The sequence below is a fragment of the Hemicordylus capensis genome, chromosome 7, assembly GCF_027244095.1.
Source record: "Hemicordylus capensis ecotype Gifberg chromosome 7, rHemCap1.1.pri, whole genome shotgun sequence".
Lineage (NCBI taxonomy): Eukaryota > Metazoa > Chordata > Lepidosauria > Squamata > Cordylidae > Hemicordylus > Hemicordylus capensis.
In genome coordinates, this window is record NC_069663.1 from 19,866,343 (window position 1) to 20,008,953 (window position 142,611).

General features: G+C 48.8%; 4 protein-coding genes across 4 annotated transcripts; 1 reads left to right on the top strand and 3 right to left on the bottom strand.

Annotated features, from left to right (window-relative positions):
- Window positions 1-2,258: 2,258 nt before the first annotated feature.
- Window positions 2,259-30,393, bottom strand: LOC128332824 (FXYD domain-containing ion transport regulator 5-like). The gene is made up of 11 exons (XM_053267584.1): window positions 30,381-30,393; window positions 16,171-16,241; window positions 15,191-15,238; window positions 11,270-11,327; window positions 8,609-8,680; window positions 7,164-7,241; window positions 5,655-5,747; window positions 5,060-5,092; window positions 4,243-4,317; window positions 2,958-3,006; window positions 2,259-2,735 (listed from the first exon to the last, which is right to left on the bottom strand). Exons 1-11 carry the CDS (start codon window positions 30,391-30,393, stop codon window positions 2,711-2,713), a joined length of 615 nt encoding a protein of 204 aa, XP_053123559.1. The 3' UTR covers window positions 2,259-2,710.
- A 3,641-nt stretch (window positions 30,394-34,034) lies between these two features.
- LOC128332825 (uncharacterized) lies at window positions 34,035-92,557 on the bottom strand. Its single transcript, XM_053267585.1, has 12 exons — window positions 92,549-92,557; window positions 91,543-91,688; window positions 77,320-77,384; window positions 73,413-73,451; window positions 70,836-70,872; window positions 69,244-69,293; window positions 51,880-52,200; window positions 37,595-37,627; window positions 37,330-37,404; window positions 36,062-36,095; window positions 35,889-35,923; window positions 34,035-34,835 (listed from the first exon to the last, which is right to left on the bottom strand). The coding sequence occupies exons 1-12, from the start codon at window positions 92,555-92,557 to the stop codon at window positions 34,816-34,818; spliced, it is 864 nt and encodes a 287-aa protein (XP_053123560.1). The 3' UTR covers window positions 34,035-34,815.
- An 11,646-nt stretch (window positions 92,558-104,203) lies between these two features.
- On the top strand, window positions 104,204-120,404 carry LOC128332448 (leucine-rich glioma-inactivated protein 1-like). Its single transcript, XM_053266731.1, has 9 exons — window positions 104,204-104,408; window positions 105,506-105,577; window positions 107,098-107,169; window positions 109,526-109,597; window positions 110,156-110,227; window positions 111,892-112,061; window positions 112,635-112,799; window positions 114,398-114,903; window positions 117,134-120,404. The coding sequence occupies exons 1-9, from the start codon at window positions 104,206-104,208 to the stop codon at window positions 117,437-117,439; spliced, it is 1,638 nt and encodes a 545-aa protein (XP_053122706.1). The 5' UTR covers window positions 104,204-104,205; the 3' UTR covers window positions 117,440-120,404.
- Window positions 120,405-122,243: 1,839 nt separating this feature from the next.
- On the bottom strand, window positions 122,244-133,121 carry LOC128332453 (FXYD domain-containing ion transport regulator 3-like). Its single transcript, XM_053266742.1, has 8 exons — window positions 132,945-133,121; window positions 131,624-131,683; window positions 128,792-128,833; window positions 126,816-126,839; window positions 125,301-125,375; window positions 124,451-124,487; window positions 124,241-124,281; window positions 122,244-122,441 (listed from the first exon to the last, which is right to left on the bottom strand). Exons 1-8 carry the CDS (start codon window positions 133,060-133,062, stop codon window positions 122,425-122,427), a joined length of 414 nt encoding a protein of 137 aa, XP_053122717.1. The 5' UTR covers window positions 133,063-133,121; the 3' UTR covers window positions 122,244-122,424.
- Window positions 133,122-142,611: the final 9,490 nt, after the last annotated feature.

Sequence of the window (142,611 nt, forward strand, 5' to 3'; positions counted from 1 at the left end):
GGGGGATTTGAAACTGGCAGCCTCTTGCTTGCTAATCATGTCATTTCCCTGGGAGGAAGTGGAAACAAAACGCAAGGGAGAAGCAAGCCAAATGAAGGCTCCTTATAAAGAATGGGAGAAAGTAAGGAGGGCTCCAAAATCCTTTTTGTAGAATGAAAGGAGCCAGTATTTAACTTTTAATTTTTTCCCCTTACATTCTTCTTTTTTCTATTTAAGCAACCCAACAACCTCTGTCCTTCTATGGAGCCTTGCTAACTGAGCAAAGAGGCGCCTTTCAAAGTTTCTTCCACTGAGCAGAGGGCTGGATTAGAAGAGAGGTGTCCATTGGACACTTTCCAATGTCCAAGACCCTGTCCAACTGTGGCCCACCAGCTGTTTTGGCCTACAACTCCCATCATCCCCAGTCACAGTGGCCAGAAGCCAGGGATGCTGGGAGTTGTAGGTCAAGAAGAGCCGGAGGGCTGCAGTCCGGTATCCCTAGATTAGAAGACCTCTAAGGTCCCTACCAACTTTAACATTCCAGTCCAGTCCCCTGGTAAAAGAGCCAAGAGGCACCTTTTTAAAGTGGCAGTTCTCTTTATTGAATGGGAGCCTTAAATGGCGCAGCGGGGAAATGACTTGAGTAGCAAGTCAGAGGTTGCTGGTTCGAATCCCCACTGGTATGGGAAACACCTATATCAATCGTCTCATATTGCTTGGGAGATGGCATGGCAGTGATAAACCTCTCCTGTATTCTACCAAAGACAACCACAGGGCTCTGTGGTCACAGCATCCCTCTAGTGGCTGTTGCTGGTGTTTACCTTATTTTTATTTTTTTTAAATTGTGAGCCCTTTGGGGACAAGGGACCATCTTATTTATCTATTCTTTATTTTTCTTTATGTCAAGAAATGTTTTTTTGAAAGACTTATTTTTGAAAGATTTTTATTTTATTTTTGAAAGAAAGTTTATTTTATTTTTGAAAGACTTATTTTTGAAAGATATTTTTTTTTATTTTTGAAAGAAAGTGGTTTATGTGGCAGAGAAAGTGGTTTATGTGGCAGAGAATTGGACGAGTTGATTATCATGGGTTGCATTGTGCTGTGTTTCGGAGAGCAGTGAAATCTGTAGCTGGTCAATTTCACCTCCATTGCAAAATCCCCCAAGTGAGCCTGTCCACTTACAGGTAGGAGTTCCCGCACATGGAGCCCATGCAATCAGATTGGGTCCAGTCTAGTCAGGCCTTTGCTGCTGTGGAGGCTTCTGACAGGGAGAGTGGGTTGGTAGCCAGAAATTCCCACTTGGATGGGGTGAGTGGAGAAGGTCTAAAGGGCCATTGATTTAGGCCCATCATTTTTAATCTACTCAACTGCTCAGTCAAAACTCAGTAAAATGTATATATATATGGCTCCGCTCTGCTTCGAACTGTATGCCCCGTACCAAGGGAGGAGAGCTGGTCTTGTGGTAGCAAGCATGAATTGTCCCCTTTGCTAAGCAGAGTCTGCCCTGGTTTGCATTTGAATAGGAGACTACATGTGAGCACTGATATTCCCCTTAGGGCAGGCCTGCCCAACTTTGGCCTCCCCAGCTGTTTTTGGACTACAACTCCCATAATCCCCCGCCACATTGGCCAATAGCCAGTAATTATAGGAGTTGTAGACCAACATCTACAGGAGGGCCAAAGCCCTGCCTGAGGGGATGGGGCCACTCTGGGAAGAGCAGAAGGTTCCAAGTTCCCTCCCTAGCATCTCCAGATAGGGCTGAGAGAGAATAAGCTCCAAATCAAACACCTGTTGGAGTATAGGGTTGCCATCTTCTGGCTTTCCAAATGCGGGTGTCTAATTTGCATATTATGTAAATAGGCTTGAAAATAATTTTGAAGCAGAAGAGTGACTGCACGTTTTGCTCCAGAACTCCACTTCTACAAGGGCTAGAACTTAGCTTTTTAAGAAAAGAAAAGAGAAGAAAGAAAGCTGAAATCTGGGCAAATCTGGGTGACTTAAGCAATCTGGGTGAGATGCTTATAAATCGAGGGGGCATGACAACTCTAGTTGGAGAAAGATCACTAGTGTAACTTGAGGCCTCCATGAGCCATGATTTTGTGTTCAGTGCTCAGGTATAAATGAAGGGAGTTGTAACCTGTAATCTGACTCAGCACTGTATATTTTCCTGACTGAGTTCATGCTCCCCGTGGCAACACCTCTGGCATCATAACTTTTCTCAAAACTCTGCCGAATGCATGAGGCCAATGAAAGCACAGAATCGAGTGAAATCAGGCCACTTAGAAAAAACAGAGCACGCCCCAGCATTTATTGTGGGTACAGAATTACAGACCTTCTTGGCACAGGATTTGCTCACAAGGGTTTGTCTTGGCCTGGAGTGACCGCCTCGCCCATCATCATAAGCCAACTCAAGTCTCCCCTGGCCTCAGGATGTGCAGTGGGAGCAACTCACTCAGCAATGCCCAAGTTCTGCAGAGGGAGTCATTTAATGTAGTGGGGGGGGGGGGATACAAGACAGGAGCAGAGCATGAAGAATGGAGAGATGTTGTGAGTGCAGGTACGGGACAAGCCTGGCAATCAGGCAGGGACTGGATGGTTTGGGGAACTGAGTGGTCACTTCTCTGTTTGCAACGAATAGTAAAGTGTGCCAGATCCAGCTTGATGCAACTGTTGCCTTCCAGAGGAACAGCGTCCCTGCCCATGCTTCCCAACAGAAAGAGCTGAAGTAGCTTCAGGCTTGAGTCACATCATAGTTCCTGCAAAATAAGTGAAGAGGGGCTTAGATGTGTGTGTGTGTGTGTATACATACATACATAAACATACATACGACACACACACATATATACATATACATACTCTCACACACAAACACACTGCTTTTCTCGCTAACAATTCAAAGTGGCTGATGGGACAGTTCCTGTACCCAATGCTGTGCACACCCCTAGAGGATATGCATGTAAATAAATATGTGCTCTCACCTTGCTCGTTTCTTCCCTCGGCATCGTGGCAAATGCCTGTGTTTACCACCTGGAGAGAAAACGAGAGAATAGACCGAGATTGTCATCCTTTCTTCTAGATCCCGGGCTTGAATGGAAGGGATCTGGGCTGCAGGCCAATGCCTAGCCATCTGGGGCCCAGTTCTCCACCCAAAGATGGACGTGAGATCTAGCAGACCTCATGGACTATTCGATCCTCCACCCTTTGTGCTTGTAAAGAATCCCATGCTGCAATCTGATCCTAACAATCCTGCAATTATAATGGACTAGTGATTTTGCTTTCCCCAGGTGCTTTATTTTGGTTTTTTTAAGGGTGGGGGAATCTCTTTCTGTCAGATCATAAGTCCTCATGTAGGTTTCTGTTCAGTCATACAGATCCCTCTCCTCGTGGACATTATGAGGAAAATGATTGAAAATGGGCTGTATCCCCAATTTTTGGACTATGTAAAATCAGTTGCCAGATCCTTTTTCAAAGAAGTTGAAACCTCCTCCCGAGGAGAAGTGTAGTAAAACATCTGAATCCTGTCTGTACCACATTTTCTCTGCCTAGATTATCTGACAGATGAATAAAATTTGAGTAATAAGAAGCTATTTATATTACAATTTGGCTAATGTCCGGGGCACGTATGAGAAATGCTTCTCTTTCTGATATTGCTTTCCCAGGGATGGTTAGAACTGGTATTGGACCTTCTGTGGGCAGATTCACACAATAATCACAGGAATCGTGGTTGAATGCTGGTTAACCACATTGCCATAATCACGTGAACCCATGCCACACTTGCAATCTCGATTCCCATCCCAGGGTGAAAAACAGCCCTAGGACTGTAAGCAGACATGACGAGCCTCTTCTTAGGATTAGTGAGAAGGGCCAGGTGACTGTTTGCGGGGGAAGGTGAGTCAAACTTAGCTTCCCTGCAGACGATCGACTGAGCGATGCTGGGTGCACTCCCCATGAGCCCCAACAATTCCCCGCATGACAAGGCAGTGGGGAGGGTCGGGGGCCAGGATGTGTCGTCCCGGCTCCCTGGAACTACCAGGATGCACCACGTGAGTGCACGGTACATTCTGGGGACCCCCCTGCCCTCCCCGGGCTCCCCACAGAGTCTGCCACATGAGCAAAAAAAAAAATGTTTTGGGCCTGTGAGCATGATGTGAATACTCAGGTTTTGCTCTACTGCTCTTTTCCCACCACCGTTAACCAGAACCAGATCTCAACATCTTGAGTACCAAACCGGCTGCATTCATGCCCGTCATTGTCCACACTTACAAGTGAGAATGAGAATGCCAAGAATGAAGAGGATGGCAGCAGCTATCAGACCCCATTTGCGCAGGGAGTAATAATCTGCAGTGGGAAGAGAAAAATAGGTATTTAGTACATGCATCAAAAGGCACACTGGGATGAGAATACCAGTGGATAAGCAGTGTCTGCAGCTAGGGACAGGCTTTAGAAGAGTCAAAAGAGGTTTGAAAAAAGCACTGCTTTTTATGATGCATACGGATTGATTTTTCCGTACTATCTCCTCTGGTCAAATAGGTTCTGCAGGTTTTCAAAAAACCTGCAGAACCTATTTGACCTATTTCAAAAAACCTGCAGAACCTATTTGACCTATTTCAAAAAAACCTGCAGAACCTATTTGACTGGGGCCCAGCAAAAGTGGGATGAATAGTACATAGGAAGCTTCATTATACCAAGTCAGACCATTGGTTCAGCTAGCTCAGTATTGTCTGCACGGACTGGCAGCAGCTCTCCAAGGATTCAGGCAATAGTCTTTCCCAGCCTCACCTGGAGACGCCCAGGATTGAACCTGGGACCTTTTGCATACAAAGCCGATGCTCTTCCACTGAATCCTTCCCCAGCAGTTTAGGTACATAGAAGCTACCTTCCACTGAGTCAGACTGTTGGTCCATTTCGCTCAGTACTGTCTGTGCTAACTGGCAGCTTCTTTTTCAAGATTTCAGGCAGTAATCATTCTCAGCCCCACCTAGAAATGCCCAGGATAAAACATGGGACATTCTGCAGGCACCACTTTCAGCTCTCTGGCAAAAACAACAACACTACTCTCTCTTGCCAGCCAGGGACTCACCGTAATGGAAAATCTCCACATCTGCCGCATTAGCTGCAAAGAGAGAAAGAACATTAGACATTTGAAACTACTCACGCCTTGCTCTCTAGGCAGCATCAGGTCTGACCCTCCTGTTCCAGAGCTGGGTGGGGGAATCAAGGATACTTCCTAACACTGCCTGTTTAATTGTCTTCTTACGTGTGGGTAACATCCAAATACAAACAGCATGTATTTAAACATATGCCCTGCTCTACCCCATTGCTTGGTGAGCTTTACTTTCCCACCTCCTCTTCTTAGGATACAGTGAGGCTATTTACATGAGCGTGCAAACCCAGGCTAAGGGAGCCCAGCCCGGTTTTGCACGCTGATGTGAACCACCAGGATCGGGCCCGATCCCGGCAGCTAAATGGCGGCAACCCCGCCAAAGAAGCCTCCCCCTAAAATGAGGTTAAGGGAGCGAGCATCCTGTCCTGTCCCTGGACCACTGCCAGCTGTCCACTCCTGGGTCAAAGCACACTTCCATGGGACACAGCAGCCCTTGGGCCTGTCCAGTCTGTCCCTCTCCTCACCGATGGGTGGCCCCAATCCCAGGACTTGGATTATTATGCTGCCTCACCTGTAACACGAGTAGCCCCCGTGATGCCAACACGGGGCTTTTTAGTTTTCACTTCAACTGCTGGTGTCACTCCAGCTACTGATGTCACTTCTACTGCAAAGTCAAAGAAAGCATATGAAATCATAGTTTTTTATATATACACAAAGGCTGTGAAGAAACACCATTATATCATCATCATCATCATCATCATCATCATCATCATCATCATCATCCTGCTTTTTGACCCAAAAGAAGACAAAGCAGTTTTCATTGCCTCTGCTATGGAAACTGCTTTGACAATGTTTTGTTGCTGAAAAGCAGTGGTTTTCCTGTTCTAAAAGGACTCACAGTCTACACACACACACACACCTCACACACGTTACCCGTAACAGCCACTGGAGAGATTCTCTGCTGGGCTGAACAGGGACAGCTGCCCTCCCTCGACAAAGGAACAGAGGAAGCTCCCTTATACGGAGTCAGACCATTTTGTTTGGGACCACAGAGGAGCTGGGTTAAATTCCCAACCCCACAAGCCTTGGCCCTGATCAATGGGGCCCCCGATCTGGCTATTTACTGAGCCTCTTCTCACGAGCAGCAAGAAGTGCTCACGGGTGGGTTCAACATACCATCTCTGCAGATGATCGTCTTCTCTTTCCCTGGGCGGGAAGATCGTCCACCCAGAACAGCAACGGTTGCTCCCAGCGGCTTTGAGGGTACCCCCGGAAGCGCCAGTATGCCCTGCGAGAGCACGCAGGGCATACTGGGGAGACCCCCGGAGCCGGGAGGTGGCTTTTTGCCTCCCCTCCAGGGGTCTACTCGTGAGTAACCGCAGCACGCAGTGGCTACTCACGATCTTTAAAACCAGGTTTGCGGAGCACACGCTCCACAAACCTGGTTTTAGGGTAGGGGTAGTTAGGCAGGTTAACCACCTAGGAACCACCAAGCTTGCAGCCGAGCCTGGTGGTTCACACGATGGGGCGAAATCGGGCTAGCCTCCGCTAGCCCAATGGCTAGCCCAATTTCGCCCCATTGTGTGAATAGCTTCCTGGTCTGGAGAGAGGAGAGCTGGTCTTGTGGTAGCAAGCATAACTTGTCCTCTTAGCTAAGCAGGGTCTGCCCTGGTTGCATATGAATGGGAGACTTGATGTGTGAGCACCGGAAGACATTCCCCTGAGGGGATGGAGCCGCTCTGGGAAGAGCAGAAGGTTCTAAGTTTCCTCCCTGGCAGCATCTCCAAGATGGGGCTGAGGGAGATTCCTGCCTGCAACCTCAGAAGCCACTGCCAGTCTGTGAAGACAATACTTATCTACATAGACCAATGGTCTGACTCAGTATATGGCAGCTTCCTATGTTACTATGTCACTTGATCTTTATTCGGTCATCCTGCATATAAATTTCCACAGTATTCCCCAGAATTTAAAATTCCACAGAATTTAAAATTCCACAGAATTTAAAATTCCACAGTATTCCACAGAATCCACAGAAATTCCACAGAATTTTTAAAACCCAAGGAAGTTCTCTGTCACGTGCCTTCTGTTGATACTTCCTCTTCTTGTGGGAAGTTACTAGTGAGCGCCAATGTGGTAGTCTCATCCTTTGGCTTCTCTGCTGTACAAGACCAGGAGAAAAAGAAGAAGGGTTGAAGCAGAGTGATCCAAGAACCCTCCTCATGCCTCCCCCCAGAGAAGAATATACCACTCTTCCTTAGGTTCTGAGAAGGAGGATATAGAGTTCCAGTAGACATGTAGTTTTCCTATACTTTTTATTTTTAATTTTTGCAGAAATGTACAAAAGGGGGGAAAATACAAAAATGACACATAAAACTCAGTTTAGGGACAAATGATACGCATATGGATACATTTTACTTATTTTATTTATTTATCTTCTCCATATATAGATATGGATATTTATCTTATGGTTGTTTTGATTTGTTTTCTATGTTTTAAGTGTTGGGTTTACAATTAAAACCCAACAATTGTAAACCCAACAATAAAAACCTTAAAACATAGGGAAAAATTAAAAGAACCATCAATAACACTTTTAACCCTTGTAAATTAAAAGCCTGATAAAATAGGTGCATTTTCTCTATTTATAACACTTCAGGATCATTAATTAGTTTATTTAGAAGTTTTGTAAATACAATGCTGAAATAAACATTGTTTTCAACCTTTCAGGTGTTGTGGATGCAGAGTTGTTTTTGTTTTGCATTTTGTTTTGCATCAATAGAATTTAAAGCAGGCATGGGCATAAGGTCCACTGGACAAGGGGGAACAAATGTCTCCTGGCCCGGAGGGTCAGGGGGCTCACAAGGCTTGGGGTTTCCCCGCGGCCGCCTCCCTTTGATCGCCAGGCAATAGTGCCCTGCAGCTAGGGCTCACACGCTCTCTCCAAGCATGGTGGGAAGAGAAGACGCTTGCTGGGGCTGGGCTTGCTTTCTCCTCCCTCCCCCCGCACTTCCTCCTCCCAGGCAGCGGACCGTCCCTCGCCGCCCTCGACTCTCCTGGCTGCCACAGCTATGCTGCCCGGCCCCAATCCGCTGCCGCCACCCTCGGTGAGTGAAAAATAGTTTTGGAAGATGGTAAAGTATTGCAGAGACATGGCAAGGGTGCTTAACCCTTTCTCCACACACGGTTTTTCCGTTCCAAACCAGGGGCGGCCTTTTCATGAGGCCAGGTGAGGCGGTCTTCTCAGGCAGCAGATTATCGGAGAGCCAATAGGATGACTGGATGCCTGCCACCACCACCACCATTTGAGCAGCTCTTTGGGACCAATCTGACCCTTGAAGACTTCTGCTGCCCAACCAGTGGAGACAACAATGACATCTGGGGAGGAGCATATGGATACTAGCTGCAAAACCAAGACATGAATCTCTCTGCTAGCATGCAAATGCAAGCCCCCATTGAGAAGGATCAGGCAGGGATCACCAGTCAATCAACTGCACTGACCAGCAATCCTTAGATTGCAATAAAACTCACCGGTTGTTGAGAGAAACGGTTCCTTTGTGTAATCCACCTGCTCTCCAACAATCGAAGCTGGGCTTCCTGAAACTGGAGCAAGAATTCATTACCCTAAAATCGCTCCTGCATAAGACTGGCCAAGTATTTCTTTCTTACATTTGTATCCTGCCCTTCTTCCAAAGAGCTTAAGGAAACTGGTTTTCCCTCTGCCCATTTTGCACTCCCCACAACCCAGCGAGGTAGGTCAGGCTGAAAAAGCATGCGTGGCCCAAGGTCATCCAGGGAAAATCATGGCTGAGAGGGCATTTGAATCTGGGCCTCTCTTCTCTCAATCAACCCTCTATCTATTGCACCACAGTGTCATGTATGATAGGGCTTTCTCCTATAGAAATGAAGGGTTTTCCATGGATTCTTAAGGGAGAAAGTGGAGAGGCTGCAATCAGGAAGCCTGTGGTGGTGGGGCCAAAATTCAATCCCCTTCCTTGAGGCTGGGGCCATCTGGCTTGGGTGTGGCTGCCACATTTTATACCCATGCCAGCAATGTCATCACTGGAAGCCCTTCGCTCGGTGGCATAGAGAAATTGGCAGCAGTGTTCCCTGTAACAGGGATTCCCAGATGTTAATGACTACAACTCCCAGAATCCCCAGCCAAAGGCCACTGCAGCTGGAGATGCTGGGAGTTGTAGTAAGCAACATCTCGAAATCTCTGTTACAGGGAATTTTCCTGTAACAGTGGCCCATGGTTGGCAGTGACCCGTGTCCAAGTTTTGTGGCAGGCTGCCACTGCTTCTGCCACTGCCCCATCTGCTACTGCAGCCCCTCCCAACTGCAGCCACACACCCCTGCTCATCTGTTGCTGGCCTCCACAGCCCCAGAAACCATCACAGCCACCATACGAACACGGCAAATATTTATATACCGCTTTGCAACCCAAGTTCCCAAAGCGGTTTACACAGATATCAATCAATCAATCAATCAAATGGCTCTCTGACCCCAAAGGGCTCACAATCTTGAATAGAAACATAAGAGAGACACCAGCCACAGCCACTGGAGGGATGCTTTGCAGAGCCGGATTAACCTAACAGCAAAAGTAGCATTTGCTATGGGCCCTGCATTTATAGGGCCCTGCACTAAATGTTTGCAAGCTTTTCTTCTATTCCTATAACCTCCTCTCGTGTCTGGAGATCTCTCCTCCTCTCTGCTTCTGCAATCCACCCTAGGTGGGAAAAGAGCTGCTCGAGGTCTTAGTGCTCACCAGTCACCCAGCCCTCGCAGCTTCACTCATTCCTTTTGAAGGGAATGTTCGCTTTTCTGCACAGGCAGTGCTCCAAATGGTGAAAAGCCGGGGCTTGCAGCAGCCCAAATGAAAGAGCCTGTCCATTGGCTCTTGGAAATTTCTTGTCACACTCACTTTAGGGCCCTTTTATAACATATGCTACAGGCCCCACACTAGCTTAATCCGGCCCTGATGCTTTTCCGGGGACAGACAGGGCCAGTTGCTCTCCTCCTGCTCAATAAAGACAATCGCCACTTTAAAAAGGTGCCTCTTTGCTCTGTTTGCAGAGGACCATAGCCGGCAAAAGGAAGTAAGCTGGCCATAATGATGTCATTGTCTGCTGCCTGCATTGGGCGGTGATGTCATTATACTGCGCCGCAGACAGCTTCCTTTCTTTTGCCAGCCATGATAGCTGTGATGGTTAGTGGAGCTGTGGAGGTCAATGGCAGTTGAGAGGGAGGGAGAGAGTCCGCAGCAGAGACAGCAAAGGGCTGGTGGTGGCTCCCCACCAGAGGCTCCCAAACAAAAGAACACCCTGGCTTTCTATGCACGTGCACAGAAAGCACCATCGGGAAAGGACTGCAACCTGGAACGTTGCAATTGGACACAAAGGAGTGGGAAGAATTACTGCAAAAAAGTGGGAAGATCTGCTTAGATGTGACTGTCCAAGAATGACCCTGACGAGCAGCGTTCCCTGTAAGAGGGAATCCCCAATGTTGTTGACTACAGCTCCCAGAATCCCTAGTTGCAATGGGCTTTAGCCGAGGATCCTGGGAGCTGTAGTCAAGAACATCTGGGATTGTCTGTCAGAGGCGACACTGCTGGCGAGCAGTTCTTGCAGTAGTTCACTGACATTCCCGCAAAAAAACCCCAACACTTTTGTCTGAACATACCCAAGTCTATCTCCAAAAGATAATCTTCGCACCAGTCGAGTACCAATGCTCAAGGCCACTAAAGTGACCAGCCAGAGCTCTGAAACAACGGATGGCCACATTATGTGCTTTGGGGGTTTCGATTAAAATTTAGAAGCACCGCTCAGGGCCAGATAAAATTGTTTCCAGGACCAGATCTCACCTGTGATGAAGCGGAGGTTACTCTAACTTTCCTGGGATCTACCCTCAATGGAGAGATTGCTCTGATCCCAATCTAGGAGCACACTGCTCCTTCAAGGTAGGCTGCCATCCGTCACACCACCCATGGACAATTTGCCGTGAGGAGGCAAGCTGCATGAGGTGCTTGCTGAACAATAACTCCGAGTGATTCATACACATCCAGTAGGAAGTCAGTGAAAAACGGAGACTCAGGAGAACACGGCTGAATGGACCACTCTTGGCTACTATTGCCAGAGAGATGAGAATTGGCAAAGGAACCTGAGACCATATCATGAAGAGGCAGCATCTTACCTTGTGCATCCACAGAGGTGGAAAGGCCCACAAGGGCAAGCAGCAGAAAGGCAAGGAGCTGGAACAAAACAAAAAATAGATTCCAGTATCATGACTCAGGGTCAGACGGGGTCCCATAATTCCATCATGCATTGCAGGCCAACACAGGATGATGTTTGCAGCCGTAAGTGAGGTGCAGATCCGCCCCTCATCAAAATCACTGAGTGGGTTCACACAACCACCTGTAGGTACATACCAAGTAGCTACAAGAGGAACCAAAGATTACGGAGAACACATACTCCCATCAGACATCTGAACCACTGTTCCTTCTAAGCCCTTAACAGTTTGGGCCCGGGATACCCGAGGGACCGCCTGCTCCCAAGAGCTGCTGCCTGCTTGACGAGGTCATCTGAGGGGGCTCTGCTCCAGGTGCCGACAATGAGGGAGGCTCGGTTTTCATGCACGCGGGACAGGGCCTTCTCTGTTGCTGCCCCCAGACTCTGGAATGCTCTCCCGGTGGCTATTCCCTCCTTGGTCTCCATCACAGCTTTTAGAAAGAGTGTAAAATCTTGGCTTTTTGCCCAGGCTTTTATATGATTGTCTCTACTGCTGCTCTTTGTACTCTATATTGCTTTTATGCTTGTGTTTTACATTTTTAATCAGATTTGTTTTGTATTTTTAGCTTCATATTTTAATGGTGTCTTTTTTACAATCTTGTTTTTAAATTTTGCTGTAAACTGCCTTGGGATTGTTTTAACGAAAGGTGGTATGTAAACTTAACAATCAAGCAATCAATCAGGCATGCACATGTGCGTGCGCCCACAAGTTTTTAGATGTCTGCTCAGTTCATTTTAGATCCTGCTCAGGTTGAATCAGGAAGGCTCCATTCTGAAGGCAGGTGCACACACAGTGCCTCGATACTGCCGTCCAGAAGAAAACTCATTCCGCACAGAGACGAAAAAAAAATAGAGGGACCACTGGTCTGAACCCGCCCAAGCCCCGTTTCTCATGTCAGCTACCCACTTCTGCCTTAGTTTCTACTAACTTAACGCCAGCTTCTGTCATCAGGATTTGAAGTCAGCTTGACAACGTTGATAAGAATGAAGGCAGAAGTGGGTAACTGGCATCACGAACAGGACTTGGGCAAGTTCAGACATCTTGCCCAATGAAGGCACACGCTCCCCACAGTTTCTAGTGCCTCTCACCCCTACCCAGTAAGTACTTACAGGCAGTTGTGTGAGCCTGCCCACTAAGCTCTGATGACACCTAACAGACCACACTCATGTGTGAAAAATGCATGTTTGTTTTTATAGTTATTGCATTTATAGTTAACGTTGCTGGGTATGCCCTGATTTTACAGGAGCACAGGAAATGTGCAGAAAATAGTAGAAAGTACACGTCAGTTCCCCAAGAATCTCAGAAGGGGTTTCTTGTTATATATATTTATATAGCAGGGGTGTGTGTGTGTGTGTGTGTGTGTGTGTGTGTGTGTGTGTGTGTGTGTTTTAGAGCAGGTTTCTAGCTCTTATGAGAGCAAAGGTGTCTTTATTAGTATGTAGGCAATATATTCTGAAATCTCAGAAGCTAGAGAGAAGCCTAAATAAAATTTTAAGTAATCGGGGAGGAGGAGACATACATGTTCTTGATTCTCATCATGCATTGCCAAAAAAATTATGTGAATGGAAAAGAAGTGTACATTGGAGATCTGAAACTGGAATTTCAAAATAAATGAGGATCTGAAACTAGAATACAATATCAGACCCGAGTTTATTTTGCAACTCTGGCTAGAATAAGCCAGGATCACCCAGTTCAGACATAACTTGTTCTAAACAAGTAAAATCCATTCAATCCTTGCATGTGAAGGGATGTGCATACACCCAAGACTAGGAGATGTTGAGTGAAGCCAGGATTTAATCCTTGCTCTACAGTAATGGATAATTAAAACAATTATGCATAATTAAAATTATGCATTATTATGCATAATTTATTCATTTTATTTATTATTAAAACTTTTATACCGCCCTTCCAAAAGGCTCAACATATTTTCTCTGTATAAAGACAAATTATAGATTACAACGCAAAAGATTATCATATTTATATAATGGAATAATTTTATATTTATACTACAAATTATACAGGATGCAGTTGTCTGCTGAAACTCAGTAAATGTGTCCATTTACTGTGTCTTCTCTGGGTCTAATGTCATTTAAGTTTCACTTTTTCCACTATTTGCCATAGCTTCATTAATCAACCACAAAACAAAAAAACATTAATCAACCACAAAACAAAAAAACAAAAAAACATTTGGCTGCCACATTGCCCCTTGCAGTGCAGAGCAAATCAATCATCAATGCCATATTGTGTGTTTCAATAATTTTCCTCTTTCGATCTCCTAGTAAAACATTTCCAGGACTTAAGGGAAATTGTTTTCTTGTAACATCATACATTGGTATTAATTTTAATCTCAAAAATTATTCAATAAATCAATATAATCCAATGTAAGCATTTCCCCCACTTATATACAAATAAATATTTAACTTGTTGAAAAAATATTTTTTCAGCTAGTTAAATTTTTCTGCAACACACAAGGAATTTCTGCTGCAAGGCTACCCCTTCATCTTTCTGAGAATAACTGAAACAATTAAAGAAATAAAGTACACAAACAGACACACACACACCCTACCCAACATATTGTCCATCCTTGCTTGAGATGACCATCAAGCCTAACGAGCATTTCCGATTCTAAAGCTCTGCTGTGATCTCAGGCTTTCTATAAATCCAGTATTTTCAGAGTTCGAAAAAGACTGGTGTTTCCCCCCCAAGCCCTTCTACGACTCCAACAGTCAACTGACTGTTTCGGCTCGTGGAACTCGAAAGGATGTGGAAGTCATGATGCGGCCATCTGAGAAGGCAGCTCTGAGCTGTCAGCCTGCCAAGGTCCTAGAAAGGAGTGATCAAAACCCAACGGGGCCTCTCGCTTTATCCACATTGCCTGGTTTTTCTAAGCCTCTCCTCCTGGATTCTTTCCAAACCACAAATGTCCCAACATCATCGAAATTAACGATCCGCTTCCAAATTTTCACTTTGGAATGGAGAAACCCAATACTTTTCCTTTCCTCCTTTTTTCTCTCCCACAGTCACAGTCACATACACACACACAGACACACACACACACACACACTCCAAAAGTTACTTGACTGCTAATCCTGGAAACTCTGCTTTAAGAATCAAAGCATTTTTGGTGACCACGATGCCGTACATCTAGAGTTGCCATGCCCCCTGGAATTCCGGGTTTCACCCGGATTTTAAGCATCTCACCCAGATTGCTTCCCCCACCCAGATTCACTAGGATTTTGACTTTCTTTTTAAAAAACAAAAACAAAACTAAGCTCTAGCCCTTCTAGAAGTGGAGTGATGGAGCAAAACGTGCTGTCACTATTCTGCTCAAAAATGATTTTCAAGCCAATTTACATAATATGCAAATTCGGCACCCGGATTTGGAGAGCCAGAATATGGCAACCCTATAGAGTACGTCCCTACTCAGAGGTGCTCCTCAATGCACAATCCTCAATTCATATAAGGAAAGATTCCAAGGACCAAACAAAGACAGACTGAAATAACCCATCTGGTGATACCTGAGCAGGGTTGCACACATATCCGCTGGTCCCCCGGCTTCTGGCCTGCATCCCAGCCCTTTCCCTTCATGTGGGGCTCTTCTCCCTCCATCCCACTCTCATTTTGGACACCTGGCTTTCATTTCCCTTGAGCCAAGGGGGTCTGACTTCCTGCCGCCCAACCCAAAGGGTTAATCCCCAACAGGACGTTTTCCCGTTTGACAGACTGTTCCAGAGACAGGAAACAGAGAGGCTACGTAATTATTCTTCGAAAGCAGTCTAGGGTGGTCTGTGCTGGAGAAAGAAAGCAGGGGGGGTCACTACTCACCTTCATGGCGGGCACTTCACAGCACCAGGACGACAGCGCGCTGGGCAACTGCAAAGAAACGAAAAGGCCCCACATCAGTCATTTCCTCCTGTTGCCACTTCCTGGCATTTGGGAGCGGGTGTGACTCACAGGGCACGTGTTCTGCATTTCCCCGTGTGGTTCTCTCTCTCTAGAGAGAGAGTCCGTCTGCATGCGTGTGGTTCAGAGTGTGTCATCCATGTGTATGTGGAAGTACCAGACATCTATGTGAAAGATGACGCAGCGCCAAAGCCAGAGCACTTAACATGAGAGAAACCAGAGCCATTTCTGCTCTGCATAGCTAGGCCACGGATGCTGAGTGTTACGTTAGTTCGGGGAAAGATGTGGACTTTTAGAAGGGCCCAAAGAACTACTGGAGCTTTGAAGGCCTGGGTTTGAGGGTGGAAAAAATTGTTTTTCCCTTTACCCCTGGGAAAAAAACTGGGTTTTTCCGGAGGTGGGAGGGGGGGACAGTCCCCACCCACCCCACCCCCGGTTTTCTCCAGGCCTTCACTTCTCTAGTTACCTTCAGGGCCAAAGTTTGAAAAAGCAAATTAGGAAGCTGCCATATACTGAGTCAGACCCTTGGTCCAACTAGCTTAGGATTGTCTACACAGACTGGCAGTGGCATCTCCAAGGTTTGGAGGCAGGAATCTCTCTCAGCCCTATCCTGGTGATGCTGCCAGGGAGGGAACTTGGAACCTAGATGCTCATCCCACAGCAGCTCCATCCCCTGAGGGGAATATCTTACAGTGCTCACACATCAAGTCTCCCATTCATATGCAACCAGGGCAGACCCTGCTTAGCTAAGGGGACAAGATATACTTGCTACCACAAGACCAGCTCTTCTCCATAAATTGGGGGTGCCAACATGGTTAGATTAGTGATCTTCACTATTTTTCAAGCGGGACCCACTTTGGCAACAAAGCTTCAGTGCGAGAACCCTTTCCCACCGTGCTGACCTCCATGCAGTACAGGTGGACCTTGTTATCCGCAGGGGTTCCATTCCCGCCAATTTCCGTTGATAACAAAACTGTGGATAATGAGGCATTGAGTCAATGACAATTGAGAGATTAGGTTCCTGCAGGGCAAGAAAATGCCTTCAAGGAGGCTAAAAACAGTGGAAATAAGAGCAATAAAGTGCCGTGCCATGCTCTACAGGTTTCCAGCTGTCCTGTAATGCTCTCCCAAACCCCCAATTTCAGGTATTTTCCATGAAAAAATGTGGTTAATTCCCCCCTCCCCAAGAAAGAGACACAAAATGGGTCCTTAAAGCAAAATGGTGCTTTTAGGTATCCACCTAAGCAATGTGGATACAGATTTTAACCCTTGGTTTAAGTGCATATACCAAGGTTGGGTGATGGGGCCGCAGATAATAAGGTCCACCTGTACTGCGCTTTTCTTAGTGCTGGGAGGGCCCTTTAAGAGAGACGGAGCCCTCTCTTAAGAGATCTAGGAGCAAAGCGCTGGGAAGGGCTACATTTCTGAACACTCTGTGCATGCCTTCTCTCACGGGGTGCAGGAGCTGAAGAAGGCTCCATTGCCCTTAAATGTACCGCACTGCACGGTGAGAGTGGTTGGCTCCTTAAATGGACAGCATTGCACGGAGAGAGGTTGCCTCCACTTATGTGCCCAGGGCACTTTGCAGACTATTCAGGCTGACGCTCCACACAGGCCCAATAAGCAATTAGTCAGGGAGCTGCTGCACTTAGGGTTGATGGGGACCGCCCCCAGCCCCCAGGCCTTACAATCCAGAACGTTGGATTTGATGGTATGAAGCCAGCAAGGCCGCCACCCTGTTTCCTCACATTGTGGTTTTCAAGAGAGGTCCTGATGGAAAAACACATCAGACATGGCGTCTGAATGACCGCTGAAATGTGGTCGCAGCATAGGGAAGAGAATGAGGTCATTCACACCATCAAAAACTGTCTTCTGCCCAGGTTTGGGAGCTGCGTGTGCTCCTAATTTTTGGTTGTGTGGAAGCAAGGGAGGAAGAGAAGCTAGGTAGAAGTGATGGAAGTGATTCTCATGATCGTGTGAGGAAGCTACCCTCTTTTGCGGGGAGGAAGCCCGAAAGATCAGAAAACCCGGGTTAGCGGAGCACTCGCTCCGCTAACCTGGGCTAAGGGGGCGGGGGCTACTTTGGCAGGCTAGCCGCCAGAGAACCACCAGGCTCACCCGCGAGCCCGCTGGTTCTCATGATGGGGAAAAACCGGGCTGGGCTTCTTTAGCCCAGTTTCCCTCCATCATGAGAATAGCCTCAATTTGGGGCCTTCTCTATAGTTGAGCTTTGGAACGTTCTCCCTGCTGGACTCAGAGGCTTAACAACTCCGCTTGTTGTGGGGAAGGCCTTGAAAATTTACCAGTTTAACCAGGCCTTTAGTTGAGGTTTTAATTTGTTTTAAATGTTCTGTTGATTGTTTCTGTTATAAACCATCCTGAGAGTCTACAATTCGACAATATAAAAATGTAACAAAGTAACCAACCAACAAACAAAACAAACCACCTTTTGGTCTACCACAGAAACTGGTCCTGTGGTTTATTATTACTACTAAAGCAGTGGTTTACTACTATTACTATTACTATTAACATAAATATTTATATACCAATTATCAACAAAAGTTCTCAAAAAGAGATAAATAAGATAGTTCCCTGTCCCCAAATGACCTCCCCAGAGAAACCTGGTATCTTTCTAGGACCAGCCAAGACCCTTTCATTTCCCCCAAACTCTTTAAGGTCTGCTGAATGGTTTTAAGAATGCCTTTGCCTACACTTCCTTTTCAAATGATCTTTGCCTTGTTTTACTGTTGCTTTTTAGAGCATTTTCTTATTTTAAGCTGTAAGCTGGCCCGGCAACATCTGTATCGAAGGGCACTATGTACATTCTTAACACACACAAATAACGTGTGATCTTGCGTAGGAGCTGCCTTTGTGCATGTGGACAGAAGTGCACCTAGGTAGATTTGGAGCGTGGACCAAAAGGATTTTGGACACACACACCCCAGTATTTTTAACACAATTGGGGGGGGCGGCAGGGTGTGTGGATGCCCTAGGAAGTCTTGCTTGCTCCTTTACTCACATGTGTGCTCACCCTGCAGGGCCCCTGATTTCCTCTTTGGGCTTCTCTCCCAAGGAAGCAACTCGTTTCTGCTAAAGAATGGAACTTGCTGCAAGCCACACAAAACCCCAGTTATGACTGAGCAGAGAAGGGGCTGGAAAGGGATAAGGGCAGGCTTAGCATTTTCTCTGCGACAGCAGCCCTGTTTAGACGTTATGCTGTGTCTGTGTACAGATGCCTGTATACATGTACATGTTTTTGTGTGAATCCGGATCGGCCCATCTACTAGGCTGAAACCTTGCCCTGGTGCCAAACGGGGAGGGGCGTGGCCTGGGTGATGGGTGCCACAGTGTCTGCCCGCAAGATGCGTGACAAGGATCGCCCCCATCGCCACAGCCAGCCAGTGACTGTGGGGAGGGGTGTGGCAGGGGCGGAGCCACCATTGGGCAAACGGGTTCAAAGAACCTGGGCCGCCACCAATCAGGGGCTGCGAGCGTGGCCCCAGACACGCCCCCCACATCTGATGTCAGACGCGGGGGCATGGCTAGCTGGGCCCCTGAGCCTTATGTCAGATGCAGGGGCGGGGCCAGGGGGCCAGCTCTCCCTCGCCCCCCTGGCCTTCCTTTTTGTAAAAATCGCCTGGTCCAGGCTTCTTTGGCCTTTTCTGGGCCTATTCCACGGTGCTGCAGCCATTTTGGAGGCCACCACACCTGCACCTGTGGCCATGCAGGGCCCCACCGTGTGGGCACAGCGGCCTCCAAGATATAAGTTTTTTTTTAAAGGGGAGAAATGTTTTTAAAAGGCATGGTGAACCCCCAAACTGGGGAGGGGCGTGTTTGGTCCGGGGTCAAGCCAAACTGGGGTGGTTCAGCTCGACCCCGAACCTTTTAAATGAACTGGCTCGATATCAAACCGGTTCAGATTCGAACCTGTTTGCACACCCCTAGCTTCCAGACAACTGAAAACTGGAAGTGAATAGAGCTAGAGGCTGACATTCTGTGCTTGGGCAATGAACAAAATTGTATGGTAGTGCAAGCTGTGTGCACCATTGCACTAAATCACAGGGATCTGGGGTGGGGGGATGATGCCCTTGGGCAAAAGTGCCCTACAAAACAGATGAGGTGTGCTACAAGTTGTGCACCTTGTTGCACAAGTGCAAACGTGTTTACACTAGTGCCGCATTAGTTTGGAATGCAAACTCCAGTCTTCGAACAAGTAGCTCGTGCAACAGGCTTAGCACTAGTGCGAAGCCTTTACACAAGTGAGTGTTGGGATGTCAGCCAGAGAGTTTAGACAGAAGAGTTACTGCGAAGATCTAGGAACAGCTGGGGGATAAAAGATGTTCCCTTTCAGGGCAGCCTCAGCCTCTAATATGGACAGTGGAAAGATTTCCTAGCAAGGAGATGAGGGATCTTCCAGGGGTGTAGTGATGGGGGAGGCGGAGAGAAATAGGAGCAGTGCCCCCTCCAAAAAAGACAATTCTGCAGATTGTGTCTTTTCTGTGGCTGTCCTGGAGCTCTCAAATACGTTTCCTGCTAAAATAAGAGCATCTCCTTCTCTGCTTGCTTTTAGGAAGAACTTCAAAACGTACCTGTTTCCCCAGGCTTTTAGCTGAAATGTAAATTTTAAGATGTTTTTACTTACTGTGACTGCTTTTATCTGTTTTATGACTTTTTAACTGTTTTATATTGTTTTTATATTGTGTTTTACCTTGTACATTGCCTGGAGATTTCTATATTCGGAGGTATAGAAACACAATAAATAAATATGTTTTTGTTTTGTTTTTTTGGTGACCAGAAAACCAACCTATCCCCAGCCCTCCTGCCTTGCCAATAATTGTCTCTGGTCCCCCAATGAGAAATGTCTCCATGCATCCCTGGGCTCTTGCTTACAATCTGTATTGATGGTGCTGAAACTGGGAATGTCTTGGTGAGGTGTATGGCTCTGGCTGGCTCCTAATGATCATATGGATAGCAATCGGAGCTCCAACCTCCGCTCCCAGCCCCCATTGCACTTCTCTGACTCAGAATGCAAAAAGAGAATTTCTGGCACGTGCAAGTCTGCTTTCAGACACCAGATTCCCAACGGCAGCTGTTCTGTAGGCAGTGATGTACCCACATGTTTCCCATAGTGGAGCAAACACCAGCTGCAGAGAGGGCAATTTAGAGGGGGGGGAGTGGGGGGGTGGTAATTTGCCCATCCTAGCCTTTTTTTAAATGAGCCTCCACATAACCACTGGGGATGGGAATATAGCTCAGTGACAGAGCATTTGCTTGGCATGCAGCAAGTTGCAGGTTCAGACCCTGGCAGCATCTCCAAGTAGGGCTGTGGAACACTCCTGCCTGAAATCCTGGAGAGCTGCTGCCAGCCAGTGTAGGAAATGCTGAGCTAGATGGATCAGTGGCCCGACTCAGTAGAAAGCAGTTTCTATATACCGAAACCACTGTGGAAGGATTTGAATGGAAGAGCATCTGCTTTGCATACAGAAGGTCCCAGATTCAAAACCTGGCAGGTTCTCCAGGCGCTTTCCCCAGGCTTTACTGCAGGTATACTGCAAATTTGAAGTTGTCCCCAAAAACCAGTGCAAAAGGTGGATTTTTTAAACCCTGGATATAAATCGGGCTACACTCTAAAGTGCAATGAAAAACCCAAATTGTGTGTGAAGTGCTCCCCAATAGCTCACAGGGACTTGAGGGGTAAATTTAGCCAATATGTGAATACACATCTCCATTCTGGAGGAGGGGCAAACTAAAAGCCAGGGACGAAAAACTTCCAGGCAGGGCTGGGGAATACTCCTGCCTGAAACACTGAAGAGCTGCCAGTCAGTGTTGAGAATGCTGAGTTAGATGGACCAATGCTCGGCCTGAGTATGAGGCAACACCCTTGTTGTATGTTCCTATGGGGTAGTAGGGTGGATAAAAGTACATCACCTCTTTTGAATGGAACAGATGCTGGAGGTTCTTTCTTTCTTTCTCGACAGCTGCTGTACCCTGCAGACAGCTCACTCCGCCACCAATGTGACCTTGCAGGCCTGGGTCAGTGATCTAATGTCTTCTGGGTCACACCAGAATGGCAATCATTCCTTGCCTTGACGGCCAAGTGCTGTTAATTGAGCCACAAATTCAACACTCCTGCCTGAAATCCTGGGAGCTTTAATTCCCACACAGGCCTTCCAGTTCTCAGAGTATCCGAAGAGGAAAGCCACTTCAATCCCAGCGTTAGGGAAGCAGCCTTTCTCCTTTCTGCTGCAGGTTTTCTCTGGTGTAGATTCACACACAGCTCGCTCCTGTGTTTTCCTTGTGGCCAATGGCTTCCTAGAAGAGGTGGAATGCCTCGCCTCCCTTTCCCTCAAGGCTTTAGTAATTAAAGCACCCTTTGTGATCTGACTCTGTTGAAGTCCATACGCACACACTTCTGCTCAATTGGTTTGTGGATCAGACTGCCTGTTAGCCATCAGCCTTGGCTTTCTATCCCTCCCGACCCCCCACAACCCCAACACACACATACACACAGAAGTCCCGGCAGCATCACCTCTGCATTTGCAGCCCCATCCCAGCTTGGATGGCATGCAAGGAAATGCTCCTTTTCTGCAAAAGATTGCAAATCCTCCTCCCAGATCTCCCCCTCCCCTCCAAAAACTTTCAAAGAGCAAAAAGCCTGAAAACTAGGTTTAACTCTTTGCTTCAGCAGGGTCGAAGGCAAGGCCCCTCAGCAGCTTTGGTTTTGCATTCCATGAGAGTGACATGCTCTTATCATGTAAATGTAAAGTAATGTCAGCGCTTTGCATCAGACTTTCCAGGAAACTTTGCTAAAAACCAGCATTTTTAAAACTCAGAAATAAACCGGGGTGAGCTAAAATCCAGGAGGCTTTACACACAGGTCTTCTGCCCTGAATCTCCTTCAGAAGAGAGTGTGTGCGTTCACACACCAGCCAAACTTACCCCAAAGTCCCTTCGTGATTCTTGGACCCATTCCACACACAAATCAGGCTTTGTCTTGTGAATTCTAGCTTATCTCGAGGTATTTCCGGGTTTTTAAAATGCTGGTTTTAAGCTACTTTTTCTGAAAACGCCAGAGCAAACAGGGAGAAGCACTGAAGTAGAATCATTAGCAAGATAAGAGGGATGCTCTCTTTAGAAATGCAGATATTGCTCTTTAGTAATCTCCCCTGCCCCCGCATTGGCTAGAAGGAAAACACCGACCCATGCCATGTGAACCTGTTTCCAAACAAAACCCGAGAGCCGAGGGGAGGGGCTGCTTCCCTCAATGCCGCGAGTGTAGTTCGAAGTGGCTTCGCTCAACATTTACCCCGAAGCCTGAAGCTACGTGCAAATAACTCCCTGCAGGAAAAGCCTGATTTGTGTGGAGGGTGCTTCCAAAGACATCAGTGAGAATCCAGCTATAGTGAGAACACACAGCCTGCCTCCTGGAGGAGATTCGGGGTAAAGCCCCTGTGTGGGAAAGCTCCTGAAAATGCCAAGCAGTCGGAAATGCAGAGCTACGTGGATCAATGGCCCGATTCAGTAGACGGCAGCTAGTAAGGCTCTACACACGGTCAGTGTGCAGAGCCGAAAGGGGTTCTGTGGCTGTGGCTGACACACCATCGCTGAAATGAAGTTAACACAGAGCGCCTGCTCTGTGAACCTCACTTAAGGGGGAGGGTATTTGGGCGGGCTTGCTGCCGTGGGTGTGTGAGCCCGGTGGTTGTCACGAGCGAGCAAAACCGGGCGGGGCTCCCTTAGCCTGGTTCTGCTCACTCGTGAGAATCGCCTCTCTCTCTGGACCTAAACCACCGGGGAAGGACTCGAACGGGAGAACATCTGCTTTGTATGCAGAAGGCCCCAGAGTCAATCCTTAGCCTCTCTTGGCAGGGCTGGGGAATCTTCCTGCCTGAAACCCTGAACTGCCTATGCACCTGGTGCTCCGTTCTCTTGCGTGCAAGCATGTATCATGGAAATCTCAAATTGCCGCAGAATACAGGAAGTATCTAGTACTCCAAAAGGTAAAGTGTGCTGTCGACCCGTGGCGCCCACAGAGCCCTGTGCTTGTCTTGGGTAGAAGACAAGAGGGGTTGCCCTTTGCCATCTCCTGCGCAGGATGAGATGATGCCTTTCAGCATCTTCCTATATCACTGCTGCCCGATATGGGTGTTTCTCATTGTCTGGGAAACATACCAGTGGGGCTTCGAACCGGCAACCTCTGGCTTACTCGTCAAGTCGTTTCCCCGCTGTGCCATTAGGTGGCTGCTGTCTAGTACTCTAGTCTCTTCTTGTTCTAATTCTGCAACAGCCACTTGCTAATCTAAGACTTGCTAATCTACGACTCTGCAGCCCAGCAAAAAGAAAGGAGGGGTCGTCACGGGATGGTTTTCAAAACAAGAGTGTTGTGTTGGTTGCCAAGTATTTAGCCCCCACCCCGCCCAGAATTTGATTATATTCTAATGATCAAATGTGGGGAGGGGAGTACAGGAAGAGAAACAATTACAGACCCAGCTCATGAGAAGTAATTGCTGGACTCTGTTCCAGGGGCCGGCAGCCCGTCAGAAGCAGCGTGCCAAGTCTTCATTTATTCACTCTAATGTAAGGTTTCGCGTGCCCATAATACATTTGAACATGCAGGAAGCCTCTCTCTGGGTAAATAAAGAAAGGGTTGTTGCATGCAAAGGAAGCATTGCTTTAAAAAAAATACTTCATCCGCTGAATTTAAAAGAAATTGAAAACGCAGGTCTTACCAGAGCTGTCAATTGGCCTTCAGGCTGCTGTCCCCGGGGTTGGGGATAGGTGGGGCCCGGGGCCAACCAGAGTGTGCAAGGAGCCCCCAAGATAGTCCTGGGCTCCACACGGCTGCATCAGTAGCACTGCTGCCTCCAGCTGCCACCGCCTTTTCCCACGTAGCTGCCCAGTTGTGGGGAGTGCCCACTTCCGAGGCCCATGCGCACCAGGCCAGAGGCGTTCCCACTTCAGAGGCCCAGGAGCACAAGGGGTGGGTGCAGAAGCTGCTGAAGCAGTCATTGGTGGGGAGGGGGAGAGGAGGAGGAAGGAAGGATCCAGTTTCTTTGCTGCTACCTTCTATGCCACGGCTCTTCCTTTTCCACTACACCCTTCACCTCTGCCACTGATGTGCAGATATATATATATATATATATGAGAATACACCAAATATTTATATACCACTTTTCAACAAGAGTTCCCAAAGCGGCTTACAAAGATATGAATACATAAACTGTTTCCCTGTCCCCAAAGGACTCACAATCTAAAAAGAATATGAGACCAGATCTCTTCCTTTTCTCTTTCTTTCCTTCCTTCCAACCTGCAGCCTAGATAGCTAGATAGACCAGTGGTCTGACTCAGTATATGGCAGCTTCCTACGTTCCTCTGTTGTTTTCCAGAGACAGAGAAGAGGAGGCAGGCTGCAAAGGCACTTGCTCTGCAGTGAATTGGAAGTTTGTAGTGGGCCTTGCTAGGGCCCTGGCTGGCTTCTTACCAGGGCCTGTCAGTGTTCCCTCTAACAGGGCTTCCCAGATGCTGTTGACTACAACTCCCAGAATCCCCAGCTGCAATGGCTTTTGCTTGGGGATTCTGGGAGTTCTAGTCAACAACATCTGGAAGTCCCTGTTAGAGGGAACACTGGTGCCAGTGCCAGTGCCCTGATGCTGCCCTTGTTTCCTGGGATGGCATCAGAGCCATATGGGGGGGAGCACGGTCACGGGCACTGTGGCTAATAGCCTTGCGGGTGAGGAAGCCATGTTGAATCTCATCTGACTTTCAGGTGTGGCTCTCTTCTTTTTCCTCCCCTTTTCAGATCGCCGTGATTTATCAGAACACCACTGGGCCAGCCCCTGCTCTTCCCCCATCTCCTCCCGGGGAGGACAAGGCGCCATGAGCTGTGGTGCCCTCTTTCTCCACCCACCCTGGCGACTCTCCTTTTCTGTCCTTTCAGTCAGAGGGAACTCGGGACCACTCTCGTGTTCATGGCCATTTTCAAAGGGCTGAAGCAGACACCGTCGCTCTAGGTTTGTCACAGTTGTGCCTCAGGTTTCTAGAAGTTTGGCTCTGATTTTAGAAACACACACGCAGGGGCGTAGCTAGAGGAGAGGGGGCCCGTGTTCTTCCCTCTCTCTGTCGGCCCCCCAGAGTATGGGAGATAATGAAGAAAATAGGGAGGGATGGAGCTGGCGGGCCCTCAGGAGCTGGGGGCCCGTGTTCTTTGAACCCTTTCGCTCAGTTATAGCTACTCCCCTGCACACATGCACTTTCAAATGCCGCCACTCACCCGGAAATAGTTTGGCTCTGTCTTTTCTCACTTGGTAGGCAGCGACACACTTTGCAGCAGGCCTCCGGCTCCCGCAACCAGCCACCCTCCTGGCAGCACACACGAGCCCGACTTGAGAGGGCCTTTTTGGTGGTGGCTCCCCATTTCCGCCTGCCTTCATCACTTTACTCTTTTAGATGTCCGGTGAAGACCTTTGTGTTTGCTCAGGCTTTTAAAATTGCGATCTGATTTACAATCTAGCATAGTGGTTAGTGTGTTGGACTAGGACCGGGAAGACCCCAGTTCGAATCCCCATTCAACCATGAAACTCACTGGGTGATTCTGGGCCAATCATGTATCTCTCAGCCTAACCTGCTTCATGGGGTTATTGTGAGGATAAACATAACCATGTACACCACTCTGAGCTCCTCGGAGGAAAAGCGGGATAGAAAGGTAATAAATAAATAAATTAAAATGTCTTTTTAAGTTGTTTTGTATTGTATTTTGTATCCCCCCCTCTTTTTTGGGTGGTGGTGGTGTCTATTATGATGTGTTGCGTGTTTTTATCTCATGTTTTAATGTTGTGTTGTAAGCTGCCCAGAGAACAATTTGTTATGGGGCAGCTAACAAAGCCTGTTGTTGTTGTTTTTATTATTTCTTGTTGACACAGTCAGACAGGTGTTATTGACTGGTTTGTTTTATCCAGACATCGAGTCCTTCCCAAGGACCTGGGATGATGATGATGATGATGATGATGATGATGATTAGTCCAGGCACGTAGCTGGGGGGGAGTGGGCTCATGTTTGCCCCTCTCCCTGGCCACTTGCACACGTCAGCCATGCCCCCTGTATGTGACATCACATGCAGGGGGTGTAGCCAACACCCAGAAGACTTCACGGGGCCCTCTGGAGCTCATTTCTTAGCCAGCTTTGTTACTAGCTGAGTGTTTTCTTTGTTCTCCCCCTCAGGGGATGGGATGGGGATCACTCCTAAGGATCTCTCCTTAGGACATGGTGCTACTCTGGGAAGAGCACCTGCCTGCTTGCATGAAGAAGGTTCTGAGTTCCCTCCCTGGCAGCATCTCCAAGACAGGGCTGAGAGAGACTCCTGCCTGCAACCTTGGAGAAACTGCTGCCAATCTGGGTAGACAGTGCTGAGCTAGATGAATCAAGGGTCTGACTCAGTAGAAGGCAGCTCCCAATTCTAAAACAGGTGACAGTGGGGGGGGGGAAACATCCAGCTTCCAATGAAGCCAGCTGGGAATGAATCCAGAGGGTAAGGGTGAGGGGGTGCGCTAGGTGGCTCCCAGGAGCTGGGTGGCTTGTGTTCTTTGAACCCGTCCGCCCAATTATAGCTCCACTCCTCCCATTTGCCACTATCGAGCATGTCATACGAATCCACCAGTCTCAGCCTGTTCTGCCTCACTTGTGTGTGAATTTGGCATCTATCACTAAGATTTGAAGCGAAGGACAGATATCTGGTTCTGTAGCACAAGTAGGGTAGAATGGGCTGAGGTTGGTGGGTTCATACAACACACCCAATCCTGGCATATCAGAACTGACACCAGAATTGTGCTCGCTCCTGGGCTGGCAGCTACTCATGCATACTGGATGTCCAGCGTGACATGCAAGGCTTCCCAGCTTTCCACCCAGGGGGATAAAATGGCCAATGAACAGGCGTCGAACCCTTTTCATACATTCAAGGTCAAATGGAGAAATGAAGATGGAACTGTGCACAGTTCCCTTTAATAAGGGAATCAAATCCCTTGCTAACTGGGCAAAGAAGCACCTTTTACCGTGGTGATTCTCTTTATTTAGCAGGGGGAGAGGAACTGGCCCTATACACCCCATCACAGTACCTCCAGTGACTGTTGCTGGGGTCTATCTTGTGTTTCTTTTTAGGATGTGAGCCCTTTGGGGACAGGGAGCCATCTTATTTTTTTATTATTTCTCTGTGTAAACCACCCTGAGCCATTTTTGGAAGGGCGGTATAGAAATCAAATTAATAATAATGATGATGATGATGATGCATTAAAACACCTGGGCAATTCCCATTTTTGTAGCTGTTTTTGATACTCTTTCCTGCCTTCACCTTCATGCATCGCTTCTGAACTTCTGAAAGCAAGTGTCTGGCTGTGCCATGATCAGAGGGATCCCTGCACACCCAGCCCCCCAGGTGGGGAATGGAGCAGATCATCCAGAGCAGGGATTCTCAGTGTTGGGCCCCCAGATGTTCTTGGACTTCAGCTCCCATAATCCCCAGCCCCAATGGCCTTTGGCTGGGGATTATGGGAGTTAAAGTCCAATAACATAACACCCAACGTTGAGAATCCCTGATCCAGAGGAACAAACAGATTGAGAGACATCTTCAACATTGGATGAGACCTCCTGAGACCCTCCCAGTAATGATGGAGCTCTCCCCCACCCCTTGTCCCCAGGATCGCCAAAGCAAAAGCCTGCAAAACTTGGCAAGGCCTATTTAAACACCAGAGCTGCTTATGGAAAGATTGGGGCTGAGCCGCCCTGCCTTGACAGCAAGCTATACAACCCCAGCAGGCTGCTGAGAGATGCTGCTGGAGCAACGTTCCCCTGTTGCGGTATGTGGTTTGTCCAGTTTCTGGTTAGCTCTGTCCATGGTCCTAACCTGCTACTCTGGGAACTGTCCGGGGTCTGAAGCATGGCATTGAAGCTTCACAAGAGTTGGTCTTGTGGTAGCGAGCATATATTTATTCATTCATTCATTCATTCATTCATTTAGAGATTTAATATACTGCCCAATCCACAGACTCAGGGCGGTGTACAAACAAGAACAGCATCTGAGATTTTTAAAAAATGAAAAAATAATGGCAGGAATGATCTTTTTAAAAAAATTAATAGAAAACACACACACACACACATAATTATAATTATAATTATATTATGTAAAATATAATATAAATATAATTTATATTTATATAAAAATATAAAATTAATATATATTTTTTCTTTTTCTATATTCTGTACTCTGTATTCTGAGTACAGAATATAGAAAAAGGGGGAAAAGCAAATATAGTAGATAACATCTCATATATTGTTTTATACATCAAACCGGAAAACAACACTCAATCATACCAACGTCTCCTCCTAACCACCCGTATTCTAATTAAAGCTTTCATCCACCAATCCCAAATGTTCAAATAGAACATCCAACTAAATACCTAGATATCAAAATTAAGCAGTATCCAAATTAAAGCAAATTTGCTCAAGAGTTCATTAGCAAGGAAAATCCAAATCTCAGATGAGGTATCCGACCCTGTGACTAATTGTAAAGCGTTCTCAAATAAAGCTAAATGTAACTTCTGATTTTTTAAAATATATATATATGTTAATCCTAGCCATTGAAGCATATTCCCAAAGTCTAAGATACCACTCCTCTAACGTCTGCACGCTTGCATGCAGAAGGTTCCAGGTTCCCTCCCTGGTGGCATCTCCCAGATAGTGCTGAGAGAGAGACTCCTGCCTGCATCCTTGGAGAAGCTGCTGCCAGTCTGTGAAGACAATACTGAGCCAGATGGACCAATGGTCTGACTCAATATAAGGTAGCTTCCTGTGCTCCTAAGCATCCCTGCTCTTTGCCTGTGAGGAATGGTGCAGCCTGAAGCCAGGATAAGCTACTAGCTGGGCACAAAATACTGAACAAAGTGGACCTTGATTCAGCAATTTAATTCTTAACAAATGGAATCCATTACAACAAAAGTCGGTGTCAGCTCGAAAAAGGATTAGACCAATTCATCAAGGACTGGCCTGCTAATGGCTACTAACCATGTAGTTGACTCTGTGTTTGAAGGCAGTATACTTCTGACTACCAAATACACAGGAAGCTGCCTTCTACTGAGTCAGACCCTTGGTCCATCTAGCTCAGAATTGTCTACACAGACTGGCAGCAGCTTCTCCAAGGTTGCAGGCAGGAGTTTTTTCTTAGCCCTGTCTTGGAGATGCCAAGGAGGGAATTCTTTCTTCCTTCCTTCCTTCCTTTCTTGCATGCAGATGCTCTTCCCAGAGCGGCCCCCTCCCATAAGGGGAGTATCTTACAGCGCTCACACATAGCAAAGCTCTTCTCACGATTCGTGAGAAGAGCTTTTTCCGGGTCTGTGGGAAGAGTGGGCTTAGCCCCCTCTCCCCACAGACGAGCTGCCGCACGTAGCTGGGTGGCCGGATCGACTGCCCACATGGCTGCCGGCTCCGTCACGGAGCAGGTGGGGGCTGTGGTGATTGGGGGGGGCGCGACCCCTGGAAGTTCCAGGATGCTCCACATGAGTGTGAGGGGAGAGACCCCTGCTTGCAGCCTCCCGGTTGGGGGTCTCCTCGTGTGTCGCCGTGTGCAAAAAAAGCAAAAAAATGAGGTTCATGGTGCCACAGAAGAGGTAGCGTGCATTTAATCACATCCTGTTCTAAAGTTTTGAACAGAAGGTTGAATTTTATATTTGTTTTGCCCTCTAGTGGCCAAAAGGCAGTATTCCTTTTCCCCCCTTTTTCTTTTTAAAGCAGGGTCGACTTTCATACTGTATTTATGGACTACTTAAGATTGGGACCCTTCTTGTTCTTTGTTATCCTTCCTGTCTTTCTTCCCGCCTCGGCAGTGTTTAAATGATACTCTCACTGTTAATTTTTTCTCGATTTTTATGAACTGCCGTGTTCTAATATTTTCGGAGCAAGGATTGGGGAAATTAGGGAGAAGCAATCTGTGAGAAGCCTGCTGTGATTTTCTGCTTTCTTAACACCTTGCAAGGAAGCAAAAGCCCATGTATTGCTGTTCCTCCCACCTCCCTCATCCACTCCACTCTCTCTCACCTTCAGACTCCTTGGGAACTGCTGACCCACCTACCCCTCTTCGCCATGCTGCCTGAGAACTTTCTCTTTGGCATATTATGTGTCTGTTTTGCCCGTTCTTGCAAAGAAGCCAGCCGGCTGCTGCTGCTTTGGTTTGTACTGCCTGAAATAAATATCGCATCGAGCTTAACCAAAGCTCTCTTGCTGCCTTAAAGGACTCTGCCCAATCTTTCTTGCCACCTCTCTGTCCTGGAATTCCTTTCTGCCCCCTCCGGCAATTCTTTGGGAGGGGTGGTGGTTAAAAGAGGGCAAAAGGTCTTGGCACGACTAGGGACCTCTGGAACCTCCCCAACACCCACTCAGGTTTCACTAGTCACTGGCATAGCTACATCAACACAGTGGACTCCCAGTGTGAGTATCTTTGCAGTCTCAATCAGCTGTGACTCGATCATCACCCCTCCCCCCACAAATACATCTCTTGATTTTTCTTAAGAGCAAGCAAGTTATCATGCACTCAATCCGAACTGGCTTCGTGACATAATTGAAGCCAGGCAAAGCTAATTCGGAGGGAGGGCAAATTTGCTTGCCTTCAGTGAAGTCACTACATAGCCAGTTCTGATGGCTATGGGATGACTCCCTTGTTCAAAGGATTAACAGCCCTGTGTGGATGATGGGAGTTGTAGCCCCCCAAACAACTGGAGGGGTGATATTGTGCAGCCCTGGCCTGGAGCTTGATGTTGTTGGTTAAGGTCTTCATGGCAGCACACTCCAATTCTCATTTGCCATTTTTGAATGTACAGGTGAATCCCGGTGTCTGCAGGGGTTCCATTCTTTGCTACAACTGCGATGTAACGAGGTGTTGGGTCCTACCGGCCTCGGAAGGAAGGAGCAGTGGGTAGTGTTTCTACAGCTGGGGCCTATTACCTTCATCGGCCCTTTTAAGAAGGCCTATTACCTTCATCGGCCCTATTACCTTCATCTGCCCCTGGCCTCTCTACAAATCCCAGGTTCTTGCCAGTTTGACCCCTCATTGGGAGAGGAGAGCTGGTCTTGTGGTAGCAAACATGCTAAGTAGGGTCTGCCCTGGTTGCATATGAATGGGAGACTTGATGTGTGAGCACTGTAAGATATTCCCCTCAGGGGATGGAGCCACTCTGGGAAGAGCAGAAGGTTCCCAGTTCCCTCCCTGGAAGCATCTCCAAGATAGGGCACAGAGAGATTCCTGCCTGCAACCTTGGAGAAGCCGCTGCCAGTCTGTGAAGACAATACTGAGCTAGATAGACCACTGGTCTGACTCAGTATATGGCAGCTTCCTATGTTCCTATCAGATACTGTTGCCTCATCACAGGCCAGTGGTTCTTTAAATACCCTTTGACAGCCGGGGCAACTCTCGTGAGATTTCAGCCGACTCCGAGACTTTGGGCTGAGATCTCGTGAGAGACCCTCAAGCTCTCGTGAGACTACGCCATTCCCCAGTGCGATCTCACCCATGTGCAGCATGGGCCAGTTCAGGGCATGGCAGTACCAATGCTCCCCCCCCCACGCCCGGGGATCCTCCAGCGCCAGTAGGGCACATCAGGGCCAGGGGTTGTTCAAGGCTATGCCCTGATCCATTCTTTCTTCCACCCCTGCACCTACAGCCCCTCACATGTGGATAACGAAGCTGCAGATACCCATTTAGTCAATGGGACTTGCGGGGGGGGGTTAGGTTCCGGGAGGCCCCAAAGGATGATGGTGGTGACAAAGGGCCCTGAAAACCCACTTTAAAAGGGTCTCCAGGTGTCCACGCATGCCCCCCCCAAGTCTAAAATCTGGCATTTTAATGCGAAATCACGTGGATTTTTTGTTCTTTTTAAACACACAAGCCACAAAATGGCTCCTCTCCTCAAAGGGGTGTTTGGAAAGGACCTTGGAAGTCATTTCTGGCCACTCTGAACCCACAAATATGTGGAATTAACCCATTGTAAACCTCTCCCCCTCCAACATATGCCAAGGTCGGGTATCAATTACCGGACCACAGATACACGAAACTGAAGGTGTTGGCTCCACAAATGCGGATTTGCGCATGTCCGTGCAGGCAGGAAGTTTGCCTGTCTGTTTTTCGGGGGAGGCCCCTGTACCTTGAGCTGATGGCGATTTACCAGTCCAGACAGCAGCTGTTATTCTCTGCCTAATAAAGACGACAAGATAAGGGTGGCTGTTTCACACCACCATGAGACTGATCAGAAGCAGGGGCAGCCCTTTCATGAGGCGAGGGGAGGCAGCTGCCTCAGGTGGCAGATTATTGAGATGCCAGCAGGGTGGCAACATGCTGCTGGCAACCTTCTCTCCTCCCTGTCCCCCCCACCATGCCACATTTGAAGCTTGCAGGGGCTGGTTTTGAAAGTTGACTGGTCCTCGCCACGGGCACAGCATAAGGAAGGCAGCATTTGGTGCCTCACTCCGAACACCCCGGCACAGGAGGTAAGGTTGCCAACTTATCATGAAAAACAGACTGATCTGCTCTTGTGTCATTGAATAGCTGCTCGATCTACAGAAACAAACAAAACTTTGCACAGAGATAAGATAAGCCTGCCAATGTCCATGGGTCTGCTGCTGCTAAAGGCAGGGGAGAAGAAGCCCATAAAAAAGGGCTAGCAACTCTGCGAAAGGCTTGTGGCTTTTCAGGTTTGGTTCTGGAGAAATCAGCGAAAGAGGTTAGGATTGCTTGGGAGTGGTTTGGACACAGCAGCTTTCGATTTCTTTCTCCTGAATCTCAGACATGCAATTCAGTGTGCCCAGGGGACTGCAGCACCGGAAGTGAGGCACAGAATGCTGCCTTGTACCAAACCAGCCCTTGCACGCTTTGAAAGTGATTTAAGAAGCCTCCTCTCCTCTCCTCTCCTCTCCTCGGGCTTCTTGCAAGCTTAGCAAGCAGGGGCCGAGCTATAATTGGGCGGACATGTTCAAAGAACATGAGCTGCCCAGCTCTTGCCTTCCCTTCTCTCCCAAACTCCCACTGGTCAGCGGCTCACTTCTGCCCCTGGCTGTTCACTTGCAGCTTGCCACTGCCTGCCCCGCCCCACCACCACTCTGCATGCAGCCAACTCCTGGGTGGTGAACATAAAAACAGCCCTGTTGGATCAGGCCCGAGGCCTATCTAGTCCAGCATCCTGTTTCCCACCAGATTCCAGGGATGTGCAAATAGGTTTGATTTGACAGTTCGGGCTCAAGCCAAAGCACCCCTGGTTCAGCTCAACCCTGGACCAAACCCACCCACCCCGGCCAGCCATTCACAAGTTGTTGTTTTTTTTTTAAATGTAGTACTGACCCCCTCCAGGCGGCTTCCCAAGGCCGTGGGAGGGGGGATCGCGGAGGCTCCCCCTCACCACCACCCCCAGCTTCCATTCTTCCATTCTAAGCCTTTCCCATCTCAGCGGCCATTTGGGAGGTTGCTGCACATGTGCAATGGGCCACAGGCCATGCAGAGGCCAGCAAGTTAACCCAAGACTGGACAGCCACCAGGCTAGTCGCCATGGCTAGTCCTCCACGAATTTGTCAGATCGGTCCCAAGGAGCTCCTCCAGTGGTGGTGGTAGGCATCTTGACACCCGTCATGGCCTGGCCTGGCCTCGTGACAGGGCCGTCCTCGGTGCAAACACAGGCGAGTCTGGAGACAGACCTTCCGGGCGAGCCTCTTACGCGAACAAGAACCAAGCCAACAAAAAAAGGTCGATAGAAAACCCCACGTTTATTGATGGGTCCAATTCTGCTCCATGCGTGGATGAGACACGGAGATGCGGATGGCACACAGTGAGAAGAAGCGGTGGGCGGCACCCCCGGGGGGGGGGAGTGAAGAGGGGGGGATCCCAAAGCACCCCTCCCTTTCTCATTCTCCCCAGGCGGGCCCTGCTCTGGGCTCCACGGGTGACCAAACCCCACACGCCCCCTTCCCACGCAGGGCCTGGCTTCCGGCACAGGAGCAGGGAGGCTCTTCGGGGAGCCCCAGTCCCTCTTGGGGCTGTGATGGCCGTTGGGCTTCACAGCGCAGTGGGGGGCACGGAAAGCAAAGCAGCAGCAGCAGTAGCAGCAATGTGGGGGGCGGGTTTACGATGCCCCACGCGGGGGCACGCCAGGAGATCTTTTTCGGAGGGTGGCGGCAGGCGGCATTTATTGCAGTGTTAAGGGACCTTTTTTTTTTTTTTTCTGGGGTGGAGTACAGGAACCAGCCCCCCGGCGGTGTGGGTGCCAGCGGCGACTGACAGGCCGACGGGCCGCGCTGCCACATGGCCTGTGTAGTGCCCCAACCCCGCCCAGGTGCCTGCCCCCATCATGCAATGGAAGCGCGAGAGCTAACTGGTTATAAAATTGCCCCTCCCTTGTCGAGGATAGAACGGAGAGCCCCTCCCCCTCCCGGGCAGTCGGTGCCAAGGTGCCAAGGTCTCAGGAGAAATGTCCTGGGCGCAGTTCATCCCCCTGCCAGTTGGGAGCAGCACATCTCGGCAAGGGCACCTACGCGCTGCCGGCTGGAGCTGGAAAAGAGAAATAGGGGTGGTGGGGTGGGGAGGAGAGAGACACGAGGGTGGCAGGGGTAAGGCGGATGGATCCCAGCGTTCAGGAGCCCTGGCAAACAACGTCTCCCCGCAGGCTTCCCAGCTGCTCCAGGAATAGGACTCTTGGTTGCCATGGCATCACCATAGAGTCCTCGGCCTCCCCTGCAACGTCAGCGAACTCCATGGAAACGGAAGGTGGGCGGAAGGTTCTCTCAGGTGCGGGAGCTGCAACCACCCGCTCACACCCTCCCCGTGGCCTCGGCGGCAAGAGGAGATGGCGGAGGGCAGGCAGACACGCGTGTCAGGGTGTGCACACGCGGGCCCTGTTCAACGGGAAGGCCTGCGGTGCCCTTGCAAAACACTCGTGCTGGATCAACGTTGGCCATTAAGACTGTGGGCTGCTTCTAGGCAGGGATAAAGCTGAGGCCAATGCAGAATTCCCAGTTGTGTGTGTGCGACCACTCTCTCTTACACACACACACACACACACACACACACACACACACACACACACACCATTCTTGGGGAATTTGTTGTGTTTGGACTACAACACCCATCACCCCCAGCCACAATGTCCAAAGGCTGGAGATAATAGTTGTCGGCCAAACACAAGTTGCCCAGGACTCACAAAACACACACCAGTCTTGGGTTAACTTGCTGGTTTTGGACTACAACTCCCATCATTCATTCATTATTTATTTATTTATTCGATTTCTATACTGCCCTTCCAAATATGGCTCAGGGTGGTTGACACAGAGAAATAACAAATAAATAAGATGGAACCCTGTCCCCAAAAGGCTCAAAATCTCATCCATGGCCATGATGGCCAAAGGCTAGAGATGATGGGAATTCTAGTTACCCAAGGTGCTCGTTCTCTCTCTCTCTCTCTCTCTCTCTCTCTCTCTCTCTCTCTCTCTCTCTCTCTCTCTCTCTCTCTCTCACACACACACACACACACACACACACACACACACTCTTGCCCCCCCCTTGCCCCGAAGCACCCTCCCTTCCCTTCCCATCCACGTCACTTACTGGGGGTCTTGCCTGCTGCCCTGGGGTCCGACAGGCTGTAGAGGGAAAGACACAGAAAAGGAACCAAGTGAATCGGAGCCACACACACACACAAAAAGGAGACACTACATCTGAGGGTGAGAAGTGGTGGTGAGGAAGAAAGACCAAGGGAAATAGAGACAGGAAGCACTTACTCGGGGTCAGATTTTTTGCACCTGAATTTTTTACCTGCAAAAGAAAGAAAGAAGAGGATGAGCGGAAGAAGAGTGTGGGCATGTGGTGGGTGGACAGAGGGCGGGGGAGATGAAGGGGCATGAAGGGCCAGGATGCAGAGGGCACGTGCTGGGGGGAGACCGTTGGTGGAGCATATTCTCACAGACATAAACATCTCCTAACGCTGCTTAATAGCCCCTTTGGGTGCTCTCGTTCCAGGACAGCGGAGACTGAGGTGGCTGGAGGCTGAGGAAGTGTCTGAGGAAGTCCCAGAAGCCGCTTGATCATGAGGCAGTGGGTTTTGGGTGCTGTTCATTCAGAGCAGCAGGGTCTGACCCTCGGCTGTTCTGCAGGCAAAAAGATTATGGTCACCACCAGCAGCAACAGCCAAAGATATTGTGGCCACCAAGGCAAGGTGTCAAATGTTGCCTTGCCCTGTGCCCTGAAAGCCAGCCCCTTTCAAAACTGACCTGTGTCCACTTTGAAAGTGGCGTACAGGGTGGGGTGGGGAGGGGAGGGAAGGGGGCCAGCAGCCTCCTCTTCTCTCCTTGTGCTTCTTGCAAACTTTGCAAGGTGTGTGTGGGGAGCAGTTTTCCCTCTAACAGGGATTCCCAGATGTTGTTGACTACAACTCCCAGAATCCCCAGCTGCAATGGCTTTTGCTTGGGGATTCTGGGAGTTGTAGTCAACAACATCTGAGCATCCCTGTTAGAGGGAATTGGTCCCCAAAAGCTGCTCTTAAGGTGGCGGCAGTGGGCATCCTGCCACCCTGCAGGCACTCCAGTAATCTGCCACCTGAGGTGACTGCCTCCCCTCGCCTCATGAAAGGGCCGCCCTGGTCCCCAGCTATTGGTAGCTGTTGGGAGAAGCACAGTCACCATGGAACTGGTGGCAGTGAAACAAGGAAAGAAGGAAGGCAGCCTGAAGGGGGAAAATTCACATCCTCTTCGCCCCCTCTCTTTACAAAGGACTTTTAGCTTCTTTCCCCCCAAAGGAAGTGCAGCTCCTTGTGATTTTCAGTGAATTTTTTAAAATTAACTAAGCAGAGATTCTCTGGATGTTGCTGACTCCTTTGGCCCATGCCAGTTTCTGGGTCTGTGTGGTGCAGCTGCAGAATCCACACAGACCTTCTCTGTTTGGGGTCCAAAGGGAAGGGAAGGAATGGGACCTGGGGAGGGATCCAGATGAGGAGGCTGGTGTAGGAGCCAAGCGGGACATGGCAGAAGCATACGTCAAGAAAGTGACTCACTCAGCGCTATCAAGATGCCCAGCACAAACATGACGATGGCCAAGACCAGCCCCACCATGCGCAGCGTGTCGTAGTCTGGAGGGGAAATGGGGGTCAGAAGGTGAGATGCTCATGGCTGGCCCGGCAGCCATATTGGACCCTTTACCCACTCCGCCCGGAGAGCCTCCCCTCCCGGCAACACCCTGCAAGACCTCCCTCCTCCCAGTGTGCGGTGAAAAATATCCCACTCCCAACAATTCCACCACATTTCAGTAGCATCACTCACCATAGGTGAATGGGTCCATGTGGCTGTTGGTATCTGGGGAGAGAGCAGGGAGAGAGAAGAGGGCGATCAAGCAAGCAGAATGAGAATTGCACTGAACTGGCTGGTTGATTAGTCCGTTGGGTAAGGTGATGTTCAACAGGTTTAGCTATGGAAGCATAATGCATAGTTCCAATAAACCAGTGTTGTATTGCTCTCTGGTGAGTAGGCTCCCTAGCCTTCCTCGTTCTCCATTTAGACGGCGTAACCCTGAGAAAAGTATACTGAGTCAGACAGACTCTAAGGCTATTCACACATCATGGTGGGTGGGGGGGGGGGCAGGGTAGAACCTACCTCCCCGCCACTGATGATTGTGGATTCCCCTCCTTGGCGCAGAGCAGTGTGGATCCTTGGAGGCCGGGACTCATTGTTCCAGCCTCCAGGAATCCCACAATGCATTGTGTGATGAGTGTGATGCATTGGAGATACCTGCATGCATATTGGGCGATACCCCCATATGCAGCCCAAGCATACACATGATCTGGGGTAAAGGGCACACTCACACCCTCTAGCCCAGGTTAAAGCCTCGGTACAAAACCCGGGTTTGGGATTAAGGCAGTGCCAGGATTGGGTTCGATCCTGGCAGTGCACATGAGCACCCCTACCCAGATAGGGCTTCCCTAACCTAAGTAGGGCTGTTCATGTGCATAGCCTTTCTTGGTCCATCTAGCTCAGTATTTTCTACACTGACTGGCAGAGACTCTCCAAGGTTTCAGGCAGGAGTCTCTCCCAGCCCTGTCTGGACTGGAGATGCTGTCAGGGATTGAACCTGGGACCTTCTGCAGGCAAAGCAGATGATCTTCCACTGGGCTATGGATAAGCTATGGATCCCTTCATAAAGGGAATATCTTACAGCACTCACATCAGTCATATGTAGTCATCCAAATGCAAAAGAGGACAATGTGGGAAATAACGGCACAGTGGGGAAACAACTTGCCTAGCGAGCAAGAGGTTGCCGGTTTGAATCCCTGCTGATACGTTTCCCAGACTATGAGGAACACCTATATTGAGCAGCAGCGATACAGGAAGATGCTGAAAGGCATCATCTCATACTGCGTGGGAGGAGGCAATGGTCAACCCCTCCTGTATTCTACCAAAGACAACCACAGGGCTCTGTGGGCGCCTTGAGTCAACACCGACTCGATGGCGCAACTTTACCTTTTACCACAAGAAGCATGAAGTGTACCAGTGAAGTGTACCGGTGCAACTAATGGCGCCCACAGGGTCCTGTGGTTTCCTTTGGTAGAATACAGGAGAGGTTGACCATTGCCTCCTCCCACGCAGTCTGAGATGATGCCTTTCAGCATCTTCCAATATCGCTGCTGCCCAATATAGTACCAGTGGGGAGTAGAACCGGCAACCTTCTGCTTGTTAGTCAAGCATTTCCCCGCTGCGCCACTTAAGGTGACATTTCTACTACTACTGCTACTACGAATATTTATATACTACTCTTCAACAAAATTCTCAAAGCGGTTTACATAGAAAAAATAAGCAATAAATAAATAAGATGGTCCCCTGTCCACAAAGGGCTCACAATCTAAAAAAGAAACATAAGATAGACACCAGCAACAGCCACTGGAGGGATGCTGTGCTGGGGTTGGATAGGGCCAGTTGCTCTCCTCCTCCTAAATATAAGAGAATCACCACTCAAAAAGGTGTCTCTTTGCTCAGTTAGCAGGGGTTCTTTGGGCATTATATTCTCATATTCATGCCAGATGCTAACCAGGTTCACACATTATGTTCAACGCCCATACAATATGGGTGCCGTGTACGCAGGTACAGATCTGGACTCGGGTGCAGTTATCCACCTGTTCTGCCAAATGCAGACCCATCAGTACAGGAAGCTACCTTATACGGAGTCAGACCATTGGTCCAACCAGCTCAGTATTGTCTACACCTGCCAACCAAGGCTCCTCCAGAATTTGCTGAACTACAACTCCCATCATTCCCAGCTGCAATTTATCATGGCTACGGTTGATGAGAGTTGTAGTTCAGCAACATCTGGAGGAACCCTGGTTGGGAACCACTGGTCTCCACAGACGGGCAGTACTCAGGTTCACTTTTAAATGAAGACAAATACAGTCATCCACACAAACATGCAGATGTGTACAGACATCTGGATACAGGTAAAACATCATGCCTGAATATGGCCGCTGTCTCCTTGCTATGGCTGAAATTATACTGGGCTGAGAGAGGGGATTAACCCTCCCTCGGATTAAGGACCCCCCCTTTCCCCCCAATTTGTTTGTTTGAAACAAACAAATTTGAAATTTGTTTTTGCTCACCTAAGACCCTTGCTAACTGGGCAAAGAGGCACCTTTTACCGTGGTGATTCTCTTTATTTAGCAGGGGGAGAGTAACTGGCCCTATCCACCCCCAGCACAGTACCTCCAGTGACTGTTGCTGGTGTCTCTCTTATGTTTCTTTTTAGAATGTGAGCCTTTTGGGGACAGGGATCCAGCTAATTTGTTTGTTATTTCTCTGTGTAAACCGCCCTGAGCCATTTTTGGAGAGCCATTTTTGGAAGGGCGGTATTATTATTATTATTATTATTATTATTATTATTAATGCCTGACTTGCAGACTGCCTCCCCGCTCCCTCCCCCTCTCTAGATGGCCCCCACCGGCAAACACTGCCTATGCTCCCACTAAAGAACGGACCCCAGCCTCACTCTAGTATTTGGGGCAGTGCCTAGTCTGTACTGTCCCTGCCCCCTAATACAATAACGCCCCCCTCCAAATAATGATCGTCGCCCCCCCCTTCCCATCTGCTTGCAGCATATAGAGAGGGAGGGAGAGGCCTCCCAAATGCTTGATGCAAGATCGAGGGAGGTTGCTGCAGCAGCAGCAGCAGCAGCAGCGCAGGGACTGAATAATGCGGATGAATAATGCAAACTCCAATGCAGGGGATGGGGAGTTGCCATGGAGACAGGACACTGCATAGCCGGGTGCAGTGTCTTAATCCGCTGCCAGGGCTATGAGGGGGCAGCTGAGGAGACAGGAAGGATGCTCAGCAAATCAGGGGGCTGGCTTCTGGCCCAGCATCTGCAGGAGGCTTTCCAGGGCCCCCGGTCCTGTGCTGCACAACTGAATGGCCCTGGGTACCACACACACACACACACACACACACACACACACACACACACACACACACCATATTAACCCCCTCACTGCCGACAGCTGACCTGTGGCTCAACCCCCCCCCCAACTTCTATATCAACGGCCCACCATCCACTCTGCACCCAAGCAGGCCCCTCAATTCCCTCTCCATCTTCCCCTTATCAGAGTCCCTGGTCTCTCCAAGAATTAGCGGCCCAGACATTGGCTTGGCGCGGCGGAGTGAGTGCAGCAGTCCCCTCCTGAGTCAGCAAGTTGCTCAGAAGGTTCTGGAAGGAAGCCAAGGAAACACCCTGCAGACAGCCAGGGAGCCAGGGACCCGGGCAGCTGCAGAGATCGAGCGAGCGATAAAGGGAGTGGCGTTTCCCAGAGCTGGCTATGAAAGCCGAGGAGTGCTTTCCTTCCCGTCACGGTCTGGCCAACCGAGGCAGAGCGGTGGGATTCTGGTGGAGAATTCCGTCTCCAAGACCTCTCAAGGGGCTGCCCTGGGCTCCTTGGGCAAAGGCGGTTTCCGGAACGTCAGAATCCATAAATGCGATGAAAGAGGGGAAGGTGGCATTCTGCAGATGCCTGGAAATTTCCCGGGCTTCTGACCCTGCTCAGAAAAACAGGATCTGAGCCTCGGTTGGCAGATGGGGGAGCGATGGCTCCAGGCCAGCCCCTCAGAAGTCCTTGAAGGGAAGAGTGTTTTGCGGTTGGCACATGGACTGGGCAGATGCCCAAAGAGATACAAAGGCTGTGTGTCTGAAGACCGCAATTCTGAGAGGATAGTCCACCTCTGACATGCGAGGCTTGAGTAATGCAGTTACCACAGGCGAGGCTTAATTTGAGCTAGGCCACACTAGGGATTGGCCACAGAACCCATTTGAGGGTCAGGGTTTGGCCCTCAAGCAAAGAATCTAAGAAAAGAAGAGGGTCTCTGAACATGTACGGAGCTCCTTTCCCTCATCAATGACCAATCAATGACGGTTGGGTCAGGCCCTCCCCAGGAGTACTGAAAAACCAGTGTGCCCCGAGAGGAAGGCAAGAAAGAGAAGCACGCTCTTGTCCTCGGCTCCTGAAAAGACCAACAGCCTGAGACAACAATGCTTTTCATCTGATGCAATTTTGTTGTTCTTTAATACTGTAAACCACTTTGGGTGCCTTTGTCAAGGCAGAAAGGCGGTATAAAAATGCAACAAACAAACAAATATAATCACATTTAGCTCTCGCCCACCCCTCTAGGCTGAGGGTGCAGAGCTTCCAGGCCAAAAGGTATGACTTTGGACACTTCTGCACGACAAATGTAAGCCACTTTAAAACAACATGGTTTCCCCTCCCAAGAATTGTGGGAAACATCATTTGGTGAAGATGCTGAGAATTCCATCAGAGGGCCCTTATGGCTTCAGACGGAGCTACAGTTCTAGGACTCATTGGTTGGCCATTACAAGTAAAGTAAAGTAACATGTGCTGTCGAATTGGTGTCGACTCCGGGAGCCCACAGAACCCTGTGGTTGTCTTTGGTAGAATACAGGAGGGATTTGCCATTGCCTCCTCCGGTGCAGTATGAGATGATGCCTTTCAACATCTTCCTATATCGCTGCTGCCCAATATAGGTGTTTCCCATAGTTTGGGAAACATAGTCTGGGAAACTATGTTTCCCATAGTCCCGCGGGGATTTGAACCAGCAACCTCTGGCTTGCTAATCAACTCATTTCCCCACTGTGCCATTAGGTGGCTTGCCATGACAATTAGGTAGGCTTAAAATGGCTTAAATTTGTAGCCCTTATTTTAGCCTGGCTCTTTCTCTTTAAAAATCATGCACTAGCCACAGTTATATCCTGTGAACAGAATTGGCTTTGCACTGTTACTGGAGTCAAATTATTGCTGAAAGAAACATATGGGATGGTGTTGTTCTCAAGCACATTTTTTGAGTTTGAATTTGCTTGCGAAAACTCTTCTGTTTAATTTTTAAACATGGAAACATTAGAGATACTTTTGGATTTGGGTTTGTAAGGTGCAAAAATGATTGAATTTAGCAAACTGATGTGTAAGATTATTGCCTTAAAACTCAGTTAAATAAGTTGATATGTCGGCAATGCAAGGCACATATTAACTCAAAACTCTCAACAAAAAGACCTTTTATTGTGCAAATAAAAACTAAAAGTTGGTAAACATAAAAACATAAGACGTTTCGGTGTGACACACCATCCTCAGTTAAGTTGTACAAATGAGCACAGTTATTAGTTGAAAATTGAAGTGGTTTTAAAATATCCCTCACATCTGAATGTCAAAATCAAAATTCAGAAATCATGATTACATGAAGAAGAACTCAAAGTTGAACCCTGAAATGTCAATGGATTCCCCACTTGTTTGAAATTTCATTTCTTGCAGCTCAAAGTCAAAGTTGCTCACAAGTTCACTGGATGGCATTGAGCAACTCACTACTATCCGTCTTGACTATTCTAACTCTGAAATGGAAATAAAAATGACAAATGGCTTTCATGGTTGTTGTGAGTTGTTCCTGGATATATTCCAGAAATGGATATGAAATCTTTCGGCAGACTAGTCTCTACTGGCATATGATACAAACTTCCAGCTGACACACAGAAATCTACAGAAGCCAGAATGAAGAGTTGTTTCACACAAAAACTTGCACACTTCTGTGGAATTGGCCCAGGAAATGCCTCTGTTTGTCAATAACAGCAAACCAAACAGGCTCACCCAAGCGACTCCCCACAGAACATAAACTGCAATCATGTCTCATGAATATGCAAACCTCGGGCATCACACATAGGCGACACTTCCTAGGCTTCTCTGATGGCAAAAATAGCAGCATGGATGCCAGAGACTGAGAAAAGGCCTCTGTTGCTGTCATAAGGCAGGCCCTCATGATCAGTTAGCATAGATTAGCTACACTTACAGCATCCTTTCATCACTCCTTGGACCACAAAATCAAGGAGGCTGAAAATAGTAGCTGATATCCAGACTTATTCTTTCAATAGCACTCTTCAGGAGTTACTCTCAGTGGCAGCTCAAGGCTTCTGTGTGCACTTAAGGCAGGTTGCCAAATATCACCCCCCCCTTGTGTGCACTTTCCTCCCCCCGCTTTTCAAAAGCAGCAGACAGAAGAGCATTTTGCCACCTCATTGGTGCCTCAATAATCTGCTGCCTGAGGCTACTGCCTCGCCTCGCCTCGCCTCATGGAAGGGCCGCCCCAGGTTACTCTATAGCAAGGCCACACAGTTTTGGTGCTCTAGCTGTTGTTGGACTACAACTCCTATCATCCTTGGCTACGGGCTACTGCAGCTGGGGATGATGGAAACTAATATAGTCCAGCGACAGCTGAAGGGTTGAAATGGTGCAGCCCTGCTGTAAAGTATGACTAAATTTCAACAGGACTTCCTCTAATACATTTAATTGGGATGGCAGCCAGTAAAAGAATCACACACACACACACACACACACCCCACTTTCTATCATATTTGTCCACTAACAATTCTAATACACATTAGGAAGAACATTGCAAACTGAACCTGAAAGAAGGTGTGATTCCACTTTAATTAATCTGGATTTCTTTCTTTCTTTTTTGAAAAAAAGTGGTTCTGTAAACATCCCAGAAGAGGGCATTCATGTTCATGTACATGTTCATATCACACCCATCTTCGCATTCCCAAGGGATTAATATTGTGTCTGTTCCCCCAGCCATTACACGTGTGCACACCTATGTCCTCGTTGAGTAGCTTTCACTCCCTGTGGGTGGGGGGAAACCCCTCTTCCAGTAGATGGGGGAAGTGCAGTCTTGCAGGAGCCTTACAAAAATGTACACAGCTCTTAATGGACAAAGCTCACATTCGTACATTCAGGGATAGGATGTGTGCTTGTCCCAGACTGCCTGGTCTCCAATCAACCCGGCTGTTTTTAGGTGCATGTTTCAAACCACTTAGAAGTTTCAAACCATCTAAAAAGGAGAAGCAGAGGTCGAATGCCAGCAAACACTTGTATCATACAAGCCTCTTGTCAGGAAGCTGTGATCGGCCCCCTGTTGAGCGTAAACTCAGTGGCAAACAGATTTGCCAATGCTTATTGTGCGAAATCACCCCGAGAAGCTGATTGTCAGGCAGCTCTCTCTCTCTTTCTCTCTTTCTCCCCCTCTCTCTCTCGTAAAGTGTGCCATCGAGTTCGGTGTTGACTCCTGTGACCACACAGCCTTGTGGCTGTCTTTGATAGGAGGGGTTTACCATTGCCATCTCCCGTGCAGTATGAGATTATGCCTTTCAGCATCTTCCTATATTGCTGCTGCCTGATATAGATGTTTCTCATAATCTGGGAAACATACCAGCGAGGATTCGAACCGGCAACCTCTGGCTTGCTAGTCAAGTCATTTTCCCGCTGCGCCATTAGGTGGCTTGGTCTTGCAGTAGTGAGCATGAATTGTCTCCGTTGCTAAGCAGGGTCCACCCTGGATCGCATTGGAATGGGAGACAACATGTATAAGCACTGTAAGATATTCCCCTTTGGGGAGGGGGCCACTCTGGGAAGAGCATCTGCATGCAGAAGGTTCTGGTTTCCCTGCCTGGCATCTCCAAGAGAGGACTGAGAGAGACTCCTGCCTGCAACCTAGGAGAAGCTGCTACCTGTCTGGGTAGACAGTACTGAGCTAGATGGACCAATGGTCTGACTCAGTATATGGCAGCTTAACTGGGAAGAGAGCTGGTCTTGTGGTAGCAGCAAGCATGAAAATGTCCCCTTTGCTAAGTAGCATTTGCCCCGGTTTGCATTTGGATGGGAGACTACATGTGTGCTGAGCACTGTAAGATATTCCTCTTAGGGGCGGGGGCTGCTCTGGGAAGAACAATGGCAGGTTTGCATGCAGAAGCTTCCAAGTTCCCTCCCTGGCATCTCCAGAAAGGGAGACTCCTGCCTGCAACCTTGGAGAAGCCCCTGCCAGTCTGTGAAGACAAAACTGAGCAGGTTGGACCAATGCTCTGACTCGATAGAAGGCAGCTTCTTATGTGCCTATGTAAATCAGCGTACGTAGCTAGGAGTGACCTCTCTTGACTCCCTCCACTTCCCCAACTGCGTGCAGGAGAGCACATTGCATTGACCTGGATAGGAGCAGGGCTGTTCCCTCATGGGGAGGAAAGGGAGGGCTACGGACCACAGCACGCACGCACGCACCACACAAAAGCACATTATGCGCCTGCCTTCCAGCAGAGACACACACCTTGACCAGCTCCCGGACAGAGCAGTGGCCGATCAGAAAGCCCCTGCTCATTCATCGGCATGCCTGGACAGAGCTTTACAATTCCGCCGTGTATAAAAGTCACATATACAGCAGGGGACGTGAGCACACGTGTGTCCGTGCACACCCCTAGGAACGTAGGAAGCTGCCTTGCCCGGAATCAGATTTTGAGGCTGTTCTCCTGCACAGCCAAAACGGAGCTAATGAAGCCACGCCTGGTCTTGACCACACGTGAGAACTGCCCGGATCGTGCTCGATGCCAGCGGCGCCTCGGCAGCAAACCCACCGAGCCGGCCACCCTCTTAAACGGGATTAAGAGAGCAAGCGCTTTCTTAACCCCTTTGGCTGATCATCTGCCAGCCCCATCTGCTTGCAGCCGGGGCTGGGAGACAGTGTTCCCTCTAACAGAGCTTCCCAGATGTTGTGGAGTGCAACTCCCATAATCCCCAAGCAAAAGCTATTGCAGCTGGGGATTCTGGGAGTGGTAGTCAACGACATCTGGGAATCCCTGTGAGAAGCAACACTGCTGGGAGAGTGTGGGGCTCCTCAGGAGGCTTCCCATAATGCACAGCACACTTAAAGTCAAGTCAAATGTGCCGTCAAGTCAGTGTTGACTCCTGGCGACCACAGAGCCCTGTGGTTTTCCTTTGGTAGAATACAGGAAGGGTTGACCATTGCCTCCTCCCGCGCAGTCTGAGAGGATGCCTTTCAGCACCTTCCTATATTGCTGCTGCCCAATATAGCACCAGCGGGGATTCGAACCGGCAACCTTCTGCTTGCGAGTCAAGCATTTCCCCGTTTGCATGGTACATTAAGTGAGTTCTGTGATCCTCCTGGACACTAAACCTCCCGGCTGCGGATAGTAGTCGGCGAATGTCTGGGCAAGTGATCCGCTCGCCCAGTAAGAAGTCCAGGATCATCTGCAGGAGAGGTAAACATTTTGAGGTTTTGCAGCGTGGAGCCCTTTCTACGTGATCGTGAGAAAGGGCTCCATGGGTCCATCTGGCTCAGTCTGATCTACACGCTATCAGTGCCTCCCCACCCAAGGTTTCAGGCAGGAGTTTTGCCCAGACCTAGCTAGAGATGCTGCCGTGTATTCAGCCTGAGACTTTTCATGTGCAAGCAGGTTTTCTACCCCTGAGATACAGCCCCATCCCCTATGGGGAACATCTTATAACATCTTTAATAGTTTGATGGTTTGTAATAGTTTTAATGTGGTTTTACATTATTGTAATGTTTTAACCTTTTTATTTGTTGTTTTTATTGTATTGTTGTAAACCGCCCAGAGACCTGCGTTTTGGACGGTATACAAAACATTTTAAATAAAAATAAAATTTAAAAAGTATAGCACTCACATGTAGTCACCCATCCAAATGCAAACCAGGGCACACCCTGCTTAGCAAAGGGGGCAATTCATGCACACTACTTTAAGGCCAGCTCTGCTCCCCGTTGGCCTGTGAATCGGCCTCCCACTCTTCACAAATGATGTCCCACCTACACAGCCTGAGGAGTACCCTACCAGTGCTCCTTCTAACAAGGATTCCCTGATGTTGTTGACTACAACTCCCAGAATCCCCAAACAAAAGCCATTGCAGCTGGGGCTTCTGGGAGTTGTAGTCAACAACATCTGGGAATCCCTGTTAGAAGGAACACTGCACCCCACGGATGAACTTGCAGGTTCACTGGTTACTACCTACTTCTTGTACAGTCTCGCAACCCAGCATACACCTTGCCATGGCCAAATCTCACCCCACCTTTGGCACTGAAAGTCTACACAGAGGTACCTGCCATGTACCATCCTAGAACAGTTCCCCATGATATCTAGGGAAATGCCAGGAGGAAACCATCCACTATTGCCATTCCCCCTGCAAATACCGAGGACAAACTAAACTTCACAACCAATCACATTCACAAGCAGAGAGGCTCAGATTTCATTCTTTCACAGACACCCACTCAATACACACCCAGGAGAAGAATGTCATTCACGTACACACACACACAAATAACAGATGGCATAATCATACCATATGCGCAGAACTTGAAACTTCACACACACACAACACAGCATCCATACACACCCAGGACAACCTCCTTTCCTTGTCCCTACTTCTTTTTCTCACGCACACACATAATTGAGGAAGCACATCTAGTTTTTAACCACACAGCAACCCAGACAGAATCTTGCAGCCATTTTTAAAGCAGAGGGATGCTGCAAAAAAAAAAAAAAAAAAGGTGGGTGGATGGAATTAGGGAGGATGGGATGGCAACGGAGCCTGTGGCTCAGACATCACACCGAACCATGGTTTGTGCTAGCCATCATGCTGAGCCATGGGTCTGAGTTTCCAAATGTACAGGCAAGTCATGGATTAGAGCTGATTTCCTGCTTGCTCAGCACTCCCATCTCTCGGAGCAGTGGCCTTAGGAGGTGGAGCAACAGCCATAACCATGTATTTTGCAATTCAGACATCACATCAAACCAGAGTTAGTGCAAACCAGGGATTGCAAACCCACTTTGGACCATGATTTCTAATTCTAGTTTGCCAGCAGATGATGATCATATATATATATATATATATATATATATATATATACACACACACACACACACACACACACACACACACACATCCCATCCCTCCAGTACACTACTGCTTGATCTGTAGTCTACTGTGCACTAACGGTCACAAAACATAGCTTGTCAATTTCCACATCATGGCAAACCATAGCTAAATTTTTCTAATCCTGGCTTGGCATGATGTTTGAATTGAGCCTGTGTTTGTGGTGTGGTGCGGAGTGTGTGTGAATTAGAGGTGATTGGCACAAAGATAAATAGAGGGATATATTGGTTGAAGCTTTCTCCTTCATCAGCAACTGCTGGTTTTTAATTAGCATGGTGAAAATTTGGTAACACCTAAGAATGTTCAGCAGAATAATTCTGTGGCAGGTGGATTGGTGGAAATTATTGACAGATGGCCACTGAGTTCAGGTTCATGATTTGTCCTCCACACTGAGGCCATAAGAGTCCTCAAGATAACAATCCATACCCCTGGTGTTGACATTTCGATGCTAAAGGGCTGATCAATGGGGAATTTCACCAAATCAGATAAAGGGTGCTGATTGGATTTGGCAACCAGATCTCGGTCTCTCTCCCCCCACCTTTCTGAAAACAGAACATCCTTTTGCAAAATACTTCCGCTCCAATCAGCACACTTTATCTGATTTGGTGATAGTCCCAGCTGAACAACAACCCAGAACTATTCGACACCGGGGGGAATTTTTGAATCGACAGGTTGAAGACTTGGACACCTTATGACCTCACTTTGCAGCTTGGTTCATGAACCTTAATTCGGGGACCATCTGTCAATCATGTTGTGCACTGCCCAGATCCTTTGGAAGAGGCAGTCTATAAATGTAATAAACAAACAAACAAGCAAACCTTTTTCACCTATCCATTTGTCACAGAACTCTTCTGGAATAAACCTTCTTAACTGTCACCAACAAGGGTGCAGCTACAGCTACCATCGAACAAGGTGGGGGACAAATGAGGGGGGCCTGAGGGAGGGGGCCCACCGGCTGGGTGGCTGCTTGCGCTTTGCTCTCCCCCCACCCCCCACAGCCTCTCTGAAGAAGATGGCAGAGGCCCATTTTCATTTTCTGTCCCAGGGCACACTCCGACCTCGCTTGCATGGTGTTACTATTAAAACCAGCAAGAGCTGATGAAAGCAGAAGCCAAAATCTCCAGCCAATAAATAAATCCCTCCATTTATCTCTGTTGCCAGTCCCCTCTATTTCTGTTTTAATATATCATTTAGTGATTGACTGCTTCCCTTGTGGATCCAGTCATCCCATTTGATGTGCTGTTTAGCTGACAGATAGATAGATAGATAGATAGATAGATAGATAGATAGATAGATAGATAGACAGATAGAGGGGCGTAACTATAATAGGGCAAGGGGAGACAGTTGTCTGGGGGCCCACTGCCTTGGGGGCCCCCCAGAGGAAATCACATGACCGACTCCCCCAGCCGCGCACCCGCCCAGGCTTCCTTCAGTTGTATTCATCCTCCGAAACTGATGTGAGTGTGAAGACCGGGAGCAAGCAGAACAGCATGGCTTTCTCTAGTACCATTAAAGGACTTGCATCGTCCACAATTTACAAAACCTCTATATCTATATCTATATCTATATCTATATCTATATCTATATCTATATCACGATTCAGCCTCATTAAAGATTTCTTTACTTCATGAGCTGAGCTCCAGTGAGGGGGAGGCATTTTAAAATCTTGTCTCTGGGCCCACTCCAACCTTGCTACGCCCCTGGATGGATAGATAGATAGATAGATAACAGACAGACACACACACAGAGAGAGAGAGAGAGACGTGTGTGTGCACATGCACACATTTACAATACCAGCACCACAGAGGCATACAATATCATCCACTGGCAATTCCCCCCAAATGCTCAAATAACCAGCCATCTCGCTCTCTCTCGCTCTCTCTCTCTCTCTCTCTCTCTCTCTCTCTCTCTCTGGAGCAAATCCTCACTTAATTTGCAAGTGAGGGGAGGAAATACACTTTTTGAGAGGACGAAAAATATGCTTTGGGGATTGGAGATATGAGCTGTTAGGTTTGCCAAGGGGAGTTCATTAAAGCGAGGGAGAGCTCCGCAAAGGCTTGCAGGGGTGTGTGGGGGGGGGGATCTGCACCCCTGCATCCTTCCGTGCGTGCACCACAAGTGTAGCCAGCATCCTCTTGGCCCTGGGCAAGGGGTCCGTGTGGGGAAAGCGGCCGAGGCGGCACACACAAGCACAACAAACTCGCGGCTCCCACAGCAGCACTGTCCAAACTCCTGGCCCTTTCCCACAGGAAGAGCAGCCCTCCCTGCGGCCACCAGCCACATTCCATCAAGGCATCCAGCCCCGCTGAGCCGCCCTCGGTAACATCTCGCTCCTTCCCAGCCTGTCAGTCAAGCGGCCGCCGCAGAAGGGATGACTTCAGGCTTCCGAGGACTGCAGTGAGCCGGGCAACACGCTGTGTGTGTGTGACTGCAAACACACACGCACAGCACACACGCACACCGAGCCCATCCGCTCAGTCCCTGCAGCAAGCCCCAGAGGACCACGGGGCTTGGGCGGGGGGGAGGAAGGAAGCGCCTTCACACCTGTCTCTGCAGTCTCCCATAAACACATACGCACAGACCCACACACACACTTATTAGGGGGCGGGGGGGGGGGATGCTGTCCCACACACCACAAGCTGCACCTGGGCAGCCTGGCACCCGCTGCAAACAAGTCCGCTCGCAACCCACTCCACTCTCTTGCAAATCGCGTCTTCTCCTAGGGCTTCTCAGGATTCGGATCGTCGCTTTCGGAGTTGCAGAAGAAACCTACTGGGGTGTAAGGGGCCAAGGCGGGTGCGGGTGGCGGTGCGGCCGGGCTTCGCACGCATTCTGCACCACCCGCCCGGCCCCCATTGGAACCGGCTGTGTTTGCCGGCGCCGCTCCGGAGTGGCTCCGGAGCAGCTTTTCAGGGGCATCTACGGCTGGAGAGCGCATTTCCATTGGAGTCCGTCGCACTGGCCCGAAGTGGAGCTTACTTGCGTGTAAACGCGTCTAGTTGTGGGCTGCTAGAGTCCCCTAGGGGTAGGAGCGGGGTGGCTTTTAAAAAGGGAGCGATCCGGATTAGAGTGGAGACACCCCCCCCTTCCAAGAGATGGGATTGGGGGCATGGGTGTTTCCAATCTGGAAGGCCTCTCAAAGGCAGCCCCCCTTCCACCCCTCCAAAGCCCCCTCTCCTCTCCAGCCCCTGCGAAGGGGGACAGACTAGATGCGCTCTCTGGGTCCTGGCCCCCTACCCTCCTCCGCCCAGCCCCTGCCTGCCTCCGCAAGGCGCGGCGAGGGAGTCTCACCAGGGTTGGGCGCCGCGGGGGTAGCCATGGTGCTGCTCCTTGGCGGGTCTGATCCGTAGCAACGAGCGATCCGACTGCGGCAGAGCCAGCCTGGGAGGGAGCGAGCGAGCGGAGGAGAAGACTGCGCGAAGATGCGGAGCTGGGTTGTTTTCCTCGCTCTGGCTTTCTCTGCTCTCCACGTGGGGAGGGAGCGACCAGTGGAAAGGGAGAGGTGGGTCGACGCGGGAGGTGTGGGGAGGAAACCTCGCACCTCTGACCTGCCTCTCTCCGCACGCCAGATTCCAGGTCCAGGGGTCCTCCTAGTCGCGCTCTCCCCCCTCTCTGACCCAGCCCCTCTCCAGATTAAGGGGGGTGGTGGCAGCCACTAGCTCAGAAGGCTTTTGGGAAAGAGTTGGGCAAATAACCCCTCTCATTAGCCCCCTAAAATGAAGCACCCATGGACAGAAACAGTCTATCTTCTTTGGTAGAATCCAGGAGGGGTTTGCCATTGCCTCCTCGCGCGCAGGATGAGGTGATGCCTTTCAGCATCTTCCTGTATCGCTGCTACCCGATATAGGTGTTTCTTACAGTCTGGGAAACATAGCAACAAGGATTCGAACCGGCAACCTCGGGCTTGCTAGTCAAGTCATTTCCCGCTGCGCCATTAGGTGGCTCGTGAATTGTCCCCTTTGCTAAGCAGGGTCTGCCCTGGTTTGCATTTGGATGGGAGACTACATGTGTGAGCACTGCAAGATATTCCCCTCAGGGGAGGGGGCCGCTCTGGGAACAGCATCTTCATGCTTGCATGCAGAAGCTTCCAAGTTCCCTGCCTGGCATCTCCATGATAGGGCTGAGAGAAACTCCTGCCTGCAACCTTGGAGAAGCCGCTGCCAGTCTGTGCAGACAATACTGAGCTGCATAGACCAGTGGTCTGACTCAGTAGAAGGCAGCTGCCTATGTTTCTCTGTCAGCATATGCCAGGGACATTTTTTTTTAAAGGGAGGCTGCCAATCTCCACAGTGCTTTGCTTGTAGGCTTCCCAGAGGCATCTGCTGGGAACAGCATGCTGAGCTGAGCTCCTAGGACCTTGGGCCTGATCCAGCAGGGCTCTTCCAAAACTCTTTCCTTCATATTTTTTCTGTTGTGTTTTGTAGTATTTTAGAGGTGTCTAAAAAAGGCTGTGGCAGAAGAAGACCAGAATAATCCTAGTAGTAATTGGTGCCCTAGGTGCAATTCCAAAACAACTTGAAGAGCACCTCAACACCATAGGGGCCACGGAAATTACCATCAGTCAATTACAAAAAGCAACTTTACTGGGAACAGCTTACATTTTGCGACAATATTTATAGCAACAACAACAACATTGACAATAAAATTCAGGCATCCTAGGTCCTTGGGAAAGACTCGATGTCTGGATAAAACAAACTAGTCAATAACACTTGTCTGACTGTGTGAATGAATGAATGAATAAAACATCATCATCATCATCATCATCATCATCTGCAGGCAGGCAAGCATGGAGCCATGGCCCCATCCACTAAGGGGAATATCTTACAGCTCTCACATACAATCATCCATCCAAATGCAAACCAAGCCAGATGTTGCTTAGCAAAGGGAACAATTCATGCTCGCTGCCACCAGCAATCCTCTTCATGGGGACATTAGGCGTTGAACCTATCTAAGGAATCATGAGGGTGAGAAACCTTCTAAAAAGAGATAAAGAGAAAACAAGTTGAAGTCTTGGGATTCAAGCATGAATCAGATAAAATTCTGGGGGTTCTGTGTACCTCGCAGCTGAATCACCTGTCCTTGATTTAGTTTTATCCTCCTGTAATCAAACTCCTTGTTGATTTAAGCAATACCCTTTTGTTTTATACATTTGCTAATTAGTGAGGGATTGTGCAGAAGGCCAAGTACATCATGTTGACTGAATCACTCTTCTCCTTCAGCTTTGCTTAGTGACACTGGTCATAAAAACAGAACGAAAGGATTATAGGCTCATGGGAATCACAGAACTGGATGCAGCCTGTTGGATTCCCTAGTCCAATTGATTCCCCCAAGGCAGGATATGCTATCCTCAACAGGCAGGATCTGCCCAACCCTTTCTCCTTGGTAATTGCACAATCCCTCTAGGCACCTTCTTCTGTTGCTGAGTTACAGTTGCAGTCACAAAAGCTTCAGAGCAGAGCTGTGTGTGACACCACAGTTCCCCTGGAGCACAGAAAGGGCTCAGCCTCTGCGACTCAGGTCCAGAATTTGGCTTTGTGAGAATATCCGCTTCCATTTGTAAAGAGCATGTTACTAGTCCTCATGGTTTGTGTTTTAAGAGCTGCTTAAAACAGATGACATTCCAGAAGCCATAGATTTTACAGAGCCAGGGGCGGGGGTAGGGGTGGGGGCTGAGCCTTCAGTGCAAGACCAGGCTACGTGATGTAAATTAGCAGCCACTGCAGAATAAACCCTGCCAAAGAAGAAAGCAAGCCTCTTTCTTCCGATCTGCATAATTTATACAGGCTGGAAAATCCAGCTTGTCTGGGCACAGACTTTGGATGACCTTGGCACAGAACATTAAAAGAAGTATAGTCAGATTATACACACAGCACACACACACACCCGTCAGCAGACTAAATTCTTCCTGTTCCTAAAACAATCTTCTGTATATACATATTTCTCTTAAACGTACCCGTCGCTAATCCCATGTGTGGCAGCTCTCGCGAGAGTTCGTGAGCAGCTGCCGATAGCGACGGGGATGGGCTAGAGGAAGAATATGGCGGCGGTGGCGGCTTTTGAGTGACAGGTACACGGATTCATCATGCCTCACCGTGTGATTCCAGGTACATGGATTCGTCAAATGATAAAGTGCTCGAATTAGGGGGCAGAGGGGGCCCTGGACCACTTAACATTTGTGATGGACACCAATTCCTGGGAGACCCAGGTTCAAATCCTCATTCAGCCATGAAATTCACTGAGGCTGTTCTCACACGCAGCCAAGCCCGGACTTGGATGCATGTAAGAACTGCCGGGATCGCGTCCGATCCTAGTGGTGCCTCGGTGGCGAACCGGCCCAAAAGGCCCACCTCCTAAATGAGGTTAAGGGAGCAAGCACCCCGTTTACCTGCTTGTGTGTAGCGCCGGCTGCTTTTCACCGGCGCTGTAACACTGATGAGTGCCTGCACTTGTGCAGTACATTGTGGAAGTTTGGGGGGTGGGGCTACATTTCCTGGCCCCCCGCACCTCCGCGCTGCTGGGTGAAGCAGCAGACCATCTGGGCACGCAGAACTGCACAGTCTGATTCTCCTGGACCTGGCAGCAAGGTTGCCTGCGGAGAAGGCGAGCGTCTGCTGCCTTCCCAACTGCCTGCCGCCAAGCATTTCTCACTGATTGTGAGAAAGGGCTCGCAGAATGACTCTAGGCCAGTCGCCTTCTCTCAGCCTAACCTACCTTGTAGCCCTGTAGTGAATCCTGGAGTAATGACTACTAGCCCGGATTTTGCTCCACTGGCCAACGACTGGGAAACTCCATAGAAAACCCATCACAAGGGCTACATTGGGGATAGAAGGAAACAGTAATATAGCAGGGTAATTCCCATGGAGAATGTAACATGCAGAAGCTATAAACATTATATGTGGGTCAGACATATATACAATATATATTCTTTGCTTTGGATTCCATTATTAGGGGCTGAACAAACAGAGTTCCAAGGTATACATGGAAATTAGCAACGCTGCCCTGGGGGCCGCTTTGCTTGCCTCCCCATCCAGTAGGCTGCCTGGCCTGGCGTTGCTGCTGCTGCCGCCTAGGGACGTGCACAGAAATGATTTGTCCAGTTTTGTTCGCGTCTGAATCAGACTCGAACCAGACTGGGCATGTTTGGTTCGAACTTGGTTCGGTTCGAACTTGGTTCGGTTCGAATGTGAACCGGTTCGGGTCCAGTTCGAGGGTGTCAGACATGTTAGAACGGGTTTTAAAAGAAGATGGACTCACCACTGGGGCTGGGGTGCTGCTGGGGCTGAGGGAATCTCTCTGGTGGCTTCTCCTCCCCTCGCCGACCTACCTCGGGTCTCTGAAGGGCTGCTTCAGTCTGTTTCGGGTCCATTTGGGCCCTTTGAGAGTATGTGGTGGCCATTTTGGAAGCTGCTGTGCATGCACGTGGGTCATTGGTGTGGCCAGGTCATAACCCGGCCACGCAAAGGCATGTGCAGTGGCCTCCCAAATGGCCACCATGCATCCTCAGAGGGCTGAAACAGCCCTGAAATAGCACTTTGGAGACCAACCCCCTGGGGCTGCTGAACCCGGCAGCGGCACTCTCGACCTGGCCCTGAACCAGCCCCGGGGGCGGGCTGTGGTTTGGCTTGACCTCGAGATGAATCGGAAACCAGGAGAAGAGGGGTATAGAATGTGTGTATTTGGCCTATGTCTGTCTGTCCATCTATCTCAGGGATTCTCAAACTTGGGTCCTCAGGTGTTATTGGACTTTAACTCCCATAATCCCCAGCCTCAGTGGCCTTTGGTTGGGGATTATGGGAGTTGAAGTCCAATAACACCTGAGGACCCAAGTTTGAGAATCACTGATTCTACCTATCTGTCCCCTGAAGGTCTGCCTATTCCTGGATGAGTCTATTTGTTTTTTAAAGATCTTTGGAGGCCCTGCTTTGGGTCTCATGGCTGTTTGTGGTCTGGCAGGGGAACACACAGAAAGGGGCCTTTTCCCTGCTGGCCCCAAAGTTCTGAAATCCCTGCCCCCCCCCTCCCCGAAGGTGCATGAAACCCTTGGAGCTGCTGTATTTGCCCTGGAAAAATTGTACGGAGAAATCCTTTCCCCAAAGTAGCAGGGGCGGGGGGGGGGGGGAGAGAAACCCAAAGGGATTTTTGTTCAGATTAATTATTTTTGTGAGTCTTTACATATCTAGATCCACTCCTTTCCCACAATTTATCTGTTACCACATTTTATTATTCATGCATGCATGCATTCATTTGATTTCTATACTGCCTTACCAAAAATGGCTCAGAGCGGTTTACAATTAAAAACAAAATACTTACAATCAATTAACAATTTATTTTATTGTCCTGCAAGAGTTGGCAACAATGTGATATCTCCAGGCCTCTCCGTGTACGTCTTGGGTTTGGGGGTGTTGTCAACCAGGCCACCCTAGCTGTGAGCTGGTGTAGTGTAGTGGTGAAGAAAATAAGCTATTGATCCAGAAGGCCCCCGTTTGGATCTTACCCCTGTTATGAACTCACTAGGTGGCCTTAGGCAAGCCAATCTCTCAGTCTCCTCCATCTGCAATATGGGGATACTATGGGTCCTCAGAAGCTGTTGAACTACAACTCCCATCACCCCCACCATCAGAATTTGGCCATTGTAGCTGGGTTGATGGGAGTTGTAGACCCATGTTTGAGAATTCCGGCCCTTAGGGTTGTTATACAAATTACAAGAAGAGTGGAGAGCTGGTCTTGTGGTAGCAAGCATGACTTGTCCCCTTTGCTAAGCAGGGTCTGCCCTGGTTGCATATGAATGGGAGACTAGAAGTGTGAGCACTGTAAGATATTCCCCTCAGAGGATGGAGCCGCTCTGGGAAGAGCAGAAGGTTCCCAGTTCCCTCCCTGGCATCTCCAAGATAAGGGCTGAGAGAGATTGCTGCCTGCAACCTTGGAGAAGCCGCTGCCAGTCTGTGAAGACAATACTGAGCTAGATAGACCAATGGTCTGACTCAGTATATGGCAGCTTCCTATGTTAGAACACACACACGTTTTAATTCATGGATGGTTTTTAAATTGTTAAATTATTTTAAGTTTTTGTATATATTTTAACTTATTTTATACTACTGTTAACCGCCCAGAGACGAAAGTTTGGGGTGGTGTACAAATGTAACAAATAAATAAATAAATAAATAAATAAATAAATAAATAAATAAAAACAACACTTCTAAAGTATTACACAAATACTTTACAAATAGACAAATGTAAGAAGTATTATTTCAGGGAATTGCTGTTTCGTGGTGCTGGCTGTAGCGTGTGCCTGTGTGTATGTGTGTGTGTGTGTTGTTTCCTGCTGCTTTTTGTTTACTGATTGTAATGTATGTATGCTTATAATATAAATGTGAAAATAAATAATCAATCAATCAACCAATCTTTAAAAAAAAATGCGGTGAGCCACCCTGACGTCCTTTGGCACAAGAAAGTGGGATATCAATATTTAAATAAATAACTCCCCCCCCCATGCTTGTCAAGAGTGGGCCCTTTGACAAAAAGTGAAAATGGGCCTCTGCCCCCTCCCAATTCTCCCCCTCCCATAAGAAGGAAAGCAAAGAGCAAACTGTCACCCAGACAGTGACCCCCTGGGATATTTGTTCCCCCCTGTTCACTTATACCTAGACCTTTCTTGTTCTTCCTAAAACTGATGGAGGCAACTCAGGGACACACTTCCCCCCCCTCCCCCCCCCTAACCCCCTCCCGCAAACCCAAGGCACAGTTTATTTTAGTTGCTTATTTTGTTGCTGAATGGCCATAGCAAGGCATTAAGCCAAGGACGATTGATTGCTTATTCAGTGGTCTTTAGGGACTGTCTCCAAAAGGCCCCACAGAAATGAATTTGAGCACTAAAGCCATATATATTCATAACGAATCAATCCCTGTCAATGGCTGCAGCAAAGCTATTCATAGCACTCAAGCTGGGAAGCCTCCAGAGCGCCAACGGAGAAGTGACAGCAATCATGCATCGCCTTTCTAAACAGATACAGATCCAGCCGGCAAGAGGCCGGTAGAAAGACACGTTTGGGAACAGCTGAGCACCCTTTCTGACATACGCAGACACTCATCAGATTGATTTAGCAAACCCTGAACAGTGGGAGGTAACAGGACACAGGAAATTCTTTCTTAAAGATACCTATCATGAAGTGTGTCTCTTTAGAGAGACAGTTAGTAGGGTGAATTGTAGACCAGTGGGAAGGCACAGCCTTTGTTCAGTTGAGGGGAGACAGACAGGTGGCTTCCTTCCTTAAGATAAAGTTCAACTGTATCATCTTTTTCAAAATGCCTCTTTATACTGTTGAATTGGGATAGGCAACATGTCTCTCCAGCTGTCGCTGAACTACAACTCCCATCATCCCCTGCTGCAATTTATTGCAGCGGAGGATGATGGGAGCTGTAGTTCAGCAGCGGCTGGACAGCCAAGATGCCTACCCCGGCTGTCGGATTTAATTGATTTTTATTTATTTATTTAACATAATTTCTATACCGCCTAGAACTTGCGTCCCTGGGTGGTTCACAATGAAAACCATCCAAACATTAAATCAACCAAATAATTAAAATAATCTAAACATGAAAATTGTTCACATTAAAATAATTTCAAGTTTGAAATAAACAGCACCTTGTATTTTGCCCAGAAACATATCGGCAGACAGATTTTTAGAATCCCCTTTCTTAAAAAAAGAATCTTTTAAAAAGATTTTAAAATCTATTTTTAAAAGGTTTTGAGATCATCTGGGGTCCTGGGTAGGCCCATCTGAAGTTGCCACCGGTGTGTCTGGTGGCTACTCAGGCTTTCTCTGTTGCTGCCCGAGGCTTTGAACTATTTCTGCAGTGAAATAAGATGCTAGCTGCAGTTTTTAGGACTTGACTTTAAAATGATAATAAACATATAGCATCTGCTGCTGGATAACTCAGATTAGCATTTTACACAATCAAAATGTTTTGTCACTGGTTCTTCTACTGAAGGGGCAAACCTGACCCTCCAGCTTCTGTTGAACTACAACTCCCATCATCCCCAGCCATAATAAATTGTGGGGTTTGGGGAGTTATAGTTCAACAACAGCTGGTGGGCCATGTTTGCCCACCCTTGAATCAGTCAAATCAACTGCATGCTTAAATGCACTTACGTGCTAGGAAGTCAGTGGGTGAAGGTGTTTAAGAGTGAGGAAGTAAGCTATTAAACAGAGTGGTACATCTTGAGTAAATGCAGGTGTGGCTGTAGGTATTGCGATGCCTGAGGTGGGACACAAAATGCTACTTTGTGCTAGGGCTGTGAAAATAAATTTGAATCTGAATCGATTTGACTAGAATCTGGGTGATTCGAGTGATTCAATTTTGAATTGAATTCAATTCAATTTTGAATGGAATCCCCCCTTAAAAGAGCAATTAAAAACCCAAAACAAAGATTCAAAATTTGATTTGAATTTGATTCGAGAGCCATTTGGCACCTTTTAAAAATCATCCAGACCCCAATTGGTTTTAAAAGGCACCAAAACAGGGCCAAATCGATTTGAATCAAATTGGACAAGATTTGAATTTGATTTGGATTAAAAGTGAATTTTCAGAATTAGATTCAAATTAGAAACGAATTGGAAAAATTGTTTCATACACATCTCTCTCTTGCACCATTCTCCAGACGGGAGCCAGGCCCTTTTCGGAATCAACCTTTGCAAACTTTGAGAGTGATGGTGGTGGGAGACAGAAAGGACAGAAGGCTCCCAGCAGCCTCCTCTTCTCTCTTCTCTCCTTGGGTTTCTCCCAAACTTTGTAAGTAGTGAGAAGAAGAATGGCAGTCCCAAAGAGTTACTCCAGGGGACATCTTGCCACCCTGCTGGCACTTCAGTAATTTGCTGCCTGAGGCAAGGGCCTCACCTTGCCTCATGAAAGGGCCGCCCCTGAGTACTGTAAATGTGCTCTGAATGTACTTACTGTACCTCTGGCACATGAATATTCATCTAGCTCCTGGGAAGGTGAAGGGAGAACCATCAGTCCATCAGTCCTCTCAGGCCGGTGTTGGTCTCTATAGGAGATGGGGATACGAGTTTCCTCACTAGGGCATCTCTTCTTCTCAAGAGGGTTCGCAAACTTAGATGTTGTCAGACCACAACTCCCATCACCCCCAGTCACAGTGGTCCAAAGCCATTAATGGGGGGTGTCCTTCCAGTATGAGAACCCCTGAATTACATAATGAGATTATAAACTTATTTTCTTTTGTATAATGTTGCAACAGCTCTAATCTTCAGACAGGAGCATAGGAAGCTGATATATTCCATGTCAGACCATAGGTCCGTCTAGCTCAGTATTGTCTTCACAGACTGGCAGCGACTTCTCCCAAGTTTGCAGGCAGGAGTCTCTCTCAGCCCTTTCTTGGAGATGCTGCCAGGGAGGGAACTTGGAACCTTCTGCTCTTCCCAGAGTGGCCCCATCCCCTGAGGGGAGTATCTTACAGTGTTCACATGTAGTCTCCCATTCAAATGCAAACCAGGGCAGACCCTGCTTAGCAAAGGGAACAAGTCATGTTTGCTACCACAAGGCCAGCTCTCCTCCCTAGAGATATCTAGACACTTTTCTTGGGGCCCCAAAAGCTAGGAAGAGGCAAGTGGATGAAGTGGACCTTCCTGTTTTAGGAATAACATTAAGATCACAGACTTGGCATTGTTCTCAGAAGCCATGTGAGGGCCGGCAGGAGAGCGAGCGAGCAGAGATTACTTCTTGGATTAGGATGCTGATTAGCTGCTGTTGATGGAAAAGAGTGGCCCAACCTAGCTAATGTATTAAGTTTATGTTATATCAAGCTATCAAATTAGTTCCTGCAAAAGCAATTACTTGGGATCTAGGACAGGGAGTCCTAGGCAAGGCACCTAGAACAGAGGTCTGTAGACTCCAGTCAACTTTGAGATGAGTTGTTAAGATAGCTTGTGTTGTGGCCACAGAAATAATTAAGGAAGAGATGAGAGAGCTGGGATCAGGCTCCCAGACCTTTGTTATTGTGGCCAAACCCAGCTTTAGAGAGTCAAGTCTCCAAGAAATGGAAACTCAATATGGTATCTTGCATCCCCCTTGATATTCTTACTATTTTTCATCCAAGCTCCGATCATCAAGCACTGCTCGAGGAAGCTGTGCAGGAAGCCCCTGAAAGAGATCTTTGGCTAAAGGTGCAGGGCACTGAACTGTCCCTGATCTAGCCCACAAGGGGAAGTCCACAAGGGGATATTAAAAATGCATGTTAAAAAATGGTGAAACAGTTTCGACTTTTCTCCTCTTGTAGGTTTACCTTATCCACGGCCTCGGTGGGAGGCATGGGCATGGGGTGGAATTCTGGTTCGACTTGGCCACTCCCAACAAACTGAGATACCGAGGCCATTCACACAATCAAAAACTTGTGTTCTATCTGGGTTTGGGAGTTGCGTGTGCTCCCAATTTTTGGTTGTGTGGAAGCAAGGTAGGAGGAAAACCTGGGTAGAAGTGATTGTGGTAGGAGCGACGCAGGTTTTCCTCCTCTCTTGCTTCCACACAACCAAAAATTGGGAGCACACACAGCTCCCAAACCCAGGTAGAACCCCATTTTTGATTATGTGAATGACCTCACTGCATATGACCATCTGCTGTTCCGTCCATATCTGAGGCTGGGAAATGGCAGGTTCCACATCATGTGTGAACCTGCCAGTGACAGAGCGAAGAGTTAGCTGAAAGCAGATTGGGAAGGAAGGGGCGTTCTCTTTCTGGGGGTCTGATGTGAGATAGCACTGAAAGCAGCACCACTGAACCAGAACTGCTGGCTGCTTGTGGAAGCATGGGCCATGCAAGAGCAGCCAAAAGATGAAAGGGTCCGTGTGCTTGATATTTAGTGCGCTGTCTGCAATCGGTCTGTCATCTGGATGAATTGCACTCATTTGTAAGCAAATGGGGTTAACGAGTAATGCAGTTGGAGGTTAATTAACCGGCAAAAGGCTACCGTCCCCACTAGGGCATGGTTTCCTTCCACAAAGGCCATGCCGGCGCTTCCTGAGCAGATCATGCTCTTAATGATACCGTTTTCTTCCAATTAGTTAGGGGAGTCAGACTTACTGACCTGTGGTTTAAAGGATGGTCTTTGGAGGATTCGAAACAAGGATTTACACTTATAAGAGCAGCTATACAAGGACAAAGCGGGGCATATGTCCCTGGGCCCCTGGGAGAGAAGGGGCCCATCAATGGAGTGTCGGCTTACTCTTTGGTCTCCTCCCCTGCCCCTACGAAGAAGGGGGGAGCATTCACTTTCTGTGCCAGGACCCACCCCAACTAGCTACTCCCTTGGCAGGGCTGTCCTTAGGGCAGGTAAAGCAGGGCGACCGCCATGGGCCCCACTCTTTTAATCCCCATTAAAATCAACTGGAAGGAGAGCTGGTCTTGTGGTAGAAAGCATGCATGGTCCCCTTTGCTAAGCTGGGTCTGCCCTGGTTTGCATTTGAATGGGAGACTGCATCTGTGAGCACTGCAAGATATTCCCCTTAGGGGATGGGGCCACTCTGGGAAGAGCAGAAGGTTCCAAGTTCCCTCCCTGGCAGCATCTCCAAGAGAGGACTGAGAGAGACTCCTGTCTGCAACCTTGGAGAAGCCGCTGCCAGTCTGTGAAGATAATACTGAGCTAGATAGACCAGTGGTCTGACTCAGTATATGGCAGCTTCCTATGTTCCTAAGGGTGCCTTGAAGTTGATGATATGCTCCAGGTTTCACACCCTGCCAGGGCTCTCTAAGGACATTCCTGTGCAGCGGCTACTTCGAGGGACACAGATCACCGCATTCTAAGGTTTCACAGCAACACTGTGAACACACTAATCTGCTCTGACCACATATGGGATGTCCATTTCTCGAGTTATTGTTTGTTCTGGGGTACTTATTCCTTAGTCCCAAATACACATCAACACCCATAGCCAAACACTCTGGCCCAAATGAGTTGTGGAGAAGGGCCCCTCTTCAGTGGCAGAAGTATGGCAACCTATATTATACATAGGTCCCACAAGATCTGTTAGCCCAGAATAATCTTTCACAAGTTGAAGACAGACCATCGTGGAGAGAATCTATCTATGTGGTCGCGAAGAGCTGACACCGACTTGACGGCACACAAATCAATTAATGGCCAGTTAGCCTGGGTCTTGCTGCTCTATTGACAAAAGGTCTGGTTGGTCCCCAGAAAACCCATTAAAATGATAGCATGTGATATTTCTTGGTGATTGCTGTAATAAGCTCCATGTCTGGCCTTGAAACTAACCTGTGCATCACTCACTGCTCTGCAAGGCAAGGTATACTCAGTCATAATGTGGCTGAAGTTGCTCTAGTTGAGCATATGGCTATGCCTGCTGCTGTGTGTTGCTATGTGTGCTATTGTGGCAGCTGTTGCAATGCTAGGAACGTAAGGAGTCATAATTGTGTGCGAGAGCAACTTGTGCCAATGATGTGACGGCAATGCAGGCATTGTGGCTGGCAGTGGATTCTGGGTCAGTGATTCTTCTTTGGGCTGTGTCTGACATGTGTTTTCTGTGTTGGGAGGGGCAGATTCACTTTTACTCTGTGCTTCTGTAGCGTTTTTCAGGGCAGGGTTGCAAAATGCAATGCAAAAATTATATGTGCAGTCTCAGTGCAGCTTGCTCTGGGTCAAAGGAAACAACGGGGGAACTCAAAACACCCCATTGTTCTCCATGGATAGCTCCTAGGGACACCAAAGTGGGCTGTGTGGTAGGGCATGATGGGTGCTACCTACCACCCAACACGCACAGACACGCGCGCGCACACACACAAACTCACACGAAAGTCTGACTGCTTGCTCAGATTGGAGAAAGTAGCACTTTAATGTTGTGAAAGGCACTTGCCAGTTTACAAAGAGCAGAACACGAACACAGTGGGGTCAGCAAAACTGTGAGAATGAGGGCTTGATGGGAAAGATTTCTTAGACAGAGGCTGGGTTGGTTTTGGCAGCTCTAAGAACACTGGGTGTTACCTCTGGCTAGAAGGAGACAGAAGATCACACCTGCTTCCACGCAGGTTCTTTAGTACTGCCCTCTGCTGGACAGATACGCTGTGTACAAGCCAATGCTAATGTTCACAGAGAGACCCTGGCTGTTGAAGAACTAAGGTTGGAGAGATTCAGTACTTTAAGAGAGGCAAAAGAGACAAAACAGAGGGATTGTGCTGCATAGGGTATGCTCATTTCTTTTATCCCACGCCATCCCTGGCAAAACAGGTTTTGGGAGCAGAACAGGTAGAGAAAAAGGGTGATTCTGCCCTGCCCACACTATCATCAACAATACCTCTATCAACCCACATCCAAAATCTCTACTGAACCTGGAAAGCTGATTCAAGTGAAGTGCATGTAATCCATGATCCAGGCCCACAAATCAGTACCATCTCAGGGGACAAATGCGAACAGTGATTTTTTGGCAGTATCTACCCACTAGAGATGTCCCTAACTCTTTACTGCAAAAGGACCAACACACCCTCTATTTTCTAAGAGTGTTTTGGGTAGGGTGCAAACTGGCACTCAGGTGGACAAATACAAAAGGAACGTTTGTCACTAGCTCTGGCTGCAAAATACAACAAACTGGCCCTGGGGGAGTTGCAAAACGACGGTTAACGAGCCTCACATCATTAAGACTGCATTATTTATCACCTTCCAGAGTCGTCACCCTAGAGGTCACGTGCTCCCATCTCCGTTTGGAACCTGCCCTTCTGTCAATGACTAAATAGGCCAGGATCCAGATATCTCATCACCAGGACGATGGTAGCTACTCTTGCTCCTAGACAGCTAAAAGGGACATTTACTCCAACCCAGCAAGGGAGATCAGCGGACACAAGTGGCTTCCCACATGCATAATGTCCCATCCCCATTGCAATGCTCACTTTGGCCCCACAGCTGTCTGCATCTTTGGATGGGGATGGACATCTCCATCCAAGACCACCAACTGTTATGCACCGCCAGGGCTGGATGGAGGCCTTTGTATGCACAAAACAGGGGTTCAGGTAGCAATTGGGGGAGCCTTGTCTGGAAATCTCTTCCAGTGCCTCGAGTCAAAAGCAACACTGCTACGCCTCCTGCCCAGTACTTCCACCAGCGTGCAACCCCCACAGCCTACCATCCTTCTCCCATGCTTGCAGCCAGGGCTAGCTAGACCACAAATGGTCCCCTAATTCCATAGCGGAAGGAGAGCTGGTGGAAGGATCAGCACGGGAGCACCTGGCTCCTCAAGGCAGGGAGGATCTCTGGCCCCTGGAGAAGCAATGCACCGCAACGTCCTGTCCTAAAACCAACGCAGCCCATTTGCAACCCGGCCCAGTGGTCAACCGCCCCCCCCCGCATCCCCACCCCCCTGTTTGCAGGCTCATTCATTCACACCTGCAGTTACAAAAGGGCAGGGCAGGCTTGTGTGCACAGGTCTCACTTTGCTAAGGGCTTCCTGTCATCTCCCAGCCTAGTCTAGGTGAGGATGTCCTGTGTCAACTTGGAGGCTGGCGATGACCCACAGACTGGACCACTAGAAGATGAGACAGCGATGTAGTTAGGCTGGTGCAGATCACAAAAGGTCCAGAACGGGAGCCAAAACGCTATCCCTCCCCTTTTCAGTCAATGCAGTACAGGTTGGCTGTGTACCTTTCACCGGCACTGAGTGACAGTGCTGAAAACCAATGAGGAAATGCCGTACTCTAGATAAGCTTCTAGCTCCTTTGGGTCCATCTCTTGGGGGAAACAAGGGCACTTTTGGCCATAGGCTTCTGACTCCCTTCTGTTTTCCTTTTCTGGTCCAAAGCAGGACGGAGTCTTCTGGGCTTTGGCTAGATATACATCTGGACACGCCTACATAATATTTCTTTCCCTTGTCTTGGGAAGGCTCATCTTACGTTGTCATTTAGATGGCTGCAGATTCAGTATTCCATATTGCCTAGCACTGATACTATGTTTAACTGAAAGGGCTGGAGGGCAGTCTTTTCGGTGTGAGGGCGGGGCCCAAGCAGCAAGCCGAGGAGAGGGGGCTGTCGAGTTAGTGAGGGCTAGGCGGGACCACCATGAAGACATGAGGCCTTGAATCCACCAGCTTCTGTGCAAGAGGATGGATTTCTGCTGGAGGGAAAGGTGCATCTAAGGCTGTGTGGGTCAGGAAGGGGAACACTCTGTGGATCCATGGGAGAGCCACACACTGGGGGCAGCCTAAAAGAGGAGAGAGAGAGAGAGAGAGAGAGAGAGAGAGAGAGAGAGAGAGAGAGAGAGAGAGAGAGAGAGAGAGAGTCAGGCACATAGGAATACACTGAAAACCAGTGCAGACGGAGGAAGGACCCAGTAGTATTGATGTACACAATGCTAGGGACTCCTATTTGAGAAACCCTGCAGTACCCATCCCCAGTTAACTGGACAAAGAGGCCACCACTTCAGTCCCCAGCCTCTCTAGGTGAAGAGGCCCCATGCAAATGGAGCAAAGAGGTGCTTTTTAAAAGCTGTGGCCCTCTTATGTTCATCAGGTGAAGAGCCACTGTTCAACCCAACGTAGCATCTCTACAATGGTGAGGAGAGGAGAGCTGGTCTTGTGGTAGCAAGCATGACTTGTCCCCTTAGCTAAGCAGGGTCCACCCTGGTTGCATATGAATGGGAGACTAGAAGTGTGAGCACTGGAAGATATTCCCCTCAGGGGATGGAGCTGCTCTGGGAAGAGCAGAAGGTTCCAAGTTTCCTCTCTGGCTTCTCCAAGATAGGGCTGAGAGAGATTCCTGCCTGAAACCTTGAAGAAGCTGCTGCTAGTCTGTGAAGACAATACTGAGCTAGACAGACCAATGGTCTGACTCAGTATATGACAGCTTCCTATGTTCCTAATGGCTGCTTTTAGATTGCAAGCCCCTTGCGGACAGGAAGTCCTCTTCTCTTCTGCTGCATCAACCACTTGGAGAACTGATTGTTGTGAAGAAATAGTCTATCAGTATTCTAAGTTGTTGTTATTGCTCCACATAAGAAAGCATACTCAGGATTTCAAGAGACAGATTAATTATGCCTCAATGACTATGCGATTCTAAGTATCTGCTTTTGCTTGGAATATGTGAAACTATCAGTGGACCATAAGGGTTTTAGATTTTGGGTTTTTTTAAAGGAAGCATTCACATGGACATTCTGACTCATGTGTTATATCAACCTTGTGGTAGAAAGGAGAGGGGTGTGCTGCTCCTCCAGGTGGGACAGCATGAAAACAGAGGTTCAACCTTGAGCCATAGTGCTCGTTCACACATGCCAGTTGCCCCTTGGTGTTGCAGCCATCCGGGGGCAGACATGTGTGTGTGAACAAGCCCTCTATTCTCAATTCAATTTGCAGAACCTTTAGGAAAGCAGAAAAGGGACAGCAAAATGTTGCAGTTGCTTCTGAGCAAAGCTGACGATCTGTTCTGAAAGAGCACCCGAGGGGCAGGAGCCCAGCTGAAGTTAGGCAAAACGAACAGGTCATGGGTAATCTCTGTGTGTTTCTTGTTCCAATCCAGATGCAACTCACCAGTTCTGGCTTCCGTCTATCTCATTCTGGTGGACAAACCTAATGAGGATTTTGAAAGACATAATTAATAGGCTGTTTCTCTGAGAGGATGCATTCTTTTTGGTAACACACCGCAGGCTGGGAGAGCCTGTCTCCTCCAGTCTCAGCTATATGCCAGACCAAAGCAGGCCCTAAGCATATCTTGTTCAGAGTGCAAGACTAGCAGACAGCAGATGTGAACTGACTGTCCCATCAGGCGCATAGCATAAATCATTCCCATTGTCCTGGGACATCCATCTTTTGAGAACTCTGTGGCATCAACCCATTATTGGTGCAGAAAAGTAGGGCTGTGCATCAAATCAGAACAATAATCAGATCCAATCCAACCCGTATCGGCAGCATTTTGCATCGTATAGTTTTCGATGCAAAAATGCTAATAGTGGCACTGCCCAATAAGATATTGGACAGTATTGTATTGTATCGGACTGTATCGGATTGTATTAAACTCTATCCAATGACTGGATGGCTCTCTGCATACTTTTCTGTCGCTGACAATGTTGCAAAACTGGTTTTTCATTGAATCTGGTGATGTGCCATATATGGAAAATGCTGAGGTGGGGAAGAGAGCAGAGATATGACTGACAGATCTGCATCAATGCTGCAGTGATTTCCAATTATTTCCTATTATTATTCCTGTGGGCCATTATATCCTATAAGATGATGCACCAACTCGATAATGATGCACTGAACAATTCGATCTGGGTCGGTACAATTATCAGATGCATGATTTAATAAATTGCTCACATTTAACTGGAATAGTACTGGATCGGATAATGTTGTCTGTGCACAGCCCTACAGAAAAACCATTCCTTAGCTCATATTCTCCTTACAATTTGACCCTTCTCATAAGCAAGGAGAAGGGTCAAATCAACCCGAGCAGCTAGGCAATGCTTTATCCATATTTTACAAAACATTGAATGAGGTCTGTGCTAAGTTCCTGCATTCCTGAACATAATGCACCATGGTGAACCTGCAGTCTGGCATAGAAATAGGCTCAGGTGTTGTTGTTTTTAAAGTTTCTATTCCTCAAGCTCAAGAACAAGGGGGCCTCAGCAGAGAAAGGGGAGGAGAAGGACTGGAACATGATGGGACTTACGTCGGATCGAACTGCGCAGAGTCCCTTCCTCCTCGTCAGGTTCGCCCGTCCTGAGAAGAGAACAAGATCGTCATGCTGGGTTTCCCATACACCCAACTCGGGTCACATCTCTCAATAAAAAATAAATTGCAAACAGGACTAGGCTTGGCACAGAGTGCATTTTGGTCACTGGCTTGCTTTACCCCCCCCGCATTCTACGTATCCCTCTCCACAAAGATGTGCTATTCCTCTAACTCAGGGCTCTGGAGCATTTCAGGTAAGAGCAAAGCAATAGCTCCCCCTGCCGATAGACAGAATAATAACTACTCCGCGCTCAAATAGTTATGATCAATCAAGGAATCTTGTTAACAGGCGAGGATGTGGCTGTGGGAAAGCATCAACAGAGAAGTTGCCAGAGGGAATCGATCTTTGCTTTCCCTTCTGCTGTGGCCCTGACCAGGTTCCCAGAACTACAGAGGCAACATAACGCAGGAACTACAATTGCTGCAGTGATCTAATTTTGCTGCCTGCTAGTGGGGTGGCAAAATTGAGTGGAGGGGTGGGGGAGAGTGTCTGGCTCAGACCTATAGTTAGATAAATGAATTTCCACACTCCTCCGCAGGAAAAAAAAGTTTTAAAATGGGAAGGGAGAAATGGAAGGGTGGGAAGTGTACTAGTTTCTAGTCCTATTCAGACATTGCGATGTACCTGCGTACAGGTGTCTGTACCCAAGTACAGGTTTGTGTGTGAATGACTGCAGTTGTGTTCAGTTCAAAAGTGACTCCTCATATGCAAGGTACAGATGGAAAGTGTAGCATTCTATGTTTATTATTAAAATTATTCATGGTGTGGAGAGAGTGCAGGAGAGCAGCAGCAGGAGAGGGAGTAAGCCTTCATCTCCTACCTGTGAACTTCTCAGATACATTTGGTGGGCCACTGTGGGAAACAGGATGCTGATGGGCTTGGGGCCTGATCAAGTTAGAGGTGTGCTGAACCAGATTGACTTCAGACTGAACCGGCCTCAAAAAAAGACAGCCAGTCCAAATTTGAACTGGGCCCAGTCCGATACGGGTCGGTTTGAGGGGCTGTGCTTGTAAAGGGGAATCCTTCTTTCTAAAGGGTTCTAAGGGTGGCCGGCAAGAAGGCACCTTACCCCTAGCGGTTCCTCTAAACCCCCGCCGTGCTCCGCCCCCCAAGCAGGCATAGCCTGCACGGTGGGCCACATGTGGACAAGACCGACAGCTGGTTTGACTGAACTGGTTCGTGGACTGGCAGTTCGGTTCGGATTCAAACCGAACCGCCAAAACCGCTTCCGTGCACAGCCCTAGATCCAGCAAGGCTTTCTTATGTGCATCGAACACAATAAATGTGTGTGTACACTGTACAGATTGTACATGCACTGAACATCATGTGTGAATAGGGCTTCTATATTTTCCAAATCAGTCAAGAAATGGGGCCCAAATGAGAAGCATTGCCTTGCTTTGGGTGTACTTATTTCTCCCTCACTCGCCTCTAGACCAGTCATCTGCACAAGCAAAATGAAGCAAAACATCACACAGCTCCCATCAGCCTGACCCCTCATGCAGTGAAGCTTTTCAAGAGAAAGGGCTAACCTCTGCTGCTGGTTGAACTTGCAACGACAACGCCGACCTGGGAAAAGAGGAGGGTCAGGCCAAACATAAATGAACAGCAAAGGAAGAAACACACACACACACACACACACACACACACACACACACACAGAGTGGGCCAGGAGGCAGGACTCCGATGTTTCAGCTAGCCCATGTCTGAGAGGGGAGTGCCAACCAGTGGTTGGAACCAGAAGCAGCCCACATTGAAGTGGACCCACAGGACTGGGTAGAACATTACCTGCTTTGTATGCAGGTGGCTCAGGTTCAAACCTTGGCATTTCCCATTAAGAAGATTTCAGGGAGCAGAGCTGGGAATGACAAGATCTTTGCCCGGGATCTTAGAGATCCATGGCCAGTCAATTAGAGAGCACTGCGCTAGATGGACTAACAGCCTGAGAGCATGTGCAGACATGATACACAAGGGCTATTATCTGCAGCAGAAGGCCAGTGTGGGGAGGAAAGGGCTGCTTTTCACTCCACAAGGGGAAAAATACAGGTGCTGGAGGTGTGTGGGAACACTTTGGATGTGCAATTTTCAGCAGAAAGAGTCACAAGACACTTGACAAGACCACCAGGAGGGCTCTGTTCCAGGTGCCAACACGAAGAGAGACTCGACTGTCATGCACAAAGGGCAGGGCCTTCTCAGTCATTGCCCCGAGGCTTTGGAATGCCCTTCCGATAAACACCTACTCTTCAGCCTCCCACACTATTTTTAACAGGCAACTTAAGATCTGGCTAGTCAGTCAAGCCTTCGCCCTCTAGGGCAGGCGCTGCTCGTGAACTCTCCTCCGGGGGGGACGGCGGGCGGCTTCTTTAAGTGTAAACTGACCTGGTGCTCCATGCCGTCCAGCAGCCCCCGCCGCGGGGAATCGCCTCCACCACTCACCTGGCTCCCGCTGAGGCGAGCTCCCGCCAGTGGCCAGGTGAGTGGTGGAGGCAATTCCCCGCCACGGGGGCTGCTAGGCGGCATGGAGCACAGGCTCCGTTTACCTTAAAGAAGCTGCCCCCCCCCCGGAGGCAAATTCATGAGCCGCGCTTGCTCTAGGGGGTGCTGTTTTCATTAAGGTTGTGCCGTCGAGTCGGTGTCGACTCCTGGCGACCACAGAGCCATGTGGCTTTCTTGGTAGAATACAGGAATGGCTTACCATTGCCTTCTCCCACGCAGTATGAGATGATGCCTTTCAGCACCTTCCTATATTGCTGCTGCCCGATATAGGAGTTTCCCATATTCTGGGAAACACACCAGCGGGGATTCGAACCAACAGCCTCCTGCTCTCTAGGCAGGTGGCTTCCCCGCTGCGCCATTAGGTGTTTGGTAACACAGCTGAAAACATTTTGGTAATGTTTTCATTACCAATGCTGTTGTACAAGCTGTTTTATTGCTGTGTGTTTTTAAATTGCCGTTGATTTTCTTACTGTTTTAAAACAGTTTTAATATTTCTGTTGAAAACCGCCTTGAGATATGTTACGGAAGGCAGAATACAAATCTAAAAATCAATCAATAAAATGGGGCAAGGGTCTACTCACTAAGTATAATGAGAATGCCAAGCAGGAACAGGACGACAGCAAACACTAGGCCTCCAATTCTCAGGGACTGATAGTCTGTGGATGGAGAAGAAATCAGTGGTTGTGTTAGGCTGGGAATGCAATGCTCAGTGGAACACAGGTGCTTCCTTGCTACGCTGCCATGCTGGCATTCTGAACCAGGCCAGAAAAGCAACCAGAAAAAGGCCAAATGGGCACCTCTTTATACTGACCAAGGAGTCCAATGAGAGTGTACTTGGGTATCAAGTTCTTCCGGGCAAGCCCTGCTGAAGCAAATGGGAGCTGCCCAAATGCACAGCCATTTTCATTCCAATGGGGCTTGCAAGGAACTTCCTATAGGGTTGTACAAACAAGGTCTGGGGAGTAGTAAAACTCCTAGGATCCTTCTGCAGAGTATGCACATCTCAAACCTGGGTTCTGACTCTTCCAGGGATGCAAAGATTTACTTATTTTAAGGCACAAAGGGTCTGAAGTCAGTGCTCCCCTAAAGGAAACAGAGCTCTCTTGAGCCCTGGCACCATCTTGGAAGTGTAGCCCTTTCCAGCACTTTCCCCACAGAGCTCTTAGGAAAGGGTTCTGTCTCTTAAAGGGACCTCCAGCAGCGAGAAAGCACAGTCTTGTGTGTAGGTCAGCTCAGTGGGAAATGGCTCTCACATTGAAGGAGTTTTGCCAAAGTGTCCCCCACTTGAAAAATAGGGAAGATCGCTGATCTAGCTCCTGAGGGTTCTGTTAGGGGGGTCTGTTCTTGCAGTGCCTTAATCCCAGGTAGACTGTTAACGGACTGGCTTGGGCAAGTAGGCCTCCCTTTCATCATAGGCAAATACTTCATGTGGACCACACCTCTACACACAGTCCAAATACGGCTTTAAAGCAGGAATGTTTGGATGTGCCACCTCTGAATGATTAGTGTGCTGGGTCAGTGGTGGAGACTTATGCGCCCATGCGCCTTCCCCATGTAATCAAAGAGGGGCGGCTGGAGTATCATCTGAACTGGCCCAATTATGACTAACTCACCATAAGTGAAGGGGTCATACTCCTGGTTCTTGGATGGTTCTGAAAGACATGGACCCAGAGAGCCAATTAATAATAGGAATCACCTTAACTCTGCCCCCCAAACAATCCTGACATTATAATTTCACTCCCCTGGTCTTGAAAAATACAGAATGTGTGGGAAATGGGTTGCGATTTCTTATCTCCAGACAGGATATTGGGCCAAAGGACCCTTGACAACGTCCCCACCTTACTTCTAGAGAATAACTTCCACCATTGGACAGGTGGAATATTTGATCGGTCTGCTGAGCCAATAGAAACACTTGCACCATTCTACCTACAATGAGAGAGAGAAGGTCAGCCATAGGGCTGCTTGGCAAGAGGAATAAGTATCGGGGGGGAACTCCTTCCCTATGCCATAACGGGTAAATGGAGGGCAGGGAAGGGGGGCACACACCACCCCCCTGCCACTGCATGAGCCAACATTGCCTCACTGCTTGCTTTAATCACCTCCCCCCTGCCCAATAACACTTTGCATGTGCATATTTTGCCCCCAAACCAGAAAAAGTCCTGTGGATGCCACGTACCCCATACTGGTGCGTGATCTGGCTGGGCAATTTATAGGCAGCCTGGAGATTTTATTTCACTGCTAACTCTCTTTCTGAATGCTCTTGGGTTCCGCTTCAATCTTGGAAAGAACCTGCTAGTTCTGAACATCTCACTGATGAACAAGCTGCAAACTCACTAGGATGGTACAAATGAAATACTACTACTACGGATATTTTTAGATAACGCTCGTCAAAGTTCTCAAAACGGTTTACATAGAAAAATAAATAATACACAAATAAGATGGTCCCCTGTCCCCAAAGGGCTCACAATCTAAAAATGAACCATAAGATAGACACCAGCAAAAGCCACTGGAGGGATGCCGTGCTGGGGATGGACAGGGCCAGTTGCTCTCCCCTTGCTGAATAAAAGAGAATCACCACTTTAAAGGGTGTCTGCTCAGTTAGCAGGGGTAATGTTCAATTAGTAGGGGTAGCTCCAGATTTGATGAGAGGCTTGTCAGGCAGTAGGTTCAGCAGGCCTCTTGAACTGTCAAGGTTTTGGTGAAGGCTATCAGTTTCCCCTCGAAGATTAGATGAATGGTGTTAGAACATTGCCACACACGATCAGAACTGTTTTTCATCAAAACTCCGCATTCTGCCTTTTGACTGACAACAGCCAGACAGATGCCACAGGAAAGTTCCTAAGTAGGACAGGGCTGGCAGTATCTGGCCTCCGTGCTTAGTTTCCAGAATGTGATAGTCAGAGATAAACCAGTTTTGATGGGGAAGAGCTGGGGAGAATTAGCCACCAAAGAGACAGATGAGCCAAAGGACAGATGGGGAATGGATGCCGGCCAGTGGTTCCTCCTCCCTGTCATGTTTGATTAAGCAGCCAAATCAAGGCAGGTTTCCTTGTAGGAGCCCAGCTCCTCTCTGAGTTAAGCAAGGGTTCTCAAGCCTGGGTACCCAAATAATGGTGGACTACAACTCCCATCACCCCCTGCAACAATGGCCTTGGATGATGGGATTTGTAGTGTAACATCTTCTGAAGACTCAGGTTTGAGAACCCCTGAGCTGAGGTATGTAAAAGATCGAGACAAATTAATCGACAAATGATCGACCAAAAAAATCAATCAAAAAGATCGACAAAAGATCGATCGACAAATTAATGAAGACCAGTGCTTAAGCAGAGGACGTTGCTCTTTGGCTCCAAAGTGTGCTGCTAGGAAGCACCCAACTTTTTATGCATTTAACACATTCAGGAATGCAAACATTTAGTTAGCCTAGCCTATAGGTTTGTCTAGGACAGAATGGCCCATGGGGTTAAAAAAAAAAGGGTTCTGGGGAATGGTGGACCCAACTGCAGAAGAATCCGCATCTCAGTGGGAGAGCACAGGCTTAGCTTGCAGAAGTCCCAGGTTCAGATCCCGGCATCTCCAGTTAAGAAAGATTTCAGACAGAAGGGATGGGAAGGGACTTCTGACCAAGGTCCAGAGAACTGCCACCAATCAGAACAGACCACACTGGACAGGTTCATGCAACAGGGACAGGGATTTTTTAACAGGGGACGCCCTTTCATGAGGCAAGTTGAGGCAGTTGCCTTGGGTGGCAGATTATTGGGCAACAGCAGGGCAGCAAAATGTTACTGCCACTAGGGATGTGCAAACAGGTTCGACAGTGAACCTGTTCAGTTTGATGGTCCAATATCGAACGACACACAACCCGGTTCGGTATCGGACTGAACCCCTCCCACAACCGTTAGGGCAGGGTTCGCAAGTTAATATATTTTTTTTTAAGTTTAGAAAAATAAATTTCACTCACTGCCACCCGGTCCAACGGCTTAGATTCTGCCGCAGGGGTGTGTGTGTGTGTGTGTGTTCTCCAGAAGTCCCTCCTCCACCCCTCTCTGGCCTCCATTATGTACCAAATCGCCCTGTTTGGGCGGTCTTTGACCCATTCGGGGCCTCACCCCCATAGCGGCAGCCATCTTGGAGGCTGCCGCACATGCCCAATGGGCCTCTGAGTGGCCTGGTCTGGACTTGAACTGGCCTACCCGGTTTTGTGCACACCCCTACCTGCCACTGCCACCAAAGCGGCTCTTCGGGACTGGGGTGACCCTTGCAAATTATGCATGGAGCACCTCTTCTCAAACTCCTTGCAAAGCTTGCAAGCAGCACAAGGAGAGAAGAGGAGGCTGCTGGCCACCTTCCTACCAGCCCCGTACCACTTACGAAACTTGCAAGGGTTAGTTTCAAAAGGGAGATGGCCCCCCATATGGCAAGGCAGCATTTGGTGCCTTCTCTCAGGCACTGCGATAACTTGGGCCATATCTGATTTCTGAGCTCCCTTACTGACTTGGATCAGTGCTGCATACAAAAGAAGTAAATTTAATATTTGGTTTCCTGCAAATTTTCAGTCTTCAAAGGGCTTTCAAAGCAAGTTTCTAGCGGAGCCTAGAAATTCCGGGCAATGCCTGTTGAACTTTCAGAAATCTTGCTGGCCTCTGGCCGTAATAAAGAAATCAACTCATTCAACATTCAGAAACCAGAAGGGTCTGAATGGGACACCCAGCAGTCAGGGGTGGAGGCTTCAGGTCTTGGCTCCTCTCCAGGATGGCACAAGCAGAATAAGGCTGCAATCCCCAACAAACCAACTAGCAGAGATGTGCAAATGAATTCAAATCTATTTGACTTGAATCTGGGTGATTTGGATTCAAATTGAACACCCCTTTAAAAGGGCAATTTGATCTGAATTCAAATTGGATTTTTAAATTTTGATTCGGATTTGATTTGAGAGCTGTTTGGCACCTCTTAAAAACCATTCAGCCCCCCTGACTGGGGGCTGAATGAACAAAGAGACACTTTTTGAAAATCTGATTCAAGTTCAAATCAAACTGCCCTTTTAAGGCTTGAATCCAAATAACCCAGATTTGAGTCAAACAGATTCGAATTCAAATTCATTTGCACTTCTCTACTAGTGCATTTGTGGGGGGGGGGAGCACCAAAGGAGGGTCAAATTGATTCAAATTCCTTTTGAATTGGATTTTCAGACCAGATTTGAACTTGATTCAAATTCAAGGAGAATTTTCAGAATTTGATTCAAATTTGAAACGAATCCAAAAATTAATTTTGTGCACAAATATTTACTTAGTACATTTCTATACCACCCCATACAAAATGGTCCCCAGACTTCTACTTACTAGGAAGCACGGCCCACACAACATGGAGTGACTTACTTCCAACTACATACACATTTTGCCCCCACATTTTATTATTTTTTTAAAAAGCACAAAGTACACACTGTCTCAGTTACTTTTAAGAGCTCCAGATATCGGCATTCGCATTCAGTGTTTCAACACCTTCTTCCCTGTCCTCCAAACTTACCCGCAATGGCAGGTCCTATCAAGGTCCCAAAAAGAGGCAGGAGAACCCACAGGTCCATGACTGCCCTGAGGAGACACAAGAGAAAGGAGACTCAGCATCTTGGCTTGGGGCCATATGAAAGACACAGCCTCTCCAGACTGCTCACAGGGATTGTCCCCAAAAAGAAACACTTACAATACAACAAAAATTTACAAACCATTTTCAAAAAATTTCCCATAGCGGGGGAGAGAGAGAGAGAGAGAGAAAGAGAAAGAGATGGCTCCCTATCTCCAAAAGGCTCACAATGTAAATAAGAAACACAAGATGGACACCAGGAGCAGTCACTGGAGGAATGCTGTGCTGGGGATGGATAGGGCCAGTTGCTCTCCCTCTAGTAAATAAAGAGAACCACCAATTTTTTTAAGTGTCTCTTTGCTCAGTTAGCAGGGGATGTAACATTTGTAACAGGAATGAGCAGAGGCTTTGGGGTGGGAAGAGACCTTGTCGAACCAGCCCGCAGACAGCTGAAGTGTGGTAAGATCTCTCCCGCCACTAGGTTGGATGGCCAAGCTACCCCACGATGGAAAAAACCAACCCAAAGGGAGCTTGTTCATCTGTATGGCTCACCGTCAACCACCCATACTATTTTGTACAGCACAAACCACTGTATATACTCCTTGGTGTTTTCTTTATCCACCTTTTCGGGTTTGGACCTGTGTTCTCTGTAAGAGGGATTTCCCAGAATTTGTTGACTACAACTCCCATAATCCCCAGCCAAAGGCCATTGCAGCTGGGGATTCTGGGAGTTGTGGTCAACAACATTTGGGAAATCTCTCTTACGGGGAAGATTGACTTGGACTTCTTCAGGAAGGATCAGCCCTTCCATGAGGCCAGGAGAGGCAGTCACCTCAGGCAGCAGATTGTTGGAGTGCCAGCAGGGTGGCAAAGGTACCCACTGTTGCCACCATAAGAGCAGCACTTTTGGACCAACGATCTGACTCTTGCAAACTTTGTAAGGATGCCTCTCCTCACACACCTTGCAAAACTTGCAAAAAGCACAAGGAGAGGAGGCGGCTGGCAACCTTTGCTCCTGCCTGCCCACGGCACTACTTTCTGAGCTTGCGAGGGTCGGTTTTTAAAGGGGGCTGGCCCCCACCAGGGGCGTGGGGCAAGGCAGTATTTGGTGCCTCACCTCGGGCACCACAACACCTTGGGCCACCCTGTCTTTGGGCACCCTTACTCTTCTTTCCCACCTATCCCCTTCTGCCTTCAACAACACTTTAAAGGGCTGCCATTTTTCTTCCTGGCAGGGCTCCTCCGCCCTTAACACCAGTGCATCCATTATGATTTCAACAGGTAGGGTTGCCATGTTCTGGCTTTCCCAATCCGGGTGCCTAATTTGCATATTATGTAAATTGGATTGAAAATAATGTTTGAGCAGAAGCGTGACCGCACGTTTTGCTCCATAACTCTTGCTTCTACAAGGGCTAGAGCTTTTATGATTATTATTTTATTTATTTATTCAATTTCTATACCGCCCTTCCAAAAATGGCTCAGAGAAATAACAAATAAATACGATGGCTCCCTGTCCCCAAAGGGCTCACAACCAAAAACAAGACACAAGATGGACACCAGTCACTGGAGGTACTGTGCTGGGGGTGGATAGGGCCAGTTACTCTCCCCCTGCTAAATAAAAGAGAATCGCCACGTTAAAAGGTGCCTCTTTGCCAGGATAGCAGGGTATTTTTTTAAAAAAAATGAAAGCTGAAATCCAGGCAAATCTGGGTGGGCTAAGAAATCTGGGTAAAGTGCTTAGATTCTGGGTGAAGCTTGAAATGCCGGCAAGGGGCGGGGGGCGCAGGGCAACTATCAACAGGCAAAGGTGGGGGAGAAACAGCTTTTGCTGAGAGTACATGACTCTCAGGCTACAGTTAACACACACACACACACACACCCCACTGCAAAAATACAATGTTGGCCATTCTACTGATGGAAGACTCTATGCGAAAGCAGTGGCTTCTCCGTTGAAGAGGCACATTCCCAAAGTGAAGGATATCCTTTAAAATGCATGGTGCTTTGTGGGAAAGCAGTGGAAACTGGGCGAGAGGCAAGAACAGCAAGACAGACAGGTAGCTGCAGGCTGGAACAAATGTGGAGAGGGTGAGGGGGGTGTCCAGAACAGTCAGGTGGAGCGGGTGGGGGGGGGGGGAGGGAGAGGAGAAAAGGAAACCGCTCCTGGAGCAGCTGGTATTGGACCCTGTATTGCGCATCCTGCAATGGCCTAGCTGGCCCTGGGAGAGGGAGGCCAAAGGCCTGTTGCTATGGCGATGGGCCTTTTGCAGGCCGGAAAATTGCTCTGCAATGTTTACCGATGATAACCTGTCTCCCGGGCGCTCAGGGACATTTCAGGGTTCCCTTCTCTCCCACTCCAGGCAGTGAAGCCAGCCGTTTTCCAAAGTGGAGAGAACCTACAAACATTCTCAGGCACACAACATGTGGGCTGAGGCGAGACTGAAAAATCACAAATCTGTGTTTTCAAGGGCCCGTGGCCGCAAATTGTCAACTGTGCAAATCGTCAACTGTGCGGTTGTGGAAAATAATGTTGTTGAGTTCCACCCGCCATATGCACAGCCTCCGCCCCCACAAAGAACAGAGGAAGCTGCCATATACTGAGTCAGACCCTTGGTCCAGCCTGCTCAGTACTGCCTACACTGATTGGCAGCAGCTCTCCAAGGTCTCAGGCAGGAGTCTCTCGCTGCCCTACCTCCTGGAGATGCTTCCAGGGAGTGAACCTGAGACCGTCTGCATGCAAAGCAGATGCTCTACCACTGATGCAATGCTCTACGGCCCCATCCACAAGAAGCACCAATGCGTAAAAAGGGATTGTAACACAAGGAGAATACAGCCAGTAATGTACTCTTTACAGTAACAACCAATGGAACTCCGGAGGATTTCAGTCTGGAAGTTCTGGATAGCTTCGTGAGCTGCCTGCCACAGAACGGCCTTAGGTAAGACATCAGCCTTATTCACATGTTCAATACTCATACAAATCTGTCTAGTGCATGCAGGAACAGGTCCGTATGTAGGCACAGTTATCCTAGGTGGCCAGATTTGGCTTTAAAAAAGCCAAATTCTGGCTTACGGCCCATTTGACCTACGAGTATACCCCTTAAGTTCTGGCAACTCTGCAGTTATCTACATTTTATTGTTGGATGCAGGTACAGCAGTATTCTTCCTATCTGCATCCTGCATAGTGGGCCTGTACCGAGGTTAACTTTTAAAATGTACAGTGGTAAAGCCATTCACACAAAAACATGCACATATGTGCAGAGATCTGGATGCAGGTACAACATCATGTCTGAACAGAGCTACTGTCTTTTAGGGATGTGCGAACCGGCTCAAGGTCAAGCTGGTTCGCCATCGAACCGGGCCAGCTCAAGGGTTTGCCCTCGAGCCGGACCAGGCCCGGTTTGGCTCGGCCTCGAGCTGGACCCCCTGGACCGGCTCGGAGCCAGCCCAGGGTTTGAAATGTTTAAAAAATGTTTTGTTTTGTTTTGTTTTTAAACTCACTGCTGGGCCTGGGTCGTTCTGCTGCCTCCGGGTTGGTGCTGCTGCAGCAGAACGGGGGTGGGATCTTTGAGGTTTCCCCCTCCTCCTCTAGCCTCCCCCCTGGTCTTTTCTGGGGAGGTCTGGGGCATTTTCGGGCCCTCCCGGCTCTTGGCACCCATTTTAGAGGCCACTGCACATGCGCATGGGCTATTTGTATGCCCCAGGTGATCCACCCTATGCAAGTCCATGGGTGGTTCACAATCTAAAAACACAACAATTGAAACATTAAAAGAATTAACACAGTTTAAAATACAGATTGAAAACTCCAAAATGTAAACAAACGTATAAAAATTAAAAGCCTGACAAAACAGGTATGTTTACAGGAGGCTCCAGTTTTGTTAGGAAGCATGTTCCAAAGTCCCGGGGCAACCCTAGAAAAGGCACGGTTTCGACTTACCACCAACCAAGCTGGTGGCAACTGCAACCGGAACTTCCCGGATGATCTTACTAGGCGGTGGGGGTCCATGAAGTCAAAAGTGTTCTCTTCAATACTTTGGACCCAAGCCATTTAGGGCTTTATAGGTAGTAACCAATGTACCCCCGTGAGCTTGAGGATTTATTTTGTATACAAAATAAGAAAGACAATCAATTCAGAGGTTACCTTTGACTGGTTGAACTTCTGTTACTGTCAGAATCTGCAGGCTTCCTGAGTTACACAGAACTCTTCGGCAGGTAGAGGAGCAATTAGGTGCAACTGGAAAGCCTGCCCGCTCCTACATCAACAGGCACTGGTTCAAAATAAATGTTAAAGGCTTAGCATATTGATTTTGTAGTGTTGCTGGAAAACAAACACAATCGCTTTCTTCATATTCCTGAGCACACGCAGAGAACTTGCGAAGGCCAAGTTCACAATTCCCTACCTCCCTTATTCCTGTCCTAAAGTCCTGGGACAAACAGGTCCACTTGATGAACAGCCCTCTGGCTTAGGTCTTTGGCTGCTATTACTAACTGGTAGGAAGGGGAGCAACAAAACTCCTGTCCTTTGGCTCACCCTCCACTGGAAAGACCATGCTTTAACCCTTTCCATAGCAAAGACCAGACTAGAGATCTCTCTGCAAATTCATCCCTCACATGGAAAGCCCTGGGCCTCCCTTCTCTGACCACTAGGTAATACTTCCCTCCAAAATGGGGAAGAAGGCCTGGACTCTACTGGCAAGCCTGGCAGAGGAAGAAGGCCTGGACTCTACTTTCTTTCCAAACGGAGAAACAGAACACAGCCCACCCACCCCACGCCCCACCTCATCTTCCCCACAACTATGATGTCAAGAACAAGAGGGCAAGCCAGAGCAAGCCTTCTCAATGGTCACTTGCAATTGGAACAACAATACCATTTTTAAATTTTTAAAATTTTTGGACAATGCAAGCCATCGCTTGGTATAAGAGGGGAATTTATGACAGCACAGATCTCAAAATGGGAGCTGGAAAGTTGCCCAAAAGGTTGAAATGTCTCCTGTAAATCCAGAAACCTTCAGCAATATACCGGACCCTGTCAGATCCTGCATTTTTAACTCATGCAATGACTCCTTGAGGGCAAGATTCCTCTGGTCTCACGAGCTAAGGAGGCACGGGTGGTTGCCAGGCGGGGAGAGGAGACTCGAGCATTTGTAGAAACATAGGAAGCGAACATACTGAGTCAGGCCACTGGTCCATCTAGTTTAGCGTTCTCCACACAGACTGGCAGCGGCTTCTCCAAGGTTGCAGGCAGGAATCTCTCTCAGCCCTATCTTGGAGATGCTGCCAGGGAGGGACCTTGGAACCTTCTGCTCTTCCCAGAGCACCTCCATCCCCCGAGGGGAATATCTTACAGTGCTCACACATCTTGTCTCCCATTCATCTGCAACCAGGGCGGACGCTGCTTAGCTAAGGGGACAAGTCACGCTTGCTACCACAATATCTCCAATATCTCTCTCTCTAGTGTAGTATTGTCTACACTGACTGGCAGCGGGCTCTCCAAGATTTCAAGCAGGAGTCTCTCCCAGCCCTACCTGGAGATGTTGCCAGGGAGTGAACCTGGGACCTTCTGGATGCAAAGCAGATGCTCTGTTGTTGAGCTATGGTCTATCTTGTGGGGGCGCTCCCCAAGTTTCACCAACTCTGCCTCTCACCCCTCTGTCCCCACTCACCAACGGATATCATTGAGATGTGCGTGAAATCCGTTTTTTACCTAAATACTAACCATTATGCTGTACACAAAGATTTCCCATCTCATGCCAGGGAAGGCAGGAACTAGATCTGCTTGGGCAATGCATCTCTAGGACCTGCTAGATTTATAAATACCTGCTACCAGCAGGGTTTCGTATTTTTGTTTCCCCACTTGCTCCTTAATCCCTGCTGTTTGTTTCTGTAGCCATGAGCGACGCCTGCTTTTTCCTGCTGCTCAGCAACTGCACCCCAGGACCAGCAGGGGACACATTCCTGAAGGTGGTGTTGCTTTGACTCCCTGCAACAGGCCAAGGTGGCCTGTCTCCGAGAGTCGGTTTTAGGAAGCCATTGCCAGGCAGCAAGTTATCTATGGCTTTGGTAACGCTTTTGGGATTCCTTCCCAGCCGACCAGCACCCTTCTCAGACTGGATGGCGGCTCCAAAATCCAAAGCAGGGTCAGATCCAGCTTGCAGGCTGTCTCTTGGCTGCTGCAGATTTAAGATGATTATATATTTTGGGCCCCTTTAGATCTTCGGCCCAAAGCACCACAATGTCTCGGACCATTCAGACAGGGCGATGCATGCACTGCGGTTCCATGGGAGCAAAGAACGTGGTGTCGAATGCACAATTCAGCTTCCCAAGAAGCTCAGTCTTTGTTTAAAGCAGAAGGCCAAGTTGCTAGTCCATATGGCTGCCAAGATATGCCAGGGACACTGAAACAGTTGTGCGTGGGGATGATGGGATTTATAATCCAACAACGTATGGGGAGTCAAGTTGGAGAACCCCAAGTTGCTCGCTTCCCCAAAACTGCTCCATGGACCAACATCTGGCTCCATTGATATTATATTTCAATCCAAGGCATGAGCCCCTTACTGCGGACAGATTCAGATTCCAGTCCAGCTCCTCTACTATTGCAGTTGTAGATTATTCCCCAAAGCGCTGCCAGTTCCACGATATTCTGGCGTGCAACAACCAGTTCTTATTCAACCCACAGATAAGCCCCACAGGACAGGGTACCGCCTTGCCCAGCAACACTGCCCTTCAGGCAGGCACGCCAGCTTGGCCGAATCCCCCCTGAAAACAGCTTGGCTGCCCTTCCCACGGAGCCCCTCGGACCTACCGCCAGGAACCTGTCCGCTGGGCCTCCTCTGACATTTCGAGCGGGGCGGGGGAGATACGGAGAGCTGGAGGGAGTTCAGAGACGGGAACAGACTTTTATCAAGGCAAAGGCACTGGCTCATGGCAGAAGGAGATTAAGAGAGCTAAATTAGTCTGCCTTGGCTGTGGGACAGCCCCGGGGTGGGGGGGACAGTAGCTCTGCATGTGCCCAGAAGTGTGAAAAGCCAGGCAAGACGGAGGAGGAGGAGGCAGGCGGCGGGGAGGGGAATGAATTGAGTTGACTGGTCTGCTTTTTTCTCCCTCCAAGTTGCTCTGAGGCAGCCTAGCTATTACATCCACAGGTTACGAGCCCCACAAAAAAGGAAGGAAGGAAGGAAGGACGTTGCTAGCCTGCCTGCCTATACATATCTCAGTCATTTTTATGGCACACTGAAGCAGGTCTGCGGCCAGCCTAAAATTTTAGCGGCCGGGGTGGGGGGGGCAGTTTATCTGGCCGGCATCAGTCCTAAGTGCAAGCTGCATTCAGTTATTTAAAAACCATTTGCTTGTGAAAAATTGTGGGGGTGGGTGGCAGAGAAGAATTATGGGGCAGGCCTGCCCCGGTCACCCCAAACCCCATCTCTGAGCCTGCACAGATAGCCTGGAAGAGGAGCAGAGAGGGCAGGGTATGGGGGAGAGAAAGAGCACCATTATCTTCTCATTTATAACACTGTTCTTATCTGCAGGAGAATCTGACTTCCCAGTGGTCAACAGGTGAGTAGGCTCTTAACAAGCCTATTCCAATGGTTTTCTGTGTTGGGGTGAGCCCGCTGGTTTGGTCCAGGCAGCAGGCTAGGAGAGAACACAGATATATCACAGCTTCTTTTGCAATTAGAGCCCAAGAGTAGCCACAGAACTACTAGCGGAGTTGCACGGCACAAGCGGAATCCAAGTTCTTCCGCTAGAACAGGCTTGCTCAACTTTGGCCCTCCTGTTGGCCTACAATTCCCGTAATCCTTGGCTACTGTGGCTGGGGATTATGGGAGCTGTAGTCCCAAAACAGCTGGCGGGGGGCCTAAGTTGAGCAAGCCTGCACCAGAATCTCACTGCACACTGGGCTTTACAGAATAACATGGAGAGAGAGAGAGAGAGAGAGAGAGAGAGAGAGAGAGAGAGAGAGAGAGAGAGAGAGAGAGAGAGAGAGAACACCCTGATGAGCTTAAAATCAAGATTTCAAGAATAAAGGAAGGAAGGGAAAGGAGAGGTAAGGGTACCAGGGGATGGAAAATGCACCAATGCAGAGAATTAAGGTTTGTTTTGGTTGGAGGATGAGGGAGAGTAAGGGAGTAAAGACTGCTTGAATTAAAGGGTGGCCCCTTTTGCTCCGGTCCCCTTAGCTATTGTTTCAGAAGGCTATGGGGGCCACAATGGGGAGGGGAACCAGGATCAGGGCCCTCCTCCCTGTTCTCCCGTAATTTCAGCACCAGGGATTGAGCCTCACAGAAGAGGCGAGATTTGCAGAAGAATGTGCAGGAAGAGCAAGACGGCAGCACAGAGGTGTCCTGGGGAGGGAATTCCCAGCATAGAGGGCAGCAAAGGAGAAAGGGGGCAGAGGAAGCGGAGGGAAGCAAGGGACCCCGGAGCAGCTGAGAGCAAGAGACGGGGGAGAGAAGGCAGGAGAGAAGGCCAGAAAGAAAGAATACAATTAAAAGGGACGGAATGTCTCCGCTCTGCTTTGTTAGCTCATAGCTCTTACTACATCCACGCAGCTTGTGGGGGACCTGGTGAGGAATATTGCACAGACTGCAGAAGAGTTTGGCACCATTCCCTTTCGCCGAGCCCCCTCCCAGGCTCGCTGTTTGGCAACCCCGTCTAAATATACCAGGGCTGGGATGCTGGAAGTTATAAATATCTCCGGCACTCAGCCCCCCAGGCATCCGGCCCTACAGCTCATCCTGGGTTCACATCAGTACTACCAAGCCCTCCCAAAGGAGGAGGCAGATCGCGAAGGGGCGGACTTAAAAGACGGCCCTTCGGCTCTGACCTTGTTTGCCATCCTCAAAGTCATGGGACGGAGGGGAACGTGGTCTAGCGATTGCAGGGAGGAGAGCAGTAGTTAGAAGAGGAAGGCCAGGGGCGTCACTAGCATCAGACCCCTGACCTCTTCCAGAAACGAAATGCAGCCTGCACAGAGTATGGGAGAGAGTTCCTAGCTAGAGATGAGAAGGCCTGGGGAAAAAACCAGAGGGAAACGGTGGTGGTGGGGAGACCTGGAAAAATCTGAAACAAATAGGGTTTTGTTCTCCCCCCCTTTTTTTTACTGGGGACAAAATCCATGTGTGCACCCCCGCCCCCCAGGGTTTTTTCCAGGCCTCTTCGCCTCTGCTGCTAGGCTCCTCTAGCTCTGTGCTGCTTATACCTTCAGAAGTGCTGCATTATAATATTAGAGACTTTGAGAAATTTACGTATTTATTCTTGGGGGACTATGATTGAGTTTAAAAGAATTCAAAAGGGGGTTGCGGGCCTGGGCCCTGGATCTTTCAAGTACCTAGCAATGCCCTGCCTAGTTGCAGCTCATGTTACAACAAACAAATATTTATATACCGCTTTATAAGAAAGAAAGAAAGAAAGAAAGAAAGAAAGAAAGAAAGAAAGAAAGAAAGAAGAATCCTTGTCCTCAAAGGGCTCACAATCTAAAAAAGAAACACAAGAAACACCAGCAACAGTCACTGGAGGGATGCTGTGCTGGGGATGGATAGGGCCAGTTGCTCTCCCCCTGCTAAATAAAGAATAATCACCACTTTTTAAAGGTGACTTTTCTCCCAGTTAGCAGGGGATTTCTCTCTGGGACTTCCAGCCTCCAGCCTACAAGGCTGTTTTGCAGTTTTAGACAGAGCGCCAACATCATTTATTTCCCTCCCCAATGAATAACCACAATCCACTCTGCACGCATGGGACGCTAAGAGCCTGCATGATGTAGTGGTTAGAGCAGAGTTGCACAATTTCGGTCCCCCAGCCGCTTTTGGACTACAGCTCCCAAAATTCCCAGGCACAGTGGCCACTAGTCAGGGATGACGGGAGCTGTAGTCCAGCATCAGCAGGAGGGCTGAAGTGCAACAGCCCTGGGTTAGAGTGTTGGACCAACACTGAGTTCAAATGTTCAGCCATGAAACCCAATGGGTGACTCTGGGCCAGTCACTTCTCTCTCCGCTTACCCTATCTCACAGGGTTGTTGTGAGGATAAATATAAGCATGGACTATAAACAAACAAACAAACAAATGCATCTGTGCTCCTTAAAGGAAGAGCGAGATATAAATGTACGTAAATAAATAAATGAGAGTTTATATTCACACCGTTTGGGTACGTTGACATGTAATGCAATAAACACCGTGTGTGCCTTTGTGCGTTTTTATGCACAGGAAGTCTCTATTACTGCAAACTCTAGCTCTTGGAGCATCTTATTCAGCAATGAGGGAAATGTGCAGTCCGTACTCAAATGCACTCTGCACGTGCTCCAGGACTACAAACACGGCACAGAAAAAAGCTTCCAGGACCAGCTCAGCCTGGGGGGAAAGGAAAAGTGTTTTTTAAAAAACCACAAATCTGCGTAACTTCAGACAGAGTCCTGAAGAACATGAAATAAGACGGAACTTAAAGCATGTCACCTGAAGGAGACTTCACAAGACGGTTAAATTTTACATGTGATAAAAGTGTCTTGATCTGGAATAGCAAATACATGATGTAATGGTATTCCAGCAGGCAGAAAGTTTCACTTGCCCTGAGGGATGTGGATTCCAATTCTACCTTAGTCAGACTCTCAAAGCCTCAGTTTCCCCATTTGTGAAATCGGGACAAGAATGAGCTAGCCAAGAGTTAAGAGCAGTTATCACAAGGATAAAGACTGTAGAACACTTGGTGTATTATAAGCACGACACAAACTATTAACAGAAAGTATTAAATTGTAAGATTGACGACACCACATTTTAAAACACAGTTGTCTTAACTCACCATTAGCAAGTAGCTCTTTAGGCAAAGGTGCCCCATGTTGTACAAGAAAAACACACAGAAGAACTGGGAGAAGCAGATAGTTAATTGCACAATTAGCTTCATTCATTATCATGATGAAAATACTGGACTCTGTACAGCTTTGTATTATTCCAGTCTGAAGATGATAGCAAAGCCCAGTGGTAGAGGATCTGTCTTGTATGTAGAAGGCCCCAGATCAAATCTCTCATGTCTCCAGGTAGGCCTGGGAAAGACCCCGTCTGAAACCCTGAAGAGCTGCTGGCAGTCAGTGTTGACAATATCAAGCTAGGAGGCCAATAGTCTGACTCAGTATTCAGGAGCACTTATGATAGATTAGGAACCTACCAGCAGGGTCAGCTTCCACAGCCAAATACAGGTCATGCAAAATGACCTGTATTCACTGGCAGACAGAAGCAGCTCAGATACGTAACGCATCAAACATGCATAAGAGCGTTACCATTTTCATTGAGGTCATTGACAGAATCAAAAACTGTGTTCTACCCGGGTTTGGGAGCTGTGTGTGCACCAATTTTTGGTTGTGTGGAACCAAGAAAACCTGGGTAGAAGTGATTGTGTGGATGCAAGGTAGGAGGAAAACCTAGGTAGCTTTTCCTCTTACCTTGCTTCCACACAACCGAAAATGGGGAGCACACACAGCTCCCAAACCCGGGTAGAACACAGTTTTTGATTCTGTCAATGACCTCATTGTTTCTCCTCTGCAAAGATGACCCCGTGAAGGAAGCTGCTCTGATACCCATTTTGCATATAGAGAAACTGAGGAAGGAAGCTGGTGCATGGCTTTCAGCAAAATAGAGCCCAGATCTACCCAGTGAATGAGGCAGAACTGCTGATTTTCCAGTTTCCCATCTTCTGCATCAATTTGAACAACACCTAAGCAATCTCCGCACGTCTACCATGGAATCTCTATGCATTGCAAAGGATTCTGGAGAGTGTTAGAGGCACACAAACTCAGTTCACACACAGGGCTGGCCAGGCGTGCTGGACTTCACTGTCACTCCATGTTCCCTGAACATGTACCCCGAATAATTCCCATGCAGCTGCACAGCTTAGGAGAGGATCAGTAGTGGGTCAGCTGAATTCAGGGAAATCTGCCCGCTGTATGGTCTTTTCACTGAAGAATTCGACGCTCTTGAGAAAGCCCTGGGTGCCACAGAACGCCATTAAGCAACCACGGACACAGAGCATCCCCACAAGTGACCCCACCGTCTGGAATGCATCACTTGGGAATGTTGCTAATTTTGCAGTATCAAAAGCAGGCCATTGTTTTAAGTCCAGCAAGCATTCTAGCCAATCTGGGTCTGTCATTTGCTTTCCATGCGTGGGAACACAACCAGTCTCCTATTCAACTATCTCCCTCCGAGGCTTTCCTATCTATGTCCGCCAGCTTGCTGCTGCTGTTCCTCACCCCTGCAAAACGAATGCGTTTCTCAACGACACACATCCAGCGGGCCTAGCCTTTCTCGGCACAGAAGAGCAGTGGGGGGATGGCTTCACCTGTTGAATGTGTGCCTGCTGCATAGCTCTTAAAAACACAGCAGCTTGACCAAGAAGAGAAAGGTGACGCAACTAAGGACTATTCACACATATTTGCTGGGTGGACAATCTGGGCATCATGTACATTATGTTCATTATTCTGTACAAATGGACACTTTGAACATTGTGTACATGTACGCACAATCCATCCCCTATACTTGTTGTCCACAGAGGTGCATTTGAGGAATCCCCACCTCATCTTACTGAACTCCTCCCCCCACCAAACCCAATGACCTGTATATCTCCCCCAAAATGTGTCTTTCCTCCTCCCAAAAATAAAGGTTAAGTAAAGGAGAAGACTTTTGAGGATATCGTAGACAGCCAGGAAAACAATCAAATGGATCATAGAACAAATCAATCCAGAATCTTCACTCGAGGCACAAATGGCCAGGCTCAAACTTCAGACTTTGGACACATTATGCAAAGATCCAGCTCCCTTGAGAAGTTCATGATGCCGGGAAAAGTTGAAGGAAAGAGAAGAAGAGGACGACCAGCAGCAAGGCGGATGGACTTGATTACGACAGCAATGAAGGCACCACTGAGAGACCTCAAAGGCCAAGTTGAAGACAGATCCTCCTGGAGAGAATCTATCTATGTGGTCGCTAAGAGTCGACACCAACTTGACGGCACTTAGTCAATCAATCAATGGAGTTGCTCCTCCACCTTAGAGAAAAGCTGGAGGACTCTGCACTCCTGGTAATCTAGTCCCCCAGGGGCATTTTTAAGATGAATGCATATACGCAGACACCTGAAGGCACATACAGTGGGATGTGTGAATAGCCCTGTACTCTTCAGTTATCAGTAACCACTTGATCTATCCTGCAGCTCCTAGAATTAAACCACCGTCACTTTCACACATGATGATCAATTTTTTTAAAAAATGACTCCTAAACCTCTACTAGAACGAACCAGGCAGAGTTTGCCAAATGCTTTCTTCCAAGAAAGACACTCCGTTCTCCCGCAGCCTTGGGAAAAGCCCTCCCATCTCTCACCCCACCACTATGGAGCCATGCATGGCTCACTAGTGGGGCATCTACTTCGCATCCAGAAGGTCCCAGGTTCAATTTCCCGGCATCTCCGGGTAGGGCTGGGGAAGACTCCTGTCCTGCCGGAAACTTTGCAGAGCTGCTGCCAGCCAGTGTCGACAGTACTGGCCTGGATGGATCAAGAGGCTGACTCAGTACAAGGCAGCTTGCTCTGATCCTTTTTCTAGGGTCACACACACGATCTTGGACGCGTATGAAGAATTCCCAGTATCACTCCAACTGGGGCGAACAAAGGCGTTCTCATCTCCAAAATACCACCAACTCCCAAGAGAGGGGCGGGGGAAGCAATTTCTGGCAACTTGTTTTTGTTGTTGATCGAGGGGAAGAGCGGCTAAATTTGGAAAGGGCGGCGGGCGGGGGAGCTGTCCCTGTCCCAGATGATCCTGAAATCTATACTGGGGCGGGGGGAAGAGTCGAAAATACAGACCTCGGACTGCTGCCAGTCCGCCAGGAAGATAAGAAGACCCCCCTGCGGCGCTGCCCCATTCCCCTGAACTTACTTGCAAAGTATTTCTTCCCCCCTGACGTCCAGTTTCCTCCCACGAACTCCACAGCAACAAAACCCAGACAGAGACCCTCACCTCCCCCGCCCCAACCTCGGTTTTCTTGCCTTGCCCTGCCCTCCTCCCTTCCCCGATTGCCACGCGGTTCCGGGAGCTCACCTCGCAGCGTGCGCCCCCCGCGGTAGGTCCGATCTGTGGTCAACAACAAGCCCAGCCGTGGCTGCACCACCACCCTCGCGCGCGCGCGCTGCTGCTGCTGCCGAACCTGCGCGGACCCGAGTGGGCGTGGGTGGGAGGCACGGCCGGAGGGGCGGGGGCGGGAGCGCGGAGGTCAGCGGCTGGAGGGAAGGCTGGGCGGACCAGGCGCGGCCGGCGGGTGGGAGGCTTGAAGTTGCAGAAGCGGGTCCGCAGCTGCGGAGGAGGGCGGAGACACAGAGGGGCTTGATTCGCGTGCGGCCGCTCGCGCGCGTGCGCCCCGACACGTGTCGGGGGGCTGATCGTCGGGATTCGCTGCCTGCAGTTTCGGGTGATTTTTTTTTTTAACCTTCCTCCCCCTCCCTTCAAATGAGGCTTATATGAATGTTTTGACGCTTGTCTGTCGGGCACGCCCCCTTCATCCCGCCCTCTGCCGGGCCTGTCCGTCTGTTCGCCCCTTTCCCTGTCCCCTCGATTCGCCTGTCCTATGCTTTCTATAGTGCCTGCCCCCTTCACCATCAGCGTGTGCAGCCCCGCCCCATTTAGATTTCTCTTTACAATCAATGTGTATATACTTTGCACTTCCCCCGGGGCGGGGGACCTCCTGATGCCCACGCACCACCCACCCATTTTCATCAGGATGATCTAGTGGATCTGACAAAATTCAGTCATTAGCCCTATTCACATGTTATGTTCAGCACTAGTACCAGCACACAGTGTACACAGATACAGTCATTCACATGTTCTGTTGAACACAGGTACAACAGTACACTTCCTAACTGTACCATGCATTTGAGAGATCTGTAGTCCTGTTCACTTTAAAAACAAATGCAGGTCTAGTGATTCACACAAACACATGGATGACCAGAATACACTTGAACACCATAATGTCTGAATTGGGCTAGTATGTTGCACACAGTGTACAAGGGTACAGTCATCCACATGTTCTGTTGAACACAGGTACAACAGTACACTTCCAAACTGTACCCTGCATTTGAGGGGTCTGAATGCAGGTTCACTTTTAGAATGAATGCAGATACAGTCATTCCCACAAACACATGTACAGACATTTGTACGCTCAACATGATGTCTGGATAGGGTGTCTCTCAGATTGTGTTCTAACATGACTTCCTTAAGTTGTGGAAGGTGTTTGGAACATACTTAGCTGCTTTCTTTCCCTCTTGGACTGTAGGACGGAATGAGCACCAGTTCACACAACTTCTAGTCAGATGGTTCCCCCCGCTCAACACAGCCCTATTCACGTTACGTTCAGCACATGTACAATCAGAATCAGAATCAGAATCCCTTTATTACAATCCAAGACCAAACAGTACAACAACAACAGTCCCAATCGGTTATTATCTGTGTGTGCATGTACAAAATAATCTGCACTATACACACAGTTATTCACATGCTGTGCTCAAGACATATATCATAGTACACGTCCCGTCTGTTCCCTGAACATAACCACAGTCATTCACATAAAAACAAGCACATGTGTACAGACACCTGAATACATCATGTCTGAATGTGGTTACAGTCGTTTGCACTTAAATGTGTATGTGTGTACAGACATTTGAATGCCTGTACAGCATACTGTCCTGAATAGGTCTTATGAAAGCGCTACACTGGCTGCCAATACGTTTCCGGGCAAAATACAAGGTGGTGGTTATTACCTATAAACCCCCAAACAGCTTAGACCCTGGGTATTTAAAAGACCATCTTCTTCGCCATAAGCCCCACAGCCTGTTAAGATCGTCTGGAGAGGTTCGTCTGTGGTTGCCGCCAACTCGTCTGGCGGCTACTTGGGAACGGGCCTTCTCCGTTGCTGCCCCTGGACTCCGGAATGCACTCCCTGCTGAAATAAGAGCCTCCCCATCTCTGGCAACCTTTTAAAAGGCACTGGAGACATATTTATTCACCCAGGCTTTTAATTAGATTTATAATTTTAATACTTTTAATATTGGGTTTCAAATGATTTTAATGTTAATGATTTTAATGTTTAAATGATTTTAATTGTAAACCGCCCAGAGATGCAAGTTTTGGGCGGTATAAAAATATGTTACATAAATAAATACATAATAATAATAATAATAAATAATAAATGATTTGCACTGTCTGCATGGTCAAAGGATCATCTGAACTTATCACTAGACCAACTGTTCAGACATATCTTCGGGCGAGAGAGAGCAGGGTCCTGCCTACGTAACATAGGAAGGTGTCTGCCTTATACCAAGTCAGACCATTGGTCCATCCCACTCAGTATTTTCTACACACGCTGCCAGTGGCTTTCCAAAGTTTCAGGACGGAGTCTTTCTCAGTCTTACCTGGAGATGTTAGGGACTGAACCTGTAGGGTTGCCAACTGTCCCGCATTACGCAGGACGTCCCTCATCTCAGGAATGAAATGTTGGTCCCTCTAGGGACAGCATTGGTCTCTCATTTTGTTGGCGGGGCGAACAGCTTCTTATTTTGAGAAGGTCTTGGTTGAAAAGTGGTATGATTTCAATATGTTCTAAATAATAACAATACTGGCATTATTCAATGGCATATAATTCAATTATATATACGTCAATGATACTCAGGCTCTTGATTACCACTGCATACACCTCCCACCCCAAGCCAGCGGGGGGGGGGGCACAACTTGTGTTCCTCATTCTGGCAATGAACAATTGGCAATCCTATGAACCTGGGACCTTCTGCACAGAGGAGCCATGGAAGTATGGCCTCACCTCCTATCAGAATTGCTCTTTGGGATCATAGGTTACATAGGAAGCTGCCTTATACTGAGTCAGGCACTTGGTCCATCTTCCTCAAGAATATCCACACTGACTGGCAGTGGCTCTCCAAGGTTTCGGGTAGGTTCCCCTGCTAACTGGCCAAAGAGGCACCTTTTTAAAGTGGCGATTCTCTTTATTGAGGGTGGGGAGCATGTGGTCCTATCCACCCCCCTTCACAGCATCCCTCCAGTGGCTGTTGCTGGTGTCTATCATGTTTCTTTTTAGATTGTAAGCCCTTTGGGGACAGGGATCCATCTTATTTATTATTTCTCTATGTAAACTGCTTTGGAAACTTTGTTGAAAAGCAGTATATAAATATTTGAACTAGTAGTATTAGTAGTCCCCTTGCGGTAGCAAGCATGACTTGTCCCCTTAGCTAAGCAGGGTCTGCACTGGTTGCATATGAATGGGAGACTAGAAGTGTGAGCACTGTGAGATATTCCCCTCAGGGGATGGAGCTACTTTGGGAAAAGCAGAAGGTTCCAAGTTCCCTCCCTGGCAGCATCTCCAAGATAGGGCACAGAGAGGTTCCTGCCTGCAACCTTGGAGAAGGCGCTGCCAGTCTGTGAAGACAATACTGAGCTAGATAGACCAATGGTCTGACTCTGTATATGGCAGCTTCCTATGCTCCTTGGACCTCTTTGTGTTTGCTCCTAAAATAAGGGCATTCTTACTTCCAGTCAAGTGTCCGCCGTACAATTGCAGTGATAAGAGGGGTCAGGAAACAGCTCGGGCTGCCAATGTCCATCAGCTTCCAACACAGATTCAGGAAGACCCTGAGAAGCCTCGCGAGCTATAATGCTGCTGTGCTCTTAGCAGCTGCATAGTTGGCAGGAATTCAACGGGTGTGGCATTTCCCTCATGCTTCTGTTGAATTGCTCACATGGCGCTTGGAGTCCCTCAGGAAGAAGGTCGCAGTTCTAGAATTAGGATGGATGTGTGGGTTTTGTATTGATATTTTTGATTAGGAAAGGACCCTGAGAGGGAGGGGTCCAAGCAGCACAGACTTTTCAAGTTTCTGAGAACAGCCCTGGCAACCCTAATTATGCTGAGTGTCGCTTTGTTTGTTTTAACCCACAGTTTTTGTTTTGAACTACAAGCTGGAAGACAACACCACACATGGTCATCAAATAATATGACAGAAAAGAAAGCTGTGGGGGTGGGGCATGCTTTGGGGGCCTTCCACTATTCCGATGCTCAATCCAGGGAGTGGGGTGTAGTGGTTAGAGCAGTGGTACTCTTCACTGTTTTTCAAGTGGGGGGCCACTTTGGCAAATCACCTCAATGAGTATGCCATATACCAAGTCAGACCATTGGTCCATCAAGCTCAGAATCGTCTACACAGACTGGCAGCAGCCTCTCTCCAAGGTTGCAGGCAGGAGTCTCTCTCAGCCCTGTCTTGGAGATGCCAGAGAGGGGACTTGGAACCTTCTGCATGCAAGCCCCATCTCCTAAGAGGAATATCTTCCAGTGCTCACACATGTAGTCTCCCATTCAAATGCAAACCTGGACAGACCCTGCTTAGCAAAGGGGACAAGTCATGCTTGCTGCCACAAGGCCGGCTCTCCAATGTAAGAGCCATTTCCCAGGGTGCTGGTCTCTGCACAGTACTGCACTTTTCTCAGTGCTAGGAGGGCCCTTTAAGAGAGGGCTTCTCTAAGAAGCTCTGTGGGGAAAGCGTTGGGTAGGGCTACCTAGCCTGCTGTCCACCCCTCCCAAGTTGGTTTAGGAGCTCGAGAAGACTCCCTTTCCGTCAAGGGAACCCCCCTGGCCCTGGGCAAAATGCAGCACTGGTCATCTGCACCTGGTGGTTATGGGGGTTGGTCACTTCCAAATGGTGCTTATTAAGGAGCCATACTTAGGGTTCATGGGGGCTGCCACTGGCTCCTGGGCTAAGGGGAGATCCTCTATTAATTTGCAAAAATCCTCCATTAATATGTCATCTCGGAGAGACCATATCACTCCTATCTTCAAAGATCTACACTGGCTGCCGATAAGTTTCCAGGCAAAGTACAAGGTTTTGGTTATAACCTATAAAGTCCTAAAACAGGGATTTGCAATGTGTGGGTCCCCAGATGTAACTGGACTTCAACTCCCAAAATTCCCAACCAAAGGCCACTGGGGCTGGGGGTTATGAGAGCTGAAGTCCAATAACATCTGGGGACCCAAACGTTGAGAAACCCTGCCCTAAACAGCTTAGGCCCTGGCTATTTAAGAGAACGTCTTCTTTGCTATGAGCCACACCGCCCATTGAGATCATCTGGAGAGGTCCGTCTGCAGTTGCCACCGGCTCATCTGGTGGCTACTCAGGGACGGGCCTTCTCCGTTGCTACCCCGAGGCTTTGGAACACACTCCCTGCTGAAATAAGAGCCTCTCCATTTCTTACAACTTTTAAAAGGGCAGTCAAGATGCATTTGTTCACCCAGGCTTTTAATTAGATCTTTTTAAAATTGTGTTTTAATTTTGTTTTTAATAGTGTTAACTTCTTAAATTGCAATTGTTGATCTTTTCATTGGTTGTTTTTATTGTCTTGTAAACCGCCCACAGAACTTGCATCTGGGACGGTATAAAAATACGTTAAATCAAATCAAATCAATCAATCAATCAATCAAATAAATAAATAAATAGCATTAATGAAGAGCCCTGGGTTGGTGTTTTGGACCTAGGGAGATCTAGGTTGAAATCCCCACTCAGCTCACTAGATGGCCTCAGATCAGCCACTTTCTCAGCAAAGCCTACCTCATGGGACTGTTGTGAGGATTAAAAAATGGGGCAGGGACCCATGTGCACTGCGCTGAGCTCCTTGCAGGAAGGATGGGGTATGCATGCGATAAATAAAGGCCAAGCGAAGCTTTATGTTAGTGATGTTTCCAAACTTCTTCCACCCTAACCATGGGGAAAGTGCCTCCTTTTATAAACACATCTTAACTACCCAGATGGTAAGCAGGACAGGCTGATGAAATGGCGTGAACGAGTCATGAATATGCATTCAGTGACCTTGAATGTAGGCTGTACATTAGGCTGATAACACTCTTCCTATTAACATGCATCGCCATAAAGCTTTTCAGATTCTCACATCAAACATGCGCATCCCTTTCCTTTCACGCTGGCTCAGAGTCACCCCCAGAAAAATCTATCAAGCTAATTGAACAGGAAATGGGAGCTGTGAGTATTTTAAGCCAGGAGTAAAGCATGCAGGCACCAGTTTAGAATATTTCTCCAAAACAGGGTTGCCACTTTTTAAATCCAGATTGAGGCGCTGCGCCTTTAACACAGCAATGACCAAAATAATAAATAATAAAGTCATTGGAAGTAACCCGTCCCTTCTCTCTCAGCCTAACCTGCCTCACAGGGCTGTTGTGAAGGTGAACATAACCGTGGACACTGTTCTGGGTTCCTCAGAGGAAGAACGGAATAGAAATGTATCAATCAATCAATTTCACACAACTGAGGACCTGGCAAGTGCCCACACCACTTACCCAGGATGGCACATTACCGTTTTACACTCGTCCGTGAGTGGAAATCCCAGTTTAAATCCCCCCAGAATAATTGTGTGCTGTGCAGAACACTCCACTTAGCTAACCTTGATCTCATCCTAGATTAAACATCCCAGCCAGCCCGCGCCAACCATCATGGCACACAGTAATTTCTGAGTGAGATAACTGGAATTTCCTCCTTCAGATTAACGAAAATCAGGAGTGCACCCGGTGAGTTCTCCTTGCTAAGTGGCAGGTTAACCCGGCTCTCTGTCAGGGTTTCTTAACCTTGGGCCCCCAGATGTTGTTGGACTACAACTCCCATCATCCCCAGATATGGCCTTTGTGGCCAAGGATGATGGGAGTTGTAGTCCAACAGCATCTGAGGGCCCAAAGTTAAGAAACCCTGTTTTAGATTCCTCAACTCAGTTTTGTATACACACTCAGGTCCACTGGGTGATTTAGCAAATGACCACTAGGGGGCAGCCCATTTCCAGCAATGAACCCAACCAGGGATGGCAGATGGACTCTCTGGAGGCCAATTTACTTACTTTTTTTAAAGGAGTGCGTTTGCCAGACTTGATGGAGTTGTTGTATTTATTATTTATATTTAAAAGGTATTCTACGCCGCGATTCTTCAGCAGTGAATCCATGGAGGCTTGCAACGAAATTTTTAAACACATTGTATGTCTAGGGTGGCCAGCTTTCTAAACTAGCTCTGCTCCTGTGCTTTAAATAGTAGCCTGTGGTGCAAGAACAACATGAGAAGCTTTTCCTGGCCTGGAGTTGAACTGATGAAGAAAGAAGGTCATAACTCAGTGGTAGAACACCTGCTTTTAATGCAGAAGGTCCCAGGTTCAATCCCTGGCAGCATCTCCAGGTAGGCCTGGGAAAGACTTTGGAGAGCTGCTGCCAGTCAGTGTAGGGTTTGAGCTAAAACGACCAATCGTGTGACTTGGAATAAGGCAGCTTCCTATGTCCCTATGTTCAGCTGAAGGCACAGGAGAGCCAGCAGAAAAGCTGGCAAACCTCTCTTGCATTTAAATCAACAATAGATATCTGCTGGTGAATGACATCCAAAAAATGAGTACAAAAGACAGGGTCTTTTTAGTATTGGCCCCAAGGCCTTGGAATGCTCTCCCTAGGGTGATCTACCAGACTCCCTTCTTTTGCATTTTCAGACATCCTCTGATGTTTCTGTTCCAATACTCTTTTGACCTGTGATGGAATTGCTGTCTTAAGTATGTTGTTTTTCATCTGGCTGATTTGTTATTTTAGTGCGATTATTATCTTTATTATCTATAATTTTAATTATAATTAACAACAACAACAATCTCTTGCAGGAAGGATTTAGATTTTTGCCTCCGGTATCAAAATGTTTTGAATCTTGCCTGGTGGAAATGCTGAACTATTTCTTTGCTTTTCCATCTGCTTTGAGCTCTGTGTTGATGAGTTTTATTGATTCAGCAGCGCTGTATGATAAAAAACAATTTGTCCTTCCTTCCCTCTCTTCCACCCCCTTAGACGTAACAGTTTTGCAGCACCAGCCTCGTTGTGAACACTGCTAGTTATTCTGGGTGCTGAGTGGGAGGTTCTACCTACCCAAAGAACAGACACGCCAAACACATATGAAAAACAATTACGCCGATTAGCATCAACTTTGCTGGAGGGACAACCTGCACGCAAAACACTTTACCAAGGGCTTTGCATGCAGAAGGTCCCAGGTTCAATTCCTACCATCTCCTGGGGAGGAATATTCCTGCCTGAAACTGTGCAGAAGCCGCTGCCAGTCTGTGTAGACAATACTGAACTAGACAGACCAATGGTCTGACTCAGTATAGGCAGCGTCCTATGTTCCTATGACCCCTGGCAAATGTCTAGTGCAGGGTTTCTTAACCTGGGCCCCCCAGATGTTGTTGGACTACAACTCCCATCATCCCCAGACATTGTCTTTGTGGCTGAGGATGATGGGAGTAGTATAGTCACATTTACATTTTACACCCCGCTCTTCCTCCAAGGAGCCCAGAGCAGTGTACTATATATTTAAGTTTCTCCTCACAACAACCCTGTGAAGTAGGTTAGGCTGAGAGAGACGTGACTGGCCCAGAGCCACCCAGCTAGTCTCATGGCTGAATGGGGATTTGAACTCAGGTCTCCCCGGTCCTAGTCCAGGACTCTAACCACTACACCAAGCTGGCTCTCCAACAACATCTGGGGGCCCAAGATTAAGAAACCCTGGTCTAGTGTATATCGGACCCTCAAATTCTTCTCTGCTGCCTCGTTGAAATATCTGCATGGTGCCTCCCTCCCCGCACCATTACCTCCACTAAACCCTGCTTCTGCAGAGAAGAGAGCTGGTCTGGTGATCGCAAGCATGACTTCTCCCCTTAGCTAAGCAGGGTCCGCCCTGGTTGCATATGAATGGGAGACTTGATGTGTGAGCACTGCAAGATATTCCCCTCAGGGGATGAAGCCGCTCTGGGAAGAACATCAAAAGGTTCCAAGTTCCCTCCCTGGCAGCATCTCCAAGATAGGGCTGAGAGAGACTCCTGCCTGCAACCTTGGAGAAGCCACTGCCAGTCTGTGCAGACAATACTGAGCTAAATGGACCTATGGTCTGACTCAGTATATGGCAGCTTCCTATGTTCCTGCCCAGGGCTGTTCTTATATTGAACGGCTGCTTTATAAGTCCAGGTCCTCTCCGTCCCCTCCCAAAGCCTCCTGCAGAACAAAGCTGGACTGTGCGAAGGGAAATGCTAGGCCTGGGCGGGAATCCCAGCTCCCAGGGCACTGGTCCAAACAGCTGCCTCCATTGTTCTCCCAGGGGCCAGGCCTTTGCTGCACTCTGTGCTTTATAGCTTGACATTTGCGGGGGGGGGGGATGCTGTATGGCCAGGGTGTCGGGGAGAGTGGAAACTATTCCCGTTTGCTTGGAGCTTGCGGGAGGCTTCCCGGAGTTGGAGAGAGGGCATCGGCTTGGCAGAAGCTGCCGGGTTTTCAAAGAGCAATTGCCCTGCACAAAAGGCCATTGAGAACCCCTGGCCCGTCCTGGACGCCAACCCTGGAGCCGGACCAGTTGGGTTTTCATGTTTGACGGGAGTTTTCGGACGCTGCACTAAATCAAGCGTCTTCCCTCCTGAGCTCCTTCAGGTGTGGCTGAGGACCGCTGAGGGCCTTGGAAAAGGGGTCAGAAGAAAGCAGGGGGGAGGAACGTGTGTGCCAGGGGGCCCGGTCCCTGGATGTGGAGGCCGTTGGGCTTCAGGGCTTCTCGCGGGAGGTTGCTCCTGCACCACTGCTCTGAGCCCCTCCCTTAGTCAAGGAACAGCATTTTCACAGAAACACCATGGACGTCCAAAGCTGGAAAACAGCCACATCTTAGCATGATTTAGAGGCCTGTTCCTGGCTAGATTTGAGATTGCATTCCCCAGAGAAGAAGAAAGTAAACAGCAATGTACTTTAGGCCCAGGATATTTAAGAGAACATCTTCTTTGCCATGAGCCCCACCGCCCACTGAGAGCATCAGAAGAGGTTTGTCTGCAGTTGCCACCAGCTTGTCTGGTGGCTACTTGGGGACGGGCCTTCTCTGTTGCTGCCCCGAGGCTTTGGAATGCACTCCCTGTTGAAAGAAGAGCCTCCCCATCTCTAATAACTTTTTTAAAGGCAGCTAAGACGCATCTGTTTGCCCGGGCTTTTAATTAGATCCTGTTTTAATCGTTTTTCACATTGTTTTAAATTTCAAATTATTGTAACGTTTCAACCTTTTTATTTTGTTTTGTTTGTATTGTTTTATTGTAAAAAACAATAAATGATATAAGTTTTGGTGTAGGTTTTGAGCAGTGTACAAATATGTCAAATAAATAAATAAATAAATAAATAAATAAATAAATAAATAACCAACCAACCAACCAACCAACCAACCAACCAGTTCCTGGGTGTGGGGGGGAAAGCAAGTTTCTAGTCCATGACAAACTTTGTGCTTCAATGTGGGTAAACAAAGCCTGGCGAAAGGTCAGAAGCCAGAGGGGGCGGGGCTTAGCCATCAGTATTAAAGAGGCGGGGCATAGATACTTTGTTTCATTCCATGCGGCTTGCCAAAGTAAAAGAGTGCAGAACAAGAAAGCATTCTCAGCATTGTTTAGTAGGCATAATTTATTCATGGGTAGAATTGGGGCTTTTTTTGGTCCAGAATTTGAATTAAAGAAATAAAAAGAATAACAGAGAGAACACACACAGCCCTGCAGATGGATCTCTCTTGCTGCATTCAGGTGAGAAAAACACACAGACAGGATGCTATAATTTTAGCTCAAGGAACATAGGAAGCTGCCTTATACGGAATCAGACCATTGGTCTATCTAGCTCAGTATCATCTCTACACAAACTGGCAGCGCATCTCCAAGGTTTCAGATAGGAGTCTCTCTCAGGCCTATCTTGGAGATGCTGCCAGGGAGGGAACTTGGAGCCTTCTGCATGCAAGCAGGCAGGTGCTCATCCCAGAGCGGCCTCCTCCCCTAAGGGGAATATCTGACAGTGCTCACACATGTAGTCTCCCATTCAAATGCAAACCAGGGCAGACCCTGCTTAGCAAAGGGGACAGTTCATGCTTGCAACTACAAGACCAGCTCTCCTCTCCAAATACAAATAGGCTTCTGAAGTTTCACACAACTGTAATAAATCAAATACACGAAATCTATTTTTTTCCTTCCTCACCCCCCCCCCCAAACTAAAAACTTATTTGGGTTTGTGGCTCCTAGAACAAAGGAGGTGGGAGGCACGCTCATTTGTTCCATTTCGGTTAGGGCCTTGTTGCAAATAAAAACGAGAACAAGGCGTTCCTCCGCTCAGCTCAGCCTGGTTCAGCTCCCATAGTCCACGTCATCTCCTTCCCTTTGGGTTGCATGAGGTCAAATTTGACCTCAAGGTCAAATGACCGGCCCATGACCAGCCCGCACTGGTGTGAGAATACAGTGGAAGAGAGTTCCTAGTCTATGGGGGAGGGGCAAAATGCTTAACACTTCAGAGATGAAAAGATGCTGCTGTTAATCTGGAAATCCAGTCTGAGATCATTTCTTCTTGGACATGAACGCTGCTCTTCAACCAAAGTTTCCAAAGTGGTTTACATAGAAAAATAAACAAGACATAAATAAGATGGTCCCCTGTCCCCCAAAGGGCTCATAATCCAAAAAGAAACGTAAGGCAGTTACCAGCAACAGCCACTGGAAGGATGCTGTGCTGGGGTTGGATAGGGCCAGTTGCTCTCCCCCTGCTAAAGATAAGAGACTCACCCCTTGAAAAGGTGTCTCAGTATGCTCCACTGCTCCTTATGCAGTGGATGATGGATGTCCGTCCAACAATATCTGGGGACCCAAGGTTGGATGAAGCTCAACACTCTCTGTTCAACTTTAAATGAAAGTTGAAGGCTTTGTTTCTCAGCAGCCTTCTCTCTCTCTCTCTCTCTCTCTCTCTCTCACTGCCCCGTTTTAATTGTCATCCTTGACCCCCTGCCCTTTTATTGTTTTCGAACCTGTCATCTTTGCTCCTCTTTTCCCGTTTCGTTTTAATGGTTGCAAGCTGCCATGAATTCACACGTGAAGAATAACAGCATTCAAATCCTTTAAACAAAGCCAATATGTTCGTCATCATGCCCCACGGAAACCCCACAGGGGACCTGTTCACACGCACAAAAGTCACGTGTTCACCCCCGCAGCTTTCCCAGAACGTGCGAAACGGCTCCCGGCCGCCAACCTTCACCCCCTCCCACGCTTCGCCCATTCGACACCGACCACCCACTGGCACCTCCCGCTGGAGATCTCTGATTCCTCGCCCCTTGGGTCTGAGTCTCTCTCTCTCCCCGCCGCCTCTCGATTGGTCGGCCGCTGTTTGTACGCGTGCGCGTGTGTATGTGTGGTTGTGTGCGTGCGTGTGTACGCGGCCGTGGTATATCTGCAGAGAGCAGAGCCGAGCGTGGCGAAAGCGGGAGCGGGCGAGGGGAGGAGGAGGAGGAGGAGAAGACGGCGCCGCAGCAGCAGGTCCCCGAAGAGCGGGGCTCGAGGGCAGATCGGAGACCTCCGGCCGCCCGATTGGCAGCCCTCCCTCGATCTCGGCGGATTGGCTCGAGCTCCGCGATCGAGGAACGCGGCTCGACTGGCTTGGTTCTCTCTTGCAAGCGGGGAGCGTCTCTGCAGCAGCAGCAGCAGCCGGGATTCGGGCAGCGGCGCGGCCAAGCCGAGGCGGATGGGGCCGGGCGGCGGGCGGACGCTGGAGTCTCCGCCGCTGCACCGGCGGCCGGTGGCGGCGGCGCGGTGATGGACAGGCGGGGGCTGCTGCTGCCTCGGCGGGCGTAGATCCAACCCGCGCAGGGAGGGGGCTCCGCGTCGCGTCCTGCGCCAGCGGGAAGACGAAGAAGGCGGCGGCGGCGAGAAGGCAGCGAGGAAGAAGCGGGCAGCAGCGGCAGCAGCCACCGCCGCGCCCGGCTTGAGGATGGGCTGGCGCCTGGGTCCCGGTGGGGCCGCCGGCGCCCCTCTGCTGCTGCTGCTCTTCCTCCTCTTGGCCGGGCAGGGCAGCGCCGCTCGGAGACCCCCGAAGAGGAAGTGCTCGGGGGGCTGCACCTGCACCAAGGACACGGCGCTGTGCGAGGGGGCCAAGGAGGTCCCCAAGGAGCTGCCCCAGAACCTGATCTCGCTGTAAGCGGCCCCCGAGCGCGCGGCGGGTGGGTGGGGGGCGGCGGGGAGGGGGAGTCAGAAGAGCCACCCCCCCCCGCCCAACCAGCATATGTTTGCCCACCCCCACTGGGAGAGGGTGGGCAGCCAAGGAGGGTCGGAGGGGCTGGACACGTGATCCTGGGTTATTATTCTGGGTGGGGTTTTTTGCGCGGGGGGGGGGAGAGGATAGGGTCGCCTGGTCGAGATCTAGAGCTGGAGCCGCTGTGGGGGGAACTGGAAGGGGGTGATTGCACCCGGGTATGGCACCCGCCTTTGGGGAAACTCGGTTGGACGTTGGCGTCTTGGTGGCAGTATTGGTGTGTGTGTGGGGGGGTACCAGAGTGGGGGTGATGGTGCAGTGATGGAGAAGTGTCAGTTGGCTGGCTTGTGCTGATTGTAAGACACCCGGCGCATGGATTGGCCCCCTGGATCATCCCTATCTGCCCCCATCCCATTAGGCTAGAGACAGAGCTAAAATCTGGCCCTGGGAGATCTCCCGCTCCCTCCCCCGCCAAATCTTCCTTCTAGTAAAGAGCCTCGAGCCCAGACCTACAGGCAGGTTGTCTAGAGATGAGCCCAGCGGCTACCTCCACTCATTGGCATGCAAGGCGTAAGACTAGGCAAAATGTGCAAACCTCTCTGAGGAGGACTGGGGAGAGATACCCTTGGGAGAGGCACCCCCCCCCCCCCGTGGGCATGGCCGGGTCACAGGAGCCAGCAAGATGCTAACGAGGTCCCTGGAGGCGGGACGCAGATGCCAAGGGTTACAGAGCAAAAGCGGCTCCAAGTGGGCTGGAGGTCCCCCAAGGATGCTGTAATGAATTCACCTCTGGCCGCTGCATAGAGGCAGGCAAGCTGAGGCCGCTGGGTTCCTGACTGCTTTCTGCAGCAACGGAGAAGGGAGATACACGATCGCTCTGGGTAGCCATCTCCGGTTGATTTTGGCAGCTCCCAGCCGTTGCTTCGGGTGCTGATGGGGTGGGTCACGGTGAGCCTCTCTGCTGCTGGGCCAGTGCTGTTTCCCGGGGCCGCTGGCATCCTGCCTCACACGCAGCCTGCCTCTCTCTCTCTCTGTGCAGGTCTCTCATTCGCTCAGGATTCACAGAGATCTTGGAAGGCAGCTTCGTCCACGTGTCCTCGCTTCAGTTGCTGTAAGGAGCAGGAAACCGGGGGGGTTTGGAGTGGTGTGTGTGAGTGCGGCAAGGAGCATGCCTGCAGGTGTCCACCATTTGTGCGTGTGTGTGGTGCATAGGAATTGTCTGTTTACCCACTTACTGGAACATATAGGTAGCTGCCATATACTGAGTCAGACCATTGGTCCATCTAGCTCAGTATTCTCTACACAGGCTGGCAGCGGCTTCTCCAAGGTTGCAGGCAGGAATCTCTCTGAGCCTATCTTGGGGATGCCAGGGAGGGGACTTGGGACCTTCTGCATGCAAGCAGGCAGGTGCGCTTCTCAGAGCAGCCCCACCCCCTTAGGGGAATATCTTACAGTCTCCCCTTCAAATGCAAACCAGGGCAGACCCTGTTTAGCAAAGGGAGCAATCCATGCTTGCTGCCGCAAGACCAGCTCTCCTGTGTGTCTCTGTGTCCTGTGTGGTGTGAATCCCCTTGTGCCTGCAAACAGGAATGTGTTCTGTTTAATGGGCTCTAGCTTTGCATGAGTGTGTAAAGGAGTGTGGGATGTATTGGTGTGTAGAGTGCCCCCCCTCCAGATAGGACTCTTCTGTTTTGCAGGGGGAGAGCAACTGGCCCTATCAATCCCTAGCCACTGGAGGTACTGTGCTGGGGGTGGATAGGGCCAGTTGCTCTCCCCCTGCTCCAGAAAGAATAATTGCCACTTTTAAAAGGTGCCTCTTGGCTCGTTTCGCACTCATGCTGCTCGCCTCCCAACTGCAGATGTCCCAATGCCAGTGGGACAGTGTGTCCCCGCACCCCCCTGCCACCAGCCCCAGCTCATCTTCAGCCCATAGCATGGACATCAAGCCTTGAAATGCTGAAGCTCTCCAAGTCAGTAGTGATCGTGAACGTTGTTCTCCTGTCTCCCCGAGTCCTGAGAACACCTAAGGCTCATTCTGATGATGATGGTTCTAGTTCAGGAGCTCTGCGCACTCCCGATATTTGAGCGTGTGTTAGATGAAAGTGACGTCGGAGGAGTTCGGAGAGCTTCTTTGTGTACAAAGCCCCAGCTGGGTCGCTCAAGCACCCCTTACTCAGGATCCCCATGTGTCGCTGGACTACCACTCCCATCATCCCCTGTCTTCAGCCATGTTGGCTAGGGGTGATGGGAGTTGTAAAATCAGCAACATCTGGGGACCCAACACTGGGAACCTCTGAGCGAAGATAAAGTGGCAGGGAAGATCCAGAGAACGAGGTAGGGGTTAAGGCTGTCCTACCCAACTGGGGCTTAGCATACAAATAAACACCCCGCCCTGCCTTGTGTTAACTCGCAGGCAATCAGTCGGGGAAAACGAGCCCCCCAAGTTAGAGGAGGAGGCTTCTCCTAGCCTAATCATCATCGGGAGAATGAGTCCCTGCTGTCCTTCAGGGCGATCTAATCCTTTGGGATGTGAATCCCACCCCATCTGTGTTCTTCTGACCCCAAACTTGGTTGCCCCCTTTGTATTTCCCAGTGTCTGACCTGCCTGCTTCTCCCCCACAACCCCCCTAGCTTGATCGCTTACAACTCCCTGGAACTGATCCGTGACGACGCCTTTGTGGGACTCGTACACCTGGAGTATATGTGAGTGTACATGTTGGGGTGCAGGGGTCAGGTGTGGGGGCAAGCATGCACCTTTGGGACGGGGGCGGGGGTGTCACGGATGTCTTGCGGCATCCAGGATGGATGGATGGGGAAAGTCTGTGCAAGGGTAAGCTTATAAAGGCAATGGGTTCAAAAGTTTGGGGGATTGTGATGGGGTCGCATGGGAAATGTGCAGGATACCGTGATCTTATTGATTTACTACATATATAGCTCGTTCTTCCTCCAAGGAGCCCAAAGCAGTCTACATGGTTATATTTATTTTCACAACAGCCTTGTGGGGTAGGTTAGGCTGAGAGATGTGACTTGCCCAGAGTCACCCCGTGAGTTTCATAGCTGAATAAGGATTTGAACTCGGGTCTTCCCGCTCCTTGTCCAAACTCTAACCCACTCCATCACACTGGCTCTTTGCCACATTTAGGAGGCAACTTAAACTTATATTCAAGTAGGGTAGTTGGCCAATGGAAAAATGTTAGTTGATTTTTCATTTGCCCTTTAATTTGTTCCTCTTAATTGCATTGTAAATAACATGTCTGTATATTTGCAGATTACCAAAACGATAATACAGGTGTCCTTTTGAGGCTGTGAAGCAAGGGTTCATACTCCAAGAAGACAATGAGCTGGGTCTCACGATCCGTGAGACCCGGTTTGTGGCAGTGAGCGGGAAGAGTGGGCTAAGCCGCTCATGAGTGGGGAGAGAGCCCTGGGCAGCCGGATTGGCCGCCCACACGATTGCCGTCTCCAAGACGGGGCTGGGGGGAGCGGGGGCCGATTGGCGAGACCCCCGAAGCTGGGAGGCGGCTTTTCGCCTCCCCTCCGGTGCTCGCTCCACAAACCTGGTTTGGGGGCAGGGGTTCTGATGATCGGGAAAAATCAGGCTAGACTTTCCTAGCCTGATTTTCCCCGATCGTGGGAATAGCCCCAGCGTTACTCTGAGTTCTCTCTCTGGGTTCGTTCACGTGGCGCTACATGAACAAGTCTTCTGCTCCCTCACTTCCTGCTCTTTACCCTCCTCCCATCATGCTCTCTGATTTTATTCTTCACTTCCAACTTAACAGCAAACCACAGTTGACTGTTAACAGCTGGAGTGAATGATCCATGGTTTGCTGCAAACCAGGATCCCAATGCCAGTTCAAACCATGGTTGCCAATCCTGGTTTGAGGGCAACATGGTTTGTGCAAACCATTGATTGCCCAGTTTAGATGTACCAGCAAATTACGGGTTGCTGCTGAATCCTGAGGGAATTGGTACATGAGAGGAGAAGGAAGCACGTGAGCACAGAGGGTTCGTCCACACAAGGTGGGTTCAGATGACCAGCAGCCAATCCAGTTGGTGTGAACTGCAAGCTCCCAGCAAGCGTGCACTCCCAGTGTGAGTCGGTATTCCTGCCCCTCTCCTGATGTGTAAACCTGCCAATACTGGGTCGCTGAGCTGCACTTCCCTTTGCCTCCGAACATCCGCCACCTAACTTCAACTCTTGGCTACAGATGTTGTATATCCGGAGGGAATACAAAGAATCCTGGGAATTGTAGTTTAATAAGGTGCTGAGAATTTTCTGTTAGAGACCTCCTTTAGGGATGTGCACGGAACCAGTTTGGAGGCTCTTTTACGGACCTCTGAACTGGAACCAGTTCAAAGGTTGGGGGGGGGATAACTTTAAAGACTGGGGAGGGTGCTCTTACATCCTCCCCCGCCCCGGCCGCATTTCTGGCCGTGACACTGTGTGCAAAATCGGTCCTGTGGGATGGCAGTGTACCTCCTTGCTGCCCTGGCGTGTCAGGGACTGGAAGTGCCCGGTGCGTATGCGCACGCTGCGATGTGCGTGTGTATGTCATGCTCGCACACACGTCGTACTGGGCACTTCCGGCCCATGACACACCGGGGCGGCAAGGAGGTACGCAGCCACCCCGTGGGACCAATTTTGCACACAGTGCCAGTGGGGGAAACGGGGGGGGGGAGAGCGCCCTCCCCAGTCCTTAAAGGTGTCCCCCCTCACCTTCAAACTGGCAGTCGCCAGTTCCGTGCACATCCCTAACCCTCTTTGCCCCCCAGACTATAGCTCCCAGGGTTTCCTGAGGAGAGGGAGTACCTGTTAACCCCATTTATGTTCAAATGCAACGTCTGTTGTGACACCGAACTCTTCAACCATGCTTTCATGGGTATTTCTGCAAACAGGCTGTTCCTTTTCAGAAGGCATGCTTAGATAATTCTACAACTTTACTGATGAGAGTTGCAATTTTAGGTTTTGAAAAAGAGCCACCCCAGACATCACTAAAGTTTCTGGAATGGGCTTTGTGCTCTCTTGGTGTCTTAAAGGGGGTCTCCTCTCCACTTGCAGGTTCATTGAGCACAACAAGCTGAAAGCCATCTCCAAGAATGCTCTCCGAGGGCTCAAGGGCCTTCTTCACCTGTGAGTGATTCTTCAACACCCTCCCAAATCCCCACCGAAATTTGTGATCCTTGAACACACTCCCAGATCCCTGCCCTGCTCTGTCATTCGAAGTGCACAGTAGCCCCTTCCACCGCCAGACCCCTGTGTATCGTATTTGTCACTGCTTCCCACAACCCTGAGCCTTTCTGGTCCTCCTCTTCTCCCACTCTGCCTTATCTCCTTCTAGCTGTTACTCAACACTGCCCTCCGCTTCTGCCCAGACTCTCCTCCCACCTTGCTCCCACACAATCTCTTCTACACAGGTTCTCCCCTTAGCTTGCTCCCACACAATCGCTTCTACCCAGGCTCTCCTCCCACCTTGCTCCCACACAATCGCTTCTACCCAGGCTCTCCTCCCACCTTGCTCCCACACAATTGCTTCTACCCAGGCTCTCCTCCCACCTTGCTCCCACACAACTTGGGAAAATTGCAAGCTCCCAAACCCCAGGGTATAACACAGTTTTTGATTGTCTGAATGACCTCAGTGTGTCCATCACCTCCCTTCTAAGTCGCCCCCCCCTTCCTCTCTCCCTGCAGGAATTTGGCCAACAATAACCTGCAGACTTTGCCAAGGCACCTGTTCCGGGGATTGGATGCTTTGACTACAGTGTGAGTGTGAAGCAAGGGGGGGAAAGGTGGCAGCAGGGGCTATGGGCATGGGTTTAGTTTAGGTTTCCAATCTTGGGTGCCCAGGTGGTGGTGGACTACAACTCCCATCATCCCCGGCTACAATGGCCAAGGGGCCAAAAGGTGATGGGAGCTGTAGTCGGTGGGACAGGCACAAATTCAGAAGTGCAGATGCTCTCCATGGCAGTCCCCGTAGCCAGGTCAGCCCTGGCAGCCACGCCCCGTAGCGCCCCTGCCCCACCCTCCACCCCGGCTTAGATCGTTGCAATCGTGGGGAGTTCTCTAGCAAGACAGAGCTTGAGCCTCATGTGGTTCTCCACCCAGAAAAGCAACCTTGTGGATAATCAACCACGAATGGTGGTGATGATAAAATCAGTTGTCGTCCAGTATTTAATTATGCAACAAACTGTTGGAATAGCAAGAGCAGCGTATTGGTTCCATTTGGAAAGCGAAGGGCTTTGTGTCCCTGCTGTACTCGGGGGGCAGGGAGTTCCACAACTACGTCCCTACTGTCCCTTTAGCACAGGCCTGCTCAACTTAGCCCCCCCCAGTTGTATTTGGACTACAACTCCCATAATCCCCACCAGCATAAGATAGACACCAGCAACAGTCACTGGAGGCACTGTGCTGGGGGTGGACAGGGCCAGTTACTCTCCCCCTGCTAAATAAAGAGAATCACCACATTAACAGGTGCCTCTTTGCCAAGTTAGCAAATAACTGCAAATAAAAAGTGGCGATTCCAGCCAAAAATTCCACAAGTTCCACCTGAGCTGAGTTTATATTTTGTTTGGTTAATTGAAGGCCCAGCGGCTCAAGGAGGCCACAGTCCAAAACAGTGCCACCCAAGCTGTATTCAGAATCCTGGCTTAATTTCACACGCAGGAGCCGAGTAGAAATAGGGAAGGAGATACAGGATAGTGGATGTCTGCAAGGAGCTGATGGATTACTTATTTTTACAGATTAGGAATTTAAGCGAAAGGTTTGTTAAAGTCTTTTCTTAATCCTGAAAGCCCCACCCAGGAGTTCTCCAACCTTAGAAACCTTTGCAATCTAGCCATAATCTTTAAAGATCTTCTGTGTTGTCATGAAGGCTAGAAACTGTCTTCTGAACCATTTCAACAAAGCTGCCTGTCCAGATAGGTGGTTGTGGGCGGAATGAAAGCAAAGTAGTCCACAGGCTTTGGGCAGCTGGGCTCCTTTATAATTCCAACGTTGGCCACTTTGGGTTGCTCTAGGGCTATCTCAAGAGGGGCCTGAGGCAGGGAGTTCCCAGGACCCAGCACCTACGGAGGCTCTGCCTTGTTTGGGGGCGGAGTCTCCATTGCTGTGCTGTAGTGTGGGGCAGCCTTCTTTGTAACAGGGATTCCCAGATATCATTGACTGCTACTCCCAGAATCCACTGCCAAAGGCTCTTGCAACTGGGGATGCTGGGAGTTGTAGTCTGTAACAGGGATTCCCAGATGTTGCCAAGAACACTGCCCCACACTACAGCACAGCAATGGAGACTCCTCTGGCAGGGCCAAAACAACATTGATTCATCATGGGGGGGGAGGCCCACACACTAATTTTTTGCCCTGATCCCCACAAAAGCTTGAGACCACCCTGGCCCATCTTGCATGGTCATGATCCTGCCTCTCTCCTGGCAGAGATTTGAGGGGAAATGCCTTCCACTGTGACTGCAAGCTGAAGTGGCTGGTGGAATGGGTGAGCCACACCAATGCCCTGGTAGAGCCCATCCAGTGTCAATCTCCCGCGGAGCTGAACCAAACTGACCTTCGTGACCTCAGTCTTGCTGATTTCAACTGCATCACCACTGGTATGTTGCGTCCACGTCTTCTCTTCTTTCTCCCTTTTAAAACTTGCTCTTTCTTTCCTGTGGCCCTGTGTGCCAGCCATAGAAGGATAAATATGTGAAACCAAGACCCACTAAACAAACAAACACCCCTTCTAGACATGTCCTTGTTGTTTAGCTGTGTTCTAGCCCAGCCCATTTTCCCTTCTGGGGAGCAGAAGCCACACGAGGAGGCAGGTAGGGATGTGCAAATCAATTTGAATCTGAATCGATTCTACTCGAATCTGGGTGATTCGGATTTGGATCGAATCACCATTTAAAAGGGCAATTAGTTTTGAATTCAAATCAAGTTTTCGACATTTGAATTGAGGGCCATTTGGCTCCTTTAAAAAACCATCCAGGCCGCCTGATTGGTTAAAAAAAGGTGCCAAAATGCTTGAATCTTTTCGAATTGGATTCAAATTCAAAATGAATTTTTGAAATCCAATTTGAACTTGCTTCTAATTTGAATCAAATCAAAAAATTCGATTTATGCACATCCCTAGAGACAGGGAGCCCCTCTTGTTTTCGTTCTGATTGCCTTCCTCTTCCCTGCAGACCTGGTTCTCTTCGATACTCTGCCAGATCAGTCGCTCTCCGTGGAAACCTTCACCTACCATGGAGAACAGAACCTGGTGATTGCACAGCCCTTTGCCGGGCGCTGCAGCTTCTTGGAGTGGGACCATGTGGCAGGGAAGTTCCGCAGCTATGCCAATATCACCGGTGAGATGCCGCCCAGACTTTCCCACGGTTGCCGTCCTATTTCACAGTGAGGATCTATCCCAGAGACTCTCAGATCCCTGCATGTGGCTGGACTACAGCTCCCATCATCTGAAGCCACATGGGCTGCGGGTGTTGGGAGTTGTAGTCCAGTCACATCTGGGGACTCAAGTTTGAAGACCCCTGAGCTATCCTGTTCTGGGCTGTCAGGGTCTCCAGGAAGGAAGGGATCCAGGAGCACCACGGACCTTAGAAGATCCCAGGCAAGGGGTCAGCTTTTCGGCTAGTGCCAAGCAGGGCACAGATGCCGGGCAATGCTACAATGTAAGATTATTGCTCCAGCAGCTTCCTGAAGCAGATTGCTGGTTCATATGGCTGCTGCTCAGGCAGAGTTAATTGGCTCCACCCCTTCCTTAGAGAAGGTGTCTTAAAAGGGCCTTGCTTGAATTCTTAGGCACTGGCTCTGATGACCTTGCAGGGTCTCTACTTAGGTTCTCAGGGGACTCCTCTGTGTCAGGACGAAAGCATGGCTGTAAGGGTCCTGCTGTAGGTTTTGGCTCAGGTTCCCCTGCCTTATTTTTATTCCATTTATTTATTCCCCCCCCCCATTTATCTTCTCCGTTCCCTCCACGGAGCCCAGAGCAGTGTACACGGTTATTTTTATCCTCACAACAACCCTGTGAGGTAGGTGCGGCTGACCCAGAGTCACCCAGTGGGTTTAATGGCTGAACGGGGATTTGGACTCAGGTTACCCTGTTCTTAGTCCAGCACTCTAACCCAGGACCTCACCACTTTGACCCTCCAGCTGGTTTTGGACTACAGCTCCCATCATCCTCCAACCACCATGATTATAGTCTGGGGTGATGGGAGTTGTAGTCCAACATCTTCAGGAAGGCCAAAATTGGGCAGCCCTGCTCCCACCAATACACTGCACTGGTTTTCTTGGTTCTGATGTGGGGAATCCCAGTGGCATGGGATCGTCCAGGACAAGGATTCCTAACTGGTCCCATATGTTGCTACATTCCAACTCCCATCATCCCCAGATACAGTGTACGGTGGCAGGGGTGATGGGAATTGTAGTCCAGCAACATCTGGAGTAACGCTGGTTGAGAACCCCTGGTCTAGGGTCTGGACCCTAAGTTCCTCCCATCCTGTTTCATTCCTGGAACAGAACAGTCCTTCTATTTCCCCCAACAAGGGAGGTCTTGGATCTGAGGTCAGGACAGAAAGTTCCACGGAAACAAACAGATCTCTGTTACATAGGAAACTGCCATATACTGAGACAGACCCTTGGTCCATCTAGCTCAGTATTGTCTACCCAGACTGGTAGTGGCTTCTCCAGGGTTGCAGGCAGGGATCTCTCTCAGCTCTATCTTGGAGATGCTGCCAGGGAGGGAACTTGGAACCTAGATGCTCTTCCCAGGGTGGCACCATCATCCCCTGAGGGGAATATCTTGCAGTGCTCACACATCAAGTCTCCCATTCATATGCAACCGGGACAGACCCTGCTTAGCTAAGGGGACAAGCCATGCTTGCTACCACCAGACCAGCTCTCCTCCCACAGCCTGTTCACTCTGTTCCTCACGCTGTCCTCTCCCTAGGCTCGTCCACCGTGGTCTGCAAGCCTCTGGTGATCGACAGCCAGCTCTTTGTGGTGGTGGCTCAGCTCTTTGGAGGCTCGCACATCTACAAGCGGGACGAAGCCACCGGGCGCTTCCTGCGCATGCAGGCCATCGAGGGCTCGCGCATCCGCAAGCCCAATGACATCGAGGTCTTCCGCGTGGAGGGCAATTGGTACTTCATCATGGCCGACAGCTCCAAAGCCGGTTCTACCACCCTGTACCGCTGGAACGGCCACGGCTTCTACTCCAACCAGTCACTCCACCCCTGGTACCGTGACACGGACGCTGAGTTCCTGGAGATCGCCGGCAAGCCCCACCTTATCCTGGCCAGCAGTTCCCAGCGGCCCGTCATCTACCAGTGGAGCAAGCAGCAGTTTGTACGCCGCACGGACATTCCCGATATGGACGATGTCTACGCTGTCAAGCACTTCAAGGTGAAGGAGGAGGTCTACGTGTGCCTGACCCGCTTCCTCGGCGATTCCAAGGTGAGGCTCCTCCGGGGATCGCAGCCGATTCCTCATAGGAACATAGGAAGCTGTCATATACTGGGATGGCCAGCATAGCATAGTGATTAGAATGTTGCATTAGGAGTGGGAAGACTGGAGTTCAAATCCCCATTCAACCATGAAACTCACTGGGTGGTTCTGGGCCAGTCATGCATCTCTCTGCCTACCCTACCTCACAGGGTTGTTTGTTGTGAGGATGAAAATAAGCATGTACAGCTCCTTGGAGGAAAAGCGGGATATAAATCCAAAATAAATCCTTTGATCCATCTAGCTCAGCACTGCTGATCATAGGAACATAGGAAGTTGCTGTATACTGAGTCAGACCATTGGTCCATCCAGCTCAGTATTTTCTACCCAGACTGGCAGCAGCTTTTCCAAGGTCTCTCTCAGCCCTATCTTGGAGATGCTGCCAGGGAGGGAACTTGGAACCTTCTTCTCTTCCCAGAGTGGCTCCATCCCCTGAAGGGAATATCTTCCAGTGCTCACACTTCTAGTCTCCCATTCAAACCTACTTCATAGGGTTGTTGTGAGGAGAAACCGAAGTATGTAGTACACCGCTCTGGGCTCCTTGGAGGAAGAGCGGGATATAAATGAAATAAATAAATAATAAATAAATGCGAACCAGGGCAGACCCTGCTTAGCTAAAGGCACAAGTCATGCTTGATACCGCAAGGTCAGCTCTCCTATGCTCGGGAACCATGTTGAAGCTGGAGGATGGGGGCGTACCTCAGTGGTGGTTGAGCGCATGCTTTGCCTGAAGGAGGCCCCAAGTTTCATCCTTGGCAGCACTTCCCAGGTAGGGCTGGGAAAGACTTGCCTGAAACCTTGGAGATCTGCTGCCAGCCAGCCTAGACCAGGGCTTTGGTCCTCCAGCTGTTTTTGAGCGACAGCTCCCACAATCCCCAGCCACAATGGCCAATAGTTGTGGATTATGGGAGTTGTAGGCTAACATCTGCAGAAGTGCTGCAGTTGAGCAGCCTTGGGAGACAATAGTGAGCTAGATGGACCAATGGCCTGACTCGGCATACGACAGCTTCCTGTGTTCCTATCTTTGAACTACAGGGCTGCAGCTCAGTGGTTAGAGCATCTGTTTTGCATGCGGGAGGCCCCGGGTTCAGTCCCTGGCAGCATCTCCAGGTAGGCCTGGGAAAGATTCCTGCCTCGGAGACCCGCTGCCAGTCAGTGTAGGCAATACTGAGGTGGGTCTGACCCGGAAGAAGCAGCTTCCTGTTTGGGGATGAGGCTGTAGCTCAGTGATGAGAGCATCTACTTTGAGCGCAGGAGGCCTCGGGTTCAATCCCTGGCAGCATCTCCAGGTAGGGCTGGGAAGGACCCCAGCCTAAAACCTTGGAAAGCTGCTGCCAGTCAATGTAGGCAATACTAAGTGAGTTGGGCCAATGTTCTGACTTGGTATAAGGCAGCTGCCTCTGTTCTGCTGCTGCTTCCAATCTAGGCAATGTTCCCACCCCAACTTGCTCCTTAATGGGAGGCAAAGTAAGCACTGAGTGGGCAAGTGGATAAGGAGAGCTGTTCAGCCTTTCCTCAAGCGACAAAAGCCCACGACTGAGGGAGACAGGCTAGAGCCTGGGACTTGCCAGGGCCAGGTGGGTGCCCACCATGTCCCCGGACAGGTGCTGAGCTGCTCGCTGCAGTACCGCCGTTTGGCCAGTTTCACTGGTGGCGCATGAGCACAGGCGTGTGCAAGACAACAGTGCCCTCTGCTGGCAGGGAACCATGGTGGTTCTGTGGGGTAAGGGGCCAGGGCTGGTTAAGGCTGCCATTGCCATAGAGCCGGGCTGCAGCCCTCCAGCTCTTGCTGGACTGCAACTCCCATCATCCTCAGCCACAGTGGCCAATAGTCAGGGGTGATGGGAGCTGCAGTCCAAAAACAGCTGGGGGACCCGACTTCTGCAGCCCTGCCTACGAGTGTGGTGTTGTCCAAGGAGGACAGTGGGTGCAAATTGATGTATTTATCTTTTGGGTGCGATCCTTCATCCTAAAACTCAGAGTAGCATACTTGGGAAGAATGGTCACTTATTGCAATGGTTTTAGAACATAGGAAGCTGACGTATACTGAGTCCGACCATTGGTCCACCCAGCTCAGTGTTGTCTACACAGATAGACCAATGGTCTTACTCCGTATATGGCAGCTTCCTGTGTTCCTATGTTGTTCTGCCACAGCATGTGCTAATGATTCTGCTATCCGTAGGTGATGCATTGGGATGGCTCCATGTTCCGAGATGTCCAGCGTATCCCGTCCCGCGGCTCCATGGTCTTCCAGCCGCTGAGCATCGCCGGCTACCGCTACGCCTTCCTTGGCAACGACTACTCCTTCAGCCAGGTGTACCGCTATGACCCCGTCACGGGACTCTTCCAGCACTTCCAGGAGCTGAACGCCCAGGCGCCGCGCTCCTTTGCCCACCTCAACGTCGACAAGCAAGACTTCCTCATCGCTTCCAGCTTCAAGGGCAAGACACACATCTACCGGCACCTCATCATCGACCTGAGTGCCTGAAGCCTGGCCGCCGTGGGGTTGGGGCATCACGTGCAGAAGGCAGCTGCCAGGGGGAGAGGAAGTGCAGGGGGCGGAGCCAGCTGCTGGGGGAAGTGCAGTGCCAGAGCCAGCCACTAGGGGGACAGCACAGGAAGCAGACGCTGTTGAATGTGATTCTCCAGTGGTGCAGGGGCGGAAGGCACGGAGTAACAGCTAGGCAGTGGGTGGAAGTCGGGCAACCGAAGAGCCATAACAATCACTAGAGAGTTCAAGGAATGGCAGCACGAACAGTAATCAGAATACCTTTAAAAACCACACACACAAAAATCCACTAGGCATGAATAAAGAGACTCTGTGGTTGCTGGAAATCACAGGGCTGCATGCTTTGCAGTGGGGCTAAACCAAAAATCTTCTGGCAGTGGGGCACACTGATCTGGAGCGGCAAAGCCTGCCTGGAATTGGCCCGAATCTTCTTGCCGACCAGTCATTTTTGTCCCTGCTTCAGAGGATGCTTTCCATTTTAAGATCTGTTCTCATCCTCACTCAGATGAATAATCTGATTGACTTGCCTTTCCCCTCCCCTCCCCACCCCCTTCAACTTTGATTCACTTTCTAGTTGGCGGAAACAACAGTTCATTGAGTTCTGCTCGGTTTCTTCACTTCCAGTTACTATGTTCTTTCTTTGACAATGCATGGCTTAAAAAGAAACACAAACCCTTTTCCTACAGTCCAGCGTTAGTCGTTACAACCAAGTGCCATTGAAATCGGTGACACTTGCTTTAGCCACAGTGGAGGCCCATCGTAGACTTTCCAGGAGACGGGAAGCCTCATCTTATGAACGTTTATGTGGAAGTGAAGTCCTGCTGTGGTTAATGGGCTTCCCAGATAGGCATTCATGAAACTGGACAGCCTGGATCACAATTCAGTGGCCATTCATGTGGCTGACATACTGCGCAGCCTTCTGCCTGCTTCGTAATAAAATGTGCGTGTAGCCTCACAAAAGGGAGAGGAGAGCTGGTCTCGTGGTAGCAAGCATGACTTGTCCCCTTAGCTAAGCAGGGTCTGCCCTGGTTGCATTTGAATGGGAGACTAGAAGTGTGAGCACTGCAAGATACTCCCTTCAGGGGATGGAGCCGCTCTGGGAAGAGCATCTAGGTTCCAAGTTCCCTCCCTGGCAGCATCTCCAAGATAGGGCTGAGGGAGATTCCCGCCTACAACCTTGGAGAAGGCGCTGCCAGTCTGTGAAGATGATACTGAGCTAGATAGACCAATGGTCGGACTCAGTATATGGCAGCTGCTTATGTAAAACACGTTGCAAACCCAGTTGTGCAACGGATGCTCATAATTTCCGACAGCCCTCCCATCATGCAACTGTGTTTGAGTCATTCTTGAGTGTCCAGGAGCTGTCTGGCACAGCTGCACATGTGTTCTGTCCGTGAACCAGGCTGATAGATTTTGGTTTTGAGTACCATCTTGGGCGATGAACACTCAGTGATTTTTGGCCGTCTGCAGACCCCTCCCCCAGATGGAAAAAGGTGATAACATTGCTGCATTTACAGCTTTCTCTGTGTTATCATCCCTTCTTTATTCCCACCCACAAATGATGGTGGTAAAATTGCACTCGATTTTGCACAGAGGAAAGACGTATGGTCAGCGCTAGCTAACAAATTTGTTGTATTCTCTCATCTTGTTTATAATGTTCTGAGTAGGGTTGCCATATTCTGGCTCTCCAAATCTGGGTGCCTAATTTGCATATTATGTAAATTGGCTTGAAAATCATTTTTTAGCAGAATAGTGACTGCACGTTTTGCTCCAGGGCTAGAGTTTAGCTTTAAAAAGAAAAGAAAAAAGCTGAAATCTGGGCACATCTGGGTGGGCTAAGCAGTCTGGGTAAGATACTTAAAATCTGGTGAAACCCAAAATTCCGTGTGTGTGTGTGTGTGTGTGGCAACTCTAGTTCCAGGAATAATGAGTAACGATGTTTTGAGATGTTCAAGAATAACCTTGGAGAGCATTCCTGCTAATTCTCATTCCCATTCCTCTGACATTACTCAGATTTTATAGTTTTTGTGTTTTGACATGGTTATCAGCTTTTAAAACATCACTGCAAATTTGGAATGTGACGAGGACGAATATGTATATACCACTCTCCAACAGAAGTTCCCAAATCTGTTTACATAGATATAAACAATCAACCAAACAAATGTCTCCAATCTAAAAAAAAGAAACCCAAGATAGACGCCACTGCAGTTCCAATGGGCAGGCCAATAAAAAGCATAACACCACACTGAAAGAACTGCAGTGCTGTTGCCTATTTCCAATAGGGATGGGGGCCTCTCAGAAGTCACAATGAGCATTCCTCCCCACATATTGGCTCCTGTATTAAATGTTGCACAGTATGCCAGCCAATGTGATCTAATTGCTCTTTCCCGTTCTACAGTTTAAGTTTGTCTTACCATTTCAGGCACTGCACATTGTGCAGTCCTTAATTGCAAAGGAAGCACAAAAAAGAGGAGTCACTGAATTCTTTTCGAAGCACATAATTTAAATTTGGTTAATTTAAACGGAAGCACATAAGGAATCCCCATGCATCTGGGTGGGGAAAAGAGGTTGCGGAGGTACAGGGTAGGTTGGGCTCATTGATGAGGGATGGACAGAAGAGAATATAGGCCTGGATAAGCTCCAGGGAGAAGGGGCTGGGCATGGTCAATATCTTTACCTGTAAATAGCTAGCATGTTTGTTCAACCCCATCAACCTCCCTCCAGTAGTGGGCAGCACTGAGCTACAGGAAGTACAAGCCAATGTCTTTATCATCCCCCCCCCCCCGTGCCCTGTTACTTGGAATTGTGAGGATATGGAGAGGGGCTGAGAAGACACGAAAGGTTTCCTATCACGGGTAGATGAATATCCTCTTCTGTCTCCCATTCATGAACTGGGATCCCACGTAAGAGCATTGTAAATAATAATAAAAAATAGTATATTGTTTGTCGGCTCAAGGCTTGCATTATTTGCTTTCTGTCCTCGCTGAAAATGCCAGGTTGGCACAGATCATGGCGGAAGCTACCCTAGTAGGGCAAATTAAGGAACTGCCAGCTACAACCATGTCCGCAATGTGCTACAGGGCTTTTAAAAAGGAAAATTCAGAACTAGGAACATAGGGAGTTGCCTTGTATTGAGTCAGAACATTGGTCCATCTGGCTCACTGTTAGGTCCCCAGATGTTCTTGGACTTCAACTCCCATAATCCCCAACTCCAGTGGCCTTTGGTTGGGGAATATAGGAGTTGAAGTCCAATAACATCTGGGGACCCAACGCTGAGAATCCCTGGTCTACGCCAGATCTGCTCAATTTAGGCCCCCCCCTCCAGCTGTTTTTGAATGATAACTCCCATAATCCCCAGCCACAGTGGCCCAAACCCAGGGATTATGGGAATTATAGGCCAACATCTGCAGGGGGGTCAAAGACTAGCGGTGGCTTCTCCAAGGTTACAGGCAGGAGTCTCTCTCAGCCCTATCCGGAGATACCAACAGGCATTCGAAGGTGTCCTTTTCCAACAGGCAGCTTTCTGGGATGTGTGATGCCTCAGACCAGATTATGTAAGTGCTCATGTAATTCCTTTTCAGATGCAAAAATATAGTCAGCTTAGAATTTGAGAATAGCTCCAGCCAGAGTTGACAGCTCCAAATCAAGCATGTTTATGACTGATCCAGGCTAGAACCAAATGTCCTTAAAACCAGGCATAGGACTCTTGCAGGAGCAGTTGCTAGGAGACACATTCTTTTCCTAACCAAATTTCATGTGTGTGTCACAACATAGTGAGCATTCTCAAGGCCACAGATTCCTGGGTAGGAGGGGGTTAACCCAGGAATCTGTGGTTGCCTGAGGCAGGAGGAGCAGCTCCAAACTGGGATAGCTCAGATCTGCTACCCAGGTTAAAAGTGAGGGCGGATAAGAATAGAAAACTCTCCAGCCTTTTCCTTTTGGTCATCTGCACCACTGGCACAGTTTTAAGTCTTCCTGGGCAACTGGTGAGTAGGCTGAGCATAGAGTCCTGTGGCTTGCAGGGCCAAGCTGCTGCAGTATGGAGGACTGCTTCTCCACTGCTCTCGCAATGCATTGTGGGACAGGGATTCACAAACAGGTTCAACATCAAACCGGTTTGGTGCAACTGTCTGGGGTCGAACCCAACCACTCCCTGTTCAGTCCGACACATCCCCCTGGACTGAATCAAACCCCAGGGGGGGGGCCTGAGGGGGTGCCAGACCAAACTGGCCCAGTCTGGGCCCAGTTTGGACTCGAACACACCCTTTTGTGGGATAGTGGAGGACCCACGTTGGGTTTTTCTTCCCTTTAGGTAAGTAAACCCAACTGGGGGCTTGGATCTTCTGGTAGGGTATGAGCACGCCTCCTTTCCAGTCCACCCTCACATGGTCATGCAGAAGAACCCAGTTTGTTGTTTGTGTTGACCAATAGTTCCAGCAAGCAGTGGGGCAACCTGCCAATTTCCACAGGGATTTAGAACAGCCACAGCTCTGGAAGTTGGGCTCTCCTCTCTTACTCTTGTGGTGCATTAAGTGGGTGTGGGTGAAGAGGAGGTATCCCCTTCCTCTTTAGGAGAAATATCACACAGATCAGGCCAGTGTTTCCCTCTAACAGGGATTCCCAGATGTTGTTCACTACAACTCCCAGCATCCCCTGCAACAGCCTTTGGCTAGAGATTATAGGAGTTGTAGTCAATGTCTGGGAATCCCTGTTAGGGCCTGGATCCCTCTATGTAAGGAAAGGCGGCCTCAAATCAAAACCCTCCCAGTACAGCCTGAGACAATTCACTTCTTAAAAGCAGCAACTTTTATTACACATAAACACATTTTTAAAAAATCAGGACACAGATGTGAGTGCTCCAAGATGGGGAGAAAAAATCATGCCTCTAGTCACTGACTAAAGGAAACCATTTCATGGTCTAGAGGCAGGGCTGGGATCTTAGCAAGAACAGCCATCTTCTTCCCTCAGCAGTCAGTGCAGTCTGTTAGATAAAAGAGGAGGGGGGGAGGACACCAGATTAAAGTTGATCTCAAACCTTCCAACATTTCACAGATGAAAAATAAGGACACACCCCACTGCTTGCCCCACTGGGGCTGATGTGGAGACTCACAAGTTCCAGTAGCTTCCTTCAAACTTCTTGGCTATTTATGAAATTCCACACATTTCACCAGTTTATTTTGGATTTTGTTGTAGGACACAATTTGGGGGCATCTTTCACCACTCCAAAGAAACCCACCCTCCTGCTCAGGAACCACAACAATTAAGTGCTTTGCAGCCACCACCAGAGGGCAAAATAGCAAAGACACCTTTGCTCTGTCAGAGGCGATCTCCTGAAGCGATGAGTTACTGGTACATTGAGGAGCAGCAAGATGTCTCCCGCTGATCCCCATCTTCTTCTGCCGCTTCTTCACTATTGGAAATCTTGGCCAAATTGTCACCACGGAGCAAAGAACTGCTCCAAGGCAATCCTTCAACATGGTGATCCCTGCTGCTCCTGCCACATGACTCTGTGCACACACCCCTATCTCCTTTGTATGCTGCTGCTTCTGGGCTAGTAATGAAAAGGGGAAGGAAGCACAGGAGGAAATGAGGAAAGGGCAGTAGAGTACTGGAGATATTCTACAGAGTGTCTCCAATACTCTTTTCTTCATTTTCTCTGTTTTATCCTGATAATCAGTTTTGTTACTTAGGAGTTTGTCCCAGTAGGGATCCTGTAGACCAGGGATAGGCAACCTTGGCTCTTCAGCTGCTGAACTACAGCTTCCATAATTTCCAGATGACTGACAAGCAGAAGGTTGCTGGTTCAAATCCCCACTGGTACTATAATGGGCAGCAGCAATATAGGGAGATGCTGAAAGGCATCATCTTAAGGAAGAGGCAATGGGAAACCCCTCCTGTGTTCTAAAAGAAAAGCACAGGGCTCTGTGGGCGCCAGGAGTCGAAATCCACTTGACGGCACACTTTACAACAAATTGTGGTGGGGGGTTATGAGAGTTCTAGTTCAACAACAGCTGGAGAACCGAGGTTGCCTCCCCTGCTGTACAAAGTGTGGAAGGGGGTGGTGTCAGGAGGAAGAAGAGTGGAATGAAATGGAGTGATCTCTCAAAGTTCCCAGTTAAACCTACATAAAATGCTTTGCGTTTACAAGGGAAGAAGATGCCAAATACTCCTCTACTTCCCTTTCCATTACTAGCCAGATAGTGTGGGAAGGAGAAAGGAGGGTGAAATAGGTGGCAGCAGCAAAGAAGCAGGAGACTGCCTAGCTGGATGTGCACACGCCTAGTGACATGGTGGCATCTATCACCACCACAGAGAAAAATACAGGAGTCCTGTGGAGCAGAGATGGCAATTAATGAACAGCCTTCAAGCATTCCGAGGGCTTGTTCTGTGTTCCGCTCAAGCCACACGTCACACAAAATGGATTCATTTCACACAGAACAAGGGAGACCAGTGGAAGTTAGTGTGTCCTTTTGAAACAAGGGGTCCCGTTTGGCTGCATGGCAGTTCTGGAAATCACTGCGGTGCAATGGCGCGAACGCAGGTCATGCAAACATTTATGCCATTTCCTTTCAGAGGCACCATATATTCCATTCAGAATTGAGAGTTCTGCTTTCCAGTGGCCCCATTTACGGGATGGAACTGGTCCAGGTGGCTGTGACTGCTGTGGGTTTTAGTTCCGCCTTCCTTCCACTTGAGAAAATGTTAACCCCTTACAGGTTATGATGAAGCTAAAGGAGTGTCTGATTCTGGTGGCTTCCCTATCAGAGAAGGAGCACCTACCTTGAGGGAGCTTCTTTGGAGCCACACTGACCGGGGGAGGACTAGATAAGGAAAGAAGATAGGTTACAGAGGCTGAAGGCACAACAGATATCGGATCTTCTCCATCTCATTTAGACAACTGGCTTCCAGCCTGATGTTCCGAGGCCAGCTTTCGTCTATTGGCAACCGCCAGCTGACCCCACCCTCGGCGGCCCTCCCCCAACTTCATACCTGTTTTTCTTGTTGAATTTGCATTTGCACTTTCCACCTATGGAGGGGGAGGAAGCAGCAAAGCTATTATTAAAATTCAAAGGAGACACCAGCAGCAGCTGCCCAAAATGAAAGGATTTTCCACACGTTTTGCATGTGGAAGATGTCAGACCCGAGTTCTGGGCATCTCAGGTAGCAGAGCTGGGAAAAGGTCCTCAGCCCAGGAGCCTGGAGAATGACTGTCAAGATTATTATCCCTCAGTAGACAATTAGGGTGAGTCATACCCCATTTGAAAAGGGAAAACAAGATTCAACGTTGTGCTCAGGGTTCTGCAATGCCATCTTCCAGGTCAGGCTCAAATGTAAAAAGGTTTAGTGCCCTGTGATATTTTCATCCACCACCCCTACATAATATCGTCGAAAACTGCCTTTAAAAACAATTAATATGGAAACTGGGGTATTGACAACCCCTATTGGATTATATGAAAAAACTTAAGGTACTGTGCACTTATGGTACCAGGGGACAAAGAGACCCCACAAAATGCTTCTACAATACTGAACGCATGCATTATGTCCATAGATGCTCAGACCAGAACCTGTTCCTTGCACATCCTGTAGGAAAGAAGCAGGGATTGTTGATACCCCAATATCTGTATTATTATAAAGGGGGTGGGGGATGAGACACCATGGGGCACTCAGGCTTAACCACTTCCTACACTGTAGCAAAAAATGCTACTATGTAACCATCAGGGTGCGTGGCTACTTGATTGATTCAAAGGGAAGCATGGACTGTTTTGAGACTGTTGAGATTGCCAATAACCTCCTACCTCCCTGCACAACTCCGACACGTCCTGTTTCCACTTTCACTTACTCAGCAGAACGATGATTCCCAGCACACAGAGGACACCCGCAAAGACCAAGCCACCAACACGGAGTGAATGCCAGTCTGGAAGAGAACAGAGATGGTGTTTGGTCTCTTGCCTAGAAGACTTCACTCTGCACAGCTTTGCAACCTTTATTTAATACAGGTAAAGCCCACTTTTCATTCGAGGACAACAGTGTTCTGTCTAACAGGGATTCCCAGATGTTGAGGCCTACACCTCCCAGAATCCCCAAGCAAAAGCTATTGCAGTTGGGGATTCTGGGAGTTGTAGTCCACAACATCTGGGAATCCCTGTGAGAGGGGACACTGGAGGACAACCAGGCAGCTTGCAAAGTATTAACACAAGCCTAAAAGAAATCAGCATTAAAGCCATCACCACCACAACACAGAAGAAAGCAGCACCAAGTAAAACAGTCAAAGTGGCAAATCAGATTCCAGGGGAGTAAAGTGTCTTCTGCCACCTAATGGCACAGCGAGGAAATGACTTGACTAGCAAGCCAGTGGTTGCCTGTTCGAATCCCCACTGGTATGTTTCCCAGAAACACCTCTATCGGGCAGCAGCGATATAGGAATGTGCTGAAAGGCATCATCTCATACTGAATAGGAGATGGCAATGGTCAACCTCCCCTGTATTCTTCCAAAGACAACCATAGGGCTCTGTGGTCGCCAGAGGTCGAGATCGACTCCACGGCACACTTTACCTTTAAATACTTCTAACTTGATCTCGATAAGAGAGGAGCCCTATTGAGAGACTATTTTGTACAAGAAGTGTGGAGTGTTCCCCAGGTACAGTTATTCACACGTGATTTCCAACCTATGCAACGTGTTGGAGGGGGCCTGTACCAGGTTTACTTTCAAAATGATCTCAGGTACAATCATTCACACAAGAACATATACGAGCATGCAGACATCTGCAAGGAGTCAGCCGAACCTTTGTGGCAAAAAGGGTTTCCCTCCCTGCCAGGGAGGGAACTTGGAACCTTCTGCTCTTCCCAGAGCAGTTCCATCCCCTGAGGGGAATATCTTGCAGTGCTCACACATCAAGTCTCCCATTCATATGCAACCAGGGCAGAGACTGCTTAGCTAAGGGGACAGGTCATGCTTGCTATCACAAGACCAGCTCTCCTCTCAAAGACCAGTCTCCCATTCATATGCAATCAGGGTGGACCCTGCTTAGCTAAGGGGACAAGTCATGCTTGCTACCACAAGACCAGCTCTCCTCTCAAAGACCAGTCTCCCATTCATATGCAATCAGGGTGGACCCTGCTTAGCTAAGGGGACAAGTCATGCTTGCTACCACAAGACCAGCTCTCCACTTGTAGGCCAATATGTGTTTCCACTGAACAAAACCACTCTCTTGTGCACAGTCTGTGTACAGCTGGCCTCTTTCCTACTTTGACAAACCAGGTTCTTTACCCATCCATTTGCACCCAACTGTTATTACCCACACTAGCCAGTTGGGTCAGGAAGGATAGGTTACTGCTAAGAAGGACCTGCACTTACCATAATGGAAGGGATCCTCTCTACCTGGGGAGAGAGGAGGAAAGACATTAGCATCCTGGGATTCACTCCAAAAAGTAAAAAGGGCTGGGAGCTGGCACCATGGGCATCCGTAGGGGGGAAAGAAGGAGCAGTGGCCCCACCCTAGATAGAGCCCGTTCCGATTGAATTCAAGGGGGCATACTTCCAAGGAGTGCTCCCCCCACAGGCTGGCCCTCCACAGTTTCCTGCTCACTGCTTTGCCACCAGTGTCTTGAAGGCCCTTCCAAAAGGTGCATCGCCAGAGAATTAGACAGAACTGGAAACCCACACAAGAAGAAGGAAGCCATCATCAGATCTGGCAGAACATGCCCTCATTTCAACGATGCCATCTCCTCTGTCTCTGTGGTGCTCCCTGTCTGCCATTTGGTACCCCAGCTTCTCAGAGCACAAGCTAACTTTGGGTCAGGCTGCTGGAGACCAACAGCTCCCGGTCCTGTTCTCGCGTCTCGTGGTGGTTTCACAGATTCACCTGCTGCAGGGAACCTGCTCAGGAAACCATCAGCCTCTCACCCCCAGCACACATTTCAAAGAAACTCAAAACAGGAGGACCAGATAATGTGCTGCCATCTCTGCAGGACCGGCCTGTTCATTAGCTGGGCCTAGGCAATTGCTTACGACACCAGTTCCTAGGAAGGGGGCAAATGCATGGCAAATAGCTGCCCTTTATATGGCAGCCAAGGAGGAAGTGGCAACAGCGGGGAAGGAGATTATACCTTTTAAAATCTGTAAGGCTGCCGCTACTGTCCTGCGCTGCTGTCCAGCTCTGTGCCGAGTACGTCCCTACCGCACGCCCCACATGCTACCCCTGCCACTCACCTGGTCGATGCACATGCACGGCAGCCAGCAAACCACCCAGCACACCCCACTCTATGCCAGCTGCCAAGTGTGACTATGGCACCCGCTACATTCAGTTTAAATTCTACTCTGTAATGTCCAGAATATAATTTTAACTGAATGCAGGGGTGGACAAAGACATACCATATTTACTTGAATCCAAGACTAGTTCCCCACCACTGCCCAAGTTCTTTGTTAGAAATGGGGGGGGGGGGGCGCACATGCACGTGCATGCACCTTAAATTCAGAGTCCTCTTCCTTTGGGGGTAAATATAGGAACATAGGAAGCTGCCGTATACTGAGTCAGACCATAGGTCCATCTAGCTCAGTATTGTCTACACAGACTGGCAGCGGCTTCTTCAGGGTTGCAGGCAGGAATCTCTCTCAGCCCTATCTTGGAGATGCCAGGGAGGGGACTTGGAACCTTCTGCTCTTCTCAGAGCGGCTCCATCCCCTGAGGGGAATTTCTTGCAGTGCTCACACTTCTAGTCTCCCATTCACATGCAACCAGGGCAGACCCTGCTTAGCTAGGGGGACAAGTCATGCTTGCTGCCACAAGACCAGCACTCCTAGGTATAACTTGTATCTCACCTCTTATGTTTTAAGGGGGTCGTCTTGAATTCAGAGTCGTCTTCTATTCAGGTAAATATGGTACTTTGCCTAGAGAGCCAAAACGCCTAGGCCAGGGTTTCTTAACCTTGGGTCCCCAGATGTTGTTGGACTACAACTCCCATCTTCCCCAGAAATGGCCTTTGTGGCTGAGGATGATGGATGTTGTAGTCCAACAACATCTGGGGGCCCAAGGTTAAGAAACCCTGGCCTAGGCTGGCGCTGCATCTATGGGGCAACAGAAGGCATTTCTGTTGGGTCTTGATGATTAACCTGGTCTTAAGCAGGGTCGTGTGCAACCAAAGCAAGGTCTGCTGTTGGACTGCAAGAAGAACTTTATTGTTATTCATAATGCCAAGAACATTTGAAAACTAAATTATCATACACAAGAAGCAGCGGTGAAAAGCTGCTGTCAATGTTTATAGCCATATACGCCGTTGCATCTCCAGCAAGGCATCCGAGCAGCCGGGGCCAGGGTTGAAGGAGGTACTCACCAGGACTACTCTGTGTTTCCATGTTGGAACAAGAGGAGACGGCTGCAGAAGAAGACAGAAAGAGTTATTCCTAGGGCGGACTGAAAAGACACACTGCCCTGAACTTCTGGTTCCCAGTTTGCAGAGTGGAAACACAACGTGGAGAGAGCCGAGACAGGGAAAGCCACTCAGGGGCGTCGCGATAATTGAACAAGGGGAACAAATGTCCCTGGGCCCATGAAGGAGGAGGGCCCACTGGCTGGGAAATAGCCGGCACTTTGCTTTTGCCTTCCGCCTCTCCGACAAGCTGCTGGCTCCTGAATCGAGAATGTGTGGTCGTATTTGCATAGCAAGAACAAAGTCATGCTGGGAATATTTTGTTCCTCACCATGTCCATATAGTTATTCTGCAGCAAATAGGTGTGCGGGGAGAAGAAGAGGAGGAAGCCCCCCCACCACCACCGCCAAGACCCATCTTCACTGCTTGCCTCAAGGCTTTCCCACAGTGGCTGGGGATGATGGGATTTGTATTCCAACATCTGGGGATCCAGGATTGGCAACCCCACTGCCATGCAAGGGGGTGCTCAGTTTGTGAGCAGCTGCACGGTCTTATTTATGTGCACCTTTCCCAATGGGCATAGGGACATAGGAAGCTGCCTTATACCGAGTCAGACCATTGCTCCATCTAGTTCACGACACTGACCGGCAGCAGCTCTTCAAGGTTTCAGGCAGGGGTCTCTCCCAGGCCTACCTGCGGATGCTGCCACGGATTGAACCTGGGACCTTCTGGACGCAAAGCAGATGCTCTACCATTGACCTGCGGCCCCATCCCCAAGGGGCATATCTTGCAGCAGACAGTGATCACATGTGGTCACCCCTCCAAATGCAACCCAAGGTGAAGCCCAGTGTACCCTGTAAGAGGGAATCCCAGATGTTGTTGACTACAGTTCCCAGAATCCCTAGCTGCAGTGGGCTTTGGCTGAGGATGCTGGGGGGTGTAGTCAACATCTGGGATTTTCTGTTCAAGGGAACAAGAAGTCATGCTCACTGCCTCCAGGCTGACTAGGAGCCACGTCCCGGCATGTGTGTGGAGGCCATCTGATGGCCACGCAAATGGCCTCCGCCAGCTGAATGGTCACTGCTGGGAAGAGCTTTCAGGTGCGGTGGTACGGCAGGTAAGCACTTACTGATTTAAACTTAAAGGTGCCCCCCACCCCCAGTAGGGCCTACACCAGCCCCCACTGACTGGAAGCCGATCCCCCTCTTAAGTAAAATGCAACCCAAGGGCTAATTTCAGTTGGGTTGCCTCTGCTAATGGGAGTTGCCACAGTGGTTATTTTAGTGGTCTAGTCCAGAGATGCTCAATGTTGGGTCTCCAGATGTTATTGGACTTCAACTCCCATAATCCTCTGCTCCAGCAACCTTTGGTTGGGGATTATGGGAGTTGAAGTCTGGACATCTGAACATCTGGAGACCCAACGTTGGGAATCCCTGGTCTAGTCCAAGGATTCTCAGTGTTGGGTCCCAAGAAGTTATTGGACACCAACTCCCAGAATCCCCAACCAAAAGCCACTGGGGCTGAGGATTCTGAGAGTTGAAGTCCAATAATATCTGGGGACCCAACGCTGAGAATCCCTGTAGAAGGAAGTTGTCGTCAGGTCACCAATGCTGGAGTTGCTTCTCAGTGTCTCAGATTGAGACTCTTGGCAACTAAGTTTGGGTGCACGGACAAGGAAACCACATCGTGTTGTAGGAGGACATGCTACACACACAAAGTACACTCACGACACGTACCATTGTGCAGTTCTGAATTTCCCTTTTTAAAAAGCCCTGGACATTTTACCCAGGCTTTTATACGATTGTCTCTACTGCTGCTCTTTGTACTTTGTACTGTGTATTGTGTTTATACTTGTGTTTTAAATTTTTTAAATCGAATTTGTCTTATATTTTTAGCTTAATATTTTAACGGTGCCATTTTTATAATCTTGTTTTTAAATTTTGCTGTAAACCGCCTTGGGATTGCTTTAATGAAAGGCAGTATATACATTCAACAATCAATCAATCAATAAAAATAAATAATTCTAAGCCAATTCTTCAGCTTTGTAAAATTTTCCGTTTTAATTTGAACCTAATAATTGTGGTCTTTCAGCTGACTTTTAAAACAATTTCGTTAATTTTATTACTTTTATTGTGTCCGTAACTATCTTATTGTTGTGAGCTGCTCCGAGCAGTAGTCCACGGGAGGGGTGGGGTAGAAATATTTTAAATAGATAGATAGATAGATAGATAGATAGATAGATAGATAGATAGATAGACAGACAGCACGTGAGCCGCGGAATTACATCCCAGAGATGTGTGTGAAGAAGAAGCCAATGAGATGAAATGCCTCTGTTTCCATCTCCGCCTGCCACTGCTTTTTGTGCTGGGATTGGGCCCCCCGCCCTCCCCAAACGGAGGCTGGGAAAACCACCAAATGCCCTGTGAGCAGTAGGCAGTGGGATAAGCCATTAAGGCAATTAACGCACATGCATCTTTTATTGCCTTAATTATTTGCTAGTATTGATTTTCGGCAAGCAGCTCTAGGTGTCTTATTTGTTGAAGAGCAGAACCTATGACCAGCCCTGCTGGATCAGGCCCAAGGCCCATCTCGCCCAGCATCCTGTTTTCCACAGTGGCCTGCCAGAGATGGGGCAAAACATGCTTCAAACAACCTAGGAGGCCATACTCAAGTGGCCGGGCATCCCTTCAGTGCCGCAAGCTTCAGGAAATTAACAGGATACCCATGCACAAGGAAGCTCTCGAGTTCATCCGGCCAAGAGCAGAGAACACGGGGAACCGTTCCAAGTGCATTTACCGGCCGACAGAAGAAGCAGGAACGTGATGCCAGTGAACTTCATCTTGGGTAGGCAGGGCTCTGCAGAGAAAGAAGCCGGTTTAGAGAAGGGAGGTGTCAAGCCAAGAGCCTGAACATTTGCTGCGTGCATACCTGTATCACCCACCCCCCATCTTTGCCCCAAGTTCAAGATGGGAAATTGATGGCCTTCCCTGGGAATTTCTCTTAGCCACAGAGTTCTGAACAGCAGGTGCCATCACTAGGTTGACCATCCTGTGTTTCTCATCCTCAAGATCTGGCACTGTATAAAACAGGAGCCATCACATAGTGATAGAACACACGCTTTGCCCATGCAGAAGGTCCCAGGTTCAAATATTATCAGTATTACTTTAGTAGAGAATGCTTTCCTCCTCCTCCTCCTCCTCCTACTACTACAACAAATATGGACTCTTAACAAAACATTACAGCATATCCCTGGTGTGAATGTGCTACCCGAGGATGGTGAAAGTTTGAGGCACCTTTTCTTTTAGAAGCAAGTTGTGGCTGTCTTAAGGGAGCATTCTTCAAGCTGAGAAATTTCCCGCTCTTTTTGTTCAAGCCCTCCTTTCCCCTTGTCTCAACCCAGAGTTCCATTAGCCTTGCCCATCTGATTGTCTGTTAACTGCCCTCCACATTTACAAACATTCTGCTCCAGTTTACATTGGGGCAGTTTTGTGGGTAACTCTGCCTGCCCATCCTCCCCCTTCAGATTTTTGTGAAAATGGCATCCACAGGCTACCATAAGTTTGCCAATACCTCTCTCTCACCTGCAGATGCATGCGCCCATACAGGTAATAATGTTCCCAGCTCTTTCAGAAATCGATCTATTTATAAGAGTATCACCACTTTAAAAGGGATACCTTTACCCAGTTAGCAGGGGCAACAGACATCTCCAGGTAGGGCTGGGATAGACTCCTGCCTAAAACCTTGGAGAAGCTGCTGCCAGACAGGGTAGACAATACAGAGCTAGACGGACCAGTGTTCTGACTCAGTAGACGGCAGCTTCATACAAACATCATAAGCCTTCGCAAAAGAAACATCAACACTTACAACCACTACCACCACCCGATGCATTTGCAATCAGCTAAAAGCATGCACATTTTTTTTGAAAAGCATTCTGAAAAGTGCAGGGGTAATCTCTAAAGCTGGTCTCAAGAGGTCAAAGTTTTCAGCAAGCGTTCTAGAAATTCTCTCCTCCCTTAAAAGCTTAGCAGGCGTCCCCCAATGAGAAGATCAGGAACGGACTGGCCTCCCCAAAGAAAGGCCCACCATCAGCAATACACAGCTCCTGGCCACACCTAACCTGATAATGGAGCAATGACAAAGCCAATAAGCCGGGCTAAACAGTGGCCGCATTCGCACATAACACGGAACAGCAGTTCCACGCCCCCCTCCCCACTTATCTGTCCGTATTCAGACATATGGCACAGGATCTGTACTGCAGAAAGGAGGGGGAACTGGCTGCGTGGGCTTCCTCCTTGGCATGAAGGTCAGCCGCAGCAACCAATCAGAATGGAGAGAGGGAGGAGCTTCCTCCCTCAACTCTGGTTTCCGAGAATCCTCTGCATTTGGACCTTTCCTCAGGTAGGAGCAGCGAAACTTACTACACGCCAAGGAATCATTATGGGTTTGGGGAGGGAAACCTCAGCTCAATCAATCAATCAACTTTTACATTCAAAGGCCAGCATAGGTAATAATACAGTAAAATAGATAATAGAGCCATATTGAAAGGTGCTACAGCACAGATTCATATATGCATACAACTATCAATGAATATGAAAATGTCTAAGAAGTATAAAGTATTTAAAATAAGCTATAAAATAAGTAAGATAGCTAAAAAAGAAGCGAAGACAGCTAACTGGTAAAATTAATAAAACTGATAAGACAACTAACTAGTATACGCAATACATAAAAATGTCTGCTGGCCAATGGCCGTAATAAAATTGATGATTTTATTTATTTTATTTTTATTAATTTATTTATTTGATTTATATACCCGCCCATTCCAAAAGTTATCTGTGTAAACCGTCTGTTTACCAGGTTCAAACTATCATACTTCAGACACATTATGCAAAGACCCAGCTCCCTTGAGAAGTCCATAATGCTGGGAAAAGTTGAAGGAGAGAGATGAAGAGGACGACCAGCAGCAAGGTGGATGGACTCGATTACAACAGCAATGAAGGCACCACTGAGAGACCTTAAAGGCCAAGTTGAAGACAGATCATCCTGGAGAGAATCCATCTATGTGGTCACTACGAAGCGACACCAACTTGACAGCATTTAATCAATCAATCAAGAAGCACTAAGCCACCTAATGGCGCAGCAGGGAAATGGCTTGACACAATCAATCATCAATCAAACCACTTTGGGAACTTTTTTTGAAAAGCTGTATATAAATATTCGTCACAGTCATAATTATGGCTCAGCAACAGCCTACTCCTGGTGTAGACAATAGCTAGATCGACCAATGATCTGACTCTGTACAAGGCAGCTTCTTAGGTTCCTATGAGGCAAATGACTTCAGAACAAAGGGGCCAAAACCAAGAAGGCCCTACAACTAGTCTGAGCCAGCTTCTCCTTCCAATGAGGACCACGAAACAAGACCGGTGGGTTTACACAGCTTTAGTATGAGCGAGATAATATGTCCACAGTGCATGTTCAAGAACGGAAAGGGTTGCGAGCAAAGCAGGTCTGGCCCCAGGGCATCTAGAGTAGACAGCCAATCAGAAGCCAACGTTAGGGGAAGGGCAAAACATTCTCAGCCCAGCGAACATTGTGTTGCAGCATTCCAGCCCTCCAGGATACCCCAAAGGGCCAGAACCAGATGCTGGAGATTGAGAGAAGTGGAGAGAAGGCATTTTTCAACAATGAGTGACTCTGGTGTTTATAGCTCAACCTAGCGATCAAAACATCACAAGCCTAGGAACAAGGGAGATTCGCAGGAGGCCATCTGTCAGCCAGGCTGAGAGAAATGCAACACCCTAGAGTTGCATTTGAAAACAGAGTGATGATTGGCACTAGAATCTATCTATATATTTCTCTTAGATGTACCCGTCGCTAATCCCATGTGTGGCAGCAATCGTGAGAGTTCGCAAGCAGCTGCCAGACAGCGGCAAGGACAGGCGGATGGTGGCCAGGCAACCAGCCCATCTTGCCTCATGGAAGGACCGCCCAGGCATAGAACACACACAAACAATTTAAATGCTGCTGCCACCCCATGGAAAAAAGATTACATCAATCATGAACGTGACGTGGGCAACCAAGCCTTGGAACAAATATTATTTTAAAGAGGAGGCCGATGGCAAAGGAACTTGCAGAGAATGTTGGATGTAGCTGTGCCTCTCGCTTCCAAAGGCACAGGGTGCCAGGGCGATAATCTGATTGGCACAGGGCAGAACAATGGCTTCCTTGGAAATCTCAAGTTACTAACTCATTATGACAGCATTATTGCAAAAGAGAGACACGTTTCAGCAAGCGCAAAGAGGCCGTTTGGGTCCCAGCCAGTACTCATTACAGGATTTCAGCCCAAAATTAAAGCAAGATTTAAGCTGGGAGGCCGCAATTCCATTTGAATAGCCATTTTTTTTTAAAAAGGTACACTGCAATTATAGCCAAAGTTAAGAACATAAGAGCAGTTCTGCTGGATCAGGCCCAAGATCTATCTAGCCCAGCATCCTGTTTACCCACATTGGCCCACCAGATGCCTCTGGTAAGCCCAAAAGCAAGAGGTGAGGGCATACCTTCTCTTCGGCTGTTGCTCCCCTGCAGCTGGTATTGAGAGGCATCACGCCTCTGAGCCTGGAGGTAGCCTATATCCATCAGGATTAGTAGCCACAGATAGACTTGTCCTCCATGAATTTGTCTAAGCCCTGCTTAAATCCATCCAAACAAGTGGCCATCATCACATCCCGTGGCAAAGAATTAGGAGACCATTGTGGATCTTGCGGCCATAAAACATGGGGATGGGTGATTCCCAAACTATCACTGATAAGAGGACTAGACAAATTAATGTTAGCCAAGTTTAACCTCCCATGTTCAGAAAGAGCATAACTCTGAATACTTGCCTTCACAATCTGTCGGTGAGCTTCCTGGAAGCAAATTACTGGACACTGTGTGGAACAGGATGAATCCCTCAAGCACGGCTGCACAACTTCAGCCGTCCAGCTGCTTTTGGACTACAACTCCCATCATCCCCTGCCACAATGGCCAGCAGACAGGGATTATAGAGTTTTTGTCCAACACCTGCAGGAGGGCCGAAGTTGTTTAGCCTTGCCCTAAAGCTTGCATTCTTTCATAGCAAAATAATTTGGCCCAGATTATTATTTTGAAAGAGTTTTGCTCTCTGGGACCAGCCATCAAAGTCTCTTACAATGGAGAAAAAACACCATAGTGATCAATGAAAGGACAAGGCTGTTGTCAGGATGCCTGGGGTGGGTGGCACACACTTTCCCAAGGACCACAACAGGCACTGACAGCCAACAGAAAAAGAGAACATAAATCAACCATCAACCCGACAAAACAGCTGCCAAGCCAGACGAGCTCCTGAATCAATTCCGCAATGCTAAATTGCTCTTTTGCTTGCTCAATTTGAAGCCACAATGAAAAACTTGCCAAAGTGAAGCACTTTCCTCATTTTGCAGTCCAAGCCACCAGAAAGCACAGGGCATTCCGGCAGCATTTCAGGAACACACACAAACTTCACTGCTTAATGACTGCATCCCTGCAGGAGATGGTGAGGGTCAGTCCTACAAGCGTTCCTAGGACGGACAATCAATCAAATCAATCAATCAATCCCTTTATCACAGTCACAGACCAGCACAGTTTACAAATATAAGCCCAACAACAACAACAAAGATACCCCTATATAACCTACAGGGTTATGACACAGTAGTTAAGCACATAGTTAAGCATAAAGATCAGTTAACAACGATTCTTAATGAACTTTTTACTGGCTATTAAACAGAACTTAGCACATTATAAGATCTCAGGTCATTCTGGTCAGTTAAAAGATAATCAAGAGAAAAAGAATCTGTACAACCTAGATGGCAGCTAATAAAAGGGTTATATGTTTATGCCGGTAAAATTGACAATAAAGGAGTGCATGAGCTATTGTTTCAATTTCTCCCGATTTGCAAAGACAAGTTGTTCTTTGTAGGGGATTTTTCATATCTCCCTTCCAGGACTGCTGTTTACAAGGCGTTGCATTGTGCCTGTGTCAAAGCTCTGCGGTATGCCTAGGACAAGGTTTATTTGGAGGCCTAATGTCAAAGCTGTTCTTCAAGTGATGGTGGGTCGCCACCACCTGTTAAGGGGCAGGGGGAGGAGGATTCTGGCTGTGCCTAATCCAGAGTGGCAGCTGCAGAACTGCTCCCCTTTGAGCCCAAATCCCAACTCCTGCAGGCGGTGCTATTATCACCAGTGAAGCCATTGTTTGCATTTGAACAAAGAGATCAGAGCACTCCCGGCAGAAGCCTACCCTGGGCTTTGAGTCAGCAATCCTGCCGCAGGGGTAGTATTTAAATGGGACCAAAGTCCTCAAGTAAAGTCTGAAGATCCTCCATCAGACAACTGTGTGTACGTGCATGTCTACACAGGAAATGTAAATCCACTTCAAGGCTATTGATCGGACAGAATTCCACGGAAGCCTGCATTTCTATGAAGAAGTTGGGATTTATTTTTAGGCACTCATAATAGCCTAGAGTTCTTTTGGCCAAGCTAGAGACTACGTGGTCGCTAAGAGTAGACATGGACTTGACATGCCCGCTTTATGCACAAGTGTGTGCATGAGAGTGAGAAAATGTGAAAGTAACAGGGGGTTTGCATCTAGTCAATTTCAGCTTCATGGACCAGGGCCTGGTCAATTTCAGATCCTTTGCCAGTTTCTCCTAGCTTGTGCGGTCCACCACTGTTATTACAAATATTTATGTACTGCTTTTCAATAAAATAAAGAGTCCCCAAAGCAGTTTGCATAGCAAAAGAAAATAGAGAACGGTAACTTGTTCTCAAACCGTTCATAATTTAGAGCTCTTTCGCTCCCTCTCACGCACACAGCAACAGCCACCAGAGACACACTATGCTATGGTGAACAGAGACCATTGCTCTCCCCCGGCTAAAACAGAAGACAGCCACCACTTTGCAAAATGCCTCTTTGCCCAGTTAGCAGGGGATATGGCCTCAGGAAAGCTATGCTGCTCATCATGGATGACAGCATTGGCACTATCCAATAGGTGCTCATGACACCTGCCCACTGGCTAGAAAAGAGGCCCCCATATGTTATTTATTTATTTTATTGTTAAATTTATATACCACCTTTCATTAAAGCAATCCCAAGGTGGTTTACAGCAAAAAAAAATTTAACACAAGATGGTAAAAAAACACACAATTAAAATATTAAGTGGGGGGGGGGGATATTAAACAAATCTGATTTAAAAATTTAAAACAAAAAGCATAAAAGCAATAAAGATTATAAAGAGCAGCAGCAGAGAATCAAATAAATGCCTGGGCAAAAAGCCAAGATTTGACATTTTTTCTAAAAGCTGTGATGGAAACTGAGGAGCGAATAGCCACCGGGAGAGCATTCCAGAGTCTGGGGGCAGCAACAGAGAAGGCCCTGTCCCGCATGCACCACAGCCGGGCCTCTCTCATTGTCGTTATGACTTCTAAAGGAAACATTAAGACTTCTAAAAAGAGATGGAGGTTGGGGCGGAGTACAAATGTAATCAATCAAGGCAATATATTTTGCATTAACATTCCCAGCCTAAACATATTTCCTCTAAAACAATTCCAGTCCATTTTGATGGCGTTGACGTTCATTTAAGCATGTTTAGGACTGCAGCCTTGTTTTAATTGCCAGTTGATGATTCACCAACAGGTCCAGAAATGAAGGGAGCAGTGGTGGGGACAGGGTACCCATCCAGGGAAGCTCAGCGATACCAACTCCAACTAAATCTATCCCTGGAGATTTAGAACATAAGAACAGCCCTGCTGGATCAGGCCCAAGGCCTATTTAGTCCAGCATCCTGTTGTACACAGTGGCCCACCAGAAGGTTCTGAGAAACCTACAGGCAAGGGCATGACCTCTTTCTCCTGCTGTTGCTCCCCTGCAACTGGTATTCAGAGGCCTCTGAGGCTGGAGGTAGCCTATAGCCACCAGACTAGTAGCCATTGACAGACCTGCCCTCCATGAATTTGTCAAAGCCCCGTTTAGAGCCACCCAAGCTAGTGGCCATCACCACATCCAGTGGCAGGGAATTCCATAGATTAATTATGCACTGCATGGGAAAGTATTTCCTTTTGTTGGTCCTAAATACCCCAACCTTCAGTTTCATGGGATGACCCCTGGTTTTAGTGTTGCAAGAGAGGGAGAAACATTTCTCTCTGTCCACTCTCTCTACTCCATGCAGAATTTTATACACCTCGATCATGTCTCCCCATAGTAACCTCTTTTACAAACTAAAAAGCCCCAGATGCTTTAGCCCTGCTTCATAAGAAAGGTGCTCCGGGCCCCTGATCATCTGGGTTGCCCTCTTCTGCACCTTTTCCAGTTCTCCAAGGTCCTCCTTAAGATATGGTGACCAGAACTGCACACAGTACTCCAAATGTAGCCACACCATAGTTTTGTATAAGGGCATTATAATATTAGCACTTTATTTTCAATCCCCTTCCTAATGGTCCCTAGCATGGAATATGCCTTTTTCACAGCTGCCGTGCTCTAGGTTGAAGGGAATATTTCTTCCCTTCAAGAAGCATCTGAATATTTCTCACAATTATCAGGCTGTTAAAATTTCCAGGCTTGCTTTCGAGCCACCTGGAGAGAGATGCCGGCTCTTGGAAACTTGGAGCCATTCCTGGAGGATTGGCAAACTTCTCACCCCTCTCTGGCAGCACCCAGAGGGCTTGGATAAAAAGGTTGTTGGCCTCTAGACTCAGGTAGCAGGGATGGGACACATGCCAGTCACTTTCCCAGCCCTGCACAAAGAGCATAGCACCACACCAAACCCCGAAGTCTAACACAATGCAGGATTCCAGTTGCACATGGGGAGGAGACTGAGATACTGTATTTACCTGAATCCAAGACTAGGTTTTTTGCAAGTTCTTTGATGTTAGAAATGGGGGGCGGTTGTCTTAAATTTAGGGTCCTCTTCCTTTTGGGTAACCACCTAATGGCACAGCAGGGAAGTAACCTGCCTAGAGAGCAGGAGGCTGTTGGTTCGAATCCCTGCTGGTGTGTTTTCTAGAATATGGGAAACTCCTATATCAGGCAGCAGCGATATAGGAAGGTGCTAAAAGGCATCATCTCAGACTGCGCGGGAGATGGCAATGGTGAACCCCTCCTGTATTCTACCGAAGACAGCCACAGGGCTCTGTGGACGCCAAGAGCCGATACCAACTCGACGGCACAACCTTTCCTTTTGGGTAAATAGGATAACCTATATTAAATTCATATTTTTAAAGGGGGGCATCTTAAGTTCAGGATTGTCTTGTATTCAGGTAAATACAGTAGCAGCAGACCTGTTGCACCAACACATCGGAAATCCAGGCCAGAGAGCCTAGCACAATTGGGGTCTCAACAAGGACAAGCCATAAATAAAATTTGAAATCTTCAAAGCAGGCGTTTCAGTACTTTTCAGCATGCAAATATTAATGAAGGAACATAGGAAGCTGCCTTGTGCAGAGTCAGACCATTGGTCCATCTAGCTCAGTATTGTCTACACAGACTAGCAGCAGCTTCTCCAAGGTTGCAGGCAGGAATCTCTCTCAGCCCTACCTTGGAGAGGCTGCCAGAGAGGGAACTTGGAACCTTCTGCATGCAAATGCTCTTCCCAGAAGGGCCCCATCCCCTCAGGGGAATATCTTACAGTGCTCACACATGTAGCCTCCCATTCAATTGCAAACCAGGGTGGACCCTGCTTAGCAAAGGGGACAATTCATGCTTGCTCCCACAAGACCAGATCTCCTCCCCTCTCCTCCTGCGGCCTTTCTTTTCCAGTTTTGCTGTTGGGAGCAGCCCTCTGGGCCAGGAGTTTCCAAACGGGGGAACCCTAGATATTGCAGGACTACAACTCCCATCACCCTCCACCCCAACGGCTGATGGGAGCTTTAGTCCCAACATCATCTGGGGCTGCGAGCTCAATTAGAACCCCTGTGCTAGGCAATTGCTCCCCACCTTTTTTGTGTGCAGAAAAGAAGAGCCAGCCATTTGGGAAGCAGAGTTTCCAGAGTCGGGAAGAATGAACCGTCCTAAGGAAAATCCCAGGGGCGGGCGACTGTTGAGGAGGGGATCACCTCCGTAAGAAAAGAAAAAAAAATAAGGGGCACCTCATTCTTAAAAGTATAGGGCTCCTTTAGTTGTGGGTCGCCCCCCGCCCCACCTTTTTTAAGGCACACTGAAAACCCAAGCAAGGAGATCTGCAAGCCAGCCACGCAGCTGAGATGCAACCTTTCCCCCCTCCAGGTGGCTCAACCACAGGGGAGGGCCCGACCCGGGTCCTCCAAGGGCCCTTCAACTTACCTGGTTCCCAGGCAGCGCACGGCAACTAGCGAGGTAGCAAAACCCGACCCGGAAAAGGCTGAGGCGGGGGGCGCCCCTCCCTTCCCCTGCCTGACTAAATAGAACGGAGCGCAGACCACACCCAGGCCAGGCGCGGGCAGGTAAGAAACAGGTTTGTCTGCCGGAGGACAGGGAGGGGAAGGGCCGCCTTGGCCCCCTCCCAGGGAAGAGGCCACGTGGAGTTTCCAGGCTTGGAGGGACGCCCTGATCTTTTTTTCTTGTTGGGGAAAGAAAGCGGGGGGGGGGGGATTCAGCCCCTTTTTTCTCTCCCCCCCCCCCCAGAGGGCTTTCTTCCTTGCTCCTGTAGGGCTCTCGAGTGCCTCCGTCACAACAGCATCTAGATCTGCCATGCAATTGCGAAATATCATAATCACAGAGACTGCTGCACCTGTTGGTGTGCTGCCTGCCATCCAGTTGTTTAATAAGCCACACCCTTATTTATTTATTTAATTGATTGATTGATATCATTTCTATATTGCCCTTCCAAAAATGGCTCAGGGTGGTTTACATTAAGACAAAACTAAAACCAATTAACTCTTAAAACCGTAAACTGTAAAAACAACAACCTAAAACCATTATTGACATCCTGGAAAACAGTTTTTAAAACCCTGGAAAGCCAGGCCAAACAGATAGGTCTTCAGGGCTCTCTGGAAGGCCAATAATGAACTCAGACTGCGGATTTCTGCCAGGAGTGCATTCCACAGCCCAGAAGCGGCTACAGAGAAGGCCCTCCTCTGAGTTGCCACCAGACGCACCAGTGGTAACTAGAGTCGGACCTCCTCAGATGACCTTAACGTGCAGTGAGGATCGTGCAGAAGAAGGCGCTCTCTAAGATAACCAGCCTTTAGATCCAGCCTCTGAAATGGCAGCCCTGCTGTGGATATTGGCCTACGACACCCATCATCCCTGGCTACTGGTCACTGTGATTGGGGATGATGGGAGTTGTAGTCCATGGAAGAGCTTCAGTTTGGCCACCTCTCCCTTACACCATCTGGGCTTACAGAACTGACCCTATACAGGCATTAGGGTCAGGCAAAGAGAGCCAGCGTGGTGTAGTGGTTAGAGTGCTGGACTAGGACCGGGGAGACCTGAGTTCAAATCCCCATTCAGCCATGATACTTGCTGGGTGACTCTGGGCCAGTCACTTCTCTCTCAGCCTAACCTACTTCACAGGGTTGTTGTGAGGAGAAACTTCAGTATGTAGTACGCCGCTCTGAGCTCCTTGGAGGAAGAGCAGGATATAAAATGTAAAATAATAATTATTATTATTTATTTAGTTTCTCCTCACAACAACCCTGTGAAGTAGGTTAGGCTGAGAGAGATGTGACTGGCCCAGAGTCAGCCAGCAAGTCTCATGGCTGAATGGAGATTTGAACTTGGGTCTCCCCAGTCCTAATCCAGCACTCTAACCACTACACCA

Excerpts from the sequence above, each read along its gene's own strand:
- LOC128332824 (XM_053267584.1), bottom strand. Across the intron at positions 15,239-16,170 it reads TCCACCTGTACTGCATGGAG|TTGCCCAGCGCGCTGTCGTC; the intron begins GTCAGCACGGTG and ends GTTTCTTTGCAG. Across the intron at positions 2,736-2,957 it reads CGAGGGAAGAAACGAGCAAG|GAACTATGATGTGACTCAAG; the intron begins GTGAGAGCACAT and ends CTTATTTTGCAG.
- LOC128332825 (XM_053267585.1), bottom strand. Across the intron at positions 36,096-37,329 it reads GGGCATCTTGATAGCGCTGA|GTAAAAAATTCAGGTGCAAA; the intron begins GTGAGTCACTTT and ends TTTCTTTTGCAG. Across the intron at positions 35,924-36,061 it reads TGCAAAAAATCTGACCCCGA|CCTGTCGGACCCCAGGGCAG; the intron begins GTAAGTGCTTCC and ends TTCCCTCTACAG.
- LOC128332448 (XM_053266731.1), top strand. The coding sequence starts at position 104,206 with ATGGGCTGGCGCCTGGGTCCCGGTGGGGCCGCCGGCGCCCCTCTGCTG. Across the intron at positions 107,170-109,525 it reads CTCGTACACCTGGAGTATAT|GTTCATTGAGCACAACAAGC; the intron begins GTGAGTGTACAT and ends CTCCACTTGCAG. Across the intron at positions 109,598-110,155 it reads CTCAAGGGCCTTCTTCACCT|GAATTTGGCCAACAATAACC; the intron begins GTGAGTGATTCT and ends CTCTCCCTGCAG.
- LOC128332453 (XM_053266742.1), bottom strand. The coding sequence starts at position 133,062 with ATGTCTGAATACGGACAGATAAGTGGGGAGGGGGGCGTGGAACTGCTG. Across the intron at positions 125,376-126,815 it reads AGAGGATCCCTTCCATTATG|ACTGGCATTCACTCCGTGTT; the intron begins GTAAGTGCAGGT and ends GTTCTCTTCCAG. Across the intron at positions 124,282-124,450 it reads AAATTCAACAAGAAAAACAG|TCCTCCCCCGGTCAGTGTGG; the intron begins GTATGAAGTTGG and ends TTCCTTATCTAG.